Raw genomic sequence first — 129,357 nt, 5'->3', positions numbered from 1 at the left:
CCTCTTAGCTTAATGTTGAATTAATGGCCTGACTTTTATAAAGATATATCTTTCACTACAGTAACTTATTTTAGTAAGATCTTAGTACAATAACTTTTCTTTGGCTGAGAGAGTAGATCAATGATTTCTTAGATAATTTTATAAAAATTTTTAATACAAAGGATCCACAATACTATGGCAACTACAAAGAATATTTAACTTGTATCACTATAAACTATGAAATAGATAAAAGAGACATGAAACTGAAACTTTAACTATAGAAGAATGAAGAAAGAATTATCAAAAGAAAAGATAGTTTTTTAGCCAAACATAGTTTATAAAAAAAGATTTCTTACAAAAGAGAACTTCTTTTACTCATCATCAAAGGAGAAGATTGATTCAAGGTTATGATTAGAAAGATTAATATAATAGATATTAGTGATATCTTGTACCATCTTTACTGATCTTTTGTTTAACTTTGGCTAATTCTTTGTAAAATGTCTTAGTTTTCCATAGAGCAAACATTTTGAACTTTTGATCTTTAGATTGCTATTCTTTCTTGCAAACTTAAATCTTTGAAATCTTTTGGGTTTTTTTACTTTTTTGAACAACTTCTTGTTTCTAAAGAAATGTGAAGTTGTGGAAGGTTTAAATCTTCTGATGTGCTTTTTTTTTCTATGGTTACAAAGACATATGGAGTTCTTGGAAGAACATATTATTTGAAGTCCAAAGGAAAAGTAGGAATATGGTTTTTCTAACTTTCTGGAGTTGTTCACCAAGTTTGAAATATACCTATGCTCTTTGAAATTTTGTCAATGACTTTCAACATCATCTTATAGATATCTCCAAGGTTCATCGTTTTAACATCAATAGATCTGAGATTTAGCTGTGTCCTTGTCTGCTGTGCAAGCTTTTATGGAATAAAGTTTAGAAAAGCTTGTTTTCAGTTAACATCATCAAATTCACCAAGTATGTAGAAAAATTGAAAGAATTACTGATAGTGTCTGTCAAGGTCTTTTGGATGGAGGGAATAACATTTTAACTTAAAAAATTATTCTCTGATCTTTTTCAATTTGTGAGTTTCTTGACCATAAAATATTGCTGAAAACTAAGATATAGCTTTTGTGATTGATGGGCATTGAAGAAACTATAGTTGTCTGTATTCACCAATATTATCCTAAAAGTTTTTCAAAGTTTCAACTAGTCTGAAAATAAATTTGATCAAAACTATATTCATCATAACATTGGGATTGGAGTTCAATTCAATTAATCCCCGTGCTAAGAATTCTTGAACCTCGAGGGCCATTTTGAATGAAGAATATCATCAATTGTAAAGACTGAAAACTTTGATGTCAAAGGAGGAACTTGTGTTTGTGTTGGAAGAGGGTGTTATTTAGTGTCCATTGCATTAGGATTGTGTTTTTTTGAGTTTTCTTCTGGAACTTCAACTGTTGGTTCTATCATGAAGATCTGAGGAAGTTTTGACTTATCTGAATCAATTGAATTATATGACTAAATTGTCTTTATCTTAGATTCTGTCTTAAAAGTAAAGAAAAAAATATCTTTAAAAAAAAATTGAGAGAGATTTTCTTATGCCATATGGTGAATCATTTCTAGAAAGTTTGGTGTAGGATCGATCATAAGTTGTATAGGTTTTTGGTCTTTGTGAGGTAGAGAGTTTTGAGGTGTAGAACTTGAGCTTGGTTTGGGTTTTAGAGGTTGAAGAAGTGATTGTTCTACAACTCTTTTGAGTTTTGGATCAACTGCTTGTTTTTCTCAGAGTCAGTGAATCCATTTTTCAATTATACCAAAGGGAGTTTGTTCTGGTTGGAAATAAGAGTAAAGTATTGTTTTGGTTAGAAATATGTTGGTATGGATTTAAGGGGAGGTTTATATTGAAAAGGCGTGAAAAAAAGTTTTGGGTGTCATACATTCCAGTGTTGAGTGGAGTGAAGATATTATAGTTGGAGGTTGCTTATTGTTGTTGTTGTTTCTGACAAAGCTAATTTTGAAGATCTGTAAGTTAAATCTTAAGACTTTTCATTTTTTTCTCTCTTTCAGTAAAAGCATAAATAAATTCAGTGTTGGTTTCAACTAAGTATCTGAGCTCTTGATTTAAAGTTATTGTCCGTGATTGAATTTCAAGAATAATGTTTTGAAGATTGACAAGGCTTTGATCAAAGTAATGACTGACTTGGTCCAACTTGTGTTCAATTCTGTGTAAGTATGCGTTCTATTGGAGAGAATTTTTAGTTTGCTAGTTTAAAACTGCTTTAGCATAAAAAACACTTTTTTGGTTCCCATATTCATCTCTGTTAGTGGGATTTGGGATTTTTAGAATGTGTTTATATTGGTCTTTTTGGAATTCTTGGAAAAAAAGAAATTCGAGGTTAGGTAGTTTGGTTGTATCATGGATATTTAAGGCAAAGGTTAGGTAGAATTTGGTTTTTGGGTGGCTTGGATTTTGTAGCTTTGGGGAAGTTGTTTTTTTTTTTTTTTTTTTTTTTTTTTTCAGAATAAATGACATAATAATCAAACTTTCTTGAGGGTTTACCAAGAAATCAACTTTAGGGTTTCCATTCTCATATATTTCTTTGAGCTTTTGCTAGGAGGACTTTTTCTTTTTATGCTTCTTTATAATATCATCATCATCATTTAGGAAGGTTTTGTATAAATTCTTTTGATAGCTTTTACACCTGTAATTAATATCCTAATAACAATATTCTTGTGAAGATTTGTATACATATACAGGTTTTCCATCAGACTGGAAATATGTAATTGGAACATTTAATAGATTAGCTTGATATTTTTACATCATGAATTGTGTTGAAAAAATTATTGGAGGAGGAGCATCCTTTCCTTTGTTATGATCAAACTCAATTATTACAGTGCCATCTTGATTTGTCTGATAGGTTGGATCAAAGTGTTGAATGGGTTCATTTTTCTTCTAAATCTTTTGATAACTTATCATCCATGACTTTAAAAGAAGTGTAGCAAGTTCTTCATTTGAAATATACTTTGGAATATGAACATATTTGGGATTTTTGTCTGCTACTTCCATTTTTACGAAGACAACATCACTGGAGTAAGGAAAATGCAAGTTATTGGCATGATCTTGAATTCTATATGCCATATGGTAGTGAAAAGTTGCCTGGAGTCCCTTCATCTCTGTGCCTATAATCTACACTTGAACTTTTAAAACATCTAATAGTGTTGGATCATGAAAAAACATATTATAATTTGGTAAGACTGTGAAGAAAACAGTTCCTACATTAAGTGTTGTCTCAACTATGCCAAATACTGCATACTTATATTTTTTGAATCTTGTATCCAACAAGGCCATTTTGGTATAGACAAGAATACCATTTTTGTTATGGAAGGTTAAAGCTACTCTGATAGCACCAAAGTGAATGTGAGTATATCCTTATTCTAACCACTATTGAGAAAATTTTTTTGGGATTTAAAGAGTAACAAAGTGCTCTTGAGTTCCTGCTCGAAGAATACATTGATAAAAAATTATGGCTTAAATATACTCTTTTGAAACTTAATATTTTGGTTTCAAAAAGGTTTTTACAGATATAGTAAAGAAAGTGAAAGAGTTTGAGAAAGCTATATAAAGATTTACAAGGGCAAGAACTATTTGTTAGGTTTTTTTTCTTCTGATATATCAGCTTTTGATCAGATATTTAATTAAAAAAAAATAGATCCAAATGCAAAATTACTCAGATTTTTTCAATGGTTCTCATAGTACTCCTTCACCATAGTACATATAAAATGCAGAGATAACATTATCTCAGATATGCTAACCAGACCTTTTCTCAAACCTCTTCCTAATTTCTTGTAGATTATTTCGATCATTTTCATGATGAAGCCAACACCTTCTTTTTCTTAAGCTTCATTTTTTACATATATCTTTTTTTCTCTTTCTCAAAAACCTCACCTTAATGATGAATTTGACTTACCTGATGAATTTTTTAACCTTCTAATGGAAAGTCTTTCTTCAGAGTTACCAAGACTTATTACCATTAAATTTCTTGACCAAAGAGCTCTACAACTCCTGCTCAAATACCAGTCCAAGATATTCAAAAAATTTAGAGATACTTCTATCCAATCTCTTGGTACACATCCTGAATACCTCTTCATCCATCCCTTTAGATTCATTGATCCACTTTGTTTCCTAAAAAAAATAGTTTGTTTCATGTGGTGCCTTTGTTATCTTTACTATATTACTGTAAAATTTTTACTTCCAAGACTTAAAGCACTTATCTACCTTTCAATAGTCAACCATCAACCCAACAAGACACTAGATGGACCCCGATCACTAGCACCTTAAAATGTTCTTCCAATGGTTCAGACCCATTCCAATTTGGATCAAATGGATAGAAACTTATGAGAGATATACAAAAGTTTTCCCTATCCTTACATTATTTTGATTTTTCATAGATCATGCAGTTATTTAGCAAAACAACCTTAGTATTTCTCATATGCAGCAATTTATTGCTCACAAGATTTTTCATTATCACAGTCACTTTTTGATCACCCTGTTGAAAACAAAAAATTTCAAAAAGAAATCTGGGCTCTCCAGACATAGAGTTAAGATCGATTTTGTCGGGTGGCCTTTATGGGAACCTCAAGCACTAGTTTTCAATAAGCTTATTGACTTATCAACTGGCAAGTGGCTAACCTGCTTGACCATGTCAGGGTAAGGGCCAATGCTTTGTCATAGATCACACTGTGAGACCCTTGATCATGATTCTGATAGTTTATAGCTCTCTTGTTAAACTAGTTTTGATACCATTCTAACAATCAAGGTAGAGATATTTTAGACTTGTGTAACTAACGGGTTTAGTTCTGGGTTCTTTGGGGATGGAGTCCTAACAAAACTACTTATAACATAGCAGAGGATCGGTTGCCCTAATAAGATAATACCAAACATAAGTAGTCCATAGATCAAACATATAACCAATGTATTCTAGTCAGTGTTCAAGACTCTTGCGCCCTCTTAGCTTAACGTCGAATTGGTAGCCTGATTTTTATGGAGATATATCTTTCATTATAGTAGCTTATTTCAATAAGATTTTGGTATAATAACATTTTTTGGCTGAAAGAGTGGATTAATGATCTGTTTGACAATTTTATAAGAATTTTTAATGTAGAAGATCCATAATAATGTGACAACTACAAAGCATACTTAACTTGTATCACTGTAAACCATGGAATAGGTAAAAGAAACACGAAATTTGAATTTTAACTATAGAACAGGGATGAAAGAATTACTAAAAGAGAAGAGAGTTTTTTAGCCAAACATATTTTATAAAAAAAGATTTCTTACAAAGAAGAAATTCTTAGGAAAGTTTTTTTATATTCCTTATGGGAGAAGAAGCACACAATTTATACATAGAAAAAGTAAAAAAATAGTGACCTAATAGGATGAAGTCATGATTAAAGTCATGACCTTACAAGTGACTTGATATAAAGTTACTTTAATAAAGTTAATTTAGAAAAGTAGTTTTTTTTTTAAAAGTAGACATGACTTAACATTTAAAAGTGACATAAAGTAGACTTGACATAAAGTTGATTTGAAGGCTGGTGTGGCGTCAACATTAACTTTTGGAGTCTTATAAAAATCATCTAGAAAGCATTATCACACATAATTATACATAATTGGACTGAAATAGAGAATTTCTTCTAAAGTATCATGAGTGGATTTCTGACTAGATCAACATCATTTGTGAGAACTATAAATATGTTCTGGAGAAAGGTTGAGGTGAGAGTTGTCTGCTCCTAGAGTGAAATCATAACCCATGTTTTCTAACAATTAATCTAGGTCAAAATCTTTATATGGGTTTTATGAGTTTTGCCATTCCATTTTTTTGAGAACTTCAGGAGGTTTCCAATAAGGATTCCAATTTATTAGGCCAGCATGGTCATGTTCATATCTTGTTGTTTCTAAAAAAAGTTCTATCCATGCATCATTAAATCTATTTTCATAAATCTTTTTATCAGTCTTGAGTTAATAATTACATTTCAGAGGGTAGTTTCCCTATGCAATATCATCTTGAAGGTCTGGCCAATTTTGCTTGGGAATTTTATGATTCATTTCACAAATCTATCTTTGAAATTTTGTGTGTTAAATAGGGTGATCAAAAAGTTATTATGACAATGAATAACCTTGTGAGCTATAAATTATCGTATATAGGAAATATTGAGGTTGTTCTGCTAAATAATTGCATGAACTATGAAAAATTAGAATAATGTGTGGATTAGGGAACATTTTTGTATATCTCTCATAAGTTTCTATTCATTTGATCCAAATTGGAATGGGTCTGAACCATTGGAAGAAAATCTTGAGATGCTGATGATTTGAGTCCATCTGGTGTCTTGTAGAGTTGATAGTTAACTGTTGAAAAAGGTGAAAAAATGTTTTAAGTCTCGAAAGTGGAAATTCTACAACAATGTAGTAAAGGTGACAAAGGTACCACATGAAACAAATTATTTTCTTTGGGAAACAAAGTGGGTTAGGGAATTTGAAAGGATGAGTGAAGGGATATGTAGGATGTATACCAAGAGATTGGATAGAAGTATTTCTAAATTTTTTGAGTATTTTGGACTGGTATTTGAGCAGGAGGTGTAGGGCTTTTTGGTCAAGGGATTTAGTGGTAATAAGTCTTAGTAACTCTAGAGGAAGACTTTCCACTGGGAGGTTAAAGAATTCATTAAGTAAGTTTAATTCATCATCAAGGTAAGGTTTTTGAGAATGAGAAAAAAAGGGATTTGTAGAAGATGAAGCTTATGAAGAAGAAGATGGTGGGTTCATCATGGAAATAACTGGAATAATCTACAAGAAATTCAAAAAAGGTTTGAAAGAAGGTCTAGTTAGCATGTCTGAGAGGATGTTGTTTTTGCCTTTTATATGCACTATGATGAAGGAGTACTGTTAGAATCACTAAAAAAGTTTGAGTAACTATGCATTTGACATCTACTTTTTCTTGAAATTAAGTATCTGATTGAAAGCTGACATATTCAATTCTATAAGAAAGTGGTATCTAATAAGGTGAAATTTAAATCTTTGGATTCCATACTTTACAACTAAAATTTCTTTTCGTGTAAAGTGATAATGGAGTTTCAAATCTTGAATCTACCACTTTTGTAACCACATATTTATCTAGTCTCAATTTTTTCTTATAAAAGGATTGCTGACCAAAATTGTTCACTTGTATCTATCTATAGTATCCTTTATCTATATAAAAGAATCTTTAAAGTAGAAAGTGATTGTACTCTTATCTTCAGTGATTATACTACTTTTGTCTATTTCTAAGACTATTTGAGAGGTTCTTTCTTTAACATTTGTCTGAGAAGATTAATTAACTATGCAAGATCTGAAGGAATTCACTCATGTAATTGACTACATTGAGAAATTGTTGTACTTGCTTCTTGGAAAGATTTTCATTAAAAAAATTTGCAAGTGTCTTATCAATATGAGGTTGAGCTATGTATTATCCATCTTTCAAAGGTATGCCTAAGAAATCAATTTTTGAAGTGCCAATGATCTTTTTTTTCTCTAAGAACATCATCCCATACTGTTAAACAATTTGCTAGAACTTATCCAATAACTGTATATGAGATGTGACATCTAGAGAAAATAGTAAGATATCATCAATGTAAATTAATCCATTATAAAGAATAAGAGTAAATATCTTCGTCATTGCTTTCTGAAAGAGTGAAAGAGTAACTTTTAATTTAAAAGGTATAACTGTTCACTAAAAATGGTGTTAGGAGATGCAAAACGCTATTTTGTATTTGTCCTGTGGATGTACATTTAATTGCCAAAATCCTACTTTCAGGTCAAACTTGGAGAAGACTTTTGCCTGAGAAAAGTAACTTTTCACTACTAGAATTCAAGATCATGCCATTAACATGCCTCTTCCTCACTCTAGTGATGTTATTTTTGTAAAGATGGAAGCAACAGACAAAAATCCCAGACATGTTTATATTCCAAAGTAGATCTCAAATGAATAACTTTCTACACTTCTCTTAAAGTTGTATATGACAAGTTATCAAAAGATTTGGAAAAATGATGAACCCATTCAACATTTTGATCCAACTTATCAAATAAATTATGATGGCATTGCAATAATTGAGTTTGATCATAGCAAAAAAAAAGATGCTCTTCCTTCAACAAATTTTCCAACAAAATTCATAATACAAAGATGTCAAGCTGATCCACTAAATGTTCCAGTTACACATTTCCAGTTTAATGAAAATCTTGTATATGCATATAGATTTCCACAAGGACATTGTTATTGGGATATTAATTGCAGATGTAAAGCCTATCAAAAGGACTTATACAAAAGTTTCTTGGATGATGATGATGATATTCCAAAGAAGCAAAAGAAAAAAAGTCCTCCCAACAAAAGTTCAAAAAAGATATAAGAATGGAGACCCTGAAGTTGATTTCCTTGGTGAACCCTCAGGAAAGTTTGACTATTATGTCATATATCCTAAAAAAGAAAAACAACTTCCCAAACCTACAAAATCCAAGCCACCTAAAAACCAAATTCTACCCACCCTTTGCCTCAAATATCCATGATGCAACCAAGCTACCCAGGTTCAGATTTCTCTATTTTTCAAGAATTCCAAAAAGATCAATTCAAACACATTCCAAAAATCCTAAATCTCACTGATAGAGATGAATATGGGAATAAAAAAAGTGTTTCTGGTGCATAAGCAGTTTTAAACTGACAGACTGAAAATTCTCTCTAACAAAATGTATACTTACACAGAATTGAACACAAGTTGGACCAAGTCAGTCATCATTTTGATGAAAGCCTTGTCAATCTTCAAAATATTATTCTTGAAATTCAATCAAGGATAATAACTTTAGATCAAGAGCTCAGATACATGGTTGAAACCAACACTAGATTCACTTATGCTTTTACTAAAAAAGAGAAAAAAATGAAAAGTCTCAAGATTTAACTTGCAAATCTTCAAAATCAGCTTTGCTAGAAACAATAACAACAAGCAACCTTCGGCTACAATATCTTCACTTCACTCAACACTGGAATGCATGACACCCCTTATCAAGCCTACATTCTTCATTCTTACCAATTATACAATTTTTCAACCTTACCCTTAAAACTTTTTTTTACACTATTTCAATATAAACTTCCCCTTATATCCACACCAACATCTTTCTAACCAAAACAATACTTCACTCCTATCTTAGACCAACCAGAACAATTTCGCTTTGGCACAACTGAAAAATAGATTCATAGACTTCGAGAAAAATAATCAATTGATCCAAAAGTCAAAAGAGTTGTAGAACAACCATTTCCTCAACTTCCAAAACTAAAAACCAAGCTCAAGTTCTACACTTTAAAACCTTTCACCTCACACAAACTAAAAACTTGTACAAATTATGATCTCTCTTACATAAAACTTTCTAGAAATGATTCACCAAATGGCATAAGAAAATCTCTCTCAATTTTCTCTTGAAGATATTTTTTCCTTTACTTTAGAGACAGAAACTCAGATAGAGACAATTGAGTTAAATGATTCAGTTGATTCAGATAAGTTAGAACTTTCTTAGATCTTCATAACAGAACTAACAATTAAAGTTCTAAAAGAAAACTCAGAAGTACATAATTTTGATGCAATAGACATTGAACAACACCCTTTTCTAACATAAACACATTCCTCCCTTGATATCAAAGTTTTCAGTTTTGATAATTGATGAATTCCTCATTCAAAATGGCCCTCAAGGTTTCAAGAATTCTTAGCATGGAGATTAGTTGAACTAAACTCCAATCCTAATGTTACGATGAATATAGTTTTGATCAGATTTATTTTCAAACTAGTTAGAACTCTGCAAAACTTTTGGGACAATATTGGTGAATACAAACAACTATAGTTTCTTCAATGCCCAATAAGCACAAAAGCTGTATCTCAATTTTTAGTAATATTCTGCGGCTAAAAAGCTCATAGATTGAAAAAGATCAAAGAATAATTTTTCAAGTTAAAATGCTATTCCCTTTATCCAAAAGACCTTGATAGACACTATCAACAGTTTTTTTTTTTTGGTATTTTTATATACTTGGTGGATTTAATGATGTTAACCTGAAGCAAGCTTTTCTAAGCTTTGCTTCAGAAGAACTTGTACAATGGACATGGACATAACTAAATCTCTTATCTCTTGATGTTAGAACCATGAACCTTATAGATATCTATAAGATAATGTTGAAAGCCTTTGATAAAATTTACAAAGAGCACAAATATATTTCAAACTTGGTGAACAACTTCAGAAAGTTAGAAAAACCATGTTTTTACTCTTTCTCTGGACTCCAGATCAAATGTTATTCCAAGGACTCCACATGTCTTTGCAACCATAGAAAAACTTTCCTAAGAAGTCCTCTTTTGTAAAAAATCTTTCTTTATAAACTATGTTTGGCTAAAAAAACTCTATTCTCTTTTGTTAATTTCTTCCTCCTTTTTTTATAGTTAAAGTTTTAATTTCGTGTTTTTTTTACCTATTTCATGGTTTGCAGTGATACAAGTTAAGTATATTTTATAGTTGCTATAGTATTATTGATCATTTATATAAAAAATTCTTATAAAATTATTAAACAAATCATTGATCCACTCTCTCAGCCAAAGAAAAATTACTGTACCAAGATCTTACTAAAATAAGTTACTATAGTGAAAGACATATCTCCATAAAAGTCAGGCCATCAATTCAATGTTAAGCTAGAGGGCACAAGAATCTTGAACACCAACTAGAATACCTTGGTTATATATTTTTTCTATGGACTGTTTATGTTTGGTATTATCTTGTTAGGGCAACCAATCCTCCACTATATTACAGGTAGTTTTGTTAGGACTTTATCTTTATAAAGACAGCATCACTAGAGTGAGAAAGAAGTAAGTTAATGGCATGATCTTGAATTCTATATGCCATTTGGTAGTGAAAGATTGCCTGGAGTCCTTTCATCTCTGTGCTTATAATCTGCACTTGAACTTTTAAAGCATCTAATAGTGTTGGATCATGAAAAGACATATTATAATTTATAAAGACTATGAAGAAAACAATTTTTACATTAAGTGTTAACTCAACTATGTCAAGTACTATATGCTTGTATTTTTTAAATCTTGTTTCCAATAAGGTCATTTTGGTATAGATAAGAATACCATTTTTACCATGAAAGATCAAAGCTACTCTGATAGTACTAAAGTGAATGTAAGTATATTCTTGTTCTAGCCACTGTTAAAGAAATTCTTTTGGGATATGAAGAGTAACAAAGTGCTCTTGAGTTCCTACTGAAAGAATACATTGATCAAAGTTTATGGCTTAAACATACTCTTTTGAAACTTGATATTTTGATTTCAAAAAGTTTTTATAAATCTAGTAAGGGAAGTGGAAGAGTTTGAGAAAACTATATAAGAATTTACAAGGGAAAGAACTATTTGTTGGGTTTTCTTTTTTTCTGGGATATAATCTACTTCATACAAGAATTTTAACTTAGAAAAAGAAGACTTTTTAAGTACAAAAGAAGAAGGAAAAGATAAACTAAAAGAAGATCTAAAAGAGAAAGAATGAAAACTAAAATTACTGGTGATTGATAAATCCATGAAAATAAACTATTTTTTGGTTTTTCTTATCCAACTTTAATAATCAAGAACAAAAACATATTTTTTCTTGCTATTTAGAATTGCTTTCTGATACTATTCTAATAAGAGAATTCTAGGCTTTCTAGATATAAAGTCAAATTGGTTTTGTTCGTGGCCTCTATGGGTACCTCAAATGCTAATTTTTGATAAGCCTCTTGACCTATCAACCACACAGGTGGCTAACCTGCCTAGCCATATCAGAGTAAAAATCAATGCTTCACCACAGATCATACGATGAAAACCCTTGATCATAATTTTGATAGTTTATAACTCTCTTGTCAAAAAAGATGGTATCATTATTACCTTTCTCTTTACAAAAGATAAAAATACCAACCTCACAAAATTAGTCATTTAAGCATGAACCCAGATCATTTCAAGCTAGTAACCCAAAAATGTTCTTTTCTTCAGGCTCAAGGATTAATTGAACTAACCTCTTCTCTATGGGCATGTGAAGCATTTTAAGTCAATAGACGTTCAAAACAAGTTTATGAAAAATTAAAATTGATGATTAATTACAAGCCTTTTAACATTTTCCTTGCAGATAATAAGTTTTCCCTTCCAGACAAAAACATTTTGTTTGCAAACTTTTCTCAGGCAAAAGTCTTCTCCAAGTTTGACTTGAAAGCAAGATTTTGGTAACTAGGTATAGATCCACATGATAGATACAAAATGATATTTTACATCCCCCAACACCATTTTTAATGGATAGTTATGCCTTTTGGATTAAAAGTTACTCTTTCACTCTTCTAGAAAGTAATGACGAAAATATTTACTTTCATTCTTAATAATGCACTGATTTACATTGATAATATATTATTATTCTCTTTAGATGTCATATCTCATACACAGTTATTGGATAAGTTTTAGCAAATTATTTAATAATATGGGATAATGCTCTCAAAGAAAAAGATGATCATTAGAGCCTCAAAAATTAATTTCTTAAGCATGCATTTGAAAGATGAACAGTACATAGCTCAACCTCACATTGTTAAGATACTTGTAGATTTTCTTAATGAAAATCTTTCTAAGAAGCAAGTACGATAATTTCTTGGTAGAGTTAATTACATGAGTGAATTTTTATAAGATCTTGTACAATTAACTCATCATTTCAGATAGATATTAAAGAAAAAACCTCCAAAGTGATCTCAAAAGTAGATAAAAGATCAGTAAAGATGATACAAGATATTGCTAATATCTGTGGTATTAATCTTTCTTATGATAAACTTAAATCAGTCTTTTCCATTGATGGTAAGTAGAATGAAAGATCATTATTTATGATCAAGCAGTTTGATGATGATTCTTCAAATTCAGATTCAGACTCAGATGAATTTACAAATGATCAATGCTATGAGTATATGTTAGTTCAAGAACTCTAGAAAATTTAAATCCTCAAACCTCTAAAATTGCCTCTTATTCCAGTTTAAATTTTCACTCATAAACACTCTTCTCTCATAATAGTTACCATATTTTTTGACCCTGGTGTAGCCCAAACCATAGCAAATCACATTGTCTTACCCAAAAACCTTTGAAAAAAATAAAAAACCTTCTTCAAGGCTACTGATAAAAATGTATTTTTTATAGACTTTATTAGTAACCCTGTTACCTTTTAGATTTTTTCAAGTTGTTAAATAACCTAAAAGATTTTAGGATCTCCACTTATTCAAAAAGACCTTGTTATTGGTTTTGATATTATAACCAATATAACAAGTTTAAGACTTAGTGGAAAATGTATAAAGTTTGAAGTTATTTCAGACCTTGGAAAAATCTTCCTAACCTTTTTACCTTAACCATTCAATCAGATGTCTTCCAAAAATTTAAATAAAAATTCATTCATTTTTTTATGCAAAAAATCATTCAGAATTCCTCCAGAAGTGCAACTACCCTTTTTGGAAAAATCTTAAATTTTTTGTTACTCTTCCCTTTAAAAAAGATGAAAATGCTAGCCCCACAAAAGTTAGTCATTCAAGCATAACCCAGATCATTTCAAGCTAGCAACCCAAGGATGTTCTCTTCTCTAGGCTCAAGGATTAATTAAACCAACCTCTTCTCCATGGGTGTGTGAAGCATTTTATGCCAATAAACGTTAAGAATAAGTTCGTGAAAAATTAAGATTGGTGATTAACTATAAGCCTCTTAACATTTTTCTTACAGATGATAAGTTTTTTCTTTCAGACAAAAACTTTGTTTACAAACCTTTTTCAAGCAAAAGTATTATCCAATTTTGACTTGAAAGCAAGATTTTGGCAACTAGGTATAATCTACAAGATAGATACAAAATGATGTTTTGCATCCCACAACACCATTTTTGGTTGCCAGTTATGCCTTTTGGATTAAAAATTACTCTTTTACTATTTTAAAAAGCAATGATAAAGATATTTACTCTAATTCTTGATAATGCATTGATTTACATTGATGATATCTTATTGTTCTCTCTAAATATCATATCTCATATATAATTATTGGATAAGTTTTAACAAATTATTCAACAGTATCAGATAATACTTTCAAAGAAAAATATTATTATTTGTGCCTCATAAATTATTTCTTAGGTATATATTTGAAAGATGGATAGCACATAGCATAACCTCACATTGCTAAGACAGTTATAGATTTCTCCGATGAAAATTTTTTCAAGAAGTAAGTACAATAATTTCTCAGTATAGTCAATTACATGAGCAAATTTTTCTCATATCTTATACAGTTAACTCATCTTTTCATAATCTTTTTATTAATTTTAAGCTGATAATTCTATTCTGAAAGATAGTTTCCCCATAGAACATCATCTTGGAGGTCCAACCAATTATGCTTGGGAATCTTATGATTCATTTCACAAATTTATCTTTGGAATTCTATGTATTTAGAAAGGTGATCAAAAAGTGATTGTGACAATGAATAATCCTGTTCGCTATAAATTATCGCATATGAAAAATATTGAGGTTTTTTGCTAAATAACTACATGATTTGTGAAAAATCAAAATAATGTGAGGATAAAAAAAAACTTTTATGTATTTATCATAAGTTTTTATCCATTTGATCCAAATTAGAATGGATTGAACCATTGGAAGAACATCTTGAGGTGCTAGTGATCAGGGTTCATCTGGTATCTTTTTGGGTTGATGGTTGACTATTGAAAAAAGTGAAAAAATGTTTTGAGTCTTGAAAGTGAAAATTCTATAGCAATGTAGAAGAGATGACAAAGGTATCACATGAAATAAATTATTTTTTTTAGGAAACAAAGTGGGTTAGGGAATCTGAAAGGATGGATGAAGGAGTATTCAGGATGTATACCAAGAGATTGGATAAAAGTATCTCTAAATTTTTTTGAGTATTTTGAACTAGTATTTGAGTGGGAGGTGTGGGGCTCTTTGGTAAAGAGATTTAGTGGTAATAAGTCTTGATAACTCTAGAGAAAGACTTTCCATTGAGAGGTTAAGAAATTCATCATTAAGGTGAGGCTTTTAAGAAGGAGAAAAAAAGGGATTTGTAGAAGATAAAGCTTAAAAAGAGGAGGTTGTCGTGTTCATTATGAAAATGATCGAAATAATCTATAAGAAATTTAAAGGAGGTTTTAGAGGAGATCTGGTTAGTATGTCTGAAAAGATATTGTCTCTGCCTTTTATATGCGTTGTGGTAAAAAAATACTATGAGAACCACTAAGAAAGTTTGAGTAACTGTGCATTTGGCATCTATTTTTTCTTGAAATTAAGCATCTGATCGAAGCTAATATATCCAATTCCATAAAAAAGTAGTATCCAATGAGGTGAAATTCAAATTTTTAGATTTCATACTTTACAGCTAAATTTTTTTTAGTGTAGAGTGATAATAGAGTTCTAAATCTTTGAATCTATTGCTTTTGTAACTATATATCTGTCTGGTTTCATCTTTTTTTTCAAAAAAGATTGTTGACTAAAATTATTCATTTGCATCTGTCTGCAGTATTTTTTTTCATCTGAAAGAATCTTTAAAGTAGGAAGTGACTGCGCTTTTATCTTTAATGACTGTACTATTTTTGTTTGCTTTTGTGACCACTCAAGAGGTTATTTCTTTAACATCTGTTTGAGAGGATGAGTTAACTATACAAGATCTGAAAAGAATTCACTCATGTAATTGACTATATCGATGAATTATTATACTTGCTTCTTGGAAAGATTTTCATTAGAGAAATCTGTAAGTGTTTTAGCAATGTGAGGTTGGGCTATGTACTGTCCATCTTTCAAATGCATGCTTAAGAAATCAATTTCTGAGACACCAATGATCATCTTTTTCTTTGAAAGCATTATCCCATACTGTTGAACAATTTGCTAGAATTTATCTAATAACTATGTATGAGATGTGACATTTAGAGAAAATAGTAAGATATCATCAATATAAATCAATGCATTATCAAGAATAGGAGTAAATATCTTCATCATTTCTTTTTGGAAGAGTGAAGGAGCAATTTTTAATCCAAAAGGCATAACTATCCATTGAAAATGATGTTGGAAGATGTAAAATATTGTTTTGTATCTGTCCTATGGATGAATACCTAGTTGCCAAAATCTTACTTTCAAGTTAAACTTGGAGAGGACTTTTGCTTGAGAAAGTTTGCAAAAAATGTTTTTTTTTTTTGTTTGGAATGGAGAACTCATCATTTGCAAGGAAATGTTAAGAGCTTGTAATTAATCACCAATCTTAATTTTTCACAAACTTGTTTTGAACGTTTATTGACATAAAATGCTTCACACGTCTATGAAGAAAAGGTTGGTTCAATTAATCCTTAAGCCTGGAGAAAAGCACATTCTTTGGTTGCTAGCTTGAAATGATCTGGGTTCATGCTTGAATGACTAACTTTTGTGGGGTTGGCATTTTCATCTTTTTTGAAGGGAAAGGTTCCAAAGAGGGTGGTTGCACTTTTAGAGGAATTCTGAATGATTTTTTGCATAAAAAAATGAATGAATTTTTGTCTGAATTCTTCAGTGTAGTCAATTACATAAGTGAATTCCTCTTAAATCTTGCACATTAACTTATCCTTTCAAACATATGTTAAAGAAAGAACTTTTTAAATGGTCCTAAAAGTAGATAAAAATAGTACAATTATTGAAGATAAGAATGCAGTCACTTCATACTTTAAAGATTCTTTCAAATGGAAAAGGGATATTGCAGACAGATGCAAGCGAAAAATTTTGGTCAGTAATCTTTTTGGAAGAAAAAGTTAAAACCAAACAGATATGTGATTACAAAAACTATAGATTTAAAGATTCAAAACTCCATTATCACTCTACACTAAAAGAAATTTTAGCTGTAAAGTATGAAATCCAAAGATTTAAATTTCAGATCCTTGGATACCACTTTTTGTGGAATTAGATATGTCAACTTTTAATTAAATGCTTAATTTCAAGAAAAAACAGATACCAAATACATATTTACTCAAACTTTCTCAGTGATTCTTACAGTACTTTTTCACCATAATGCATATAAAAGGCAGAGACAATATCCTCCCAAACATGCTAACCAGACCTCCTCCTAAACCTCTTTTAAATTTCTTATAGATTATTCCAATCATTTCCATGATGAACCTGACACCCTTTTTTTCACAAGCTTCTTCTTCTACAAATCTTTTTTTTTCTTTCTCAAAAACTTCGCCTTAATGATGAATTTGACTTACCTAATGAATTTCTTAACCTTTTAGTGGAAAGTCTTCCTTTATAGTTACCAAGACTTATTACCACTAAATCTCTTAACCAAAGAGCCCCACACCTCCTGCTCAAATACCAGTCCAAAATATTTTAAAAATTTAAAGATACTTCTAATCAATCTCTTGGTATACATCTTGAATATCCCTTTATCCATCCCTTAAGATTCCCTGACCCACTTTGTTTCCTAAAAGAAATAGTTTGTTTCATGTGGTACCTTTATTAACTTTACTACATTGCTATAGAATTTCCACTTCCAAGACTTAAAACACTTATCAATTTTTTTCAATAGTCAACCATCAACCCAAAAAGACACCAGATGGACTTTGATCACTAGCACTTCAAGATGTTTTTCCAATGGTTCAACTCATTCCAATTTGGATCAAATGGATAGAAACTTATGAGAGATACACAAAAGTTTTTCTTGATCCTCACATTACTTTGATTTTTTATAGATCATGTAGTTATTTAGTAGAAGAACCTAAGTATTTTCCATATACGATAATTTATAGCTCACAAGGTTATTCATTGTCACAATCACTTTTTGATCACCTTGCTGAATACACAAAATTTTAGAGACAAATTTGTGAAATGAATTATAAGATTTTCAAGTAGAATTGGCCATATCTCCAAGATGATGTTTTATGGAAAAACTATCCTTCACAATACAATTATCAGCTCAAGATTGATTAAAAAATTTATGAGACTAGATTTGATGATGCATGGGTAAAACCTTTCCCTGAAACCACAATATATGAACTTGGACATGCTAGCCCAATAAATTGGAATCCTTATTAGAAACCTCTTAAAGTTTTTAAAGAAATGGAATGGCAAGATTCACAAGACCCATATAAAGATTTTGACCTAGATCAATGGTTAAAAAACATGGGTTATGATTTCAGTCTAGAAGTAGACAACTCCCATCTCAACCTCTCTTCAGAACACACTCATAATTTTTACAAATGTTGATCTAGTAAAAAATCCACTCATGATACTTCAGAAGAAATTCTCCATTCCAATATAATTATGTATAATTATGTGATTATGCTTTCCAGATGATTTTTAGAAGACTCCAAAAGTTTATGTTGATGCCTTACCAGCCTTTAAATTAATTTTATGTCTACTTTATGTCACTTTTAGATGTTGAGTCGTGTTTACTTCAAAAAAATCACTTTTCTAAAGTAATTTTATTAAAGTAACTTTATGTCAAGTCACTTGTAAGGAAGGTCATGACTTTAATTATGACTTCGTCTTATTAGGTCACTATTTTTTTACTTTTTCTATATATAAATTATGTGCTTCTTCTCCCAGAAGGAATATAGAAAAACTTCTCTAAGAAGTTCTCTTTTGTAAGAAATCATTCTTTATAAACTATGTTTGGCTAGAAAACTCTCTTCTCTTTTGGTAATTCCTTTCTCTTTCTTCTATAGTTAAAGTTTTAGTTTCGAGTTTTTTCTACCTATTTCATGGTTTGCAGTGATACAAGTTAAGTATGCTCTGTAGTTACCACATTATTATGAATCTTCTTCATCGAAAATTCTTATAAAATTGTCAAACAGATCATTAATCCACTCTTTCAATAAAAAAAAAATTATCGTACCAAGATCTTATTAAAATAAGCTACTATAGTGAAAGACATATCTCTATAAAAGTTAGGCCACCAGTTTGATGTTAAGCCAAGAGGATACAACAGCTTTGAACATTGACTAAAATACTTTAGTTATATGTCTAATTTATGGACTGCTTATATTTGGTATTATTTTGTTAGAGTAATCAGTCATCCATTGTGTTGCAAGTAGTTTTGTTAGAACTCCATCCCCGGAGAGCTCGAAATTGAACCAATCAGTTACATGAGTCTAAGACATCTCTACCCTACTTATAAAGGTTATCATTAGGAAAATTTGTAAGTGTCTTAGCAATATGAGATTGAGCTACTGTTTATCTTCCAAATGCATGCCTAAAAGATCAATTTTTGAGACATCAATCATCATCTTTCTTTGAAAGCATTATCCCATGCTATTGAATAATTTACTGAAACTTATCCAATAACTGTGTATGAGATGTCACATTTAGAGAGAACAATAAGATATCATCAATGTAAATAGTGCATTATCAAGAATGTGAGTAAATATCTTTGTCATTATTTTTTGGAAGAGTGAAAGAGCAACTTTTAATCCAAAAGGCATAACTATCCATTGAAAATGGTGTTTAAGGATGCAAAATACAATTTTATATTTGTCCTGTGGACGTATACCTAGTTGCCAAAATTCTACTTTCAGGTCAAACTTGGAGAAGACTTTTGCTTGAAAAAGGTTTGCAAACAAAGTTTTTCTTTTTGAAAGGAAAAACTTATCATATGCAAGGAAAATGTTAAGGGGCTTGTAATTAATCACTAATCTTAATTTTTCACGAACTTGTTCTGAATATTTATTGATATAAAATGCTTCATACACCTGTCATAACGTATAAATTTGTGGACCTACCGTTAGACATGGATTAGAGGAGTCGCCACTAATCTTTTTGTTTAGGTGTGATTGGTTACCTAATTAAATCTGTTTTATTTAAAGAGGAGTCTCAAAACTGACTTGACTATCTTTAAATAATAAATCTTGATCTATGAAACTAGAGTTTAGATTTAAGAGTATGATTACGCATGAGAAAGGTTATAACACCCCCACAGTGCCTATTCAAAGGATAGTACTAGTTTGATTTCAGATTATCCAAGCCTTGATCATATTTGTAATTTATCAAATTATTTAATAGTGAAAATTAGTCTTAAAATTATCCTAATAATTTGGTAGCAATTTAAGATAATTCTATCACTTTAGGGGTATTCATGAAAACTAAGGTTTTGCTCTGAAAAAGGCTTTATTATCGAATTTATTAATTTATTTTATTTCAAAAAATTAGTAAAGTCTCATAATAGTATGGTAGGATTTACTTTGAAACATATCTCCCAATATTTTGGTGAGATTTTATTGTAAAAAGATTTGTAAAATTTTTTTTTTGAATTTCATTAAGTCTCTCAATAGTTTGATAATACTTAATTTGGGAAGCAATCCTCCAATAGTTTGGAGGATAAAGATTATTTATTATTATTATTATTATTATTTTGAAAAAAATGATTTTTTAAAATTTTCAATAGTTTGATGGATTTCATTTTAAAAAATTAAATCCATGAAAATTCTTCAATAATTTGAAAATTTTCATGAATTTATTTTGTAAGGATTTTTATTTGAAAAAGATTTTTTTTATTATTGAAAAGATTTTTTATTTTTTTGTTTTTATACATATTTTGAAAACTTATTTGAAAAGATTTTTTTGTTTTTATTTTATTTTTTATTTATTAAAGTTATTTGAAAAGTTTTTTTATTCTTTATTTTTTATTTTCCAAAAAGATTTTTTTGTCTTATTTGGAAAAAAGGCTTTTTTTATATTTAAAATTGTTTTTTCTTTTTTAAAAAAACTTATTTATTTTAAAAAAATAAAATAGCAAAAATAATTTTTACAAAATAATAAAATTTCTCAAAAATAAAACCAAAAAAATAATAAAAAACTAAAAATAAAATGAGTTAAAAAGTAAAATAAAAAAATAAAAGTAAAATGAGAAAAAAAACTACGATCGAGTCGGGTCAGAGCACGAGTCAGCACGCGAATGTTACTAGGGTTCACGTGGATGCTACACTGTCAAAACGATACTGTTTTGAGCCAATATAAATGTCATATTTCGTGTTTTGGCTTTAGAATTTCCGTACCTTTTCTTTTTCTAAGCCAAAACTCTTTTCTTTCTTTCTATAATTTTTTTCAAAAATTCAACTAAAAACTGGGTTTGTCATTGGTTTCTAGAAATTTGGGCAAAATCTAGTCAAAAAATTCAACTGACCATAAAAAATTCATCAAAAAATTCAAAGTTCATCATTCAAATCCAGATTTCTCCCAGAAACAACAAAAAAATTCTAGATTTTCCAAATTTCTTTAGAACTATTCCTGAAATTCAATCATAGCTGAAAAAACCTAAAACCAGACCCCAAAAACCTAAATCTATATCTAGAATTTCTAGTATTTTCTGAAAATTTTCTAGATCAAAATCCAAAACCTTACTGCCCATATATCTATTTTCAAAATTTTTCCAACTTTTACCATGTAATCCAAATCCACCATCTCGTGTGTTCTGGAAACAGTCTAATTTACAGGCATTTTGTAGTGAGGATTTTATTGATCAGACAGAATCCATCCAGGCTTGAAACCTAGGATTGAATTCTATCCGAGATGATTTTAGGCTATATTTTAGTAATCTGTCTGAATTGATCATAAATTAAACCTTTGTCTACTGAAGATTGGGTCCCTTTGATTTAGGGAATTCAATTCTTCCGTTTCTAAAATTTCCATCACAGCTCAAGAAAAAAGAGAAAAAAAATAGTAGCATTAGTAATATGATATAATATCGTATAATATACTAATAATAATAACATGATAATGATAATATAATATTATTATAATAATACTATAATTTAATATAATATAACAAAAATAATACAATACGGTTCAATTATCTTCGGACGCAGTCTGATTGACCCCGGACATAGATGGATGTCTATAGCTGTCTCTTTTTGTATATTTCTAACAGACAGGGATGATACAAAGACCTAGACACCCACTTTATTTTAAGAGCCAAAGTAACAAATTGAAATGATAAGGACTGAGCCACAAGTCGAAATCGAGAAGTCAGAAAGATGATCTGGACTAAGCCAAGATCAAATGACGAGGTCGAAATTGCTAGTATAAAGATAACACGATCAGGACCGAGTTAAGGTTGAAGATGACTGACTGAGATGAAATCGCATATCAAGAGATGATCTAGATTAAACCAAGATCGAATGAGCGAGATGAAATCACAAGTCTAAAGATAAAACAACCAAGACTAAGTCAAAGTTGAAGATGACTAATCGGGATGAATCCGCGAGTCAGGAAATGATCTTAACAAAATCAAGATTGAATAACTGAGACAAAATCACGAGTCAAAAAATAAAATGATCAGGATCGAGTCAAGGTCGAAGACGATTAATCGGGATAGAACTGCGAGTCAAGAAATGTTCTGGATGAAATCAAGATCGAATAATTGGGACAAAATCGTGAGTCAAAAAGTAAATTGACTAGGATCGAATCGAGGTTGAAGATGACTGACTGAGGTGAAACTACGAGTCAAAAAATGATCTGAAAGGAACTGAGATCGCTTGACCAAGATGAAATCATGAGTCAAAAAGTAAAGTGACTAGGATGAGTCAAGATCGAAGATGACTGACCATGATGAAATCGAAAGTAAAAAAATAAAGCGATCAGGATTGAGTCGAAGTCAAAGATAACTGACGAGGACAGAACTGTGTGTCAAGAAATGATCTGGATAAAACTAAGATCAAATAATCCAGATAAAACTGTGAGTCAAAAAATAAAATGACCAGGATCGAGTCGAGGTTAAAGATGACTGACTAGGATAAAATCGCGAGTCAAGAAATGATTTGGACAGAGCCAAGATCGAGAATGAGTGATGATGATATTGCAACAATGCAAATGCATGTCCTATTCAAGATATGAATGTAAACGTAATATATGCTGATGTCATGAAATTTCAATTGTGATGGTAAGGTTCTTAAGACTTCATCAGTTTCTCTTAGCTTTTTAGCATCTCAAAATAAATTTTGTCAATTGATCCATGTTATTTTTCTCATCTGATCATAACTCATAGGTTATGTCAACCAATCTATTATTGAATTCATCACCGAGTCATTTGTTTGCCCTCTTGTAAATGCTTCTTTCATTTATCTCATCTTAGATTTCTTTCAAAAAAATGAAAAACTCCTTATGAAAAATGTCATTCATTTATTTATCATCATTCAAATTAACGACATACATGATATATTTTCTTTGTTTATTCAAGGGATGCATATTTAGCAAAGGACAAGAGAAATGAGTCTTTATTATTGAAAAAAATATGGTTAATAACAGATCAAAGGTGAATAAAGGTAAAACACTGTGACGTTCAAATGGGATATCAACATTTAAAATAAAGATTATTCAGACAAGTTTAAACTCTAACTTAAAATTCTCTTTAAAAAATGTGGTTCCATCAATATCATCCTTATTTTTGGAACCTTCATATAGAGCTGTGTTTTCAAGTTTTCATCTTTACTTAAATCGCCATTTTGGGTTTTCAATCTAAGTCTCTTTTTTTCTTCTTTTTTTTTCCATGTTTTTTGTTTGTTGTTTTTTTTTTTCTTGCAATTTCTTTTTTTGTTTTTTTATTTTGCACACATTTTTGTCATTCTTTTTCATTTCTCTTTCCCTTTGATCAAGGCTTCAAACAATCCAATGGCAAATCCATCCCAATTCAATTTATGATTCTTCAAATCGAGTATTCATATTCGATCAAAATAGACTTTTAAGGGATGTAACGTAAGCTAGGGTAAAAGTTGTCAAAAAAATGGATAAAATTGAGCCAAATTGTATTTACAAGGTAATCAAACCAAAGATCACTTTTTTATGTGAAGCATTTTGACATTTTTTCCCAACAATTTTTTTTTCTTTTTTTTTGCTCTTTTTTTTTTATAGAGTACATAAGCATTTTCTTCCATCAATTTTTTCTTCATTTTTTTTTCATTTTTTTAATTGTCAAGGAAACTTGATCACAAAAGGGCTTAGTCTCTAAGAATGAACAAATCTCCCAAACTTTACCCCAAATGTAAAGGTGATCCTTGGTTAGGGTTCCTCCCAAAAAATTTTTAATAGGTTCAAATAGGGTAATAAGGGATTTTTTTTCTGAAGAATAGAAGAAAGATGACCATTTCTCATTTCAAACATGAATATCTTCAATGAAAAATATTTATTAATTAAAAGCATATTTATGAATGAATAATTATAAAGATCATGTGTTGCATCACTTTCAAATTTTTTTTCTAGATTTATCTTCTTTTTATTTACCAATCCCAATGAATCAACAATCTTTATCTATAAATCAAATCATCATGAATAATGTTTTCAAAATCGAATTCTAAATTATGTCATGACTATCTAAGCATTCATTATTTGGAATCAAAGAAATATGTATCAAAAAAGGTAAAAATAAAAAAATGGATATTCACACAAAAGAGAAATATCATTAAAATGCATCAAATATGTCACTTTATTAAAATCATGAAAAATAAGATAAAGTTCAAGTACATAAAAAGATCTATATTCTCAAAAAGTCTAAAATGATAAGCAACTCTAATCAACCTCTTTAAAATTATGTCCTTGGATGATTAGGTGACGGGTTACCACTGACATTAGATGTCGTATTTCCATTGGTATCAAAATTTATCAGCCCTTCTTTGATCAATCTTTGCACCATATGTTTAAAAAAAATGTAATTGTTGATGGAATGGCCTGTCACCTCAAAATGGTAGTCACAATGAGCAGTGGAGTCATACCATTTGGGATAAGAAGGTTCGAGTTGTTTTGTAGGAATAAGAGCAATCAAATGGTTCTTGTAAAGTTCTCGATACAAATTCGTATAACTCATAGAGATAGGATCAAATGTAAGCTTTTCCTAATTTTGTGATTCCCACACACCACTTGTTGGGGTAGTTAGACAAATATAGGGCCTAAGAGGGGATGGATAAGAAGGTCATAGAGTTGACTGGTAGAGTACAATCGAAACATGACTTGTAGAAGAATGATATGTGGGATAGATTGGTTGAGAGTAGTTTTTAGATTGTTGTCTGTCGAAACTCACAACTTGAGTCTCACTTTCTTTTTTCTTGGGTATCTTTTTAATAATAAAAAATTTTTCTTCTTCTAATTTGTTGCTTTTGATTGCATATTCAATGATCTCCCATAAAATCACCATGTCGATAAAATTCTTAGTCGCATTTCCTATCATCTTTTCATAGTATAACGATTTTAGAGTGCTTACAAATAGCACTATCATTTTTTTCTCTACTAGGGAAAGTTGTACCTGGACAATGACATCTTGCCATCTTTGGGCATATTTTTTGAAAAATTCAGATGCTTTTTTCTCCATTCTCTATAATGAAAAATGATCAAGAGCCATATCTATAATGTGACAGTATTGGTTGATGAATGATCGTGTCAAATCTTTTTACGACTTAATACAAGTCATGTCCAACTGAACATACCATCTTATAGTGGACCTAATAAGGTTATTTTGGAACATATGCATTAACAGTTTCTCATTGCTGACATGTGCTGTCATTTTACGATAGTACATTGTGATGTGTGTAATGGGACATTTAGTACCATCGTGCTTCTCAAATTCTAGTACTTTGAATTTTGAAAGAATCACCACATCTGAAAGCAGACAAAGGTTGACAACATCCATGAATCCATAAAAATCAATGCCTTTTACAGCTTGCAATCTTTCTTCAATCATGCTCATAGCTTGATCGATCGTAGAGTCTTTTAAGGATACAACCATTTGTAACTTCACTTCTTCTTTGGTCTTATCCATCTTGGGAACTTGGATGGGCTCATCTGTCTTTTCAACAAAGACAATATTGGTATAGCTTTGAACATTTCCTTAATTAGGTGCATAAGGCATTCTGTAGCTTAGGAATATAGTCTACTATAGCTGAAGACTTAGAGTAATTTGAGTCTGATGTGGACCAAAACCTAGTGAATATGGTGATTTAATAACTTCATGCGACCAACTGTTTTTCACCTCTTTTTCTTTGTTTATATTTTCAAGAGCGTCTAAAATTTTGTTTAATTTTCTTTTAAGTATCTCTTGGGCTTTTTCTATCCTTTTGAGATGACTTGCATTATTTTGTTCCATTTTTTTAGCTCTAGCTCGAGTATAGTACTGGTATTGAGCTATCATTGAACCTTGATTCCCCACAATTATAGTGTAAATTTAGAATGATGTTTATAAAAGTATCAGATTATGTATGAGAATGAATGCAGTGGTGCATGAATGCATGCATACACAATAAAAGAAAGGTTAGTAAGCATAATATACGATCTGCATGGATATTTATGAATATGCACAAGAAAAAAAGAAATAAAAAGATAAAAAAATTGGTTAATCACTTCAATAAAAAATAAATAAACACTATAAAGGAAGTAAAAATAACAACATGACTTTAAATTTTGGATTAATTATAAAAGATGGAAGGACATGGCTCTATCTATAGTTAGGTTCTTAAAGTTAACTACATATGGTTTGGATTACTTTTAAAATGTTTTCAAATTGTTCCTTACATCATGGTCTATCACAGGCTAGTAAAGCACCCCGATCCTCACTCATCATAGGCTATAAGCGGAAATGGTTCAATTTGAGTGAGAGTATTTCAGAGACACATACAAAGACATAAAATCTCACTAGGGTATATGTACTTCACTCCCTCTTAAAGGTAGAGCTCAAGTGGAGAACTCATGTTATGCACATACAAATAAATAACAAATACAATAAAAAATAAATAAATAATTGAGCAAGTATAAGTAATGAAAAGAAATAAATAAATAATTAAGCAAGTATAAGGTTTAAAAAAAAAACAAATTTATTAAGCAAGGCTTGGATAATAAGAAATCTTTTCCTGGCTTGACTCTTGATGTCCCTAGTGGAGTTTCAAATTGTCATAATGTATAAATTCGTAGACCTACTACTAGACATGAATTAAAGGAGTCGCCATCAATTTTTTTTTTATTTAGGTGTGATTGACCACCTAATGAATATGTCATATTTAAAGAGGAGTCTTAAGACTGACTTGGATATATTTAAATAGTAGATCTTGATATACGAAATCAGAGTTTATGTTTGAGAGTATAATTATGTGTGAGAAATATTATATCACTCACATAGCACCCATACAAAGGATGGTATTAATTTATTTCAGATTATCCAAGCCTTGATCATATTTATAAGTTATCAAATTATTTAATATTAAAAATTAATCTTAAAATTATCCCAATAGTTTGGTAACAATTTAAGATAATTCTTTCACCTCAAGAATATTTATAGAGACTAGGATCCCGCTTTAAAGAGGTTTCATTGTCAGATTTATTAATTTATTTTATTTCAAAAAAATTAATAAAGTTTTTCAATAGTTTAGTATGACTTACTTTGAAGCAGATCTATCAAAATTTTGGTGAGATTTTATTATAAAAAAATTTGTAAAATTTTTTTTAAGAATTTCATTAAGTCTCCTAATAGCTTGGTAAAACTTAATTTAGGAAGTAGTCCTCTAATAGTTTGGAGGATAAAAATTATTTTTTATTACTTTTCTAAAAAAAATGATTTTTAAAATTTTTCAATAGTTTGGTGGATTACATTTTAAAAAATTAAATCCATGAAAATTCTTTGATAATTTAGTAAAATTCATAAATTTATTTGTAAGGATTTTTATTTGAAAAAGATTTTTTTATTATTGAAAGGATTTTTTTTATTTTTATACATTTTTTGAAAACTTATTTGAAAAGATTTTTTTTATTTTTTTGTTTTTATTTTATTTTTTATTTATTAAACTTATTTGAAAAGTCTTTTTTTTATTCTTTATTTTTTTATTTTCCAAAAAGATTTTTTTTGACTTATTTGAAAAAAGGTTTTTTTATATAGTTAAATTTTTTTTTCTTTTTTTAAAAAAACTTATTTATTTTCAAAAAATAAAGTAGCAAAAATATTTTTAAAAAATAATAAAATTTCTCAAAAATAAAAAAAATAAAAATACTAAAAATAAAATGAGCTAAAAAAATAAAATCAAAAAATAAAAATAAAATAGAAAAAAAAAACTTACGATCGGATTAGGTCAGAGTGTGGGTTAACGCGTAAATCTTACTCAGGTTTACACGGATCCTACATTGTCAAAACGACACCGTTTTAAGTCAGTATAAATGTCACATTTCGCGTTTTAACCTTAAAATTCCCCTACCTCTTCTCTCTCTAAGCCGAAACTCTTTCTCTTCTCTTTAGAATTTCTTTTAAAAATGCAACCGAAAACTGGGTTTGTCGTTGGTTTTTGAAATTTGATTGAAATTTGATCGAAAATTCAACGGACCATCGAAAAATTAAAAATTCATCCTTCAAACCCAGATTTTTCCTAGAAACAACAACAAAATTTTAGATTTTCCAGATTTCTTTAGAACTATTCCTGAAATTCAATCTCAGCTCCAAAAACCTAAAACTAGACCCCAAAAACCTAACTCTATATCCAAAATTTTTAGTATTTCCAAAAATTTTCCAAATCAAAATCTAGAACCTTACTACCCAAATATCTATTTCTAAAATTTTTTCAACTTTCACTATGTAATCCAAATTCACCTTTTCGTGTGTTTTGGAAACAGTCCAATTTATAGGCATCTTGTAATAAGAATTTTAGATCTAACAAAATCCATCCAGGCTTGAAGCTTAGGATTGAATTTTGTTCAAACATGATTTTAGGCTAGATTTCAGTAATATGTTTGGATTGAATCTGAAACTGATCACAAATTAAACGTTTGATTGCTGGACATTAGATCCCTTTGATTCTGGATATTCAATTCTTCTGTTTCCAAAATTCCTATCACAGCTCAAGAAAAAAGAAAATAATAATAATAATAGTAATATGATATAATACCATATAATATACTAATAATAATAGTAATATGATAATATAATATGATAATAATATTATTATAATATAATATAAAAAATAATAAAACATGGTCCAATTATGCCCAGACGCGATCCGATTGACTCCGAACACAGATGAGTGTCTACAACACCTATAGAGAAGAGGTTTTCAATTAATCCTTGAGCCTAGAAAAGAGAACATTCTTGGGTTGCTAGCTTAAAATTATCTAGGTTCATGCTTGAATGATTAGCTTTTGTGAGGTTGGCATTTTCATCTTTTTTTAAAGGAAGGGTAATAAAAAATTCAAGGTTTTTTCAAAGAGGGTGATTGCATTTCTAAAGGAATTCTGAATGATTTTTTACACAGAAAAAATGAATGAATTTTTGTCTAAATTCCTAGAAGACATTTGGTTGAATGGTTAGGGTAAAAAGGTTGGGAAAGTTTTTCCAAGGTCTGAAATAACTTTCAAACTTTATACCTTTTTCATTAAGTCTTAAACATGGTATACTGGTTATGATATCAAAACCAATAACAAGGTCTTTTTGAGAAAGTGGATTTCTAAAATTTTTTTGGGTTATTTGACAACCTAAAAAAATCTAAAGGGTAACAGGGTTACTAATAAAGTTTGTAGAAAATAAATTTTTATCAGTGATCTTAAATAAGGTTTTTTGTTTTTTCCAAAGGGTTTTGGGTAAGACAATGGGATTTGCTATGGTTTGGGCTAACCAGTATCAAAAAATGTAGTAACTATTATGGGAAGAGAGTGTTTATGAGTGAAAATCTAAATTAGAGCAAGAGGCAATTTTGGAGGTTGGAGGATTTGGATTTTTTGAAATTCTTAAACTGACATATACTCGTAGCATTGATCATCTGTAAATTCATCTAAGTCTAAATCTGAAACTGAGGTTGATCCACTTTCTAAGTTAAAAAAAAGTTATTGTACTAAGATTTTATTGAAATAAGCTACTATAGTGAAAGACATATCTTCATAAAAGTCAGGCCACCAGTTTGACGTTAAGTAAAAGAATGCAATAGTCTTAAACACCAACTAGAATACCTTGGTTATATGTCTGATTTATAGACTGCTTATGTTTGGTATTATCTTGTTAGGGCAATCGATCTTTTGCTGTGTTACAGGTAATTTTGTTAGGACTCCATCCCCGGAGAGCCCAGAATTGAACCCATCAATTATGCGAGTCTAGGACATTTCTACCCTACTTGTTAGAATGGTATCAAAGCTAGTTTGACAAAAAGGCTATAAACTATCAAAATCATGATCAGAGGTTCTCACAGTGTGATCTGTGGTGAAGCATTAGCTCTTACCTTGACATGGCCAGGCAAGTTAGCCACATGTGAGGTTGATAGGTCAAAAGGCTTATTGAAAACTAGCGTCTGAGGTACCCATAGAGGCCACTCGACAAAACCAGTCTTGACTCTTTTGGAAAGCCCAAAATTCTCTTGTTAAAATGGTATCAAAGAAATCTGAGCTTTTCAGACATAAAGTCAATATCGATTTTGTTGCGTGACCTCTATAGGTACCTCAAACACTAGTTTTTGATAAGTCTCCCGACTTATCAACTGCACAGGTGGCTAACCTGGCTGGCCATGTCAGGGTAAGAGCCAATGCTTTACCACAGATCACACAGTGAGAACCCTTGATTATGATTCCGATAATTTATAACTCACTTGTCAAACTAGCTCTGGTACCATTCTAACAAGCAGGGTATAGATGTCCTAGACTAACGTAACTGACGTGTTCAGTTCTAGGCTCTCCGAGGATGGAGTCCTAATACCTGCAACACAACGAATGATCGATTACCCTAACAAGATAATACTAAACATAAGCAGTTCATAGATCAGACATATAACCAAATATTCTAATCGATATTTAAGACTCTTGCGCCCTCTTGGCTTAACATCGAACTGGTGGTTTGACTTTTATAGAGATATCTCTTTCATTACAGTAGCTTATTTCAATAAGATTTTAATATAATAACTTTTCTTTGACTAAAATAATGAATCAATGATTTATTTGATAATTCTACAAGAATTTTTGATGTAAAAAATCTATAATACTGTGACAATTACAAAGCATACTTAACTTATATCACGACAAATCATGGAATAAATAGAAGAAACACAATTAAAACTTTAACTATAGAAGAAGGAATAAATTACTAAAAGAAAAGAGAGCTTTTTAGCCACAGTCACATTTGTCAACAATGATTTCTTCTATGAAACAGATATTCATCTAAAAAATTTCTTGAAATGATGTAGAGTTAACATAAATACTATAATATAGCAATGTTTGGCGCACACACACTAACCTTACTATAAAATCCAACCAGAATATAGCCCAAAAAACTCAATAAACAAAGCGCAAAAAGAAGGCTTTCATACGCCCTTTTGATAATTCATCATGAATTTGGTCTTTTTTACTTAGCTTTCTCATAGATTTTCTTGCCTACCAAACAGAAGAGAGAGAAAGAAAGCTAAAATCTTGAACTTTAGAAAAAGAATAGGGAAGCACTCTTCCTCTTTTGCAATGAAGGAGTAGCTTTGAATTTTTTATGTTTAGTAAAGAGAGAGATAGGTGCATTAAGTAAAGGAGCTAAGACAGAGACCTGAGGTTTTGGTTTTGGTTTATGATGATTCGAAGGAGAGATATGCGAAAAGAGCCGTGGAGTATTGGAGGTTTATATGATTAGATTTCAATACTGATCCATTTTTGTCAAACAACGAACAAAAACGCACGTGTATTCCATTGTAGGGGTTAGGTCCGTTTAAAAAATAATAATAATAAATTTTAAGAAATTGCCAACCAATTTCTCTCTTCTTTCCTGGTTTTCTTTTTCTTCAACGAACTAGCTTTTTCAACCCACCAAAAAAAAAAAAGCCATCAAATTTCGTTCTCTCTTTAAATCTTCAAACCCCATTTTCCCTGGGAAATCCTTGATTTTTTCTTTGATTATCTGTAAGTATTCAATTTCTCTTTGGAATTCAAAGGCTGGGGTTTCCTTAGCAGAAACCCTAGTCTAATTCCACCTTCTACGAAATTTCTTTTAAAAGCTTGGTGTTTTAGTTTAGATAAGGGGTCATCAATGAGGAATAATTGTCTTTATACTTCAAAAAATCCCAAATTTCATGGGATATTTAATGGATTATCTGCTATTATTCTATTTTTCTTATTCTACACCCGGGCAGATTTCTTAAGAAACCCTCATATTAGCCAATCATCTAGGCTTATTAGCGATAATTTGACTCATGGAACTGGTTTAACTGATGGGTTTGATCATGTTAGTATAATTCGTCGACAAATTAGTGAACTTGAAGTTAATTCATCAAATTTAGCAGCTAGGAATGGTCAACAGAATGAGTTGAATGTCAGCTTGAGCAACCCTGCTTTATGTACTGGATTGCTTGATCATAAGGGTTTTGCTAATCAATGTGAGTTCTTGAAAGCTAATCCACAATGTTCTTCGGATAGATTCTTTGATTACATTAAGTTTTTCTATTGTGGTTGTGGAGAATTTAGGATAGTGGGCTATGTGATATTGGGTTTTTGGCTTGCTGCTCTGTTTTATCTGTTGGGCAACACCGCAGCGGATTACTTTTGCTGCTCATTGGAGAAGCTTTCACATCTGCTTAGGATGCCTCCAACTGTTGCTGGGGTTGCACTCCTCCCGTTGGGAAACGGGGCACCAGATGTGTTTGCGAGTATAGCTGCGTTTTTGGGGATGGATACGGGTGGAGTGGGTCTTAATAGCGTGTTGGGTGGTGCGGTTTTTGTTACTTGTGTTGTTGTAGGGGCTGTCTCCCTTTGCGTAGCGCAGAAAGGGTTCCAGATTGATAAAAGATGCTTTATTAGGGATATCTGTTTCTTCCTCTTTACGCTTTCATCACTTACGATGATATTGGTAATTGGTAAGATGAGTGTTGGGGGTGCCATTGCATTTGTCATGATATACGTGATTTATGCATTTTCTGTGGCTGCAAATGAGATTTTGAGGAAGCATGCACGGAGGTTGAAGTTGGATGTTGTTACACCATTGATTCCTGTCCGAGGAAGTCTGTTTTCACAAGGAAGCGAAGATGATGTTTTCGTATATAGTTCTCTGCTTGATGTGGACAATGGAAACGATCCACCCCAACTCCCTAGTTCGCTGCCACAGTGGATGTGGGCTTCAAATGTTGCTATATATTCAAATCACTTCATGAAGGTCAGTTCATTAGATGAAGAGAGGCCTCCTTGGGGTTGGACTGAGGAGGGCATGGAAACTAATGACTCATCATTCTCATGTTCTAAATTAATATCGCTCCTCGAGTTGCCACTGACAGCTCCAAGGCGGCTAACAATTCCTCTAGTTGAGCAGGAATCATGGTCAAAACCATATGCTGTAGCTAGTGCTTCATTGGCTCCGGTTCTATTGGCATTTTTGTGGAATAGCCAAGGTGATGTTGGCACCCTGAGCCGAGTGGTCGCATGGCTTATTGGTGTTGCAGTTGGTTGCATTCTTGGTATTTTTGCATATCAAAATACTGTATCTGAGTTTCCACCTCGGAGGTTTTTAATTCCTTGGGTATTAGGGGGATTTTTTATGAGCATTGTGTGGTTTTATATCATTGCTAATGAGCTTGTTGCTCTGTTGGTAGCATTTGGTGTGATTTTTGGGATTAATCCATCCATTCTTGGAGTAACTATTCTAGCGTGGGGCAATTCAATGGGTGATTTGGTGTCAAATGTTGCATTGGCAATGAATGGTGGTGGTGATGGTGTGCAGATTGCCTTTTCTGGCTGCTATGCAGGTCCCATGTTCAACACACTTGTTGGTTTGGGTATCTCAATGCTGCTCAGAGCTTGGTCAGAGAGCCCTTCCTCATACTTGGTTCCACAGGATAGCAGCTTGTTTTATACCATTGGGTTTCTCATGTCCGGACTATTCTGGGCACTTATAGTTTTGCCTCGAAACAACATGCGGCCTAGCAAGATATTAGGAGTGGGTCTTATAATGCTTTATATGATATTTCTTTCTGTCAGGGTGAGCAATGCTATGGGACTTCTATCACTGGGTGGTTTAAGTTGATTTTTATTTTGGTTGTAATTAGACGGACCAGGTATACCAACATATTGGAAAAGAGTGGTCACATTCATTAGCTTATCAAGTTATCAGTTTCCAACAACCATCGTCCATTAGATTTCTTTGGCAGAAAAAGCATTGTTGTATCTCTGGACATAATGGAAGCCTACATGGGCAAAAGATGTAACCTTGCAGAATTCATTGTGGGCTTTCAGTATTTGTCGGAAAAATCTGTCAAACCACGTCATCAGTAAATTCTACCACCATTCATATACTTGGAACATGATATTTTCTTTTGTTTGATCATTAGTTTACCGTCAGCTTGAACTTGATTGTCCCTGTGCATCTCCTTATATACAGTGGTGGTTAATTTTGCATCAGGTTACAGCTAATTATTTGCAAATTTCTCTGTTCCATATCACTCGTGCATCTTTATCTGACATGAACTTGTTTTCACTCGATCTTTCCTCAATGCTAAGATGTTGCAGAAATAAGTTGATGTTCCAAAAGTAAGTTATCTAACAGCTTTTTCTAGTTTGACTGAATTCATTTTGACAACATTATCTTCTTGCCTTGTTTTATTATATTATCAATTACCAAAACTTTTTAGTTTATGAAATAAAGAGATCAGAAATGACATCAGTTGCGCAAGTGTGTGTATATATGAGCCAACTGATATAGCTTTGCTTTCTAATATCTACCGTGGCCTCCGATTGGACACTTCAAATTCTGGTACTATTTCATCTTTTGCCAACTTCGATGAAACCCTGCTCTCTTCCATTCTCCATCCAGGTTTTGACTCTCTGTTCTTTCCTTTTAGGTTTTCACCCCTCCCAAACTTCATGGAAAGAAATGAAAAGAAGCTGCAAATTAAAAGATAAAATCAAAATCTAGAATTAAGATAGTCTTTATAGCTGAAGAAGCCCTCTTTATAGTTGTAGTACAATTATAGTTTTTGTTTTATTTGGAAAAACAGAAATTCCAACCATATTTTTTTAGTAAAATCATATATTAAACGCTAAATCAAATGTCATGTTGTCACATTTTACTATAATTAGAGTAGGGAAATAAGCAAAGAAATTTCAATTTATATCCAAAATTGCAATTACTAGTAGCTATGCTCACAAGTCATAAGAAGGGAAGGGGTTATTTTGTGCTAACAAGAATAATCCTAAAACTAAAGAGTCCAGTAGAGAAGCTGCCATTTATTTTCCTTGATCCGACAAGAGAGTCACATGTGCTCTGCATTCTCTTCAGTTCAGCATCTGTGTTTCTCTGCAAACACATAGAAGCGAACGTTTCAGAGCTTTCAGTATTTCTTACTCCAAAACTCCAAACTTAGCTCTCAACTCAACTCATCTACACCACTTTCGTGTGCTTAACACTGTACTTGATAAAGATACAATATAAAATTTTGATAAAAATTACATATGAATTTGATAAAAATAAAAAATATATATTTTATGTTTGATGGATATAATTGTACTAATTAATTTTCATATCTTATCCGTATTTAATACAAATCAAACACAAAGAATATACAATTTGACGGTCTACTTAACACTATCTTTTTTTGAATGGTTACGTCCACCGAACTTTAACGTAACCAACAACATTCATGTTAAGTTACATAGAGCAGAAACTCTCTCAATGGTTCAGATGGAAAAATAACATTACCATTCCTTTGCCAGAGTGTACTATAGTCTTTAGGTTATTTCTTGATGGATGGTTCGAGTGAGTCTTCATTTCGAGCGCTATAAATGAGCCCAAGGTGTCCACCAGGAAGCCTAGATTTGTATGGGAAGCGGACACAGATGTTTAAGGTTCAGGCTTTGGAGAGAGAGATTGGTTTGCTTCAGGTGCCTTCATTTTCTTCGATTTCTGCTTCCAGTTGCATTTCAGCGTGCAAACTTTTCTGTTTCTTTTGACTGCTTATATTTGGTCGGTTAATTTCTTAATTAGAAGAGTTTTTAGTCAAAAATTAAAAGGGTCTTCTTCGATAAATTTTCTCAGTGCTTCTGGCTGCACCATTTGTTCTTTTGGAAATCTGGATACTATTTCCTCCGAAATTTAATGACAACTGACACTAACGATTGATGGTTTGAAATTTATCTAAGCAATGAAAGGAATTCCATTGTGTACTTTTGTAATGTCCTGTGTTCCTGTGTCCATAGAAAATTTTTGTAAACAGTAATAGGATATAACGGTCTTATATCCCTTGTTCTATTTTCTTTGAAGTATGGAAGACAATAACAGGTCTGCTTAACTCTCCTGTTGGTGCTAATGACAGATTTATGAAAGCAATTCTTTCGATTGTACATTTGTTGTGGGATACCTTAAAAAATAGAACCAAATTTACTTACAAAGAGATTAATGTTATATATGACTAGCTACTTATTTGTATTTTCATGCAATCAGGAAGAATTAAAATTGGTTGAAGGCCTTCAACCTGCTTCAAGATACTGCAAAGAGTATGTCCAAAGTCCTTATCTTGTAAATGTCAGTGCTATATAATTAGTCGGATCGTAACGTACGCTTTATCTTTCTGTCCATTCTTAAGCATGTAAGTATAAAGTTTTCGGATTGCATTTGACTCTGAACAATCTACCAATTGACAGGGTTGATGACTTTGTTGGGGCTAAACAAAATCCTTTAGTAACTAATTGCATACTTTGAAACTCTCTTCATTTCTTCTTCTTTAACTCCACTCATACTTACTAAAATTTGCATCATCCTTTTCTTTTACCAGAACTAGGAAAATCCGCAAATCCTGTAAGCAACTAAGGTACTTTCTTCTTACTCCTGGATGCTCTAGATTATAAAATTCTCCTCTTTTATGTTTCAGTTTTACTATGGTAACATTTGCTTCTGTACTAGGAAAAAAAAAAGAATAATTCAAAGGATGTAAAATTATGTACTGTAAAGTTGTTTATGATACAGGAACTGACATTAACATAAGAATAGTGCACGTAAAATGAATGGATTCTCACTTTCTTATTGTGATGTTAATAACAGTCTTTAAGTGATATGACATATATTATACAAAGGCTTTCCCGTATATACCTTCGAATGAATGCTTTTCTTCATTTCTTGTAGCATGATCCAAGGCAAGTGTCTAAAGTTATATGCACTAATCTTGAGCAGGGAAAGGAGTTGTATTTTCCCTTGCATCTACTGTTGTTTTAGTTGCACGTTTCACTTAAAGATGCCTAGCATTTTCACTTGCTGTGTATCATGCAAATCCCAATGCTTCCATTGTAGTTGCTGCTTGGAGAATACAACTTGTCTCAAGTGTAACAATTGCGAGGGACATTCATGCCCCACTTGCACTTGCTGCTGTATCGGGCCATACTTCCGTATATGTAAAAAGGTAAATTCTTGATGTGTTTGTAGCAAAGCCTGTTGTAGCTCTTGTTGTCAATAACCACCGGCAAATATCTTTATTTTATTGCAACCTTTTTGTTATCTCATTACAATTCAGTGTAGTTTAGCACCATTCAAGCTCTGTTTTATGAGAAAATTTTCTGATAAAACCTTAGTGAAATACCTTGCCCAAGATAAGAAAAAACCTATTTTATTTTATTTTGTTTTTTGAGCTATAGTTGGGTTCGAACTTGAGACCTTCAATCTTAGAGTTAACTTCAATATCACCAAGTTAATAATTCATTGGTTTATTGTCTGATATTAATTTTGTTAAGCATCTAATTTAAAATCAATTAATAGTAAGTTGATGGACTAATTTGAATATAAAACTATAAGAAATTATATATTCATTAAATGTGGGATAACATCATATTAACGGTTCTAATCACGGAGATGAAAAAAATCTATTATATGACAATTTGAAAAGAGTAATAGAAAAAAATTCTGATTCTGATATCATGTTAAATATCTAACTTAAAATCAATTAATAATAAATAGAGAGATCTAATTAAAATATAAATTAAAAAATATTAAATATTAAATATAAAATAATACTGTTTTAACATACTTTCATCACGTGTAAGTGGAGATGAAAAAAAAAGATTGGTATAAAGAAAATATGGTTAAGTTTAAGCTGCCTGTTAGAAGTGGACTTGGATTGATTACATTTCAGATAGCTTAGGCCAAATTCTACTGTCTGATAAATAGTTGCAGTTTGAACTTGGTTATTGAATAAAGGCATATGTAATTAAACTGCTTTAGCAGAGGGCTTGCTGGCAGGAATCCCTGTTACCTGATATTAGTACTTTTTATGCTTTCCTGGGATTCTGTGCCTGATCATTTAGGTTTTCTACAAAAAGCAAAATCATCTGACAAATCCTCCCCCCCCCCCCACGGTTTTCCCTTCCTGTGTCCCCAAAACCGAGTCAAGTTTGATATTCCTATTGCCTTTCCTTTCACTTCACAAAAAACGATATTGTCGGACAAGAGCAACTAAAGAAGATAACATGTCATTGAGCTGTGTCTTCAATATTTGAAACTCTGCCGCACATGAATAGAATTAAGGCCGGTACATACAATGTGAAAACTTGAACAAGAAACCAACCAAGATCACCCCTAAAGTTGCATTCAAAGTGAATCCCACAGCAAAATTCTTTGGTTTCACAAACAAATACACATAGGCGGATCCACCTTATAAATTGGACATCCCCCAAAATTATGAATGAACACAAAAAAAAAAAAAAAAACTATGAATCTGGCGCTGCAAATACAGTAATAGTTCAACAATTCATTCATCCTTCAAAAAGTTACTCCTTGTATTACCAAGACTGTTATGAACCTATTGAAAATACTATCGGATCCACTAAACATAGCGCTAAGAAAGAAGAAAGTATTTAAAACAAATCTCGTCCTAATGAATTTTGAACCAACCTTCACCTTGGTTGATGGAAGGCCATATTTGCTGACGTGCATGGCAGTGGTGTTATTGTTTCGTGAAAGTTATTGGTGTTTGGAACTGGGAAGTGTTGCTTTGGTCCAACAAAGGCTGAAGCGGCTTCCAAGCTTCCCCTAACTGCATTACTGCATAAAGCGGCATGAAAGTATACAACTCCTTTGCTTTTATGTTTTTGGGTTTATAAATTATATTGCACTGTAAGAACGGACAAAACTTATATGGAGGTGAGGTTTATGAAATTATTTTTAAAAATGATTTAATAAAAATTTTAAATTGATAAATTAATAGAATTTAATGTGAAAATTAATAATATGTAAAAAAAAAAAATTTAAATACTGTTTATAATTTAAATTTGATCAAAAATAAATTTTTTGTCAATATTTTTATTAAAAATATCAACATAAAAAATATAAATATTTATTAAAATTTTTTCAAATTTTACACATTTAATTTATATAACGAAATATTTTAATTTATAGTATTGACTTTTGATTTTAATTTTAATTTAATTATTTTTAATAAAGATTTTAACAAAATTCATCTAAAAAATTTTGTCCAACTCTTTTCCCGTAAGAAATTAACAAATATCAGCGTTTGTTGGACACACTCTGGGATTTTTTACCGAGCAGCCCAGGTAAAATAATTTCTACCGTCAACTCGTATGAAAAACTCAAGACTGAACTTTGAACATTCTCTCAGTCATAATCACGTGTTTTTGTTCTTGTCTTGTAGTTAAGCTGCCAATAAGCTCGTTTCTGAATTCTGATTCGGAAGAAGAGTAAGTGGCCATGATCGAAAACATCTTTGAATGATTTTAGCCCTGCAACTTTCTTTGGACGTTACATAAATAAATTGGACCCACCTAAACAGCAGCTGATCAGCCTCCGAACCTCACCAAAAAAATTCAATCATACCGTATCCATCATATTCTATTTCAACAAAATAATCTCTTAAAACAAAATAATCTTTCAAAGAAATTGGCTTTGAATCAACCGAACATGGGAGCCCATCATGGATGTAAATCTACAAAGGTAGGAAAACAGCTGATCAAGATATCAATGATCGTATATATCGATTTTTAATTCTAGCAATCGGATTCGATCCCCACGACTTAAAATATATACAAAAAAAAAAAAAAAGTTAATTATCAACAAAAAAAAAAACGAATTAATTGATCTTGATGGATTGTAGTAATCGACAAAACTTATAGTTTCGTGACATGATCGTACATGGTCTAGACGCTATTTCCTACATTAAACATTTATGGCTACATTTATAATGTTCTTCCCTTTTCAGACAGAGCCCAAACAATTGTCTCTCCCATTTCCCTGGAGGAGAAAAGACAAAACTGAGAGAAATCCTCATGGAAATTTCCTTCTTCTTCTTCTTCCTCTCTCTTTTTTTCATCCCTTTCTCCTCCTCATCATCAGACTGTCCAGAGAACTTCATCATCGAAGTGTCCAACTCCATTTGCTTATGGAGTTGGCCATGTGGATCCCAACAGAGCTCTTAATCCTGGATTGGTATATGATATCGATGATTGTGAGTTGTGAGTATGTTGCATTCCTTTGCTCGATTGGCTATGACCCGAAGAGGATTGCAGTTTTTGTCAGGGGATTCCTTTGCTCAATTGACTAGTTCAGATCATGCAGTGAAATTGCCTACACCAGACGATCTTAATTATCTATCATTCTCTGTTGTTTTTTATTCTAATAATCCTGTTGTTAAGTATTGGAGGACGGTGAAGAATGTTGGAAAGTGAATGCTCCACCTGGTGTTGAAATCAGTTTTTCCCCAAGTAAGCTTGCACTCAGTGCAGAAAACGAAACGCTGACCTATGAGATTACATTTGCAAGTGATGGCTTGGACTTTTCTGCTGTTGCTTCACAAGCATTTGGGTCGATCGAGTGAAGGGATGGAGTTCATCTTGTGAAGAGTCCAATTGCTGTTCGATGGCTTCAGATCACTCAAGGATTCCATTTGATCCGCAGATTGAGATGCCGTAAATAATTTGGGCAGGACCCTCGTCTAGCATAGCGAAACGTTTGTGGCTGTATTATTTTAATCATAATGTTTGGACAGTTTCTGTTTACGTAGCACATGCTTATTGCTCAGCCGAAAGACGCTAGAATGTGACAGGGCATTCCGCCATTATTGTTATTGTGCAAAAGCATCAATCTGAAATGAAACCAGCCAACAAAGTAAAGTTATTGTGCAAAAGGAAGGTTACTTTTTCATTTTAGAATATGTACAACCTCGAGATCGAAAGCGGTAAGAAAAATTAGCTATATTATGTTCAAGGATTGACATACCGCCAACAAAGACGCTTTGGCCGAGTGGTTAAGGCGTGTGCCTGCTAAGTACATGGGGTTTCCCCGCGAGAGTTCGAATCTCTCAGGCGTCGATTTTTCCTTTTCAGAAAGTAGAAATGTCATAGCTCCCGTTCGTTTCTAGAGATGTTGAAACACATCAAGTTTGTGTCCGAAAACCAATGTGGATTTAAAAGCAAAACCAAGTGAAAATAATTGGTTTACGAAACATTATTTCACCCTAAAATCCCACATAAAGAGTGAAGACTTGATCAATTACAATCAATTCAGGAAACTGCACATTTGGCTTCAACTTGATCATCCTAGTTAGGAAATAGTTACCCGCTCTGCAAAGACCCCAATAAGTTACTAAAAAAATTATATAAATTTAATTCTAAAAATATATTAATATTAATATAAAAATATTTTTTTAATATTTTTTAATAATAATTGAGTTTGACAAATCGAAAGTTTTGACAAATAATTTCAAAAATTAATTAAATTTGATCTAATTCAATTCTATTCATATATACAGATTTGATGTGTAAGTGTAGGCATGAAGTTTTTATTTTCAAATAAGTTATAATTTTTTGTTAGTTAATTAATAATAAATAATTGAAGTTGAGCAATTTTAAAGTTTTTTATTTAATATTAACCATAAATTCATATCAATAAAATAATACTATAATATTTGCATTGCTTGTTTTATAATTTAAATTTGGTTTTCTACGTATTGCATGATGTAATCTAATAAGATTAGAAAATTTCTATACAATATTATTGTTATATTCCTAGGCAATTATCTTAGTCGGATTTGTTGGCATATTGGATATTGATTTACTACTTGCATCTCGAGAGAAATTAAATAGGCAACAAAAGTAAAAGAATGTGATGCAAAATGCACAATATTTCTAACACTTTTTCGGAATTGATAAAGATCCACTCCATGTTTACTTAAATGAAAAAAAAAATAAAAGAAAATTGAATTTTTTATTGCTATTTAATAAATGTATATTAATGTCTAAATATTTGATTCAATTATTGACACATAGTTTTTAATTAAAAAGTTTGAATCTCTTTTTTTATTTTTTTAAAAGTATTATATAATATAGATATGACATCAAGAAAGCAAGGTAAAAAACAAAATTTCTCATATGTTAAGCTTTCTTAGTCTTGAATTAATCCTTATTTTGAAATGACAAAACATTAAAGTTAAATAAATTTGATCAAGATTTTGAAAAAGATTTATTTAGTACATGTTTTTAAGTTTTATAGTTTGATACTAAATAAATAATATGATTTTCAAAGCTTAAACAAACCTTTTTTTGCTTTCATATTTCTTAAACCAAATCTACCTTTAAAGATTATTTATTTGAGCTTAAATGAAAGTCCAATTGTTGCTTTTAAAGTGAACTTATTCATTTTGGACTTAATACAATTTTGATAATATTGGTTTTGAGAAATAGATTAACTTAAGAAAGCTGTTTTACAAGAACAAAGTTTTTCAACATTGAATTTATTTTATTTTTCTGTATTAATTCACAAAGTTTTAATATTTAAATTTTATATGTTTGAAAAGCTCTTTAAGTCTACTTTCTAATGGATCAAACAAAATCAAAATCTAAATTTTTTAATAAAAGATTTTGAATTTTTACTAGATATTTTGTAGTTGTCAGAAAAACTGCACAATGAGTAAATTTGAAATTTTACTATAATTCGTACACAGTGAATTAGGTAATGAACTTTACATGGATAGAAAGCCCTTTAAGTCTAGTTTCTAAATCTTTAAACGGTTTACAATTTGGATTTGTATAACTCAAGTTCTGATTAAATTAGTAAGTAAAGTGCAAAATGGAAAACTATCATCCGGCATGAACAGGATCGATCCCCTCTAGAAAGGATCGATTGGTTTTCAAACAGATTGCTCTCATGACTGAATTTTCAGAAAATGGATCAATCTCCCCATATAGGGGATCGATCATCCAGGCAATGGATCGATCCCCTCAAGGAAGGGATCGATCGATTCTAGACGAGATCACACCAATGGCTATTTTTTTCATGCATCCAACGGGCATTTCTTCACTCCAAGCTTCCCCAACGGCTAATTCTTCAATTTCTCTATAAATTAGGCACTCCAACACACCAAGAAGGTTGATGAACTAAGAGAACAAGAGCCAATAAGTCATATTTTCATTTTCTCTTAGAATCAAGAGTTTTTAGAGTTTAAATTCAATATCCTTTGTTTTTTTGTATCCAAAACATTGTTGTGTTTTCATTCATCATTTTCTTTGTACTTCATTAGGCAAACACTCAATCTTGAGAGGTATTTTAGTTTGTAAAAATTATTTGATTATCTTGTAAGCAAGAGGTGAGGTATCCTCTTGATTTGTAAAAGTAGAGATTGCTATCTAAGCCTTGAGAAAAAGATAGAGATTTAGTACAAGATAGGTTTGTATCTTGTAAGAATTTTTTTTTAATTAGTGGATTGAAGCCTTGGTGTGGATAACCAAGATAGAAAACGTAGGTGCCTTATGGAGAATGATCGAATCTCTATAAATTATTGTATTTGATTTTTTTATCTCTATCTCCTTATAATTTATTGTTGTTTATATTTGATTTTAAGTTCATTAATTGCTATTGTTTGCATTATATTTTCATCAAAGTTACTTATTGTTTTAATTTCCATTCAACTATATTGAAATCATTGTTTGGGAAGAATTTGAAAAAATTCAATTCACCTCCCTCTTGAATCACCATCTCACCTATAAAGCTAACAAGCTTTAATCTTAAACTCTATCAATAAATTCATTAAAATTAAATAAAACTAACAATTGATATATATATATATATACACAAATTATTTCACAAATTATTTCATCCACTAAAATATTTAAATTTAGAATTAACAAAATAACATGTATCCTTATAAAATTAGGATTAATGTTATAAATAGTTCATAAATTATAATAAAATATTTAATATGATATTTGAATTTAAAATTTTTTTAATGTGGTACAAAAGTGATCTAGTTTGAAAATAGAGAAATGATTTTTTACTTGTACTTATAGGGATCATGTCACTTATAATTTTTTTATAAACCCCACACAATACTTTATAATGGTTAAAGGTATAAAAAACCTATAAAACTATAATTAAAAAATCATCCAAACTCTTATTTTTTTTATTGCAATCAATAACCTCCTCTAACATTTATTTAGATCCAATTAAGCTCTTATTTAAATAAAAAGTTAATAATGTTAATTTTTTTGTCAACTAAAATAAAATTTTATATGACATCAATAAAATAAATAAAAATTTATAACATAAAATTATTAGTATATGTAAAAATTAAATAAATTAAATTTTTTTTCTTTTTTTTTATTCTCTCCTCCTCTCACTAAGATTCCTTTAAAGGTACAATTAACTATAATTCAAGAATTGATTAATTAAATTTTGTCATGTCACTAGATTTCGTCCATTTAAAAGTTCAAATGAATCAAAATAAAAGATTAAAATTTTAATTGATTATAATAAAATATTAAAAACTTAAATGATTATAGAAGTATAATTTAAGAATATTTTTGTATTTTTTAATTAATTATATAATAATAATAATAATAATAATAAGTTATATGTTCCGTAATTAGGGTTCTTTAGACAAAAAAAGTGGAGGAATATATGATTCTTGTGATGAGGAAAAGGAATACGTAAAGCGTCCACACTTATTTACCGTTCTTTCGGTGGTTCGAATCTTTGATGTGGAAAAGAGAAAAGAAGAAACGCAATGACTGAAAATGATAAGGGACACTAACAAGGAAAAACTCTAGGTTTATCTCAAATTGAACTTTTTGTGGACAGCATTATTTTATTCCCATGGCAAAAAAGAACCAAAAAAAAAAAAAATGCTTTCAAGCTACGTCCATAAGAAAATTGTCATGAATTTTTAAATATGACCTTAACTATGGTGATAATATCAATTAGTTGATCAAAAAATTCAAAAGAAGACCATGAATAAATGGCAAATTGCCAAAAATGGCAAGTAACAACCAAAATGAATTTTGTCCGCAAAATTAAGCAATTAAGAATCTTTTTACCAAAGTACTACACTTAATCAATAATAATCAAAATTTATGTAGAGAAATTATTTTTGACTTACAGTTATTAGGATCCACAACACCTATAATTTATTTACTAAAGCACTATAATTAACTAAGTATAATCAAGAATTAATTAGGGGTCAACCACTTAAAAATATGGGTTGTATATAATTTTTTATACACCCCACACAATTCTAAATTATACTGGCTAAAGGGTATAAAAAAATCCTTGAATAATAATTACAAAAACGTTCAAACCCTTATTATTTTATTGTAATCATAAAATTCCTCTAATATTTATTTACATCTAATTAAATCTTTATTTAGATAAAAAAAATTAAAATCATTAAACTTTTTACCAACTAAGACAAATTTTTACGTGATTTCAATAAAGCCTAGGTTTTAATTTCATCACACTGTACCATCAGTTTAATTCAAAAGTTAATTCTAATTAAATTCATTTAGTATAAATTTCACATTAATTTTTTTTTAATCACAACTACAATAACTTTTACTATTATTTTTAATTTCATTAGAACCAATCTCGCCGTTCATTCAAATAGAGTCAAAATAAATAAAAGTTAATTAGATATATAATGCTATTAATATATGTGAAAATTAAATAAAATAAAATATTTTTTTCTTCCTTTTCTTCTCTATTTCTTACCTCTCTCCTAAATTTTTTTAAGCATTTAATTAATTATAACTTAAGAATTTATTGATTAAATTTTGCTAAATTTGGATTATTTAAAGATTCAATTGAATCGAAATAAAATATTATGAACCTGATTAATTATAATATAATATTAAAAACCAAAATAATTATTGAATTATAATTTAAGAAATTTTTTTATCTTTTAATAATTATAATTAATTAAATACATTATAATAATTATAAATGATATACTTTTCGTGTTAATTCTTTTTGACAAAGAAAAGTGGAGGAATATATGCTTGTTGTGATGAGGAAAAGGAATAAGTAATGCGCCCACATATATCTACTGTTCTTTTGGTGGTTCGAATCTTTGCTGTGGGAAAGAGAAAGGAAGAAACGTAAAGGCTGAAAATGATAAGGGAAACTAACAAGGAAAAACTTTAGGTCTATCTCAAATTGAACTTTTTGTGAACAGCATTATTTTATTGCCATGGCAAAAAAGAAAAAAAAAAAAAAAACCTTTAAAGCTACGTCCATAAAAAATTGCCATGAATTTTTAAATAAAACTTGGCCATGGTGATAATGTCAATTGGTTGATCAAAAAATTCAAAACAAAACCATGAATGAATGGCAAATTGCCAGAAATTACAAGATAACTAAAATGATTTTGTCCACAAAATTAAGCAAGTTAAAAATCTTTTAAGACATGCAAAGGAAGAGAGCTACTGTCAATATTGTTCATAAAAAAATGTTGTGGAGATCAAGCCAACTAGGACACAAGATAATGGAGGTTGCTATCGTTACGCTTAGCATTTTCCAATTTGTGGTTAATTTGAAGCTAGAAGAAAAGAAGAAATTGCCATTAATATTCTTATTCGTACCAATCCTCTTCGAAGATTTTTTTTCGAAGTATTTATTTATAATATATAAAAATTTATTGATTGATTTATTAATTTTATTGATAAAAAGAATAATTAAAATTTTTTAATTTTTTTATTTTTTAATTTGCAAGATATCCATAAACACACTATATACTTTTATATTTGCAACTGCCTCTGCTCTTTAAAAAAAAAAAAAAGGTGGATGGATCAACTCAAATAAATTCAAGGGACGTGTACATGATGAATGAAGAAAATATCATACAATTGTATTCTTCGCTTTCAATCCAAATCTAACTTTAAAACCGACCTCCAAAAAAGGTTTTATTCCCCTATACTTTTAACAGAATCGTATTCGAGTTATGGGTCTATATAAACAAATTGCATTGGAAAAGAAAAACAAACCAAGCTAGGCAAGCCTTCTCTCTAATCTGACCTTGTCATAAACCTCAAAAACCACAAAGCAAGCCAAGTCTAGTGCTGAAAAGATGTATTTTGGGCGGAAGGAAAACAAAGATAAGAAAAAAAATTTGGAAAAAGTGTTTAACGCTTACGCTTCTTATGGCAGCCTCAACAGGGACCAGGTCAAGAATGCTTTTGATCATCTAGGAGCACTCATGCCATACAAGCAAGCTGATGAGGCCATGGAAGTTGCCGATAAAAATAACGACAATTTGATAAGCGGCGAGGAGTTCAATGCCCTTGTAGATTATGCTTACAACAAAGGCTTCGCAAATTCCGCTTGAGTGCCGATGGATCAACTTGCAGCTTAATTCTTCTTCGACTATGGGAGATGCTTATAACTGATGAAAAATAAATATATAGTTTTGGGTGTTTTTCTTTCTTGTTCTTCATGTTTCTCAAAAACATGATAAAACTAAACTAAAATAAAACCCTCCTTTTTTAGTATTAAGGTTTATAGTTCTGTGTGTAATTTTGCATACTTGCAAGTTATATCGCGTGTAGCAAGTACCATGAACATGTTGTTCGTATTATCATAAATTATAGACCAATATTTTTATTACTTAGAAAGTTTTTTATTCCCTTTTTTTTTTAATTTGGCTTGTTCTTTGGATGATAAATCTCCAAGTGATTTTGGTGTGATTAGTAAAAAGGTTCGAAAAAACTTGAAAGTAAACTTATTCAAGAGGAAAGTGTATATATATATATATATGAATCTAATTTAAATATTTAATTTCGTTACTTTTATACATTCTTACATATACGCATATTCGCGCACACACAAATATATATATATATATATATATATATGAGTACAGAAGGGAATGGTTTTGATAAAATTGAAGCTATTTGACAAAGAAAATGCAATATACTAATACCAGCTCAGCAAGTAAAAGAAAGTTACACTCTAACAAGAATTAAAATATCAAAATGAGTTAATTAGTTGTAAGATTTCAAGTGGGATTTCATTTATGAAGGTAACTTCAAATATCAAAAGTTGAAATACCTTATTTAGCAAAATTATATATATCTGAATTTTATTTTTGGAAATACTTAAAATTTTTTGTAATTTTATTAAAATGTTTGGGAGGCAAATATGGTTTCATTTGTGCATTGCTTTGGTTTAGAAAACACAATTTTACACTAATTTTAAAATGTCATTTATTTGATTATGAATTTACTAATTGTAATCTTTTAAATTATTTTTCTATCCTATTATTAATTAATTCATTTTTCAATAATAAATTTTGACCCTTCTTACTTCATAAATGTTTCTTACATAATTATTATAGTGAGATGATGATATTGTAATTTGGCAATAAGTTGTATTTTTTAACTGTTATAGAGGCTTCCTATTATCTAATCCTTAATTCCCCACTATAATTTCCACATTTTGTAAGATAGTTTTAAAGCTGTAATAATTTGAATATTGATCATTAAAATTAAAATTTTAATATTTTATCAATAGTTCACACTACTGCTACTATCTTGATAATAAAATTTTAAAATTCCATTGCTACAAGTGAATGTGATAATATTTCTAATATAAATGTATGAGCATATCGACAAAACTTTTAAGAACTATAAATTTTGGTTAAATAGATTTTAGGATTGATTAGGAAATCAATTAATGAGCCATTGGGCTCAACCCAGCTCCAAAGTAATCCAATAATGCTGAATTCAAAATGCCAAGACTTGAAAAATTAAGGCCTATTCATTTTTTGGCACTGGTTTCACAGGCAATAGTTGACTAAAAAAGTAATTAATTATCAATGATCTCTATAAATCAACTACTGATATGTTCTAATTATGGTTCAAATTAAGAGACGTGGGTATAAATAATTTTCCTTTTACCTTTTTCTTGAATATTAGAAATGATGCCGCACAATGACGTGGGTTCAATTATTTTATTAATTAAAATATTAATAGTTTATTTTATTTTTATTATTTTGACACAAATTTTAATAAAATAAAATAAAATTAATTCTTATATCAAAATTTTTTATAAAATTTAACTAATAAAAAAAGTAAAATATAAAAAAACTAAATAAAAGTAATACGTAAATATCTCAATTGGCCTCCTTTTCTCACTAAATTTATCTAATAAAAATTTTAAAATAAAATATCAAAAAAACTGAAAATCAAAACAATAATAAAAAAAAACTAAAACTAAAAAGAGCTCAATAAGGATGCCACATAGATACCCCATTACGTTTAAAATATTAATTTATTAAATTAAAATATCAAATAATAATTTTATTAATATAATATATATAAATATAAAATTAAACTAATAATAAAATATATATACTTTTATATATATCACGAGATGACTTAGAGCAAAGCATTCTAAATCTGGTTCTTACTCTTTCCTTGCTTTCCTAAAATATCTACCTGACATAATTTGATATTGAATTTTTACAAAAATACTCATATCAAATCAGGATAGATCAAAACTCTTCGAATATTTATTGTTTTGTCATCTTTATCAATCATTTCATTTTGTTATAAAATTTATCTAATTAAAAAATAAAAATAAAAAATATGAAAGATAAAAACAAATGAGAATACTACATAAAACTTCCATTGACATTATTTTCTCAAAAAATTATCTAATTAAAAAACGAAGAAAAGAAAAAAAAAGTAAAAAAAAAAAAAAGACAAAAAATTATTTTTAATAAAAAATATCAAATTAGTTCAATCATAAATTTTAAAAATATTATTTATTAAATATGAAAAGTGAAACAAAAAAAATATAAAAAAGAAGAAAAAGAAAAAAGAAGACATGAAAAAAAAAAGAAAAAATAAAAAAAAAATGAGTTAAAGAGGGCAACACCTAGAGGTCAAAATGTGTAAAATTAATATTATAAATAATAAATTATATACTTTTAAACATACCCATCGGTGGATTGTGATAAAGCATCATTAACTTATCACCAACTCGACTTCATTTCATTTTAAAAAAAACTTAATTTGTCCAAGGTCGATCCCAATAAAAAAAAAAATTGCTCCCCTACTTGATTGGTTAAATCAAAATTTATTAGATATGAATTATTTTTTTATCCATATTCATTGATTTTTTTATTATAAAATTTATCTAATAAAAAAATAAAAAAAGAAAAAGTTAAAAAGTAACTTTATTAATATAATACATACATGTATAATATAAAATTAGATAAATAATAAAATATATATTTATATATACTTGGAGGGGGTGAAATATCTTAAACTCATATTTGACTTAATTTTGATTTAAAAAAAAAACTCAACCCAATCCTATTAAAAAAAAAGAAAGCATCGATTGGATCTAGAGAATTAAAACTATCAGATATAGGTTTTTTTGTTGTTCATACCTCAATTGACTTTTATCTTAAAAAATTTATTTATTGATTTCTTTTATTGTAATATTTATCTAATAAAAAAAGACAAAAGGCAAAAAACGAAATAGGATGCCTTGTGAGCACACCCGTTGGCTTTTGTTGTTTAAAAAACTGATCTAATAAAAAATAAAATCAAAAAATAAAAAAAATCTAAATCAAAACAAAAAATAGAGAAAAAAGTTGATTTATCAAGCGACATGAACTATTCTTGTAAAATTTCTATTATGAACTTTTTTAAAAATAAAAACTTTACAAAAATGAAGAGTTGAAAAAACTTAAATATGGATGTCCTTTAGACACTTCCATCAATATCATCTTTTACAAAATTAAGAAATTTAAAAAAGAAAGGTATAAAAATATATATATTTTTAATCAATAATCTCAAATGAATCCTAAAAAAAATTAGAAAAATATTTATTAAATATAAAAAAAGTAAATAAAAAAGTAAGAAAGAAAAAAACAAAAAACAAAAAACTTGACACATAATATCAAATAGCCCTTACAAAAGAACAAATTTAACATATAAAAAAATTAAATTAAAAAAAATTGATACGTGGCACCCTAAAAGGCTCCACGTAATAAATTTAAAATATAAAAAAATTATTTATTAAATATGAAAAAAAATCAAATGGAAAAAAATAGAAAAAAAAAAAACAAAGCTTAGCATGTATAAAGTAAAATATGCAAATTTTATATATATAATTAGAATTAGACTTGCATTTCGCTGTAGGACTTTTTTTATTATTTTTTTAAATTATGTTTTGAATATAGAAGAAGTAAAATTTTTATATCAAATTTTAATTGATGACAAAATTGTAGGCATCTCATTTGATCCAAAGTTTAAAATTTATTTTATTTTATTTATTTTTTCAGTAAAAATAAAAAGGCAAAGACTTGATTGAAGAAGGATTATTCAGTTGGATAAAAGATTTTTTAAAAAATAAATTTCAGTTTTAATCCAACTATCAGATAAACTCTTTAAAGAGTTTAATTTTAATTTAAATACTGTTTGAACTTGGATTATCATCTATAAATTAGTTTCAATATACACAGAAACAAGGGGCATTTAACACAGAAGCGCTTACCATGGTAAGTCAGTAAAGGAAGAGGCGGTTGACAACGATGGCAGGCGGCATCCAAGGCAGCACGATTCGGCTAGTTTTTGTGCATTAGTTCGATTCTGTCTGAAGAAGAAAATATATACATGGGCAACCATCTTTTTCGGTTGCGATGCCAATTGGTTAAGCAGAATTTCTTTCCCCACAAAGCCTTGTCTTACCGACAAACAACCCTCCAACTTATCCTTCATCTTAGGGGTGGCATGCAGATTTTTGTAAACTCTCGTAGGAAAAACTATTACCTTGTATTTGACATGATAACAAGTCCAAATCCAAACAGGTTTTAATAGTCAACAAAGTGAGTTAGGCTACCTTTATTCCAAGGGAACCATTTGTTTTGAATTGGTGCAACTTTGGTATGTATTTTTGTTTATCTACCTTACTTGTATTATAGTCTTTATCTATTTAATCATGCGCAGTATTAGGTAATGTTTTAATTATTTAAGCATAAACATATATAAAAATACAACAAAAATTCAAAATAGGTTTTGATAAAGTAAATTTGCAAATTTAATTCAATTGGTACAACTAAATATTTTATTATGAAAGTCAATTAATTTGCAATAGTAAATGAAAATTATTCGATGATGAAATTCTTAAAAATTATAAATAGTTAATTTCTAAAAAGTTTTTAGGTAAGAAATTTTTTTAAAAAATTTGACTCGAATAGAGAAAAATTTTAGATAAAATTTCAATAACAATAATTATTATTTATTTTCAAAAATAAAAATATACTAAAAGGCAAGCAAATTTAATAAAATTTTAAAATTGAATATACAATTATCCAATGATAAAATTTCTAAAAGTTTTAAATGGTAAATTTTTTAAAAAATCTCTAAGTAAAAAATTTTTCTAAAATGGTAAAATAATTTAAAAGAAATTTTAATAAAAGTGATTGTATTCTTTTCAAATAAAAAAATATAAAATAAAAATATAACTTAAAAAATTTTGTAAAATATTTGGCAATCATCCAAAGTTGAAGTCTAGGAAGAATCACAAATGATTGAACTTCTATGAGATTTTCAAGTGAAAAGTTTTTTTTCTAAATTAGGCCTAAATGATGAAAATTTGAGAAATGAAACTTATAATTAAAAAATAAATTTCAAAGATAAAATTTTTAGTAATCATAAATGGATGATTATCTAAGATATTTTTATGTGAGAAAACATTTCTAATTTTGGCCCATATGATGAAATGACTAGATATTTTTTACAAAGAAAAATTTAACAAAAATAAATATTTAAGTTTTTCTGATAATGAAGCCTCTTCAAAAAATAAATGCGATCATTGAATACTTTTGAAGTGATAAAGTATTTTTAAAAATTCTACCAGATTAATGAAAAATTTTAAAAGTTTTTTCTAACATTAAAATAAAGACCATTAAAACCAAAATAATTGTTAAAATAATTTAAAATTAAATAATATCATATTAAGATGGGCGTTGCAGGAGTACTATAATCGTCCCCACACGTAATTGAATTCTCAAATCTAATTCTGTTCAGAAGATTAGAACATATTCTTTAAGGACCCTTAGTCAAGCTTAAGAGCTCATTAAAAGAATGTATTCATTTGATAACTAATCACATCTCTAAAAAGATTAGTGGTGATTCCTTAAAGTTATATCAAGCTATAGGTCTACAGATCTATACATTATAATAAATTTATATACAAATTTAGTGTATTTTATCTTTTAATATAAATTATATCTTAATTATATATAAATATAATTTTTTAAATTAAAATATTAAATGATATCTTTATTAATTTAGTACATATAGAATATAAATTAAATGAATAATAAAATATATTCTTTTATATATTAAGGTTAAGACAAAGTACCCTAAACCCGATTTCGACTTGACTCAAATTATTTAAAAAGGCAAAACTTAAATCAATCCCTATTTAAAAAAACTCGTATTGATTGGATCGTGATTAATCAAAGCCTATCATATATAGGTTGTTTTGTCATCCTTACATCCATTAGCTTTTTCTTTAAAAAATTTATGTAATAAAAAATTATAAAAACAAAGAAGTAAAAAAGGCAACAGTAAATTTATTAAATTAAAATATTAAATAATATGTTTAACAAAATACATATATAAATATAGAATAAATAAATAATAAAAAAATTTATATACACTAGGATCGAGACCTAACACCAAAAATATTACTCTTATCCGAGCTCAATTTAAAAAAAAAAAAACTCAACCCCATTATCCCAAATTAAAAGAAAGTGCATTAATTGGATTTGCATTAACTAAAACCCATCTAATATGAGTTGTTTTGTAACTCTCTATCTCAATTAATTTTTTTATTATAAAATTTATCTAATAAAAATAAATTTTAAAAATTTTGAAAATGAAAAAAAAATAAAAAGTTAAAAAAAATGAAAATGAAAAGAAATAAAGAGTTGCCACATGAACACTTAAGACGGGACAGAACATTTTAAGTCCATTTTCAACTCCATTCCATTTTCAAAAATAAAACTTTGACTTGATCTCATTTATTTTAAAAAATACACATATATTGGATCGATTTAAATCAAAATCAATCAAATATTAATTTTTTATCCTTTCTGCGATTGGCTTTTTTTTTATAAAATTTTTATAATAAAAAAAATTAAATTAAAAACCAAATAAAAAATAAATTTAATAAAACAAAAAAATTTTATGTTATTTAAGAATTTTCATTCTTTTTTAAAAAATGAGATTAAGTCAAAGTTTTATGTCATTTATGATTTGAACATTCTTAAATAAACAAAAAACAAAATAAAAACACAAACCAGTTTCTGAGTTTTGAACTTTGGATCATCTATATAGTGTTGTTTTCAACTGCTGGACCATTCCTTTTTCCTTTTATAGAAGTGGAGGGAACTGCCCTTATTCTGAATATGTTGAATTTGAATGGTGATTCTCCTCTCTTTTATTGAATTTTACCAATGAAGATTTAAGGCTTGTTCCAAAAGTTTCTTATACTTTTACTAATTTATTCTTTGAAATCATATCTATCCTACTATGGGTAAGAGTGGTCATCCATTTCAAAATTAAGTTCAATTTTCATTATTTAATGGTCATTATATTGCTGCCATTTGCTTCTGAGTGAGAAGACTGCAATCTATAACAATTCGATCAACCCATCTAAGTTGGCTTTTGTTGCTTGACAGACAACTAATTATTGATTATGAAGCAGTCAACGGTTTTTCTTTTTCATTTGTTTTCCCTCAAGGATCTTATCAGAACTAATTACTTTGTGATTTATTTCATTGCATTAAACTAAGATCAATAATCATGCTCTAAAACTACTAATGCATAATGTTATCATGTTATCATACAGGCAAGGATAAGTTTTAGAGCTTTGATTATCTAGAAATCTTTAATGCAGACAATGACGATTACGATGATATTCCAATTTATAGTGCTACAGAAAAAAATTATTAAAAATCATAGACATTAGATAAAAAAAATACAATCAACATTTATTATTTTGTTTATTCTAAATATATTACATATTTTTTAAAAAATATCATTATTTCTATTCCCGTGATATAATGCAGGTATGCACTCTAGTAATAATAAAAAAAGAGAAAAAGGTTTTAGTAGTAGATGAAAATATAATATCTTTTACAAATGATTATGCTTAATTCAATTGGCCAATAATTAAGATTTAGTCAATACAATTATGTTCTTGAGTCACTTAGACACAAGACATGTCTGGATAGTCACATCATTTATTCTCAAGAAAATGACTCGCCCTTTATCAAAAGAATGACTCATTAAAAATCTTACTGACAACTTGTTAAAGAAATTATTTCATAATCGATTTGATATTCAATTTGTTTGAAATCATTAAATACGATTTATGCCTACTTAAAATTAATAAATATAACTAATACTTAATCACGTAAACCCTTTTCAAATTATATACAAATATTTTATTAATTGTCAATTATCTCAATTAAGTTATCGACTTGTTGTCTTAAATATAAGATAATGAGAAGACTAGGTACATAAAACAACCAAACTAAAAGAATACCATTATACTTTGAGCTTCCCTCCATTGAAGTTTCTCTCACACCCCCATTTTCAGCTTCCCTCCATTGAAGTTTCTCTCACACCCCCATTTTCCTTACTTCTTAACCCTATCTCAAGCATATACTAACATGAGTACCGTAACATGTCACAACTTCGACTCTCTTGATCGTGTTCTTTAGCTGTAGATTACAACTGTCCTTCCCTTTTATCTTACCTCCTTCTTCTTAGCTAAAACACTTAAAAACACCTTCAACACAAATAAAAAAATCTAATAAATTTCTTCTTCTATAAAAAAATTAAAAAAAAAAAAAAACCTTATAGTTCAACGCAGTATCACGAAATCTTACATCGATAAAAAGATAAAAATAATTTTGAGTTTATAAATCAAGAGTTTTTTATCCAATAAACATGTCTTTCTGATCGAAAGTGTGAACCTAAGACAATAGCACCTAATTTGATGATAGAGACACGCCGGACAAGGGCCCAAGTTTACATAATAGCTTTCAACCTCCCATGAAAAGCATAGTCAGGGAAGTTGGTTTTCATACAAGTGAATGAAATATGCCAACAACCATACACACATTTCACACTTACACATTTCGATTCATATTTGTCATAAAATATATGGATACAGGCTCAAAGCTAGGGGGTGACAAGGGCCTTGGCCTCTTTTGAAAATCGTAAACCCCAACACCCCCCCCCCCCCCCCGAAAAAAAAATGGCCCCCTTTCTAAAATTTGTGGATTGATAATTAAAACCTCCTTATTGACTTAATTCTTTATAATTTTTAAGGCATGATCACATATGATCTGTAATTTCACAAAAACTGGTTCCCAATCAATCAATGAAATTGATAACCAATTAACATTAATTATTGTGTCAACTAGTTAAAGCAAGTTAAATCATTAAATTTTATATAAAATTAACCTTGCATTGAACTTTTCTTTAAAGTTATTAATCCTAGAGCTTTTTTCGGTTAGTAGTTAGACTTTTTATTGATACGTAGCAAAAAGAAAACTATATCATAAAAAAGACGAGTTAATCAAAATAATTATTTTCCTAATCGACTTAGATGAAGTTTCCCTGTAATTGTTTAAAGTCATGAAACACATTTGTCTATGCTTTTCTAAAAAGTTTTGAAGGAGCCATCGGCTGCATTGACTCAGGTCAACTTCAAGTGCCCTTTAATGCCTTTGCCCTTTTCCCTTCCACTCAACTCATCATGAAAAATGAAATCTCTTTAAAACTTCCACGAAATTGAGGAGAAAGCCAGCAGCAGCTGCAACAGGGCAGGGTTTTCCTTTCCACAAAGTGGAAGTCATAGTCAATAGTCAAGGTATGCACTACCCACTTCTATGAAAACCAACTTTTTTTACTATGCTTTTTAAGGGAGATTAAAAGTTATTAAGGATGGATGATACTGAGATTATATATTATAATGACAAGATTAAATATTATAATGATAAAATTAAAGTTAATAATATAGATGTATGTCATGCATAACAATGAAGGTAAAATTAGATATAACGGTGAATTACTGGATCCTTTCTCTTTCCAGTTGAAGATTGAAGGGACAATGAGATTTTTTTTTTATCCTCAACTGCACCGTTGAAATACTATGCAAATAAAAGAATTTAATCAAATTAATTAAACTCGTAACTCTCTCAAAATTTCATCATATTCTAAATTCTTTAAATTATACCATAAATAAAAGCCACAGTTAATTATTGAGGGTTTTGTTTAATTGATTTTTTGTTTTTATTTTATTTTTTAATGAAAAATAAATAATAAAATAATAAATTCAAGCGACAAACGCACTCTATGGGACCCATTCTACTGTTCCCACTACCATGCAACAAGTATTGTTGTCCATATGTAGACTTTGATCCTTTGCTTTTTGGCCTATAAATGCAGGTTCATCTTTTCCACCCTTAACAACCAAGTACATTATTACATCATTACCGTCAGCAAAACAAATGGAAATTCCATCTTGGGCTGCTTACTTAACGGCATGGCTTGTCACTCTAGCCCTCCTCCTCCTCTCTCTCTGTCTTCGCCACCGTCGAAAACTCAACTTGCCGCCCGGCCCAAAACCCTGGCCTATAATCGGCAACCTCAACCTCATCCACTCACTTCCCCACCAGTCGATCCATGATCTCTCCCAAAAATATGGGCCCCTCATGCATCTCAAATTCGGGTCATTCCCCGTTGTCGTGGCCTCATCCGTTGAAATGGCCAAAGCCTTCCTTAAAACCCATGATGTTATCTTCGCTGGTCGGCCGAAAATTGCCGCGGGCAAATACACTACTTATAATTACTCCGATATTACATGGTCGCCCTACGGTCCATACTGGCGTCAAGCACGAAAGATGTGCCTGACGGAACTTTTTAGTGCAAAACGCCTGGAGTCATACGAGTATATCCGAAGGGAAGAAATGAATTTGTTGCTGAAAGGGTTGTACGAAGCATTCGGTACCCCAATTGTTTTGAAAGATCATCTTTCGAGTTTGAGTCTTAACGTGATCAGTAGGATGGTGTTAGGGAAAAAATACACGGAGGGGACTGGTGAAAATGAGATTGTGACACCAAAAGAGTTCAAGGAGATGCTGGATGAGTTGTTCCTGCTTAACGGGGTGCTCGATATCGGGGACTCCATTCCCTGGCTGGGGTTCCTGGATTTGCAAGGCTATATTAAGAGAATGAAGGCCTTGAGCAAGAAGTTCGATAGATTCTTGGAGCACGTTTTGGATGAACATAACGCTAGGAGAAAAGAGGTCAACGATTATGTTGCTAAGGATATGGTGGATGTGCTTTTGCAGCTTGCTGATGATCCCAACCTTGAAATCAAACTTGAAAGGCGTGGAGTTAAGGCATTTAGTCAGGTAATAGTTAATTACTTACCACTCTCTTTCTCTGACTACAAAGATATAAAATCTTATAATTGAAGTAAGTAATATTTTACTCATATTTAAAATTATTTTATTTGATTAATAATTAATAATTTTTATGATTTAAAAATGTTTGGTGTTATTAAAAATAAAATATTATTTTTTAAAAAAATTTAAAATAATCATGCATAATTTAATATTTATATAAGTTAATGATTTTAATTTTATTTAAAGATAATAATTTAAAAATATTAGTAATATTTTATTTATTTTATAACAAAATATAATTAAATCATTAGATTAACAAATATAGTTATTAATAAGTAAACTAATTTCTATAATGTAAATTATGTAAAAAAGTATTTGAATTAAAAAATAAAATTAATCTATTAAAATTATAATTAAAAAAATTTATATTATACATATAAAACATTAAAAAATATACAAATATACAAATTATTTTAAGCTTATTACAATAAATATAAATTTAAAATATATAAAAATTTATTATATAAGATAACTATAATTTTGATAGGAAATAAATTTTTAGTTCACGTAATAAATGAGAAACATTTATTGTTGTTAATTTTTTTATATCACTTTGATAATAAAAATTTTTAATATTTTGAATGAAAATTATATTATTTTCCAACATAATGATTAAATCATTTTAAATATTTTAAGATTACTATCATATAAAATTATTAAATATTTATTAAACATGATAATTTAATCTAAATTATTATAATTTTGAAAATAACCATCTCATATCAAATATGGCATAAAAATAATGATTCGGTGGATATGAACAAAATAAACCAATTACATACGTTCCTGGATCGTTCTGTTCACTTTCTTGGCTGGATTCACATGACTGGTGGCTTGTTCAGTCTTGGTCTACATCAAGTCATCAGCTTGATCATTTAAATTTTATGTCTACCGTAATGTTTGAGGGCGTCCATGCAATAATAGTATTTGAGTTTAACTTAATAAGTGCTTTGAATATAAATTATTCGGATAAAAAAAAAGGAATAAGTTTAAGTATTTTAATATTAGATTCAAAAAGCTTAATCATTATTTTAAATATATTTTAATATATTTAATATATAATAAATATAATATTTAATAATATTTATAATTTTATTAAATTTAATTAAATCAAATTTAAATTATTCAAATAAATTACGAATTCAATTCAAATTTAAAAGTGAAATTTGATCAATTTCAAATTAAATTTTAAATTTCGAATTTTTAAAATTTTAGAACATTAGCAAATGTTTGATGATGTTACAGGACCTGATAGCCGGTGGAACCGAGAGTTCGGCAGTGACTGTAGAATGGGCAATTTCTGAGCTTCTTAAAAAGCCGGAAAATTTCGCCAAGGCCACGGAAGAACTAGACAGGGTAATTGGCAGGGAAAGATGGGTAGAAGAGAAGGACATTGTGAACCTACCTTACGTCAACTCAATTGCTAAAGAGACGATGCGTTTGCACCCTGTGGCCCCAATGCTGGTGCCCCGCCTTACTCGGGAAGACTGTCAGTTAGATGGTTATGACATCCCCAAAGGCACCAGAGCTCTTGTAAACGTTTGGACAATCGGGAGAGACCCTACTATTTGGGAAAACCCCAATGAGTTTTGCCCCGACAGATTCATTGGAAAGGCTATTGATGTCAAAGGTCATGATTTTGAGCTGTTGCCATTTGGGGCTGGAAGGAGGATGTGCCCTGGATATCCTCTCGGGATTAAGGTCATTCAAGCAAGTTTGGCTAATCTTTTACATGGGTTCACTTGGAAATTGCCTGGTAACATGACGAAAGAAGATCTCAACATGGAGGAAATCTTCGGGCTCTCCACCCCTAGAAAGTACCCACTTGAGGTTGTGGCAGAGCCTAGGCTCCCACTTCATATGTACGCTCAGTGATAGAGTCTCTTTAGAACAACTGAGACTATAAGGTAGTACGAGAAAAAATAATAATAATGGTAACTGGCGTTGGTCTTGTAAAATAAATCAGCTTCTTCTTTTTTTTTTTTTTTTAATAATGGCAGGCGTGTATTTAATGCAAGTTGACTTAGCCTCTCCAAATCCAGTTGTCTTTTTTATTACATTTTTACCTTAGTAATTACAGATAAATTATCAATAATATTCAGCTACGTTTACTTTTAAAATTTTCAAAAAATAATTTTTATATTTTATTATATTTGTTTGACATCATAATCAAAATCAAGGGTGTTTTGTTTTATATGTTGCTCCAAGCTTGGCAAAACATTTTAGACCAATAAATTTTGGGATCGGGTCTAAACTTAGATTTTAAAGCTTGACCCAATTTATTATTTTAATAATTGATAAAAAAATTTTGTGATCATTAAATTTTAAATTTATGGATGTTATTTAAAATTATTATGTAAATATAAATTAATTAAATTTAATTTTGAATTTAATTTTTAATAATATTATTAATACAATTTTATAATATGTATTTAAATGAATTTAGAAATGTGAGATGAGAACTATAACATTTTTATTTTGATTGAATTTATAAGATGAGAAATAAAAAGAAAGGAAAATAGAAAATCATTAGCAATTAACAAAAATCCCCCAAACGTAGAAAAATGTTGTCAAGCGTCGTTCAAAAGCTAACCCGTCGCCGTTTCTCAGCCTATCCGTCTAATATCATCACAATTTACTTCTCCGGCGACTCGGGATCTAATAACTCAGTGCTTCTTGCAAGGACCGAGTTGACTCGGACCCCAGTTCGGTGGAGGGATGTGACTATGAACACTGGTTCGTGGTAATGGAGGCTCTCAAGGGATATCCACTTGGAGATGAGATCGTCAACATTTACATTAAGACCTTAGCAATGGCTTTGGGAAGGTAAAAATCCATGCTTTTTCCTTTTTTTTTCTTTTTGCAGTCCAAAAATGGGGTTTTTTTTTTGTTTAAATTTTGGTATTAACACGCAGTGATGAGGAAGCCAAGAAATCTATATACTCTGTTTCCACCAAGTACTACTATGCATTTGGTTGCAAAGTCCCGGAGGCTTTGACTCTTAAAATTAAATGTAAGCTTTTTCAATTTTATTCATGTGTTTTCCTTTCAAAATTCATTCTTTTTTCAAGATTGTAAAGTTGCACAGAATTGTGTTCGTTGCTTGCAGCTTTGCCTAATGTGAAATGGGTTTTACCAGATTCTTATTTAGGCCATGGTGATAATGGCTATGGGGGTAAGGTTTTTGCTTTTCATTGTCTTACTCACTTCTCATTATGCAAATTATTCTGTTATTAAGATATTGAATTACATGCAATTTATCAAGATAGTAGATTTCTTTTTTTTTCGATATACTTCTGCTTGACTGCTGGCTAACAGACTAATAATTTCACTTTGTTTCTTCTGAGGATGATTGAAAATAGTTTGAAAGATAAATGGAAAGGCATCAGAGAGAATGCATTTAAGCATTTCTGATGATGCATCCTTAGTTGACTACTTGTGAACTCCTTTCATGGATTACTCCATTTGGCCTTTGTCCTCTAACAGCAATGAAATTGCTCAGTTCTGTTCTTCATATCAATAGAACTTATTGGTGCTGCTCGTGTTCATTAAACAAGAATTTGAAATACTCGAGACATCGAAGTGAGGTAGCTCATGTTCAGGAAGTCAATCATTGATGCTTATGTTATGCCTTTATGTAGCAAAATGAAGCTCCTATTTTGTTGTAATCCACTAATCCTCACCCTTCTTAGGTGTTAAGCTCTATTGCCCAGCAATCAATATCAGTAACTCACTATGGTGTTGGGAGAAGAATTTGTCTTCCATTGCACTTGGTAGATCTGAATGGCATTGAATTCACTCATCTTGTGAACCTTGATAGATTGAAACCTATTATACACGAGCTATTCTGTCTCCCTTTATAACAATTGCAGCAAATTCTCTCTGCAGTTGGATAGTTTTCTTATTTAGTACTATGAGTTTTCATTTGTTCTGTTAATATGCCTGCGGTTTTTCCTTCCATTTCATTTAAATATCATTCACAAACAATTCTTTCTGCCCTCATAAGAAGTGAGTGTCAAGCAACAATGTGGTCATTTCTACAATGTCTTAAGCACATATGAATTTTTCATTTTTTGTGTTAACATGCGTATGGTTTTTTACAGGAGAACCATTCCCTGATGGGAAGGTTGTTCCGTATGATGACAAGTATCATTCTGACTGGATCCAAGTTCAAAATTAGGATGGAAGTAAAGGAACAACTTATCCAGAAAAAGCAAGGGAAAAACTAAAGAAAAAGTAGTGTTATTGAAGGCATGCTGCTGCGCTTTAGCTTCCAACTTATTTGAGTTTTAGAAGCTTACTCAATATTTTAGGAGAATTAAAGGAAAAGAATCAAATGCACCTGATCAGATGTTACATAGAATATCTTGTCAGTGGATCCTCAGATCTTTATTTCACTTATGGCTGTATAGATTATTGCTTTTGGGTGAAACTGATGATCAAAATGAATCTTTGAACCGCAGGTCAAAGCCTTGTAGAATGGGCTTGTAATGTGGGCTTGATACTGCATCTAAAAGGACCAGAGGCTCCAATCACCAGTGATTGGCCTAATACTGGTGTACTGAAAGGGAGGGAAAAATGACCAGGCAAGTCTTGGTTTGTGCAGCAAATGTTCAAGATTAAACCCTTTAAGGTATCGTTGATTAGTATTTTTCTTTTCAAGATAGGAAGGTGAGAGAAAGAGATTAATTTTCTAGCTATATCTAGAGTTTTTCTTTTTACTTCATGCTGGCTGTAACTTGAATTACAATTTGATTGGATGATTGATTTTTTTTATTCCTGTTATTGAGCTCTTTTTCTGTTTTTGATGGGATTGAGTCTTCTTCTTCTAAAAGAGACATTCTCAATACTTGCTCCCTCTGTACATCTGATGATTCAATAATAGAATTTAGGTACCAAAAATTGAAATGAAAAATGTAAGCCTAGCCAAGAATCTGCATGAGTCAAATAGAATCTCATAAGACAATTTAAGCTGTTCATGGTTATTTTCTTGGGACAAGGTTAATGTTAACTAGTTTCCTGAAGTTCCAGTATGCAGAGCCACAAGCATTAGTATGCTGGCAAGCCTGTTTTAATATGGAGATTCATATGCCTTGGGTTTAGCAAAAAGTTCATATTTCCTTTTTGCGACTCATTTAAGAATGAGTTTAGGACATTGATGGATGAAGTTCTTTCTGAAAATCTACTTGGTAATCTGTCTATAAATTAACTGCTTCAATGCCCATCTAGTACTTGTCTGGTGAATCAGAGCATTCACCTGTTCGTTATCTAATTAGAAAATTGAGAAAAAAAAAATTTTTCAACTATATTGAGGATAAATTATGTTTAATATTCAAAAACAAGAAAATACCTTCTGAAATACGGTTATATGAATGTCAGCAACCTTGGAATTGCGCCTGCTTTATAGAAGTTTGTAAGAAAATTTTGACATGTGACACATACAAGGCTTTGACTTTTGATAACAGTTTTAGTTTTAAACTGTTTTGAACAACGAATCATAATTTTTTCCACCTATATGCATATTACTGCAATTATTGAAGCCTCCAGCATAAATTTTGCAGTCTGAATGGCTGGTGTTGTGGTTTGTGAGTTGAAAGTGAGCAAATGGTTTTTACCAATTCAACAACATTAACAGTTTTTACCAATTCAACACCATTAACAAATTTATTTAGCATTCAATGAGTTGAGGGATTTCTATTTCATTGCACGTTTTGAACATTGATGCATTGATTTCACACATATAAGATTTATCAATCAAAGCCTCTTTTATGCAAGTTGGTGCAACATGAACATTACTTAAACATCTATTGGTTGAATCTATATATATATATATAGATTTTATCTGGTTGGCCTTCTTATTGATTTCACACTAATGATGGATAACAACCGGCGAGTTATGCTGCTAATGCTTGTTCCTTGCCTCATTTTTCTACTTGAATCCAGGAAATTCTCGTATAATTTCTTATTTTACTAGGAATTATTAACAATGAAAAGTTATTTTTATTAAGCGGCAAGAGATTTTTAGGTTTTACTAAGTACATTTTCTTTTCAGACCGGTTTAAATAGACTTATCTATATCGTGTTTAGCTCTTTTTTTTTCCTAATGGATTTGAGCCCAAGCAACAAAGAAAAGAGCATACTCTTTTTGCCTTTTGAGCCGACCATCCATCAGTACCAATGAATCTGGCTGGCTTCTGAACCAGAGATGGAACGTTCAAAACGGGGAAAGGCTAAAAACATGTGCGCTGAATCTGGCTAGAGGGTGAGGATGGGGTTGGTGGGAGTGGTGGAATTGCAAAGTCTTGTGCGGTAGTCTAGCACGAAAGAATTTGTAACTCAACTTTTGAAACTCTGCATCAGACTCGTGGAAGTGGTCACCACCTTTCGGTTTGCTAACAAGACTTTGAACATGCCATAAGCTAGATTTGTCAGTTAATCTGATTATGGAATATTGACCATTTAACGTACAATCCAGAAGAGTTTTAGGTAAGTTTGCACTGATTACTAAGATCACTAAAAAAAATGAATTGCAGTCAATTGCTTTCAAGAAGTTTCAGGGAAAGTCAGAATTGGTTTTAGAAAAAAAAGCATAGAAACCCTGTGAAGTTATTGTGAAAAATTTTAGAACATTGTACATTAACATGCATGAATAGTAAATAATCTGTCGTCAAGCCTTTATCTTTGGCCCACAGCATAGGCTGATCGATGTTTCTGGCAAAGGGGATGAGAACAAACCGAAGGCATGTGTTTTCAAAGCAGAAACAGCCATGCCTTTCTTTCATAGGATAAGCTATGGAAACACTGGAAAAATTGGATCAGGACCCTATGGCAAAACACAATAAGTCCAACAACAAACAAAATGGAAACCTCAATGTGCAGTCTGATTACAAGTATGCTTGTTTGCCTTAATTATCTTTGGTGCTTGGGAGAGTACAAACTAGATCCCAGCGTTTTATACAAATCAGTGTCCGAATAGACAGCCCGAGACCTTGATGGCTTAACCTGACGTCTACGCCTTCGACCTTTTTGGCGCGGTACTCGGCTTTTCTCCATCTTTTCTTCCTTCTCTCCACCGTTTTTTTCAATTTTTATCTCGTCACATTGCTTTTCCTCTTTTTCTTCAATCTTCTGCACGATAGGCTCGTTATAGGCTTGAGTTGGAACTATGTATACAAAGGGTCCAGTTGGGATGTCAGTTAAGTCAAAGAGAGGCTCTAAGGCCTTGACCACATTGCTCATAGTTGGTCTAGATTTGGGGTGGCTGCTCAGACACTGATAAGCTAATGCAGCAGCCTTCCTAGCCCCCTCAGTTGAATACTGTCCTTCAAGTCTTGGGTCCATTATTCCATCAAGTTTGTAAGGATCCTTCAAAAGAGGCCGTGCCCATTGCACAAGGTTCTTCTCTCGACCAGGTCGGCTCTTGTCCACAGATCGCCTGCCTGTCAGCAGCTCTAAAAGTACTACTCCGAAGCTGAACACATCGCTCATAGTCGTCAAATGCCCTGGAAAATCATAAATCGCATTAATCCATGTCAAATATTATTAAATTAAAAATGATAACAGCAAAACTGAGATAAGAATTCTAGTACCAGTCGTTATGTATTCAGGAGCCGCGTAGCCTTCCGTGCCCATGACGCAAGTAGTAACATGAGTTTCTTCTCCCTCTGGACCGTCTGTCGCCAACCCAAAATCAGAGACCTTTGCGTTGTAAGCCTGACAATATAAAATAAACATAATTGATAATTCCTTTCAGTTTCTCTTCCGCCTTTACTGATGTAAGAAAATATCATGGACGCGATCAGTATGGACTGTTGGTAAAATATCAGATTTTAAGATATATTTGGTATATAAAATTATAATAAAATAAAATGATATTATGAATAAAATTTAAATTAAATAATATTATTTTATTTTATATTTGATATATGTAATGATTAAAATAAAAAAAAATTTTAATTAAAATTATTTTTTTAAAAATTTATATAATTAAAATTATTGATATAATTTTTAAAAATATAATAAAAAATATAAATTTAATTATATACATTAAAAATAATTTTTTTCACTTTAAAAAAATTAAATCATCTTATATTAAAATAATGATAATCTTTTTTATAATCATATCATTTTTTTTAAATACAAATAAAATATAATACAGACTAATTATTATTCTATCTTATTTACCATCTTATGTGAAAAATATTATCTTAATTTCTATAGTCAAGATTTAAATACGACAATTACAAATAAAAAGAATAGTGATGGACAGTTAATATTCCTTTTTTAATATTATTAAGCGAGTGATATTTTACCAAGTCTAATAAGATGTTTGAAGTTTTGAAATCCCTGTATATGACTGGCTTCTCTTCTTCATGAAGGAAAGCTAGGCCTTTTGATGTTCCAACCGCAATTTTCAACCTTGTTAGCCAAGGCAATGGTGGACCATATCCTGCATTAAAGGCAAGAATTATATAATTTTTAGTCATGAGTTGAAGATTAAGATTATTCCCAAATGTTCAAATTGAAAGGGAAGAGCAAAACGAACTTTTAAACAGTTGGTCTTCTAAGTTGCCACGGGCCATGTATTCATACACCAGCAGCCTGTGCTCCTCCTCGTAGCAATATCCTACTAAGTTCACCAGGTGGGGGTGCTTTAATTGCCCCAGGAAAATAACTTCAGCCTATGGAAAATCAGAATTACCGATCATTTTACTATCTTCAACTCAACTTTATCAGGAACAGGATTGAAATGATAACATATAAATGCTTACCAGCCATTCCCTGTGCCCCTGAGTGCCATCCAAATCAAGGACCTTAACAGCAACAGCTTGAGCCTTCAGGTCAGGCCTGAGTTTGTCATCAATGAACCCCTTGTATACAGGTCCGAACCCACCCTCACCAAGATAATTACTCATGGAAAACTTGTGCGTTATCACTTCTAGCTCCTTGAGGGTAAAAATATGAACGCTTATAAGAGAATTTGACAGATCGCTTAGTGACAGTGGAGAACCATGGTGGCTAATATCAGAGAGTGATAGCCTTCGGCTAGGACTTTGTTTGGAAGCATGAACTTTAGGCCCTGAGGATGGATCCTTGGGTTTGAAGCAGTTGGGGAGGATATTTTTACATGACAAATACTTTTTGAGGGCCATATTTTATTGAACCTTTTGCGTTAGGCTCACAGTTTAAGCTCAAAGGTGGGTTTAAATAAGGCTGCCAACAATCAAGTCAATTGCCGTAAGAATACTGTATTCTTAGTTCTAGTATAACCAAAAATAAGTAAGGCCGAGCCGCGAGCAGGAAAGGAAACAGGAAGTAGAATGAAATCTGATTGGATTAAAAGACTTAAAAAGAAACATCTATGACCTGACTATAACCAATCACCTTCTTTTCCTTCTCTCCCAATTCTTGTTTATAGAAAAATTTTATAGCTCATGGATAGTGAAATTGCATTTAAATAATGAATTTTTTAAACTAAGACTGGCCATAACGTTAATTGACTTTGGGACAGCCTCAAGACTTGCTAACAGGTTTATCGGCAGAAAAAACCTCCGGATGGTTCATCTTAATTAAAAAAAAAAAAAGAAAGGTAATTGGCTCTGTTTTTTCATTCAAATGCATAAATTTGAGCTTCTATGCAGTTTCATAGCTGTTTTCTTGGGGACTGTCTGAACCGGCTGATGATGAGAGAACACTTCTCGTAGTCGTTCGTATTATAAAATCTAGTACTATGTCTATGTGGCTGTTGGCTCTTATCTCCACTTTCATGTCTTTGAATTGTCATGTGTGGGATGAACAGGAAAAGAAAGGTGCCTTTTTCTAATAAGCCAAAAAAATCCATTCTCAAGCGGTCGTAAAGTTTGATGGTAGAGTGTTTGGCTCTTAAAATTTTCGCAACAAAAATATCCATTCCTTCACAACTGTTACGAGGTTACTGACAAGCTAGAAATATGCAAGCAGATTACCAGTTACCTAATTGACCTGGTTTATTTCATTTGCCTCATCTTACCATTGTTTTCATGCTTACAACCAAACCAAAGTTATATATATATATATTCTTGATCCCTGCTAAAATATTATTAGAGAATTGAAATTGAAAAACAAACTGAAAAGAAAATATCAAAACTTTAGGTTTTTTCAGAGTTTTGAATACTAGTAACAAGCATATCAACATTATTGGTTATATTAATTGATATATCAAAATCATGGTAGACTTTCGTTCCCTGCAATTCAAAAATTATCAGACGATACTAATTTTTTAAGCAAACATGATAGTATAAGTAAGGTAATTTCTAAATCTAGACACATACATATGTGTTTTGATCAATTACTTAAACACTCAAAATTTTGTATGAAACTGTCAACAATCGTCTTGTAATATTGATTGTAAAACCCTCAAAATCCAACACATGCTCGAAGTAAATAACTACAAGCGTTTTCTAAACCAAGGTTGATGAGATTATTAGCTGGCTATAAATATTGAATTAACAAGAGAATCGGTTACCTTCACAAGAGGTTATTACACAATAGCAATCCATAACGAGGGCATAAACTAAGGCATTGTAACAGGTGCTTAAGATTCAATCGTTTTTGTGACACAAACATCGAGCATGTAACTCAATTTTTATGAAATTATATTTTTTTTTATAATAACTTATTTTAGTAGTAACTTTTTCTTCTATAAATGAATGGTCTTTTAATAATTTCATGAGTTTTTTATGCAAAAAATCTGTCACTACAATAATTGTATAACATATTACTTATGTCAATACAAATCATGAAGAACATTAACGACAAATCCCTCGCTTTCAAGAGCTGAGACTGCATTTATTGGCTATAATTAAGCCGATCAACTTCAAAAATTCTGGCTATAACACAATGGTCAGGTCCCCACCCCCCCTTCAATTTCTGCTTTCTCCATTTTTTGATTTGCAAATTGCTGATAATTCTTCTAGATTTTTAATTGGTCAGGTTATAGATGATTTTTTTTAAAGTCCCCACCATTCAACAAGTCATCGATGTACGGCTAATATATTTCAATTCATGAATGACTTGACAATACAAAATCTAGATGGTCATCACCAACAGTTTCCTCTGTATTGAGGGGAAGTCTTACAACTCTTTGTTTTTTTTTTTTTTTTTTTGGGTAATTTTTGGTTAAATGAATTGGCACAACTATATGTATATAAATTCAATCCAATTACTTTTCCACAAGGGAAGACGATAACACTAAGGATGAAATGACCATTGACTGCTCATTTGGGTCTCTTTAGCAACACAAGTACATTTACTTTTTATCTAATCCTACTTTTCATACCTTTTCATCAAAATCTTAAATGGTAAGTATGGTTCCATATACAATTTTTAGATTCTCATAAATTTATATTTTTTACGAATCTTTAAAATTTTCTTTTAAATTAAAAAAAAAAGTCTGGTCCGAGACAGATATTTATTATTAAATTAATATTCAAATTCGGTACTTTTAAAATTAAAATTTAATTGATATTGTTAATTACTTTGACCTAATTTGTTGCACAATGTATAAGTAAATATTGATATTCTTAACAGAATTAAAGTGAAAATTCCAAATTATTAATTCTAATTTCTAACCTAACTTCTAATAATGACTTTGGTATTAACAATAGCCCCAACTTTAAACGTCATCATAGATTTTGAAAGTAGCATCAAAATGACTGCAATCCAACAAAGCAAATTTTCCAATTCTTGATATAATTGTTTGGAGTTTGTACTTTTTTTCTCTGAATTTTCCACAAGATAATCTAGTCTGGTCAATGAATAAATCATTAAACCTTTAATGTTAATAAATTTTTTATAAAACCCTTTTGAATCTTACTCTTCGCAACCAAGTCGTTAATGGTCATTATATTTTACTACATAAATTCTTGGACTACTGATATAATTTGAAGTAATTTTTTCTTTATCTATTACATCTTTTTAAAAATCCAAACTTAAAACTTTCAAATTAAAATAATTTTTAAGTTTTTAAATCATTTTTTTAGTGATAATACAAAGCGTCAAAATATTTATCGATCAACTTATATATATATATGTATAATTTATTAATAAAATATTAAAATTTTTATTTTAATAATTAATATTTAATCCTTGCTAATTTCAAGAAAAAGAAAAACAAATGCATACTTGAGGAATAGAGGAGAGCCAAAATTGAAAAAAAAAAAAAAAAAAGACATTCTATTTTATATGTGGTCCAAAAAAAAAAAAAAGGTAATTAAGCAAGTCGTAAATGGATTCCAACCTGTTCGGTATGATAAGGTCATATTTTTTTAAAAAAATTAGAGATATGATCGAAAACAAGTCAGATATTTTTAAAATGTTGAGGTTAGGTCGGGCGTGTACCCTAGCCTGCCGTGATATATAAATATATATATATATATAAATATAAAATTATTTAATATTTTATAAATAATATAATAAATTAAACTATTAAATTAAATACGAATTATATATTTTTTTTTATATATATTGAATCAAAATTAATTATAAAAAATAATAATTCGATATCAAATTAAAATCAAATAAAATATTTTTAAAATGGAATCAAAATCGAGATGAGCAAAAATCCAAATAGAGATGGATTTTCATCCATCTCCCGTTGTCATCTCAAGGATAGAGTAGTAGACAGAAATTGGAGACAACCAAAAATTTGCAATGAAATTAAAAAATTATTGGTTGACGGAGTATTTATCAATGTCACAACGAGTCATTCACGCTGATGGGCTGTACCAGTCGCCTTGTTTTGCCTAACGCTTTTAAGCCACAAATTCTTGGACTCGGATCAATAAGACAGGCAGCTTTCTAAACGTGTATCATATGCCAGTCGATCAAATTCAATTAATATTTTTGATATTAGAATTCCATTTAATACGGTCAGACTCAGTTATTGTTTTTAATTTTAATATTTTAGTATTTTAAATATATTAATAAGTTTTGTAATGATGCATAAGAACTTTGATCCATTCTCTACCATGAATTTCTTTTAAACTATTCGTATTATAATACTTAGAAAAATAAACATTGAAAAGCAATTGCTGTATCCTGGTCTCATTCCCATTAAAACGATTTTTTTTTATAATTTTTTTTTCCAATATACCAACATTTTTAATTTAAGGACATTTCACACGTGACAAAAGAAGAGGAAAGTAGATTTATCGTAATATTTTAATTTAGGGACATTATTAATAATATTTTATTTTTTATTTTTTTTTTGTTTAATTATTTTTTTCTAAGAAAGTATAGTGAATATTGAATAATATGAAAATAAAGTTAAAATGAATAAATAGCTAAAAACATTAATACATTCATAACCAAACTAAAATGCAATTAATCCAAAGAGAAACAACCGGGACACGATTAATATTATCCTTTTTCATTATAATTTTTTAAATCACAAACTTTATTTTATATGCTATTAAGATTTTTAAATTTCACAATCAAAATTAAAAAATAAATACATGTTCCATTAAAATATATAATATTTAAGTAAAATTTTAACTAAATAATCTATTATTTAATGAATTATTTAAAAATCATTTGACAACCATTTAATTCTATCATGAAATTTAAAAACTTCACCATTAATATTAAATAATAGTCCTTAGTGTTGAAGAATAAGAGATTTAATTCCATCATTTCATAATAGAACTTAATCACTGATTATTGAAAATAAATATTGCATAGTAGCAATGAATAAAAGAAATGGCTTGATGCTTATGGTCATTTTCTTTTTTCTTTTTTCTTTTTTTTTTTTGGGTAATAATCCAGTCACATACACAATTGAAAATGTAAAATGAACCAAGAAAATTGTATTAAAAAATAGAAACTATGAACAGCTCTCACAAAAACTTTAATCTTACTCAGCATGTTGAAGCTGAAGGAATTTAACCAAACTTCATGATTTCAAAGAAAGCTTGCTTCCGAAAATATACAACTGTAGAATCCATAAGAAAATGGAATATATCAGCCACTTATTGCCAACACAAAACAGAGCTATAATCTCAACAACTTAACCAGGACTGGGGTTCAAATATACCTCCTTGTCTGTGGAATAGGGCACACAAATGATATTTACACGAAGAAACCTGCAATATTTAACTTAATATAAGCAAATGTGAGAGAATTTATCTGAAAGAGGAAAACGACACAATTGCAGGATGTTAGGAGGAACCTTGGATGAAAAAAAAGGGGTTCGAAACAAACTGAAAAAGTATTAGAGTATCAAAGACAAATAATCGTTTTCCCATCTTAATGCTGCTATCTGAAAACAAGGCTTCCATTCTGTTGGAGACGCAAGTCTTCAATAAGTTTCTGGTAAAATGATCTCAACGCCTTGATGTCACTACCCTGCAATTCAAAACCATCAAAGCATAGAGAAAACTTAAGAGCAGCAGCAGCAGCAATATTTGTGGAATTTAAGCTTATAATACCAACTAGGTATTCTTTAAGTGCCAACAATTAGGGATAATCAAGCCTAGGGCCAGAAAAGCAAGCTCAAAACACAGCAACCTACGTCTCATGAATGCAAGTTTAGATTTTAATTAGTACAATAAGTGTAACTTTGTCCTAGATGACTTAAGTGGCAAGTGTTTCCATCTTCGAGATCTTGGATTAGAGTTAACATTCAACGTTTACTTTTATGATTTTATAGATCTTAGTAGCCATACCAATATCTAAGGTACAAACCTAGTTGGTAACACAGTTAAGAGAAAAGTAACTGATTAAAGTAATTTTCAGAATGGAAAGGTTATCAGAAACCCGGTTTAGGTCACAGTTTGAGGCTGTTCTAGTGCAGGTTCCAACCTGTTGTCACTGTCAGTTTCATTGTATCATCCAACAATGAATTAAATACAACATAAAATAAAAGATAAGCTGATTAAAAATCAAAGAATATACGTAGGAGCTGTAAGTAGTAATAAACCAGGGAAACAATATGAATGGAAATACAATATAAATAGATTGTAAAGAATAGTACCTTCAACTTTTGACAATACTGCTCTGCCAGATTTCGAGGGCAGTGTGCAGATGGAAATCCTTTCGATACAAGATGAACAAGAAAATCGTCCCCAAACTTCTCATACATCACCTTCTGAGCCAACACAATTTCTCCAAATAAAACAAGCTGAAAACAGAGTAGAAGTAACAAGAGCAAAGACGAAGAAATGAACATCAATCATCAGCATATCCGTACATGTAAAGCAACATTGTCAATCAAGCAAAGCAAATAACAGTCTTCACAGGCAATGTCATATAAGGATTTTTCAGCCCACAGAACAGGAAATACAAGTTTCTTCTATTGTTGGTTCACTGCACACCAAACTCTGACTCGGCTTTCACTATTTCAAGTCACATGCACATTAAAACATTCAATCAAGGGATAAGTTCATGGCTACCTGAGAAAACATGTGGATGCAAAGATGCAATGCACCAGCGTAAAAAGCTTTTTCTGTAATAAAGAAAAACCCTTAGACCATTTTAAACTATCATGCCGGAATCCTTTTCTGAAATATTTATTCAGATCTCCTTGAGATAACAACAATGCACAAAACTTATGCAAAGTAATGAATATCGTCTTACACAGGCAATGAATCCATCTTTTTTAGAAAAGAAGAATCAATATAATTACTATCTTGCTAGTTAAAAAAAACACAACTAAATTGTTATTTCCCTTTCTTTTTCTTTGGGCGTAAGCAATTCTACAAGAATATAATACATAATGCCAGCTTCTGCAGCACATAGACAAAATAAATTAATAAAGGTTATTACTGTAAGTCTAACAACGATATCATGCATGATTATCAACAACTGTAAAACTGAGATAAAATAAATGAATGAAAAAAGTTATTCTTACAGTATTTGCATCACCAAACTCGAAGGATTTGTCAAGCACACTGTGCAAACAACAGTTTGTCGCAAAGGTCTCTATCATAAAACTTTGGAAACCAGGTACCTAAAAATGTTTAGCCCCTTAGAGCCATAAACATAATTAAATCCAAACAACAAAGCTAAGCATGAAATTTAAAAAGGGAAACAAACCTTTTCTTCACCATAAGGCCTGGCACACCAGTCTTTAATTAATCTAATAAATATCTGTACACAAGCCTATCTCATAGAAGGCAAAAACAGAAAGTTAGATCCAATTTCTGAACATACTAGAATTCTAAAATGTCCAATCCTTTAGGTAATTAATAAAACAACAAAGCTATTAACTCACCTTTCTTGTAATAATATCTTTATGATGGCAAGATGTATGTAAAAGCAACTGCATAATTGCAGTCAAGAAGTCCCGGCTTCTGGGGGAAAGGAAAACAGAAGACAGATCATGCGTAGTTATCACATGAAGAAAAGTAAATAATGTCTTTTGAAGTTCTTGTACTTCGCGAATTTCCTACAACAAGAAGAAGTTTCAATGAACACAGAGGAAGAATTGCATTAGTGGCATAAGCTTGCAGATTCTCATAAGAGGTGCTAATGCAGTGTTTCACAGTTGAACTGGAGGAAAAAGACTAATTTACTAATTGAATAGAGAACTTATTAACTAAGTTCGGACAACCAACATAGTTGCTGGGAAATATCATGAGAGAAAATGAGCTGAAATCAAATCATAAGGCAATACAATGAATGCAATAGAAAATACTAGAGATAAAACTCTAAACAAGAATATATCTTAATTTCACTCTACGAAGAGAAGTTAGACTTGAGCCAAGGACCCAACAAATTAATGAAAGTTCATAAATGCCCACGACTAAAGATTATCTACCTCAGTATTGGCTTCAGGTCCTGAAGAATCAACAATACTTTGGATGGCACTCAATACCCTACCAGCAATAGCAGGAAATACTTCTTCCAATATGTCATGGACCAAGGTGCTGAATTTGCATATAAGTTGATTGAGCAATAAGAGGAAACCAACCATTTCTTTTGGCTACAAAAGGACATAATCCAGAATCAAATATATATGCAACTAAAATATATCAATCTAAACTCCTTTTGAAAAGTAACTCCAACTTATATCACATTTCATATTGGTTTAACTAAATAAATAATTAATTAACAACTTGAACTCAGCATCAGGAACAATATTATTTGACAAAAGAAAATCCAGCCATGCAGCTAATAATGCAGATGCCAAACGCCCATTTGAGATTTTGTTTGATTAATAATTAAAAGATAATAACTTGAGGATTGTTCTTTAATTACATGCTTGTTTTTGTTTTGAAAAGAGAAAAGAGAGAAAAGAACATGAGAAATTATCAAATACACTGAAAATGGAGATTTTAGACTCGACAAGCAGGGTAAGAAGGGTGATACATGCCCCTCAGAATATATTTTAAAAAATAAAAAAAATTAAAAATGGAATATGTGTCAATTTCTTAACACCACTTGTGGAACTAAAAATTTACAAAGACAGTATAAATACTAACTCAGAATATTAAAGAAGGCTAAATTTTAACTGTTTTCTACCTCACTTTCTGCAAGTAATTGCTCCAATGCCTTTGGAAGGTAAGGAAACACAGATGCTCCTAAGGTGTCCACCATACGGTGTATGAACGATAAAACCTAAATACCAAAAAGATTAGCATTGAGCAATGTGTTAGAACAAAACCAAATAAGCAAATATGTCCAATATTCAGCATTGAACACTTACCTTCGTCCGCAAAGGCTCTACCTTTGGGAATACAACAAGGATTTGGAGAAGAACATCCAATGTCTGGATCACAAAGAGATTAAGCCAAATTTAATAAATAATAAGAGATAAAAAGAGAAAAAACAATGGCATGGTTTCCTTCTCGCACATCCATATATTTAATTTAAAACAAAGAAACAAAAAGATCCATATGAACTACTGGAGGCGGTGATAATGATGGAACTTTCTCAACCGTGAGCGCAAGAAGAGGTGCAGTTAAAGTACAAATAAAATCATCCATCTTAAAATAACCTGCTTAAACATGTGACCAATTGCAGGGCGACTTGCAGTTACAAGGCGCTCACTGAAACCCTGCATTAGAAATAAACTTATGAAGATAAACTCCATGCAGGATCAAGACTCAAATTAAGTATTAACAATTAAAAGAAAGCTTAAAGCTTTAACAGCATGTGAGACATGTTTCTATGTAGCCCAACAAAGAGGGATTTGAGAAACAAAATCTCAAAGAGAACTAGAGTTTCATATATTTCCTAACAGAAGCATCCCAATTCCCAAACAAATTAAAACAACTAGGAAAATAAGGATCTTTGCATCACAAGTATGAACTATATGCTATAGTAAATGGTTATACCATCATGGATTGGATATAAAATGAAACACAACAATTTTAAGGGAAAACTTTCTAACCCAGTATCATAATATTAGAAGATCTTAGGATGGTAATAAAACAATAGGCAACTGAAGATTTTTTATGAAAGGCAACAATATTTAGGGAAAAACTTTTCACCAAGGAGCATATTAGATGGTCAAAGGATAGAAGAGTAACCTTGCTCAGAGCATTAATTGCCACAATTATTTGCTGGATATTAGCAATTTTTAGTGGAGAATCTTCTGGATTCAACCGTTTTGCATTCATCAGCATTGCCTCAACCTGTGAAATAAACCATATAAGTAAAATGCTGCAGGACATATGTATCAAACATCAATTTGCTCATAAATTGGTCACATGAAACATAGAAGACTCAAAAACAATAAAATATATCAGACTACAAGTTGAAACCTGTTGACAAAGAGGAGTGAGCAATGAAGAGAGATAATCAGATTGCTTTTCCAGCGGCACATCTTCCATTCCAATCAAAAGGCCAATTGCCTGTGAAAACTCTCAGAAAAAGAAAAGCAAAGACAACAAATAAAACTCATCACTTGCAAACAAGGAGGGATATTTATGAACATCCATCCATGTGCACGTTAAGAGAAGAAATACATGTGTAAACATGCCAAAACACGAAAAGTGGGAACTGGGAAGAAATATAAGAATGAGATAAATACCTCAAAAATGTAAGCACCATCTTCAGATCCTGCAGGTTCCTTTGATGTTAAATTCATACTTGTAAATCGAGCAACTATATCTTGCAGGCTCTGACCATCAACAAAAGAATTCAGTAGACAATTTTCGAAAGGAGGTGGCACATAAACATTCACAAACATATACTAGAAGAACAATTAAATATGGTAACCTAAATCGCAATGAGAGACGGATAATATGATACCTGCAAAATTGTCTCTATGAATGGCACAAGCTTTGATTTCAGTAATTTTACAACCCTCATGAACAGATAGCTTGCCCTGCGACTCACATAGATGTTTGGATGGTGTATGCCTCTTTCATCAAGAAAGGCAGCCAAAACCAAAGGAATATATTGTGTATTCTCCTGGACAAATTTCATATACCTTGTTATTGTCTCCAAGTAAATAAGGGCAACTAGCCTATTGGAATGGCAAGGAAACCTTGTTGATAAAAGATTTGTCACCAGTTCACTCAACAGCCCAGTTCCCACCCTCATTGCCTCATCAGTCATGGACTCCCCAAGTGCATACAAAAGGGAAAGGGCAGCTTCTACCTCTTCCACATTCCTGTCTGACGAAGATGCAATAGCACTAGCAAATGAATTTCTGATAAAGATCTGAGTGACTTCAGGTGCTACTCGACCCACATTTCGAAGCAACACAAATAAATCCTTTCTAGATTCCACCATCCTATCTTCTTCTTCCATCCCAATCTTATCCAATATATCAAGATTATTGCGATACATGGGATCATAACGAATCTGTGTACGAATCACTTCCAGGATCAGACTTATGTGAAGCATTTGTTTCTCTTTCAAAGGAGAAAGGGTTTTCATGGTGGCAACATAACCTGAAAGAAATTGAACTATACTAAATGCTGCATCCATCTCGCAATTTTGCATTACATAGAAAACTGTTGGCAAAACTTCATCTAAAAGCTCCATGGAAACCACCTTAGCATCTTCTGAGTTGACCCGCTTGGAACACTCTAAAATCTCCAGTGCATACCCTGTAACTAAGGCTGCTACACTCGAAACCAACTCAGAATCATTATCATCAGATATCAAACCAAAAACTCGAGTCATTTCAAGCCTCTTCAAAAGAGATAATTTTGCATATGCATCCATTCGCTTAGAAACCACTGCGAAAACACATCCAGCAGCAGCAGCACGAAGTTGTTCCGAGATACCATCAACCAAAATCAACTCAAACAGTAGAGGAATAAATGCATCATTCACGATCAACCCAATGTCAATCCAGGAAATATACCTGCTCATACAATCAAAAACAGTAGTACAAATTTCAGGGTCGGAATTCCTATACGTAGACACAATGTCATACCATGCTCTGACAATCTGAGGCACACACTGCTGCCTCATTGCATCCTTAACCCTTCCTGCAACTGCCAACTCTTCAGGTGTCCGCGGATAATCCATACTAACCAACTCATCATCTAATGCATTCAAAAGCCGAGAAAAAATATCTATCACCACAGTCCCTTTACTCAAATGAGGCAGGAAATCAACAAAAACTGATGACCAAATCAAAGGGTACTCAAAGTAAATCAGAGTAACCAAAACCTGAGCAAGCTTATTCTTTATAAATGCAGGACTTTCCCATATAGTGCAGATCTTATCATCGATACTTTCCAAACAAGCCATTGAAAAAACTGACTTTCTAATAAAATTCTTCTCTTCCAAGTTCATGGACCCATATTTTACCCTAAGAACCTCATGTAAAGTTTGTAAACACCAAAATTGAACCTGAACAAGCTTGCAAAAACACAACTTCTCAATACAAAGGCGACATACTGATGGGGTTTCTTTAATTTGCTGACAAAAGTTCACTGCTTGTGATTTTAACTCTGAATCTATGGCACCTGATTCATCAAAGCTAATCAGTATTGCCTTTTCAACATCATCCATACTGATTTTACCTTGTGTTTTTTCTTGTATAGATGAATTCCCAAACCCAATTTGGAACTTTATTTGATTTTATTTCAGGTTTTTGAAGAGATCTTGGAATATATCAGAAAAAGAAAAAAGGGAATTTGAGATATGGGTATTGAGAGCTTACCTTAAAAGTGAAGAAATCAAATAAAAAGTAAAGCTTTTATATGATAAATAATGTAAACTAAAGGTTTAAGGCTAGGGTTTTTCTTTCATTCTGTGCTGAAAGAGAGAAAAGTGAGTCAGAAAGAGAAGAAAACCCTACGGCGTGTTTGGATTGACAGTTTTGATTTATACTTGTTTTTAGTTTCTCAGGGAAAATGTGTGAAAAATAAGTGATTTATTTGGGTTATGGCGGTTTTGTAGGGATGATTAATTGTCTATTTTAACCTTGGTGGTGAACCGACTTTGACCTCGTCTCAATCATCTTTGTCAATTTGCTTGAATCATCTTGCAAAGGTGGAGGGTATTTTGGGATCTGTGCTTTTTTTTGGTCATTATACAAGATCTGTTCAGTCTGCGGAAAGGTGACAGCCCAAAACTCAAAGCCCATGGTTTCAAATAAGATTTTTTTTTGCCAATTTCCAGCATTAGTTTAAGAATTTCAATTTATGGATAATATATATAAATGAATTAAATAGATAATAATGGTTAGATTGAGATTTTTAATCATCTTTGTCAATTTCCTTGAATCATCTTGTAGAAGTGGAGAGTATTTTGGGATCTGTGCTTTTTTTGGTCATTATAGAATATGCGTTCAGTCTGCGGAAAGGTGACACAGCCCAAAACTCAAAGCCCATGCTTTCAAATAAGAGTTTTTTTTGCCAATTTCCAGTAATAGTTTAAGAATTTCAATTTATGGATAATATATATAAATGAATTAAATAGATAACAATGGTTAGATTGAGATTTTTAATCAATTTTAGATATTTACACATAAAATTTTTTTTATAAAATTAATTCTTTTTGAGTGAATGATTTGGATTTTTAACTAATATAAGAAAATTATTTTCTCTTATATTAATTCAAGAGTAAAATATAAATCAATCAAATATTAATTTAGCATCAGGAATTTTGGATTTTTAACTATAAATCTTATATAAGAATTTAAAGAGATAAAACAAAATTATTTTCTTTTATATACTAATTCAATAGTTATATATAAGTCAATAAGATATTATTTTATTAGGCAATAAAAAAAACTTAAAATCTTAAAGTTATAGATTCAAGTTTTAATTGTATGCGTTTGGTTATTTAATTTTTTTCTAATGTATTAGGTTTTTGGATTGTCGTTATCGTGATGCATGTGCAATGCACGAAATAATTTTATTTATTTCATATATATATGTTAGTAATTATTTAAAATTATATTTAAATTTTTTAAATTTATAACATATAAAAATTTTATTTTTGACTAACTTGTCAAAAAAATCTTTTAAAAAGCATGTTTTCATTTTGCACCATCTTTATTTGTAATAATATTTCTAACTTTAAGTCTTATATCAAATAAAAATAAATTATATATCTTTCTTAAAAGAACGAAAACATATATTATCAAATAATTAATTAAATAATAAAAAAAGTATAGTCATTCTTTCACTTTTGTAATACTATTCAAATTATTGCACAAAATATGAAAAAATATAAGGAGATGTGTGAAAAAAAATAAATTGAAAAAATATTGTTTTTCATAAAAACAAGTTCGCACTAGTAATAGAATACACTTTTAAAAAAGAAATATGCAAATTGAATAAATAAATTATAATAACAATAGAATTTCAAAACGTTACAAATCCAAAACAAAAAATAATGTAACACATCATATTCATAGTTTTTAATTTATATAATAACTCTTAGATGACATTTAGGATTGAATAAATAATTTTTAAAGTGATATAAAAAGGGGTAAAAAAAAAAAAAAACTTTTTACCTATTTTTTAAGTGTAAAATTAATAGTTAGTGTTAAGATGGATATAGTTTTTATTATTTATAAATTTAATATAAAAAACTATTTGAGTTTTCAATATTTACATAATTTTTGAACATATAATTTTGTTCGATACAAATTAATATAAAAGAATATAGTGAATTTTTGAAAGATTTTGATAAACTTAATATTTATAATTTTAAAACATGTTGAATTTTTTCATAATTAAATAATTACAAAATAAAGTTATTTAGTAAAAACTTAAAATTATTCAAAAAAAATTTCATATTTCAATTTTTTTATTTTAAAAAATATATCTCTAAATTAATTTAATTTACAATTATAATTTAAATAATTTTGATATTTGAATAAATTCAATGAATACTTTTTTAAAACTACTATCTCACATGTTATTTAAAAAAATTATCCACATAAATGCTTATCTAGCAAAGTTTATATATATTGTAATATAATAATATATAATATATGATTATTGAGTGATTATAACTTAAATTATATGAGTTTTGAGTAATATATTACTTTCATTCATAATTTTTAAAATTATTTTTTTGTTTACAACTTTAAAAAAATATATTTTAAATTCATTAATTTTATCGATCATTTATTAAAAATTTAACAAAATAAATTATGTAAACGTCATAGAATGCTTACATGACATAAAATTCTAATCTAAAAAACAAAAAGATTTAGATTATAATTTAACTTCATATAGGCATTCATGTTGGTGTAACTTACTTTGTTAATTTTTTAATAAATGATTTATAAAATTGATGAATTTAAAAAATTTCAAAATTTAAAAAAAAAAACAAAAGGATTCAGTTTTTTTTTTTGCTATATGGAAATTAGTGGTATCTACGCAACATTAAGATGTTTAGTTCGAAAAATTTTAAAAATTTTTTTTTAAATTTTATTTGTGGGAATATATTTCTCTTTGATTTACGAATATCTTATTTTTAAAAGTAATTTTAAATTCTTGATAGTATCCATATATTTCAAAATCAAATTTTCACCTCTCTTTATAATTTTTTAAAATTTTAGGAGAAAATTTAAAATTTTCTCACATTTAATCTCAATTAAAATAAAATAAAATAAAATAAATATTTTTATATCAACCATGTTTAGGATTTGAGAAATCTAATAATTGATATAATTAAAAAATATATTTATAATACTTAAAAATGTAAAAAATATATATTTATTAATTTAAAAACATAATTGAGAATTTATCAAAAATTATATTTTTATTCAAAATGTAATAGATAACAAATAAAAAAATTATATTACAAATTAATTTTTAAAGAGATAATTGAGAATTTAATTGAGAATTTAAAATCAACCATGTTTGATTTAGTTTTTGTTTTGTATAGTACAAATTAAAATAATTCAAACCATATCAAATTAATATTTATTAAAATTTTATATTATTTTGATTTTTATAAATAATAATATTTATTTATAAATCTAACCAAATAAAATACAAAATTAATGTTAAAAAAATAAAATTCTACAAACTTTTAAAGATAAACTAAATTAGTAAATTTTGATATGAATCAATTGTATTTATATACCAATTCAATTTTTTTAAATAATATTAATATTTAATATAAAAGTGTCATGCATGAGTAATTTTCTTTTTCTTTTTTATTAGAGGGTTGGTTATAGGAATATTTTGCTAATTAACTCATTAAGTCCTCTCTTTATCTCTCCCCAATACCATTTTTTATTTTCTACTAATTTTGATAGCTTAAAAAGATATTTTATTATTTAATAAAAACTTCATAAGTAAATTTGTACATTTTATCCCATGTTAATTTGACTATATATTTATAAAATTAGAGTGGTTTAAACAAATTTTGAGAAATGTTATCGATACATTATTTATTTTAATTAAATTTTATTCTCAAATTAAAAAGATAAGTATATATCATACTTAACTCGAGCAATACAATTATTTTCGGATATAAAAATTATAAGATAAATAGCTAAAAGGATAGATGGACTCTCACCAAGAGCTTCCCTTCATGTTTAACCACATTATTCATTGCACAAATTTTTTTTTTTTTCTAATCCTTACATAATTATTGAGCGTTTGCAGCATTTGTAGGATTTGGAGCCTAATTCTGATAATCTTTTGAAATATTTTTTCCTTAACGAGTTGGACGAAACCTTCAAAGGATTTTATCTTATTAACTCAAAAACACATTAAATAAAATTAATATTATGTTTGATTTATATCTAAATAGAGAGATGTAAATTGTAAAGAGGATTAATATCATCTTCACATAAAATTATTTAATCTTCTTCAAATGAAGATAATTATTTTTAATTCATAGTATTAAACTTGCATGTCAAATTATACTCTTAAAATTTGTATTAATAATTTAAATTGTATAAATTTTAAGAAAAGATAATTTTAAAAAATAAATAAATTATCATATCCTTATCTTTACATACATCAAATATAAAATAATATGACATTATTTGATATAATTTTATTTATATTATTTTATCTTATCTTATCGTATCTTATACATTAAATATGACCTAAAAATATTAAATTATAAGAATAATATAGTGATAAAATTAAGTACTAATCATATATATCTTTATTGTTATATTATAATGTATATAAAAACTTGATAAAATTTATCACATGAACGTTTATATGAATAAAATTTTTAGATGATATGTAAAATACATCTTTTTAAAGTATAGGTTTTTTGTAATTACAAATCAAACAATTTTGAATTTATTCAAACGTCAAAATTATTCAAATTATTATTACAAATTAAATTAATTTAAAGATGTATATTTTAAAAATTAAAAATATGAAATATGATTTTTATCCAAATAATTTTAATTTTTTATCAAATAATCTTATTTAATAAAATTTTCAATTATAAAAATCTTTTAACATGTTTTAAAACTACAAATATTAAGTTTTTCTTTCAAAAACTCAATACATTATTTTATCCTAATTTGTATAAAATAACAATTATATTTTCAAAAATTTACTTAAAATGTTAAAAATTCAAATAATTTTTTTTTATTTTAAATCTCTAAATAATAGGACCAATATCCATCTTAACTCTAACTATCAATTTTGTATTTAAAAAAATAAACAAGAAATTTGATTCAATTTTTATCATTTATTACATCATTTTAATTTAAAAAAAATCAATTTGAAAGTTATCTATTCAATCATAATCCCCATTAAATAGTTATTCTACAAATTAAAAACTATGAATATAATATTTTGCTACCTTTTTTTATTTTTTAATTTATAGCTTTTTGAAATTCTATTGTTATTATAATTTATTTTTTCGACTTACATCCTTCTTCTTTTAAGATATATTGTATTACTATTGCAAGATTATTTTTATGATAATTAATATTTTTTTCATGTATCTCCTATTATTTTTCATATTTTATGCAATAATTTGAAGAAAATTACAAAATAAAAAGATGCAATATTTTTTTATTATTTAATTCATCATTCGATAATACGTGTTTTTATTTTTTTTGAGAAATATATGTAATTTTATTTTTATTTGCTATAAAATTTAAGTATATAATATTATTACAAATGGTGAAAAGTAAAAACTTGTCATTTTTTTAATTTATTTTTTATGAGAAGTTAGACCGATGTAAAATTTTATATATACTATAGTTTTTGAAGATTTAAATATAATTAAAAAATATGAATTTATATATATACATATAAAATAAATAAAATTGTTTCATACATTATACGGATCATAATCCAATTATAATATAATGATAATTTTTACTTTAATCCATTATATTTTTTAATTTTAAAGATTAAAGATTCAAACTTTAAATAAAAAGATACATACAAGAATCAAAATGATAAAAAATTAAATAAAAAAAAAAAAACATACATCAATCACTAAACTAAATACACAATATGAAAAAAAAATCAAGTACCTGGATACATCATCTAATTATTTGGCACCTAATGTATTTTATTTCACAAATTAACTTTTTTAACTTTCTCAAAAGAAAAAAAAAAGTGTTAGCTTCAAGCTTCTTTGACCCTGGAAATAGTGGAATGCGCATCGATCATCGACTGCTACATGGTAGCTAGGCAATTCTACCGTCCAATTTGACTTTGACCACAGGTAGTTTTCACTACTCAACCAATCACGAAAGCCCAACAACAACAAATTAGGAGTCCGTGATTGCTCCAAGTTTGAAACCGCCCACATAAGATCCAGACCCTAGACGAAAGCCGCCAAATTCGAGGAGCTGAGTCGCACACAAGACACCACGTGGAGAGAGGTAGACAGTCACGGACGTGACCGTGCCCTAACAAAGCCGTACTTACCAAATCCGCCGTCTGCTCAATCAACACGTGTTGGCCAACTACGCTGACCATCTCGCCTCGGCTGCTGTTGGTGACACGCCACGTGCCGCCAACGGACTGTCCCGAAACTATGTTTTTGGCACAAAAAAACAACGCAAAGAAAGAAATGTGCAATTCAAAGGAAATAGTGTGTGGGAAAGAGCGAAGTCCTTATCGTGGACTTCAGTGTCTTCTAGAGCTTCTAGGAAGGCGGAGGGAATTATCACCGTCAGCTCCATCACCTACTAAAAAATTCCCATTCTGCCCCTTTTTTTTTAATATCATTAATTATTTTATTTGTAAGAGTATATTTTTTTATTTTGTAAAATCATTATTTCATATATCATTAATAAAAATTTTAATTTCCACAAATAAAATTAGATATTATTGAAAATTTTTATTTATTAAATTAATTTATGAATTTTAAAAATATATTTTAATGATATATTCATCAATTTTTAAAATTTATTTATATGAGTTATATATATTTCTACTTTTTTAAATTAAAAATTATCATTGTTGGAATTTTAGTTTTTAATTAGTTTACATTTTATGGTATAACTTTTTTATAATAAAAATTCAGGATAAAAAATTATAAATATTAAAATTTAAATATTAATGAATATTTTTTTAAAAAATAATTATATAAATTTATTAAATTAAATTTTATAAATAATTTCTATTAATTTTTAACCACCCTAACCTACAAACATTAACGATTGCTAAAAGTATTGAGAATTTTAATTTATTTTGTTATTAACAACTATGAAATATGAGGTCATACTAAATTACAAAAGATCCAATTTGAATCCTCTCATCCTTAAAGAGATTCATGCACCACGACAACGATTCCCATAACAAAAAATCAATAAAATGGACCCCACTCAAAGTTGTTGTGCGCCAAAAGCAACTACATTAATCATGTGAGCATATTATTATTGACAAGTTCTACAATCTTCGCTTTGCTTTTCTTGTAAAGCAACAACACTTGACTTTGTTTTAGATTACATACACGTTAGAAATTATGTACTATTGGTAATTTTTTTCCCAAGGTTGAATCTATCATTAAAAGAAGAATTAAGTCAAAATTAAAATATTTTGAAAAAATAAGACTTCCATAGAAGAGAAGAAATGCAAATAAAAAATTCATTTTTTTAAAATTTAAGAACATAAATAAAACTTTTAAAAATATAAAATATGTCATTTAAATATAAAAAGGTTTTGTTTATTATTTTTGAGTAATTAAAAATTCATAAAACAGCATTGGCAAAAAAGAAAAATCCATTAACAGATAAATTTACTCGAATATCCAAAATGAAAAGCAAAGTTGGAGTTGTCCAATTCAGTTAATACCGTTAATCCCCAAGGATGCCTCTGTAATTTAACTCTTCCTTTCCGTGTCCGCGAAGCAATTTTCCATAATAAAAAACTTTATAGAGAAAAGAAAATAAGAAGAGTTCTAAAAAAAAAAACAAAAAAAAAAGCAAAGAAGAAGAAAGGAAAGCTCTCTCTTTCAAGCTTTCAATTCAACAATCGCAAGCGTATTTGACTCCCCCTTTTCAGAAAAGAAGAAAAAAATTGAAATATTTTCTCATGTTTTTTAAATTGTCAATTTCCGAGTAGAAAAATTTTCTATATATTTGTAAATACTGTTGTTCAAAATTTATTCTCTTCAAACAAATTCTTCCTTTCCATTCCTTGGTTTTTCTCTTTTGTATGTATATAAATAATGTTTAGAATCAAAGAAATTGCTTTGCTTTTTAAGTCTTACTCTTGAGATCCCAATTGGGTCTCTTCTAATATAATTCATTGGTTTTTGATGGCAAAAAACCCCTTGTTGGGTTTTTTTAGAGAAATTTATTGGGTTTTTATTAGGGAAAAATAAAAATTCATTGTGTCATTGAAGAAACTGTTTGGATCCTGAGACAAACTCTGGGTTTTGTTACTTTCTAGAGAAAATTAGTGGGTTGGTTTCGTATCTGAGAAAATCGTTGTTTCCTTGGAGGAAAATACTTGGTTTTGATTTTTAATTAATAATAAAAAAAAAATTTTTTTGGAATCGATCTGGGTTGGTCGAAAGCCATGGTAGTTTCAACAATAGCTCTTTACGCGAGTCCACCTAGCAGCGTGTGCTCCACGCCGCACCAGATCAATATCAATTCTCACGGTTCCTACGATTTCGACTTGAATTCAAGATCTTCATCGTCGACTTCCTCAGCAACGGCTTCCTCTTCTTCGCACAGACCAATTGTCGGTGGCCTATCCTGCCTCTTCTCCTCACCTTCGTTAAAATCAAGCTTTTCTAGCAATGGAGTAGAAGATTTAGGGTCATATAGAGGGGAAGAATTGAAGGAATTAAGCAGTTCATTTTGTTATTCATCGAGTAAATTCGGTGGGTCTTCTTTAAAAAGCAATCAGAGCCCAGTATCGGTCTTTCAGGGCCCGGTTTCGTGTAGTAGCAGTAGCCCTCCGATGAGAATTGTTCGTGGTGGTACTAATGGATTGTTCAATGGATTCATTAGGGGTCCGTTAGGGTCTTGTATTGGTTATGATTCTCCGAGTTTTGAGTCGCAAAGTAGTGGTTGTGTTGATGAATTGCCGTTTACCATGGAGGATAACTTCATGGAGGAAGTGGATTCGAATCCTTATGCTAAGGAGTTGCTTTTAGGTGCACAAATGAGGCACAAAATTTTTTGTGAAGATTTTGTAGTCAAAGCATTTTATGAAGCCGAGAAGGCGCATAGAGGGCAGGTACTAACAGAGAAATCAATGTTAATTTTGATCTTGATTTTTTGGTTGTTTCAGATTGTTTTAAGGGTAATGTGAAGTTCTTTATCTTGTAGATGCGTGCAAGTGGTGATCCTTATTTGCAACATTGTGTGGAAACTGCAGTGTTGTTGGCATCCATTGGTGCTAACTCCACGGTTGTTGCTGCAGGGCTTTTACATGACACCCTAGATGATTCATTTTTGAGCTATGACTATATTTTTACGGCATTTGGTGCTGGGGTTGCTGACTTAGTTGAAGGGGTGAGAGATGAATTTCTATTGTGTAATGTTTTACTTGTTGTCTATTCTAACACAATGATTTTACTGTTTAGATTGTTTTGACTTGCTTTGGGGTCTGAAATTTTAGGCAGCTTTCTTTCAGATGTAATCATCCTAACTTGTAAAAGATTTATAAGAATTATGGAATTTTTGGTATATTCAATTAGCAAATGATCCAATGGTGCATGAATGAAAGAAGTATTTGTGATGTCATAATAGTTAATTTCTCATTGTAGGACATGCTTATGATTACTATTACAATATTTGAATTGGGAAAATAGATGTAGCTTTATTATGCTTGTTGTATATAAATGATCGTGGATGAGTTATTGGATAGTCTTTGTAGTATATGTTGTTCTGATTCCTCTCTTGGTTATTCAATCAACATATTAACTTGCTGTTTTAGTTTGAACTCCATTTTCCTAGTTAAAAATAAACATATCTTATTATAAGCTTCCCCAAACTAGAGCACTCTATGTAGCATCTTCATGGCAGCCATTTGGTTGGTTTTAAGTTCCTTTTAATTTTCTTGCATTATATCAATCAACTTCTTTTGGATAAAGATGTGAGATTATAAGGTTCTAATTATTCTATTATGCATTTATGTAGGTCTCCAAGCTTAGCCAACTGAGTAAGCTAGCACGAGATAATAATACAGCAAGCAAAACTGCTGAAGCAGATCGCCTGCACACCATGTTCCTTGCCATGGCAGATGCAAGAGCTGTTCTCATTAAATTGGCAGATCGGTTGCACAACATGATGACCTTAGATGCTCTTCCTTTGCTCAAGCAACAGAGGTTTGCTAAGGAAACTTTGGAAATATTTGCACCTTTGGCCAATCGATTAGGAATCTCTAGTTGGAAAGAGCAACTAGAGAATCTATGTTTCAAGCATCTCAATCCAGATCAGCACAAGGAACTGTCCTCTAGACTTGTTGACTCCTTTGATGAGGCGATGATTACTTCTGCTATAGAGAAACTTGAGAGAGCTCTTAAGGATAAAGAAATTCCGTATTATGTCCTCTCTGGACGACATAAAGGCTTATATAGCATTTATTTAAAGATGTTGAAGTATGTTATCTCTCTCTCTCTCTCTCTTACACACACCCACCCACCCACGGATGCAGAGGAACATGGAGAGATTCATTTACATGCAATTCACTCCCTAGCATGATTTTCTTTGAGTGACATTCACACAGACCCACAGTCGCACAGACACACACACATGCTGTTGTGTGCATGTCCAACTATCTGACAATGTTATCTCTTCTCAGAAAAAAGACTTGGCATGTGTTTTGTGATACATTTTTCTGCAATTTGGTCAACAATTAATATTATTTAATCTAATAAAATTACATAGTTAATGTGATATTATTTTTTTTTTCAGGAAAAAGTTGACTATGGATGAAATTCATGATATTCATGGACTACGTGTCATTGTTGAAAATGAGGAAGACTGTTATGAGGCATTGAGAATAGTCCACCAGTTATGGTCTGAAGTACCTGGAAAGCTGAAAGACTATATAACACACCCTAAATTTAATGGGTATGTTATAGCTTAATACGCTTTGGTTTGTTCTTAGATGGAATCTAAACATGCAGAAGTTCCTTCTAACTTCCTTTTAATCTGGCAGGTATCAGTCCTTGCACACAGTAGTGATGGGTGAAGGCACGGTTCCACTTGAAGTTCAAATTCGAACAAAGGAGATGCATTTGCAAGCTGAATTTGGATTTGCAGCTCATTGGAGATATAAGGAGGGTGACTGTAAGCACTCCTCATTTATACTTCAGATGGTTGAGTGGGCTCGATGGGTTGTGACTTGGCACTGTGAAACCATGAGCAAGGACCAATCTTCAATTGGCTATAGTGATTCAGTCAAACCACCCTGCACATTTCCTACTCATTCTGATGAATGCCCGTTTTCTTATAAGCTTCACTGCCGCCAGGATGGACCTGTCTTTGTCATCATGATTGAAAATGATAAGGTATGTTTCTTAAATGAAGCTTCATTTCTTTCATGGTGGCATGGCCATTGTGTGCCACATACTTAAATGTCATCAATCCAATCAAATGGAAGAAAAATATGAAGTGAATCCATGCTTTCAAGTAAACATGGGAATTGAGCCTCTGCTACAATGAGCTTTGGAGGGTGAATCCATGCAAATGAAATTTCTGTGCTTTGGAGGGTCTCATTTTACAACAGAAAGAAAAATTCATGCAGCAACATTCCCTACATCTTTTATTTTTTATGTTGATGAATTAATTGGAAGTTTGGTCTAAATATCTATGGTTCTTGAATGTTGCAGATGTCGGTGCAAGAGTTTCCTGCAAACTCAACATTGATGGATTTGCTGGAAAGAGCCGGGCGGGGAAACTCAAGATGCTCTCCATATGGGTTTCCTGTCAAGGAAGAATTGAGGCCAAGGCTGAACCATGAGCCAGTGAGTGATCCTACATGCCGGCTGAAGATGGGTGATGTGGTGGAGCTAACACCAGCCATTCCTGACAAGTCTTTGACAGAGTACAGGGAAGAGATACAGCGCATGTATAACCGAGGTCTCCCAGTTTCCAGTGCTGGCCCTCCAGCTAGTAGTATGGTTGCCACAAGAAGTTGACCCTGTTTTAATTGTTTCTTTACGCTAAACCCAAAAAAGAGAAAAAAGGGAAAGCAATGGGTTTTCTTGTATGTAAATGGCAAAATATTTGTACAGAACAAGCGATATATGGTTCTGTTACTAGGAAACATTGACTAACAGGATTCAACAAAGAATTAAATGATTGAATTTCTCATTATTTCCACTATTAATGCAATTGTATGTTAGATTAACATAATCCCAAATCAGCTTATATTTCGTCCATGTTAAACAGCAAAATTCCCGTTTAGCTGATGGTTATTTCGGGATTAGGATTCGAATCTCACATGAAGAAAGCAACAGGAAAAGGAGTAGATATATTTTGTGTCTGGCAAAGACCTTTCGTTAAAAACTTGTTTAAGATTTTTGGTCTCGTTTTGATGTTCTTCAAACGTCTTAATTGCTCAAACCTTCTCGATAATATTGCACCTCAGCTTTCAAAGCCATATTCAGATCATATCAAGAATCGAATTAGGAATAAATAACATTAACACTCGAACACCGAAAGCAGAATTTTGATACGATTATAGTGATCCATTATATACAAAAATGATAACAAAAGACATCAACCTTCTTTTTCTCCATTTCTTTGATAAAATGCATATCCTACATAAATGGGTTGCTGAAACATCTTACAAATCTAAGAAAAAGAATCCTCACTTTGAGCGCTTAATGAGGGGAAATGATACACTTTGAGCTGTTTGCTGTGGCATATCTGTCTTGTCCTCCTGCAATGGATTAGGTTCAACACTTTCTTCATCATCTTCTGTCTCTTCCATTGCCTGAGCAGGTTACTTCTTCGGGACAGCAAATTGATAATTTGTGCTGATCAACGTATCCTGCTCTGGTGGGGAGGGGGACACCAGGGCCCGGAATTGCCTTTGGCAATGGAACTTTGTTCCTATTTCTTGCGAACTCCAGGAGCACCTAGCAAGAGCGAGAAGATCAAATACTTTTCACAATCTGTAGTAATATATTACTTCAGTAGAACAAGCCATAAAATTAAAACTATTTTGTGCAAAATGACCTCTCTGGGCGGGGGTTGTGAAAAGCTGAAATTGAGTTTGGATGGAATAGCAAGCTTGACATCACGCAGTCGATGGTTTGCTTCTCGCCATGCTCTGAGGAGACCTGTGCATCTGTCAATACAGCGACAACACAGCTCAAGAAACTGATGGATAACGCGAGGTTCATACTCCTCAGCACCCATTGATTTCAGCAGTGATTTGACAATCTTAGCATCCCTTGGCAAGTCCTCTTCCCCTTCTGCCATTAACTCAGCAAGGCCCTCACTCATACCAGAAAGTTAATGTTAGAATAATCGCGGGTTCGTTCCCAATCCCTGAAAAAGAAACAAAGAACAAAAGGATTCGAAAAACCTAGGTGGAAAAAAAATTGATGAAGTTACCTTTACAAAAGAGAACGAGTGGAGCTGAAATTGCAAGAGTTTCGTCTGCAGAGGTAGAGAGAGATTCCAAAACCGTTAGAGCGGAAATAGGTTCAAACGGATTTAATCGATCGAAACCGATTAATTAATTTGGTTCAATCTATTCAATTTTACTTTTAATAAAATTTTTACATCGATTAAATTGATTACATTGATGATTTTTTATTCTTAAAATTGAATATCAAAGTGATTGAATTAATAATTTTTTAATAAGTAAGAGTAAAAAAAGTTAAAATGAATATTTTTATTTTTATTTTTACAAAATAATATTAATATTATTAAATTTTTAATAATTTAATTTAAATAATATTTGAATTTAAATTTTATTAAATTAAATTTATAATTAAATAATTATTTATAATAAAAATTTTAAAAAAATTTTATTTAACAAAATCGATAAAATCAAATTGATTTTAATTAATTTAATTATGATAAATTATTTAAAAATTTCTGATTAATTAATTAATTTATTAAATAAAATTAATTGATTCGATTATTAATTTTTTAATATGAAATTGATCGAATCAATTAATTAGTCAACATGTGGATGGAAACCTAAAAAATCGGAGTGAAATTGCATAGGAGAGGACTTGTTCTAATGGCAACTTATTACTTGTGCATGTGATGAACACTTTGTGCAGGCAAGTGCATGTGCAGCCTATTGAATCTGTCTTATGCTAAACTAAGAAGCTGCATGTAAAATCACACTGTTGCATTTAGTTAGTCTAATATTATTGTCATTCAATTTTCATTTCATTTTGATTTAATTAGGTGAAATTGTTAAACTTTAGAGATAATTTCAACAAAACCTTATTTGAAAACATTCTCTTAACAAACTATGCATATTAGTTCTGGCAAAAAAATAAAAATAAAAAAGCTATGCATATTAGTTTTTTTGTTTTTTTAATCTTGGAATTATTTTTTAAACACTAATAATAAGAAGTGGTGTTATTTGCACTCCAACTTTTTTTTTTTACACCCTATTATTATTAATAGCAAATTTTTTACTTAACACACCCCAAATCCAAAATACAAATTTATTAAAAATTCAAACACTTCATTTCCTCTCATCACATCTCCTTCAATCGAAAACCCTAAAAACCTAAAACGATTAAGCCTAAAATCAAGCCTTAATCAGTCATTTGACATTATATAACTTAGAACCGGAGGTAACTTTTTTTTTTTTTTTGCTTTTTCGTTTAATTCTATGTTTAGTTTTGTAAGATTTAGGAGTTTAAGTTTTGGAGCATGATTTGTGGTGTGATTTGAATATTTCAAAAATGAATTTTTGAAAATTATTAAAGGTTTTTGGAAATGGATGTTTGCAATCATTCAAGATTTTTCAAAAATTCATTTTTGAAATCCTTTAAAAAGCTTCCAAACATTCATTTTCAAAAAATTTGAAAAAATTTTAAGAATTTCTAGAAGTGGATTTTTGGATTTTTCAATGGTTTTCGAATATTTATTTTTGAAAACTTTTAAAAGTTTTCGAAAATAAATTTTCGGTATACAATAACTTGATACTGTAAGAAATATTGATGCTAATAATGTCATCAGCAGACTAACAAATCCTACATAAGGACTTATAATCTTTCGGTCACTAGGGATTGTTCATTCAATAAAGTTTGTAATATTTTTGTAATTTTAACAAATGTGCATCTGAAAGGAATCGTTAAGTGTAAAAAGATGCTCTTACAAATTAGTCGTTACACCATGAATAATAAGACAGTCACACTTATCACACATGGTGCAGCAGCCAACTTATATGAACATCTCTTCATAATTAATGATTTCTCTCATAAGCATGTTTGTTATAATTGAAAAAATATTACAAACATTATTAAACAAACAGTACTGTTGAAAGATTAAATGTCTCTACTGTTGGATTTAAATAGCCCATACTTAAAAAAAATCATCAAAGACTCGTTTTGAGATAGCAACAAGGGACATCCAATGTTCTCATGTCAAATACTAATGAAAAGATTGAAATCTATCACCTTGTAGCTAATGCAACGAAGAAATTGAAGTAAAAAATTACTTCCAAAAATACATTTTCGGATAATTGTAATACTTTATAGAAATGCATTTTTTGTTACATGAAAAAGTTTTCGAAATTAAATTTTTGATACATTAAAAAGGTTTTCAAAAATAAATTTTCGATAACTTTTGTTCATTTTTGAAAATTAATTTATGATGAATAACTATTTTTTCTAGAAATGAATTTTTAAAACTTACAGAAAATAAGAAAGAGGTGTGAAGGACAAAAAAATAATTGACTAATAGGTATTCAAGTAATTTTATTAAAGGTAAATTTTTTGGGTGTATTGAAAATTTTTTTAGGTGCAACTAGCACCATTTAACAAAAAGATAGTAATAGCAAAAAATAAATAAATAACTAAATAACTTAATTTAATAAATATAAAAGTCATATTTGATACACAAGATTATGTTATGATATAATAAAAATGATATTATAAATATGATTATATTAAATAATATTATCTTATTTTATATTATATTTGATATATGTAAAGATTATGATAGTATAATTTATTTATTTGTCAAAATTATCCTTCACTAAAATGTATACAATTTAAATTATTGATATACTTTTTAATGATATAATTAGACATATAAGTTTGATCCCATTGATTAAAGATAATTATTTTTACTTTGAGATGATTGAATAATTCTATATATACCAAAAGGATATTAATCCTCATTATAATATCTATTTTTTATTTTATATATAAATCAAACATAATATAAAATTATTATCATTATATTCTATCAATAATCTTATATATCAAATATGATCAAAATTCTTACTACTAGTAATTTAAGTCATGTTTGGTATACAAGATTATAATATATTAGAATAAGATAATATTATAAAAAAATTAGATTAAATAATATTATCTTATTTAATATTTGATGTGTATAAATATTAAAATAAAATAATTTATTTATTCATTAAAATTATTTTTTTAAAGTTTATACAATTTAAATTATTGATATAATTTTTAAAGATATAATAAAATATGTAAACTTAATCTCATAAATTAAAAATAATTTTTTTTACTTTAAAAAGATTTAATTATTTTATAATAAGAGAAAGATAACTTTTTCATAATTTTATTAATTTCCTTTGATATAAATTAAATATAATATAAAATAATTATCATAATATTTTATCTATTATCTTATATATCAAACAAAATTTTAATTTTTAAATTTTTGTCAGAGAAAAATCCGACTTACTGACCCTTATATAAAAATCTCTCGATGGAAAACCGCCATGTCACCAGAGCCTCGTGATTATTAATTAATTGACTAGAAAACCCTCAATTCTAACTCATATTCACCAACTACCCCACCATAAAAGCAAAAAGCGCCGGCGAGAGGGCACTCAGCCTCCTCTCTAACTCTCACGCGCTTGATCGGCTCTCTCCTCATTAAGATCGCCTCAGTCCGGAGCCCTATCACTTGACCTCCAATGTAGAAGAAAAACAATAAACAGAAAATTACGAATATGTCCTCGCATGAACAAGCCCTAGCGTCCTTGATCTCACAACTAGCCCTCTCCTTCGACGGCGCCATTTTAGGTGCAGCCCTAGCCTACGCCGCCTTGCGTACAATCTTCCGATTCAAATCAACCTCCACCGCCCTCCGAAAAATTAGAGGTGCGCCGTCCCTCCGCGTGGCCGACCTCCGTTGCCTCCTCGAAGAGGACAAGTCCGATTCCACGGAAGAACCTGTCGTCATAATTCGCGGCGCTGTCGATGCGAGATCGGCGGCCGATGGACGGAGCTGGAAGAGCCTCAAGAATGACGTGCTCGTCTCTCAAGAGTCCGGTGATAAAGCTGTTGTTATCCAAAGAACACAAACTGTACGGACACAAACAAAAAACTATTTTTATAGAATTTGATTTTTAAAGTTTTAATTTTGATTAGTTTTTTTTTTTTTATATGAAGTATATTTACCATGAATGGAGGGGTCTTTTTGGATGGACTTCTGATTTACGGGCTATTATTGGAAGATCTTGGAATAAAAAAGAGATAACTTCAATGAGAACAGTAAGTTAAAAATTTTTCATTTTTTCTTTTAAATTTGAAAAAAAGAGAATTTTTTTTATGCTTAATTGATTTAGTTGTGTAATGCTTTCAAGTAGAACTATTTCATTTTGTGTGTTTATTATGTGCTAGAATTGGAATTTTGTTCTGTTCTTGTTATAGTAATATTCTTTTTGGACCTCTTATGGTTTTACTGTTTTGCAGGTTCCTTTCATTCTGGTTCAAGGTGGTCAGTGGCCGCAATCTGATTGTGTCATAGTGAACATGGATGGCTCAAGGCATTCCTTGCCTCTTACTACAGTTTATCATCAATTGCAGCCTATCAATGCTTCTGCTTATACATTCCTTCAGGCTTTGTTTGGTCATGAATACCCTGTGAGCTAAGAAAAATTAAAATTTGAATTACATATTTGAAGCTAACAATTTACATTTCTTATTGAGTTTGGTGTTGCATCATTTGTCATATAGACATGCTCACCTGTGTTAAAATAATAATTTTATCTGTTTTTAAGGTTGGTCTTCTTGATGAAGAGAAAATTCTTCCCTTGGGAAAGGAAATCAGTGCTGTTGGCATTTGTGGTTTCAATAATGGAGTGCCTGAAATCAAGTCATGCAAGGAGCTTCCTTATTTTCTGTAAGTGGTTTTGCTATAGACAGCACATTGCTAGCTTCTTATCTACTTTTTGAACTTGCAAATTTTCATGCTTCTAATGTGAAATCCAAAAGCTAGCTCTGCCTAAAACCTTTTGTTTGTTATTTGGACTTGGCTTGTTCAAATTTTCATGCTTGTAATGTGAAATTAGAAAGCCTAGCTTTGCCTTGAATTTTTATTTTTCTGTTTTTTATTAGCACTTTCTTGATACCTTTAGTACTAATTTAGTTGCTTCATTTTTCTCCAAGTCTTATGTTGCATTCTAAGTTTTATTATTTACTAGCAAGAATAAAAAGAACAATGACTTTAAAAATGGCCATAGCTTAGACTAACCTTAAATTTATATCTCTTGTTTCAAACATATATCTTACAAACCTCTTCATGCATGCAACTGCAGTTCTGACATGACAAAGGATCAGATGTTGTTAGATCTTGCCTTCAAGACAAAAATACTATTGTGGAGTAGTATCGTTCTTGGTTCGCTGTCCATTGGTATCCTTGGCTATGCTTTTGTGAGGTATTTGTTTTAGTCTAATGATTGTTTTTTTCTTTCTCCTACTGCTGAAAGGTTCATTCTTCGATTTATCTCCTATATAAACCTGTAGACTATTTCAAATATAGTGCAGTTATACACATTCTTTTCTTAACCTCTTGAATACACAATTGCCTTGGTCACTTTGTTAACGATAAACATAATTTGGTTAATGAATTGTCTTCAGGAACTGGAATAAATGGAAAGAGTGGAGGCTAAGACGGTTTCGGCAATCAACCCATGCTGCCACTGATGACGCCACTTCTGAGATTGCATCAGATGAGGAGGCAGGTGATGTTCCAGATGGAGAGTTGTGTGTGATCTGCTTGATGAGGAGAAGACGGTCTGCATTTATTCCGTGTGGGCACCTGGTTTGTTGCCAACGTTGTGCTGTATCAGTTGAACGGGAGCTGGTGCCAAAATGCCCTGTTTGCCGCATGGCAATCCGTAGTTCAGTGCGAATATATGCATCTTAATTAAGGAGAGAATGGTTACTTTATTGAACTTTTTAGTCATGGTACAAGATATTGACATCAGGGTGACATCAAAAAGCTTCATGTATAGTTCTAAAGCATTTCCTGCAGTTAAATCCATAACTATAGCATTTCTAACAATTTTCAATAGCATTGAATGGGATTGGAGTCGTTTGGAGTGGACTTAAGCTGCATAGCTTGGTTAGGGTGACATAAACGGAATTAAGTCAAACTAGAGTTCTTGTGCTTAATCCTTTTTTTTTTTGTGGTGGGGGGGGGGAAACTTCCAACCATGTTAATTTCTGATTATGAATTTAATTTCATTCTCTCCACCTTATGTAGATACTCAGAACTAAGTTTGTGTATATGCCTAGTGAAGGATTGAAGCAAAATGTGAATTCCATTTTCTAACCTATGCCTGTAATTGACTTTTAGAGCTTTGAAATTGGTGCTAGAGTTCTTCAATTGAGTTATTAGTTTACCATTTGGATGAAAGAATATGATAATATGATGAAATGTCATTTAGATGGAATGAAGAGTAGCCAAGTAATGAATATTTGTATGCTGCTACCTGGATTCGTTGTGTGGTACTATCACGGATGTTGGCTAAGATGTCAATGTTTGTTCTTATTTGCTTGGCTATGAGTTTCTATTAGTTTGTTTGGCAAGGTAAGGATTACAATATGGTATTCAGCTTTGCTTGAGGGAGCATTTCAGAACTTTTGTATACATTTTCTTAGGCATCTCTTGATCGATAACTTTCCTTCGAGTATGGAGCTGATTGATTATCTGTTCATACCTTTACCTTGACAAAAATTCAATTAAGAGAAGGAGATTGAGCTGTAAAATCAAGTAATGAATTGTTTATTAACCTGCCAATCTGAAGAGCAAATTTTCACAGAAATTGAATTTGATTGGATTTAAAGTCCAAATTTGTAGAAATCATACCTGGATTAATAATTATATTTTTTATTCTTGATACTCTTTGAATACTAATTGTCAAAAGACATGCTTTGTTATATATAGTTTTTAGTAGAAAATATTTAACTGTTTATTCTTGAAATGATTGGTACAACCTTATTTTAAGAAATTGGATATGCTGTTAATTGGAATATTTGCAAAACTTGATTCTATCTCAGATTCAATCAAAACATGCTGCCACTTCTGACTGTACCTTCTATCTCATTGTTACCCCCACAGCTGCTGCTTCTGTTTGAATTAACTCCTGACGACAAACATGTGAGTGATCTTTGCGATGGCGGCCCACTTGTTTGCCTATGCTTCCGAATGCTTTAAAAATAAAAAAAGGAAAAAAGAATTCATTGAACGGTTAACTAGAGCAAGCTGTTCAGTTTCGATGCAGATACCCAGATTTTTGTGCGGAGATGGAAATTTTGAGAGATGGAAAGTAGTAAAAAGAATTGCGGTGTTGTCCATATGTCAAAACTGATCGAACACTAGACTGCAAACCATTCTTTTAGGTACAAAAGAAACCATAGTTTGAGAATAAGAAAAAAAAATTTTTAAGTACTGAAAACTTGTTGAATGCCACATGAATACATGAAATTAATTGAACTAAGCTTCAACTTATTGTTCGAATTTCTTTATCTAAACCATTCGTCACACACAATTTTACGCTTTAAGAATGTACGTAGCAGGGATTATTAGACTTCAAAGAAATTCTACAACTGCTTTTAACTCTCCTCGTCCTTGCTACTTAGCTTCCACAACGAACAAAAAGATACAGGCTGCCCTTTCCACCACAATCCCACACAACCTTCTTTCTCTTCAGCTCTCATCTCCCAATTGCTATCATATTTCCTCAATAATGCTCGAGCTCCATCTATGGCATCCTCTCCGAATGTTTCTCCCACAAACCCCGCACCTCGCATCCTCTCACACCATTTCTCTTTCCCTTCATTCATCTCTGCTTGGTTTGTTAATGCCTTTGCCGCCTCTCCTTCCATCACTCTTCTTTCTTCACTCTCTCGTCCTTTAAATGCTGAGCTTGTTGAGTCCAAAAACCTCCATAGGGACTCCACTCTGCGTGAGAATCCTGTAGCGAAATCTCCACAGTTGCTGCAGCTACACTCCGTGTTGTTCTCGCTCAGAATCACCCCTTTTGGCTCTAAACTTCTCAGTACTTTCAAGAACTCTGTTCTTTGATCAGGCGTTTTGTGATTTAGATGATGCAGTCTGAATTGCGCGCAAACAATTAAAGTCTCTCCAGGGGAGTTGTCAATAGTTTGTGCGGTCAGGTTTTGTAATGGGTGGTTCTCTAGTCTATTTATTTGCAAGTTGATGTTCATGGAGTTGGCGAAACTAGGAAGTCGAGAATAGAAATCGTGACCTGGTGGACCGATACAAAATGGGGTGTCTATGATTTGATTGTTTTCCGCTGTGGCTGCAACAACTGTGATGCGAACCAGAGGAGGAGGCCCTCCAGAGCGGCGAGTCAAGGCCTCAAGAAGCGTAGGCCATTGAACACCATGAGATACTCCAATATCAAGAATATGGAGATTACGAGTCTTATCAGGTTCTTGAGCAAGAATTTGGAGTATGGAAGCGTTTGCTATGTTATTTGGGAATGCAAACCAAGGACTAACCTCATAGAATTTGAGTAAAGATCGTTGAAAGAACTTAGGCTCCGTTGAAGCAAAAGTAACAGGCCCTGTGGAAGCAGAGGAGGAGGATAGGTGGTGAGTCAGGGCTCGCAGGCCATGATCTGCAAGGCGATGGTTGGCATCGCCGGTGGATGAGGCGAGCTCGTTGAGAACATACAACAGATGTTGCACGCGCGTCAGGTTTCCGGCTGTTATGGCCGTGGCACAAGGGTTTAGCAACTGTTCTGCCCATCTTCCTTCCTTGTTATTACTGTTATTACAGTTATTTCCTGAAGACTTGTTTGAATTTTTCTTGTTTCCTGTTGACCTTTTATTTGCCACTACCTCTTCAACTACTGCCTTTCCATCTTCGTTTTCGTTGATCTTACTGCTCTGATTCCTTTTGTGTTGTTGAGTCTGGGATGTCCTTGGAACCAGGTCATCATAGGGTTTCCTTCGCTTGCATGAATTGGATGGCAAGGGAGGATTAGAAATGGTAGAATTAGACTCCACCAGGCCACTGTTAATAGTATTTTCAGCAGCAACAATTGCGGGGCTATTGACAGAAGTGGCAGTAGCGCCTATGTTAATCAAATCTTGACCTATATCTTCATTCTGATCCCACCATTGGTAGCTATTGATGTGGCCTGAGTTGTACGGATCATCCAAGAAAGAAGGAAGGAATGATACCGAGTCCTCGAGCCAATCCAAGATGTGATCCGGGGTTGGATTTGGTTCAGCTTCTTCAAGTCTCATGATTCTTGATTGAAAACTCTAATTTTGGAAACAGTGAAATATGGAGTTGTTTGATCGCTGACCAAAGGAAAGAGAGGGCAGTGCTTGGGGTTGTTAAAACATAAAATAATGTTTTGGACGGTGATGCAGCTTGGTAGTAGACAGTAAAGGGAATATTGAAACTGTTGGTGTGCTGTTTGTTTGGAAGATGTGATGTTTTTATTAAGATTTCCATTTCTTTAAACCTGTTAGAAAAATGATAGAATCTTTTTGTCTGTTTCAGGTTTTAGGTATTAACTTATTATCTTGGATGTCATCATGGCTGAGATCTACAGATGACTTGAAGTTTAGGGGATTGAGAGACGGCAAACTCTGTTTTTGCTGATTATAAAATGTGGGTTTGTTCTTTTTTATGTTTTGGCTTTGGCAATGCCATTCATCATTGGAGGCTTTTCTTGTTTTTAGTCCCTGGATTTATTCATTTGTTATACAATTCTCCGATCAGATGTGCCATTGCAATCTTATGTTTAAGATTTTCAACTACCCTCCCTAAGTCTCAAATAGTTGATAAGCCCAAATCCTGTTTATTCAAATTATTTATAATTAAAATGAAAAAAAAGTTTATATCTTTTTTATGAAAAAAAAATTATGTTTATATACTATCAATCAATTAATCAAAAAGTATATAATATTTATATATGAACAATACATTAGATATAAATTAAAAAAATTACCTCTGACAGTTAATAGTAGAATTGGATACATAAATTCTTTGAAGTAAGCTTATTTGAAATTGGAAAAGACAGACAAAGAAAGCCAAATTAATAAGCTAAGCCAAGTAATAAGCTAATCGGTCAAGCCTATTCCAATACCAGCTAGGCTTAAAATGAACTGCCTCAAGTCTTTCGGGTAAATCCACCAGTTCGATTTTCTTACTTAAACCAAGATGTGCCATGAGAAGGGCGACATGGGTAAGCAATTCCTCACCATGCTGAAGCTGTTTGGTATGCTCTTTCCACGAACAATGACTCGCAGCATAAGTCAGCATGTCTAGCCACACTCCAGCAATAAGTTCCCATTTTTCTTGGTGATCCCATCGAAACTCTGACACCAAATATCGCAATTGGTAAGCAATTTGGCAGCCTTCGAAGAATGCTGACTTCCTCCGACTCCCCATCTCGATAAAGAAGGATCGAGATTCAATGTCAATTCCAAACATTCCCTTAATGGCTTCTCTGAATTTTGACCTTTCAAGGAAAAAATTCTTAACTTCAATGCAGGTTTCATGGTGCCTTATGTTGCCAATACCTTCAGGAAGCATTGCTGGACAGAGAAAGAGGAGATACATCATGTAATTGGATAAGAGCTTACTGATTTGGCAATATGGACCGACGTTACCGGCTCGAAAACTTTGATGATCGTCATGGTAAACAAGATCTGTAGCAATATGCCATAAGAGGAGACTGTGGGTAAATTCTGCATCAGATAAACTCCAACCAATGTCAGCTGTGGACCCCACTTTGTCTTTAAGCACATTGTAACCTCTCTCATCCAATAACTCTGAGAGACACTTGGAATTGAAACCTGCATTTTGATATATCTTTCGTTTTTCCAGGAGATGAGAGTAGATGATTTCTTTCAAATCAGGATTCACATCCTTCCAACTGGTATGGAAGTACTTTTCCAATTTGTCCTCCGAGTCAAATATGTTTAAAACTGCAGCAATCTTGATTTTCCTAGGCAGGAGGCAATAATCTAGTAGGCTGTGCTGTGCCATGAATCGAATTCCCTTCTTGGATTTAGTCAAAAGAACTAACTTGGAAGCAATAGCCTTAAGAAACCAGTTTTCTTGATCAATCAACCAGTGAATTCCTCGGTCAGAGCTAAGATGCAGAATGGCTGAATAAATTTCAAGAAAGATAGCCCCAACCATTAACAAGTAGGATATGCCAATGTCAACTTTCGAGTAGCCATGCTTACCAACGATGATCAAGAATGCAATCAGTGTGGAAACGATGAATGACAGGCAAATGGAGCGGAGAATTACACCCATTCCAGATATAACTATAGGGAGCTTCGTATAGAGGAGATCATACAAGAAACCAAGTTCAATCTCTACCATTTTGAAGGCCTCTTCTGCTGTCACTTTGGACTCCATTTCAAATATGTAACTTAAATTTTTGTAAATTCTGAGCTTGAGGTCCGCAAATAGGGGCCTGAACACCGGGAATAAATGAAAAGCTCGATAAAGATACCTGTATTGGTCCTTAATTTGGTGCTGATTTAAATATTCCTCCAGCTTCATGTCCCTATTTGAAGGCCCCTGGAGAAGGTCAACTTCAAGCTGGAAACTTTTGGCACCTGAGAACACAGACTTCCTAAACCTTGTCCTACTGGCCTTGAAGAGAGCCCGAACCCTCTCCCCATACTTGATAATTCCAACAATGAATACCGGAATGGCCAAAAAGTTGAGCGTAGTTACGGTTAGGGTCCAAAACTTGACATAGACATAGAGAGCTACTACAATCTGGAAACATAACCCGAAGAAATGTCTGAGCCAGAGCTCATTGTCTGACAAGGAGTAAGCAGTGATGGTATCAGGACCACCAAGATGCAAGAGTAGGAATGGGGCCCAAAATATATCCAGAGGACTGGTAATTTGTTCCTTTCTGGTCCTAAGCAGAGTGCTCAGGGCAACTGTTGCCAACCAATCTGCAAGCAGGTACATCGTCCAAACAAGGACTGAAATAAGCCTTAAATTTTTCCCTCTGAATTTCCGTCGATTCCCATATCCTACCAGTATAAGCTGAAAGGTTAGGCTGAGTACAACCATTGCCCGGAGTTCCCATTTCAGCCAAAGTGATAGCATAACCTCTGACAACGTTTTCAGAAATGCTGCATCCTTGATCTCTACGAAGAGCAGAGCACTTGCAACTGAAAATCGAAACACGTGCAAATTAAAAGATTTTAGAAATAACAGCAGAAGTTAAACAAGTGTTAGAGTTGAAAAATATTTTAAATAAGAACCAAAATGAAACATTAAAATGTCTAATAATGCTAGAGAAGCAGCTGATTTGCAGAGGCCGGCCACCCTTTGAAGTAGGACACCAAAAAATTGGAAAATAATAATAATAACAATAATAATAATAAATATATATATATATATATATATTATAAGTGAACATTTCCAAAAAAAATTTAGACCAGTCACTGCTGATGTGTAAATTTGCTCTGATATATGCAATTAACAGTTATACTTACTTGTAATTATCATAGTGGCACTGCTTGTTATGCAACCGAAATACAAAGATATGCAAGATGTGTCTGATGCTCAACTCAAAAGCAGCTTGAGTCCTTTGAGACCCTGCCTGAAACTGCTTGCAATGTGATTAAGCACTAATGTTCGTCATACATGTGATCAAGTAAAGAATAACTGAAGTCTCAATCTGTAAACCTTCCTGCCAGATTATAAAAACAACGTTCTGCATTTTTTTTTTATAAGGGAATTTACTTTTACAAAAAACAAATTCAAATTAATTAGTAGTAGCAGCTTTCTTTTGAAATGTTTATCAGGAGGAAATTCAATGAGTAAAACAATGTGAACTTGAGGGATTGGCTAGGCAAGACGAGGGAATTGGGGAAATACAAAAGAGAAAGAAAGGCGATTCTTCTGCTTAATTTAGTGTACAATATTAAACTAAAATGTAATATAGAATACCATAGGTATGGCTGGGACTTGGAGTTTCAATTTGGCATTAAGGTGCTGGGATAACTTGCCAATCGAAAAAAGCTAATATACTCAGGACTGCATGAGAATAATATATAATATGATAATAATAACTTGGATTGGCCGATGGGCAATGAATTTGTACTAACGTAAAGGAAATGAAAATATGCAAAACTTATAGAATCGAATATAAAGCTAGATGAAAATTTGAGGTTTAACTTGGTTAGGGCATCTAGTCTTTTTTTTTTTTTTTGGTTTTTTTACCAATAAATTACGAGGTTCTTGACTCATTCAATCAATTTTATGAAATGACATTTAACAAATTTAAAATTTAAATTTTAGCATGTGTAATCTTAAACTACTGTTTCTTTTGTATAAGAAAATATAAAGCAAGATGATGAAATTAAAATCTTTCAAAAAAAAAAGAAGCATAAGATAAAGAAAGAAAAATGACTTTGACCATGAAATTATACGTGTGTTTTGTTTGTTGACATGCAAAAGAGTTTCCAAGTTTAAAATATAAAAAGTATTGTGTACCAAATAAAAATAAAAAACAGATATTTATATTTATAGCTTTTGGGACTAGCTATAAAAATGTAAAATATAACTAGTGACCAAAAAGAAAAATGTATAGCTAGCTAAGCGATATGTTGACATGCAAAGAGGTCTCATCCATAGAAAAATAGATAAGCTTTATCATTTTTTTAGAGTAGCCAATTCCACTATCAATTAGCTTTGGCTCTTTTTCAGAATTAAAAGATGAATTAGAGTATTCCATTCAATAATAAAAATATGTATTCTCTATTTAAAGAATTAAATTTGAATAAAAAAAAAATGCATTGTCTTAGAAAGTTCATTATAAGTATGAATTACATACTATATTTCTCAAGGAAGCATTTATCTCTTATACTAATTAATCAACTTGTGAATCTGCCCTGTTCAATTAATTTCTTGTAATAGGAGTACTATTGAAGAACTTTGAGATGATTCCATGAAAAAACTTTCAGATAATTGATAACACGATATATTGATATATATATTTTTTCCCGTTTGTCTTTTTATATTGAAAAAATCGCAATTTGAAGATAAAAAAAAAAATTACAGGTGTTTTGATTTGATTTATAAATTTGTTATATGTCACTTCTTAAAAATAATTGTATGAATTAATTTAATTAAGTTTTAGGTTACTCTTTGGCGTTTTAATGCATTAAAATATTTGATTTTATCATAAAAATGATATCTTTAGCAATTTAAATAGAAGTTGAGAGCTTTGAATTGAAAAACACAAAGTTAACATAGAATACCATAAAATGACATCCTTAGAAAATTAATAAAAAAAAAAAAGCTGAAAAATTGGATCAAACGAGTCCAAACCAATAACAAATACATGAATAGTAAAGAAATAAACAATGGATAGTTGTTTAAAATGCCTAGCCAGTGCCACCAAGAACACCCTTAAGCTTCTTGACTTGAGCATCATCAAGGAATGTGGTTTTCTCCACCAAGTCCGAAGGCAAATCATTGGCAAACAGAGCAAAATCAAGGATCTGGAGACCGGGGTTTGGGCTGTTGAAGTAAACTATAGCAAGCGATGGTCTTTTGCCAGCAGTTACTTGAAAATGCAACAACCCTTGAGGAAAAACCATAATATCACCCTTTTTCAGTGTCCTCAAGTAAACCTTGTTGGATGAAGAAATGAAGCCAGCAGTGATGTGACCGTGCACTACGTATAAAAGCTCGGTCGCACCAGGGTGAGTATGCATTGGGACTACACCACCCGGAGCCAGGTCCAACCGTGCAGCAGATATGCCTAGCCCATTCACGCCTGGATATTGAGCCACAAATGCAGGGGTCACCGCGGCTTTGATGATGTTTGAGGTGTTTCCTTCCAGGCCTAGGCCAGTAAACACGAAGTCCTTAGATGTGACATTTGCTTCCGTTTTGCAAGCATAGCCAGAGGGGGTTTGGACTCCCTTCAGGTTTGCAACGCAAAAGTCCTGCGCAAGGACATGAGTGGTGGTTAGGATGAGGGAGAAAAGAAACAGAATGTGAAGCATTTTTTTTATAGAATTGTTTTCTTCTTTTGGTAGTGTGTTTTTCTTGGGGCTTTGGATACGAATATATAGAGACAGGTAGAAATTTGAGAAAAAGAAACAAGAAAAAAATTATTATTTAATCTTTTCACATCAAGTTAATAGTAAATAGTTATTTTCCATTATTTTTAGTATTTTTATATCAAGTTTATGATTATAAATGCATATTGGATATTAAATATTTATTAATAGATTATTATTTCATTTTTCATATCAAGTCATTATTTTTATTTTATTTTTTTTCAAATTAAAACAATGGGCATAGTAATTTATTGAAAGCATGTATACAGAGGGAATTTATCATAAGTTGGTCCAAAGTCACATGGCAAAAGAGCCAAAGGGGACTCATAAGAAGACATCGTGACAGCTAGATGGCTAAGGTTGTTAAAATGCAACCATGGAACGAACTATTGTGTGGACTATGAGAATTCCCTTTTAAGGCTTACTTCTCTAACCAGATATTGTCATCCGTCAAATTATTAGGACACTTTTCTACTTCATCTGCCCTAATTAGTGTCTGATTATGTTAATTTCTTTGGTTCCCAATGCTCATAATCAACCCCATTTTGAGGGAGATTTTTCGGTGCTCAAACGAGTGAAGGTTTTATTTTTTGATCGATAAAAAATTTAAGAAAGATAAGTTGCTTAAAAGTTAGAGCATATTTAGGAGTAAATAAATTATTTAATTTTTTAAATCAAAATAAAATATATTATATCTAATAATTTAAATAAATAACTACAAATTATGTATTTAAAATAATTTTAACAAATAATTATCAAAAAAATTAAATTTTAAAAATAAATTTTAATTAATTAAATCAATCATTTATTAATTAATAAGTGAAGGTTTTACACTTCTACTGAAAAGGGTTTTTGCTGACAGAATGGTTCGGACATCTTGAATTGCCAATAAATTATCAAAGAATCTGTTTTCATCATCTGAATAATCATTTGAGCTTTCTGAATCAGAATCACTTGCTTCGTCGTACTACTTGATGATAAACAATGAATGAGGAGTCTTAAGTAGTATTCGATAGTCATATAAAGTACTCAAACTAAAGTTTTTAATCATTCAAATGAAAGTTACAATAAAGAATATGGTGAATTACTCTTTAGCCAATTTGTTTGGTTAGTTCATAAAATTTAATTCACAAAGTACAAAAAAAAATCTTATTGGCCAAAAAAAAGAAGTACATAAAAAATCCAAATATGCTTAGCTGAGGCCAAACTGCCAATCTCTTCATTATAGAGGAGATGATATGTCCATACAGAAATTGCACAAAGGATGCAATTCTATTTCCACTTGTCATTTACCAAAAAAGAAAGAAACAAAAGAAGGGATGTTTTGGGAGGGAAAGATTCAGAATAAATTTTTTGGGTAAAATTTGTGAAATTTTTAATTAAAAATAATTAAATAATGATTGTAATAATATTTGAAGAAATTTGATAAGTTTGCTGAGTAACTATAGCAATAATTAAAAAGATTTGCTGTGATTTTGAAACACTCTGCTTATCACTGACTCATAATTCAGATACTGATGATAAAAGTCCGGTTTCTCAGGCAAAACCCCTGACATTCTCAGGTGAGCCTTTTTTTTTTTTTAATTTTTTTTATTAAACCCTATTATGTCTTTGAGTAGAGATACACCCAAACTGTCAAGAAAATGCTTCACAAGAAAGAGATGTGTTGAAGGAAATATGTTGGGTTAATAAATGAAAGGCTGAGTTGGTTTGGTTGAGACAAAAATAAAGAAAAGAGAGAAGGGATGGCATGTGTTTTGACAATAGGTATTTAATGTATTTCGATACGTAAAGGTGGGTTTAAAAAATATTCCATCTTGATTCGTCCAATATAATAAAAAATACATTTTTTATTATTTATTTAATTTTATATTTATATATATTAATAAAATTATTTTTTAATATTTTAATTTAAAATATAATTTATACTAAAAATAATATTTTTATAAATATTTTATTAAATTAATTCCAAATAAAATATAAATTATGTATGCGTATATATAATTATATGTCAAATAAAAATCGAATATTTGATAATAATCCAATGCCAGATAAAATAATTTAAGAGTAGGAATGAAATCGCCGAGAATGAAAGCCCAACTCAACCTGTTACCATTTCTAATTTTGGGGACGAAAAACATAAGCGAACAATCTCCTCCCCCTCTCCCTCAGAGTGCACTTCCTGACCCACTTTTTAACTTTCAACTGAGGGGAAAAATGATTTTGCCTTTAAATTTCAAGGAAACAAACTTAGACTTCCCTCTAACCAAGTAGACCGTCACTTATTCCGCTACAAGAACATTTCAATGTGAAGTTACTGATATGTCCTTTTGTATTAGATCACCTTTAAGACTTCCAAATTTCCAAAATAGTTAATGACACGAATGAAATTTGAATTATAATAAAATATTTAATGTAAAACTTAACTTTTAAAAAATTTTAAGGTGACATTTGAATTATAAATTTATTAATTAATATAATACTTAAAAGATTGTTTAAACATTAATTATCATCAATTGACGTTAATCACATTAAAAAATAAATATCATATTAATTAATAAATTTATAATCTAAGTTCCACGTTAAAAATTTCCATTTTGAATATTTCCCTATATTTTAGGATCATTCATGACATTTAATGCTTTCCAAAAATCAAAATTTTAACATGATCGCATCTTAATCAAAGGAAAGGGAAGTGTAGTTTCAACTTTCAACACAACATTAATCACATATAAATTGATATAGAGCCCCATTCATTCTAGCCAACAACTATGGTGAGTTCCACCATGCAGCATCGTTCCAATGAGAAAGAACTGCCTGAATTTGCATCCATCAGACTGGTGATTATTTGCTGCAACACATGAACTAGGCCTAAGAAAACCACAACATGAATTGCTATAGAAGTTTAGATTATTTGACTCAGACAACTAGATAACTGCCAAGTGAACCAAAACGCAAAAGCTATATTCTAGGTATGAAGCAGATTTCTCCATGGGAATATTCACTATATTTCCTCTGGCAGTAGCAGCAAATGCAGAAAGTATTTTCAACGTATGCTTCATAAAGAATTAACCAAAACAATTCAACTTCTTGAGTGGTTAGAAACTTCACAACCTTCAGAAAATTCCAATATCAAAAGTATCTTCAGCTCGTTACATACTCCCCCAACCCAAACCACAAAAGGGACATACATAGCATTTCATATGGTAGGTACCTAAGAATGTTAGTACAAAGGACATATTTTTCACACAGCATCTTCATATCATTGACACAATCACAATTCAACCTTACAACAATGACACATCCATTCGTAAGTTTGATTCACAACTTAAGCAGTCTAGTTTTCCAAGGTCTAGCATTCATATATTTAATCTAAGAAGTCAGTTTTTTGTCCTTTCATTAGTGTCATTAACAATAATTTCTTAGATTATTCTACACAAAAGGCACCTTTTTTAGAGGCCTGCAATAGGAAATAATCTTTAAGATTCACAACATCATAGCGCATAACAGAGCATGTAATATGCATCCTTTTATAAGAGAAAACAATCAATAAAGTATCTAGCTAAGGAAGTTCCATCTCAAAACCGTTGCAGATGAGGAAAAACAACTGAAACTTATCACATCAAAACACCATAACTCTCACCTCGAAGCTTTTGTGGAACCAAGCTTCAGAATCTGTTGCACTATTGGGCAAATCATATCTTCTATCAAATACTTATATCGCAGAGCAAATGCAAGTAAACCAACAAATTTTGCACACAACTACACATAATTGGCAACTAGTCAATGATTAAAGAAGCATTCCTCTTTGAATTATAAGTAAAAAGCAAGGTAAAAGATAAACAATGAAAAGACGATAGAAACTGTACACCAAATCATCGACTTACTTCCATGATTGCTCACATTGTTACAGTGTCAAACAAGTTAGTAGAAAAAGGTGAAGAAAAGATGAAGCAAAAGTTAAAATGCTTTTCTTCTAGGTTGAATTACAAACCGTGTGGTCAGAACTAAAGAACCCCAAAGCAAGAATCAACAGGAAATACAACAACAAGAAGATTGATAAAAAAAAAAAAAGAGAAAAATGTCAATCAACAATTACCCATTTACAGAGGATCTCACAAAGGACCCATATCCGCAATATACGTAATCCTCTTTCTCAGCTCATCAAAAAAAAATTTTCAATCCAATGAAAGAAATCTCCAAAAAGAATTGAATGGCAAAAGTATCTGAAGAACTTGGCGGAAATTTCATGAAGAAGAAGAAGAAGAAGAGAAAGTCTCGTATGTGCTTTTGACTTTAAACAACTGCTTTCTCTTGAAAACCAAGAACCCAACAACACTAATTTGCAAGATGATAACAAAGCCAATGAACAAAAGTCCAATCTTTTTCCCTGTATTGAGCTTGAGATCATGCGATTGTGGTGGAGGAGGTGGTGGCTGCTTTGTATTATTGTGATGCTTTGGTGGCGGCGGTGGACGAAAAGGCGGTGGCGGACGAGAAAGCGCTGAGAGAGGCGTAGAAGGCGGCGACGGTGGTGTTGGTGGTGGTGGTGGTGGAGGTGGAGGAGGAGGAGGCGGGAATGGTGATGGAGGTGGAGGTGGAGGTGGAGGTGGTGGTGGTGGTGGTGGTGGTGGTGGTGGTGGTGGTGGTGAACTTGTATTAGATGATTGTGACTCAACAAAATCAGCAAAAAGCGTAAACAAAAGGCCGAAACTTAGGAGCACCAATCGTGATAATGACCGTTCCATAATAACAAAAGCTAAGCAGCTTCAAAGCCTTTTTGGAGGGTTAAAATTAAGGATTTTGCAGCATTCTTGGCTTTGAGATGACCCAAAATTCCTGCTTATTGCCTCTTCAGCATTCAAAGTCTAAGAACTTTGGACTAGGCTTTCAACATCAGGGTGGTTTTTAACATCTGGGTGTGGTGAATTCTTCTTCTTTTGAGAACTCAAGCAAAAGGGTCAAATGGGTATCTTCCAAATTCTTGACTTGATCCAACTTCTGCTTCCCCCAAATTCAAAACATAGGGTTTTCCGAAGATTTGGTACAAAAAATTTAGGGTTTGGCCTAAGAAAGCTTTTTTGAATCTGGGTATTTGTGATAACTTCCCCCTTTTTGAAGGATCAAGGTAATGAATCAAAACATGGGGTTTTCCCCTATGCTCAATTTCTTGTCTTTTTGTGAAGATTCAAAAGAAACAGGGGACGGCAGACATTTCCAGGACTTGAGCAATGAACCTAAGGGTTTTTCCAAATATGATCTTAATTTCTTGACAAACACCAAAAGACAATTCATAAGAGGAATAGGTCAAACAGGTTGTTGACAAAGCAGATTGGTGATATTAAAGGTTTTCTTTAATACCAAAGATACTCTTGATTTCACCTTCTCAGATATGGCACAGCAAGAGATAGAGACCACGCGGGCTTCAACGGTTGGGGGCTAACTTTGGGTGATTGATTATTTGATTTGCATATGGAGAGAGAGAGAAAATTTTAAGACCTGTCTTTACTCCTTAAAGAGAGAGAAATACAAATGGGCGACAAAGAGAAATACTTGAAAAAAAAAGAAACTTTCATTTTTCTTCTTTGATTCTGTCCTGTCACAGAGCAAAGCAAGGATTATATGGACCCATTTCCTTGGGTTAATCATGGGATTTGGGTTTCCTGAGTGGTGAAATCAGGGTCCATGATAATAGATCCTTGATCTTACCCTGTAAAACCAGCCCAAGATTTGTGTCACATGCCCTTTGCCCCACCAAAAACATTTCTCAATTTGGAATGGGAAATTTGGTAGGATGGAGGAGGTGACTGGTGAGTATTCTTCCCCTTGGCTTTTTCCCTTGCACGAGACATTTCCATATCAATAAATTTCAATAGAAAAATGGTTTTTTTTTGTGTGCTGTATCTATACATGAAGAACCCACTTTTATAAAAGTTTAGAACAGAATAATACAATTAACATTATATTTGTTGGAATAACCATCATAATTAAATTCCAAAATGTATTAAAGAAGAACAAAAACCTTAAATACTTATGTAAATATAATTATATTATTCAAAATCAAATTAATCAAATTATATTTATTTTGAATTATTTTTTTGAAAATTATTTTATTTTGAATTATAAATACATAATAATTATTTAAACAATTATCATAAGCTGAAAATACTTATTCAAATATTATAATATTGTATATAATGTGAAAGTGATTTGCGAGGGACAGAGAGAGCAGGCGAGGCAGGGCGGATGAAAGGTAAGCCCAAAACGTGTTAAACGATACAAATACAAATAATGTTGGCTTAGCCATTGTTCTTGTGAAGACAGCAGTAATGGTTTTTTTTTTTTTTTTTTAGTAGCACTATTCTCTGTATCTTAATATTTGTTAAATGTATTCTATGGTTAAAAAGATATAATATATTTTTTTAAGTTTTAAGTAAATAATAAAATATATTTTTATCATTTAAACCGATCTGACATATCAGATCAATCTGACATATTTAATACCACATCAATTTAATATTATTTTTATCATCTTTGATTATTTCTTATCACTTATCTATAAATATAAAAGTTAAGCGTAATAAAAATAACACACACCATTTTATCTTTTTTATTATTCTCTTTCTATCTCACCTTTTTTGATTTATGTGTATTTTCCATCTCATAGTAATAATATATATTTTTTTAGTAGCATTATTCTCCATATCTTAATACTAATTGTACTATTCTCCTTGTATTTAAAATTCATCTTATCCATTTTCTTTGTATACATACTACTATATATTTATAATAATTTGTCAATTTCATTCTTGGTTTTGCTCTAAGACCTCATTTAGCATTATTTTTGAGTTTCAAAACATAATTTTTGAACACTATTTTTGAGTTTCAAAACACAATCTTTGAACACAAAAATAATGTTAAATATATTATGATTTGTGTTAAAAGTATTTTTCGGAACAAATCACAAAAACTAATTAAAAAGTATAATTAAGATTTGAAATTTATAATTTATAAATAAAATGATCAAATATCTACTAAATTATTTTTAACACAAATAGCATGTTTTTACCAACCTCATATCTATTTTAAACATTTTAATTCTTTATAATTTTTTAAAAGCAATTTTTTTTCTAACCCAACTTTTCCCATCACAAGATCGTTATACTAGACCTAAATATCTGAAGCAAGATTCACTGGACTTTTTTACTTTGTCTGTAGAGCAGGCAGACAGGCAAGGTTACACCGCAAAGGATCACATGGGAGAGAGATGGAGAGGAGAGGGGCAGGGCAGCCCTTTGGTGCATGGTGCACTGCAGCTATAGCAAGAAGCATGTTTGGCCAGATCCAGTGTCAGCAGCCGCAGCACCGCAGTCTATTTACAGTGTCCCAAATTTTGTCAGCACAAAAACTGTCCTTTACCCTGTTAGCTCAAAAAACTGCCCTTTACCCCTTAACCCCATAGGAAAAAAAAACAATAAAGGATCTAAGACAAAGGGGCTGCTCTTGTCTCATCAAAAGCCTCCTCCAAAATAAATAACCCCAAATAAAGACACATAGAGCGAGATTACAAAAGAAATGAAGGTGATGGGCTAAAAAGGCTGTTCACTTCCATCGTTCGAAGGGAAGAAAAGCTTTATGATTAAGAACTGCCTTGGAAATTGATGGACTGCATTCAGAAACTGGCTAAGGGCACGCGAGGTGTCCGTGAGAAGGAAATGTACGCCCTTTATCATCAGTAAATGATTTCTGGCAATATATATTGTTCATGATTTCCTGATGAATTTTTGTACTAATCATTACACTTTTGTCCCTAGATACAGTGTTGTTTACAGGGACGTCTAAGCTGAAAATTCTGGTTTCCAAGTTGCTCTCAAACGTCAATTAGTGCATAATTTAGAACAATCAATCTTATGCAATTCTTATCTTGATCTTGATTTCAACAGAACAAATGCAACAGAATGTCCAAAGGAAAAGTCAAATAAAACAAAATGGGTTTATGCAACTTTTATAATACTAATAATTCTATTTCATAGCCATGACCCGTCTAAATCAGAATCAAAAGCCCAAATCAAGAAACACCCATAGCTGGTAAGGTCTTACTAATTTCAACCTATCATAACAGAAACCAAAACCATGCAAAAAAAAAAAAAAGCACCCTACATGGCTAGGTATACCTAGAATCCTAGCCTTACCCTCTCTTCCCCATTCCATAAACCTATATGTATATATTATACCAGTCCTTTTTATCTAGCACTAATGGCTGGTTTTAGCCAAGTTTTTAATTGGATATTAGCGATATAAATGGGGAGAGAATGGGGTGGGATGAGATTTTTTTTTTAATTTCAGTTTTTTATATTATATTTATTTTTGTGTTCAAATTTAATAGATATTTTACATTTTTTTATTTTTTTAATATTTAATGAGTATAAATAATTTATATATTTGTGATTTTTAAAAAAATAAAAATAAAATATTTTTTTTTATTTTTATATTTAAATAATTTTTTATAAATATGTACTTTTTGAATACAGATATATTAATTTTAATAAATTTAAAATAAAATTTATATTAATAAATAAAAATAAATTTAAAATAAAATTTATATTAATAAATAAAAAATTAATTTATTAAAAATATATAAAATCTTAGTAGACATAGGTTATATTACCAATAAAAAATTTTAAATCATATTTAACTTTATCTCCATCTCAAAATTTAATATTGATATTAGATTTTTTATTGAATTTGGATAAAATTGATATTTCTAGTGATACCCTAAATTAAAAACTACAAAATTTTTAAGGTTTTTTTTTTTTTCTATTTTTTTAAAGATATGAGAATTTTTAATATTTAATCATATATTATATATAATATTATATTACAACATACATAGAAATCTGATAAGATTTATTTAGGTGGATGCTTAGGTGGACAATCTATATTATTGACACATAGTATAGTTCTCAATAACTTTATTCAATCAATTATTCAATTTGTAAAAATTTTAAACTTTTACAATTACATTTATCCAAAATTTTCAAAGTATATAAGTTTTATCATAATTTAAACCAAAAAAAATATATATTATATCTCACTCTTACCCATATACATGAAATACACAATTTAAATAGTTTTTGAAAGTTAAATCCCTAAATCTTAGGAATCATAAAAAATCATGCACTGTCTAAATCAATATTTACATAAATTTAAATAAATAAAATTTGTGGCTGAATCACTATTGTTTACCAATTTTTTTGCCTTTATTTTCTTATGAATTTTCTTTGAAACATTAATTTTCTATTATTTAAAATAAAAGAGAAATATATTTTATCTCAATTTAAAATTACACACATATTTAAATTTAAAATTTTACACACTTTTTTATCTTAATTTAAAATTAAACTTTGATAAACTAAATTTTTAAAAAATCATAATTTTTAAAAATGAAATAATTATTAAATATATATTTATGATTTCTTCTTACAATCAATATTTTCTTCTTTATAAAAAATTGAACAATTAGATTTTCGTCACAAAAGTTTGACATGATAAAATTTTAAAATCAAACATGAAAAGTTTTTTTTTATGATATATTACATGTGTAAATCTTAGTTTTCATACTAAAATAATACATATTTTTACAAGTATATGTAATTGTAAATAAAAAATTGACTTTCTCATTGAGATTTGTATGTAATTTTATTTTTATAGTTGAAAGTTTTCATAATATTTATTTAAATTCTTTCATAATAATTTATATATAGACGGCCTTTGTAATTTTAAAATATAAATTATAGATAATTAGGAATATTTTTATTTATTGATATATAATATAAAAATTAATATGAATTAAAATTTTAAATTATGAAAAATATAATAAAAAATTGCCGGTAAAAAAAACTAGTTAAACTTTTTTTTATAAGTTTTTATATACGATAAATAAATACCTAAAAAAATCCAAAATTCGTAAGTGGTTTTAGGTCTTATAATCCACTTAGAGTTACGTAGACGGAACAGGTTATAGATTGTGTTTTGGGGGAGAGTTTGAAGGGGAAATGTCTGCCTGAAGTATCTTGTCCTGTGAATTTTGTCTTTTTCTTCTTCTGTTGAATGTTCAAGTCTGCCTGGTTGTTCTTTCTTCTGCTTTATCTTGATCCCCCTTCTGCCCCGAATCTTTCTCTAAAATTTCTCTCCTGCAGCCTGCAACACCTTCCCAGTCCGTACATATTCTCCAACTTTGTTGTGCAAAATTAAATCAACGAAATCGCTTTGTTTTTCCATTTTTCCATTCTGAAATATCTCTCTAACCATCTCATCACCTCTCATGCACATGATGTATTACGAACTTACAGGTTCAAAAGAGAAGTTTTTTTTTTTTCCCTTTCTTCCTGCTTTCTTTTTATTCCTAAACAATATAATAATATCTCAAATTTTGGTACAATTACTGAATGATTCAGGTTACACAAGGAAAGGCTGGTCGGCCTGCCGTCTCTCTTCCTACAAGTACTGTGGTATATATAATTTGTGGCAGAAAAGGACCTTTTGCTAGCAGAATGGCTTGGAAATAAAATTAAGCATGCCTCACAGCAGGCGATACTTTGGTTTTTCTCTTGCCTTACCTTTTAATTTGTCTTTTTCTTGTAAAAATCCCATTGTTCAATTAAAGGATGTTCAAAGCCAACTAATTAAAAAAAAAAAAAAGAATAATAATTGGTAGATCATCAGGTAGTGTCTCTGCTTTCAACTTTACTGGATTCCTTGCCATAGAGTGTTAATAGGATGCCATGAAAATCACCCTAGTTTTCCAACGTATAAAGTGGTCAAGCATTAACTTTAAAATATGTCAAAAAATGGAGTCAGACAGCAAAAAAAAAAATAGAGGCCTCATCTTCCCATTAGACTTTTGATCAAAGGTAGAGAACAGTTTGTATTTAAACTAAAACACCTAACACCATTGAATTCCATGATATTCCGTGACATAATCCTACCTTCTTCCTAGCTAGTTTTCTCTATGGTGAAACTAAACCACTTCTCTATCATCAATTAGTGTCTCTTGAATTCTTGAACTGTCTTCACTCGTTCCAAAGTGCAAACATCGGGATCTGATGAGCTAAACCCAAATTCCCCAGCTGGTTTTCATTTGAATTCTCAATCCCATTGTTGCCATCTTCATACTTTGAACCCTGTAATGAGACGTAGCCCTGAGTGTAGTCTCCACCAATGCTAAACTGATCACTAGCGAATCCAACAGAGCATTTTGGACTTTGCGGACTAGAGGAATTATGGCTAGTTGAAGTTGCCAAAGATGCATCATTGTTAATGTTAGTACTTTGATGGTGCTGCTGATCATCTGAATTTGCAGTTCTCCAAGCCATATCAGCCAATTCATCAGATACTTCACCTCTTGATATATCTAGAAGGGGTTGAGCGGATGTTGATGAAGTACATGAATTATAATCCTCAAGAGCAATGGGGGCAGAGTCTTTTGGTGAGCGTTTTGCAAGGTCACCCCCAATAAGAGTAGAGCTTGAGCAAATTCTCTTTATATCATACCTGCTTATATCAAAGTTGGTCACGGCACTTGTACCCCTAAACTTAATTGCAGCAATATCATAAGCTTCAGCAGCTTCTTCTTGTGTGCCTATAATGTATAACAAAAGTTATTATTGCATACAAGATCACAGTTAGAATTCTTTGGGAATTAACAGCTTAATTAACTACAATAAATTTTATCCATAAAAAGTGAAGGACAAAAAAAAAAAAAAATCATCACTCAGTTCTCCCCTCCAGTGGTCGACTGGAGGTGCGGGCCAGTAGAATGCTCCCACCATCCCGTGCCGGAGGCAACCCAAATGGGTGACCAGCATGGTTAGGGCCAAAATGTGACCCTCACCGGCCGGAATAGAGGACCGGTGGGTTCCAAAAGAGCCCTGAATCTGATTCAATCATATACGGTTCCCAACTTAATTGGACGACACATTAATTAACCTAATTGAACAAGTAGCACTTCTTCAAATTATTAAATTCTACCATCAAAATTGAAACCTATAATCATTAACTTCAAAGTCTATAATAACTCAATTAATTGAACAGTCATGAGAGATGATGAGACAAGGCAATATCTAAACAATGAAACAAAAAGTTAAAAGAGGGAAAAAAAAGGAAGTATTGAAGCTTACTAAATGTTCCAAGGTACAAGTCCTTGTTTCCAGCAACCCTTCCTATTCTAGCTTGCCACCTTCCATGCTGATGGTGCCTAGCCAGAGAAAGAAAAGAGCTTGACACGTAAGAGGAAAGATTGATAGATATAAAGTTGAATTGCCTTTAAAATAATGTACCATTCATGCACGAGAATACACATTTGAGAATTGAGATTGTAATCTGCATGTGTAATATGTTTGCCTATTATTGTCTACTATGTTTGAAAAGGGCTGCAAAAATGCAGTAAATAATCGAAAAACTTTGTCATTGAGGTTGTTTTCTGCCATTACCTTGTCACTCCTCTGTACACTGAAGCTCCTCTTGAAAAACCACTGCTTTTCCTGTCAAAAGAGTAACATTGTTAATCAATGTTACAACTTCCTTTGTCCATTATTTTTTTTTCTCTCTTTATCTTTGAACTTAAATGTAGAAGCCTTATACAAAGACTTTGTACCTTCTCAAATGAGCAACAAATTCTTGACGGGTCATGTTCTTCATCTCTTCCAGCTCCTTCTCGTAAGTACTCAACTAAAAGGACAGTAGATGTAAAGATTACTTTCGTATAATAATTCTACTTGGTGCTTGCCCATGAAATAAACTGTTGAGTTCACCAACAAAACTTACAGGAAAATTTATATGAGTTGTTGGACCCCAATACTTCAGAGCAGCTAAGTCATAAGCCCTTGCTGCCTTTTCTTCCTTGTCATAACCACCTGATCATAGACATTTTAAACAAAACGAATTATTGATTAAATAAAAAACTGCACATAACCCAATGTTCTCCCATAGTTAAATACTGCATAAAAAGTTAAAATCATTTTAAATGTTTAATAAAGAAGAGACATGCAAAAGGATATGGGAGTCCACTTACCAAGATAAACTGCAGAGAACGGAGGGATATGAGAGATCCAGGAAAGTGAATGAAACAAGCATAAGCATTAGTATATTCTTTCCAGGAAGCCAAAAAAAAAAGTCAGAAATCGAAAGAAAAAGACAGAGAAAAACACAAGTGATTGAAATGAATGTTTTATTTTGCTGCTCTTACCTTGTCTCCCTTTCCTTGTTTGTCCCTATTTTCTACAGCTATTATCCCACAAGTGAGCCTCATATCTTCCGGTCCATCTATGCCTAATAAAATTTCAGAAACAATTAAAAAAAGGCAAAGAAAAGAACTGAATTTCTCAATATTTGAAATTCAGATAACAATGGAAATCAAAAGATAAAATACCTTGTGACACCACGATATTGAGAAGTTCTTTTACCAAAAGTATCAATAGATTTGCGAGGAACAGTTTCTCTGACGAGGGTATTCCCGTCATGTCGTTTTCGGCTATCGACCTCTTCCAATGGTGCAATTGCAGCCAACCCGTATTGGGAGCTTGGGCTCATGGTAAGGGAGAGTGTCTGAAAGTTACAGTTATTACTAGCTTCACCTGAACGTTTCCCACCAGAAAATGAGGTTTGTCTCAACCAGGATTTGAACCCTGAAGCTGAAGTTGCACTCTCGAAAGGCACATGGTACGTGCCATTGTTTTGGTAATGGTTAGGGTTTGGGTTACGCTGTTGGAGGTTGTGATCACTAGCCATTAGAAATATTTTAGGGTTTCCGTTGTAATGGTAAGTTTGGATCAAAGAAGATAAATTTCTGAAATTCTGTCCAGCTTCCTTGTCCCCGTTAATGTAACTTGGTGCTACATTGACATTGATTCTAGTAGGAACACTGTTTTGGTTTTTGTCTTCCTGGGTTTGACAAAATGCTTTGATCTCTTCAGATGGAAAGTTTGAGCAACAACACCCCAAGAAATCTTCAAGTTTGGGACCCTCCTCACTTTCACTTGCACCCCCAATACCATTTTCATATCTCCAATCTGCAAATAAGCGTTGGAAAAGAAATAAAAAAGAGAACCCATTTCCTGTTGTTCGGTCTTTTCAAGTATATACACCGCAAAAATGAACAAGATGAGAGTAAAAAGAAACTTTTCTCTCATGCAACCATGATTTTTAACCATTAAAAGAAAACATGCATGGTGCAAATTAGTTAAAGTAGTAACACATTATTTCATAGCTAGGGATAAAGAAAGGTGAAGAATAGAGGAAAGAAAGAAGCAAAAAACCTTCATCGCCATTGGAAGAGCGACGAAGAGGATTGACAACACAAAGTGAGCCATCAGAATGCAAAGGCATGATAGAAGAGAAACCTCCATGGTCTTCTCTGCCAAAGCTTTCATCGATTCTAAGGTGTGGAGTCAGAGAAAACCCCAACCAATTATTCATGATGATGGTGGTGATGAATCTCTTATATCAACACAATCTATTACTCTTTTTTCATGCCCTTCTCTCCCTCGAAAAAAAAAAAAAAAAACCCAACAAAATGAGAGACTTCTCTCACTCAGTCTTTCTCTTTCTCGGTTCTGTCTCTCTATAAAAATGTTGTAAGCTGCGTGACTTGGGTTGGATTTTAAAGGGCTCAAACTTAAAAAACAAGGAAAATTACTTGACAAAAACAAAGCCCTTCCCGGCTTATATTATCAGCACCGTATGCAGAGGTTTGCAAATGGTTGCTTTGGGTTTCGTGCCCTCTGTTTTATTTCCTCCTTAGTTTTGCAGAGATGAGCAACGTATAAATTGTTAAGCAAAAATTTCATTCTAATTCGCATAAGCGGAATTAATATCAAATAATAAATCAAATATATAAAAGATAATAATTTAATATGATTCGATCACACCAACCTACGTCAACGGATGAGAAATAAAATTTATTAGTTGTAGAGAATTACAAATAAATATCAAATCAAATCAAACACTCATAACTAATATTTATAAACCCTCTCAATCTCTTCTAGTCTTTTGAAGTATTTTCAATCCAAACAAACACATCCCATGTGCACTTTTTCAATACAAATAAATACATACTCATATGTACTAATTCATCATACTTATGTGGATAATTTTAGTCTTTTATAATCTACTCATATGCATCATATCTATGTGGACCCTTTTAGTCTCTTTTAATCCACTCACAAACAAATATATGCCCATAAATACCCATTTATCATTCCTATGTCGATCATCTCAGTTTTCTCTAGTCCATTCACATGCACTATACTCATGTAGACCCTCTCAATCTCCTCTAGTCTACTTACAAATATATAAATATATACACTCGTAAGACGTAAATCTCCAGTAATCTTATGGGATGTCTATTCTATAAAACTCATCTCTCTTATATCTTCTTCTCATAAATAATATTGCAGGGACTTCATCTATTTATAACCATATAAACTTGTCTGTTAAAAATATCTTTTATCTTAGAATTCTTCTTATATAAGTCAAACTTACTTATCAAGTAATATCTAACAAATCTCAAATAAATTTCTTATTGGATTTGAGTTATTATTCTCAATAATCTTCACCTTGACTCAAATTTTATCAAATAATCTATTTTCATGCTAGACATACTTGGCTTCATTTGCAATTGAAGTCTCACAATTATCTTCTCTTACGTGTCTTCAAGCTTCATGCAAATCGATCTTCAATTCTCAAAATATGAACTTGAATTCTTCCTTTAGATCGAGCTCCTATGGGTTTGCCTCTTCCTATGCTTTAATATCACTTGTTAAGCCAAAAGCCCCGATCTAATTTATTTCAGCGGAAGCAATATTAAACAATGAATCAAACACACAAGAGAAATAATTTAACGTAGTTCAATTCAATCGACCTACGTTCACGGATGAAAAATAAGATCCATTAGTTATAGAGAATTATAAATAAATATCAAATCAAATCAAACACTTATAACTAATACTCATATACTCTCTTAATTTCTTCTAGTTCTATGGAGTATTTTCAATCCAAACAAACACATTCCATGTGCACTCTTTCAACACAAATAAATAATATCCATATGTACCCATTTATCATACTTGTGTAGATTATCTTAGTTTCTTCTAGTCCACTCACATGCACCATACCTATGTGGATCTTTTTAGTCTCCTTTATTCTACTCATAAACATACAAACATACACACCCATAAAATATAAAATTTTAGTAGTCTTATGAGATGTCTATCTCATAAAATCATAAAACCTTTTTATGTTTTTTTTTTTCATAAATAACCCTGCAAAGACTTCATATATTTATAATCATATAAACTTGTCCATTAAAAATATATATTTTTTATAATTCTTTTTCTACAAGTCAAACTTACCCATCAAATAATATCTAATAAATCTTAAATAAATTTTTTACGAGATTTGAATCATTATTTTTAATAAAAATATATAATTATGACGACATTAATAAAAAAAAAAAAGAAATTGAGATATAGCAAAAAAGCATTGCTCCAATTTTCTACAACGATTGTCCATGGATTCTTAAATTTTCAACACTGATGGTGCACTGAAAATTAAAAGATGGAGCGTCGGGATTTGATTGAGGATAGCCCGGTCCAGGGAAACTTGAAAAAGCAACAAATCTCTGAAAAAAAAAAGGTTGTAGCTTTTGTCAACAATGGTCCAGTTGGGGTTCAATCTAGGAGGCCCAAATCAATGGAATCCATGTCCAAGAAATCTTATAGGCCAGGCTTTTATGATCTCGATTGCAAGGAAGAACCCGTGTAAAAGGTAGAAATGTATAAAAAAAAATGAAGAAAAAGAAAAAGCTTTGCATTAAATAAACGTATCGACACTGGCGGAAAGGAACAGATAAGGGAATTTATAGAGGATAAAGTTGTTGGTATAAGATCGACATCGACATGAATATTCATGGGGACCATCATTGCAAAAGCCAAAAGCTGTATCCTTAACATCCAAAAAAAAAATTAAAAAAAAAAAAATTCAATTTGTCATTCTATGTGGTTTATTGTGCCTTTAGATTACACAATGAAATTTCTAAGTTGGGAATTTAAAATTTTAACAGTATAATATATTATCTATATATGGTTTGGTCTTGAAAAAAAATGTATGTCTTCCTGTGTTAGATTAGGAGGCAAAAATGTTCAACACAAAGTTAAAGAGGTAACAACTGTTTTTTTTTTTCATTTAAGTTTGAATTTGACAGTTGTTTTTGTTCTTTAGTTAATAATCATGTCTTTTAATCATAATTTAATCCAATCTTTTCCGTATTGATGACTGAAAACTCAAATAACTTAAACGAAATTTTGGTCTTTGCATGTGGTTTTTTTAATTTTTTTATTCTTTATCTCTTTCAGTGTTAAGGGAAACTGGCAAGCAATGCATGTGACAGAGCATGCCACAAGGTTCCAAACAATTAGCTATCCTATGCTAAGAGATGCAATTTTGTAATTAAAATTTCATGACCATAAAAAATGGAGCAAAACAGGATTAGCAACTAACTAGCTAGCTTCCGGCTAGGAATTAAATTATTTTGATGGGTAGTCATTTGGGTCTAGAAACATATATAGTCAAGATAGACTCCAAAGCATTAGTGAATAGGAATCCTTTTAAAGACAAAACTATATATGTAGACTTCTCATCTTTTAACATACTAAATTGATAATTGTTTTCTTCACTTTGTCTATGGGTCTACTCCTTTGATCGTCATTAGACACTTTTGGCTTAAATATTGCTTTGAAAAACTATAATATTTTGCATATGCTAAGAGAAAAACTTATTTTCAAATGCGAAAATTACCCCTCCACCTTGCTTATAAGTGGCGGATTCTAATTAATATTCCATACCAATATGATTATTAGATAGAGCTGATAATTTTGAATATAATATTATAATATGATATGAAAAAATGTATATAATTTAAGATTTTAATCAAAATCACATATGAATTTAAAAATATAAAAAGTATGTTTTATAATTAATATATTAACATAAATTTTAACATGATAATTTTTATATTTGATGTGTTACATATGAAATAAGCATCTGACTTATACACAAATTGTGAAATTTATTTTTGGATAGTATTTTACCTTTTTTTCTCTTCTTTTCCGAGAAGCAGTTGCAGGCGCACTATGTATTAGGTATAATATTTTACAATCACATTAACCTTTCAATCTTCTTTTATAAATAGCCTGGCAGCCAGCGGCAGCCTTTGCAGTAATCAGCAGCTTTGAACGAACTTTACAGCATTCTCATTACTTCAATCAACGAAGCCATTATCATTTTCCTTTTCTATGATGTCTGCTGCCAAAGCCCAAATTGCTCTAAATACTTGGATCTTTCACATATATATACATATCCATGTCTTTAAGTGGTAGTTGAGGTTCTTTTCCAACATCAAGAAGGGTAGATAACACAGTGACCCAGATCGAACAAGTACAACACTCTCTCTAGGTTTGTAACATACACATCGTCCAACCTCTCTCTTCCTTTCTGATCATACACAGTGCTGAAGCAATAAAACACAATGGCTCCTGTGAAAGATGAGACCATAAAAATGGAAGAAAATGTGTCCCGTAAGAAAGAAGTCAACAAGGGAGCATGGACAGCAGAAGAAGATAGAAAACTGGCTGATGTTATTTCAGTTCATGGTGCTAAAAGGTGGAAGACAGTTGCAATCAAAGCAGGTACTCTTGATTCAATTGAAGCCTGATTGATTAATTTAAGACTTGATATGGCTGTTTGCTGATTTTTCTCTTTTTTATTTTTATTTTTATTTTTTTTATGCAGGTTTAAATAGGTGTGGTAAAAGTTGCAGGCTGAGATGGATGAATTATCTGAGGCCTAACATTAAGAGAGGAAATATATCAGACCAAGAAGAGGACTTGATACTTAGGCTTCATAAACTTCTTGGAAACAGGTTAATTCAGAACTGTAAATATGAATTTGGATGATTGCAATATATATGATCTTACGAGTTGATATTCACTATGATTGAACAACTTTATTTATCTGATGGTTTCCCTCAGGTGGTCTTTGATTGCTGGAAGATTACCAGGACGAACAGATAACGAGATCAAGAACTACTGGAATTCTCATTTGAGAAGGAAAGTAAGCCAGACAGAGAAACAAAGTGGAGCTTCAGTGAGAGAAGGCTGCAAAGTTCGAAAGAGATCAGTGGAGAATGCCAAAGAAGAAGTGAGGGAAGAGAATACATCTACAAATATCAGCTTCGATGTAGACGAGTTCTTTGATTTCTCCAATGACAATCCGCTGAACATGGAGTGGATGAACGAATTTCTTGAAGTTGACGAGGGTATTAATTGAAACTTTATGAAAAAGCAAGATGTGTTTCCATCTCTATAATCATGAATTTATTGCAGGCCACGTTAATCTGTAAAACATCGTTATCTATTCATGAATTTGGCAGGATTTCAGTTTTCTGTCAGCTCTCCTAGTTGCTGAAATGGTGAAACTGCAGCACAACACTTTTGATTGGTCCTAATTAGTGAAGGAAATATCCTTCGGTTTTTTTTTTGTTCTCCACCCTGATTTTGAATACTCACTAGACTAAGAAGTAAAAGAAAATAGAAGAAAACAGACATAAAAACAAAGGGAAGAGAACTAAGAAGAAATTATATACTGTAGTTTTTGGACTATATAGTTCTCAAAAGGGCATAGAGATTCTTTCTATATGATAAAAGTGGCTGGAAAGATAGCCAAAGAGTGATAAAAAAAGTGAAAAAAGGATCTGTCTGATTTCTGAAATAATGTGGACAGAACGATTTATCAGATCAATCTGATGAGACAAAAGGCTCCATGTAAGTTAAAAACATGCACCGACAGTCCTACAGCATGATAGCAAAGAAACTTTTGGCTGACAAAAAGAGGGTTTTTCTTTTCCATGTCAAAATAACATTCATATGGTAGCAAACAAATGAACTTGGTTGAGAGTTGATACCATCATTGATTCGATGTGTCAGTAATTCAGCTGAGCCTATGTGACAACGGATCGCCAGGCCAAAGCCATATCTGATTCATCCAAATGAACTTCTTCGCATCAAACCTTCATGTAAGATAGAAGATGACGAAGACTGAATTTTATAGAAATAGTGGGCATGCATCTATTCCCGTTGTTTCATCCAATGAATGAGTTTAAATATGATATACCATTGGAAACTGATCATGTCTTTTTCTGGGTTCGGAATTTTATGCAATGTGAATTAAGATTCCAGCACCAAAAAGATCAAAAAGAAAAACTGTCAAAAGCCAAAAAAAAAACAAGATAATTATTCGGTACATGGAAGATATCAGCTACGACAAATGGTCATATCCGACAGATTCTTGTGAAGGATACATGTTGATCTTCATTTTCATTTGTTTTGGAGTTGAATTTTAGTGGTAAGTACTTTAATAATTTAGGTTTTGATTTAAGGTGCTTCTATTTGCACCGACATTTTTACTTTATACATTTCATTATTAGTGACACCCCAATTTTAAACATCAAAAACTATTTTTTTATTCATTATGCCCATGACCCTTCCCCTAACACCCTCGAACCCATTTGCCTCTCAATGTTTCACCTTAATCACTCAAACCTAACTCAAAAATAAATTAAATCATTAAGTTTCGAAATTAATCAAGTTACCGAGCTTCAATATAAAGATAATCTATCTTTCATTTCATTTGATTTCGTTAAATTTTAATTGAATATTGTGTGTGAAATTATAAGTTCCGAAACATTTTTGGAAGCTTTCAAAAGATTCTGAATATACAAATTAGTCATTTATTTTTGTACCATGAAAATGTAATAAAAAAACCTGATCAATTGAGCAGGTGATCGGCTATAAATGTCGAATGAATCATCTACTAGGTCAAGTGTTAATGAAGTACTGAGTTCCTAGGATTATCTACTGCTTTAAAATGATATCTTTGAACGAGGAAGTCATTTGAGACATAATGGGTACAATAAGCTTACACATTGGAAGCACATTCAATGAAGTTTCTGCTGCATACGTGGCAAGCACTAAAGAGTAATAATTTCTGAAGGGAGAAAGGTAAGCGGTAAGAATTTCAAGGACAATTTGTCTTGACATCAAAACAGATTCGATAATTGCTGCCAATCAACAGAGGATGTACTTGAAGCATGTGAACCATGACAAGTTTTCTACATGCGTAACTTCAAAATCTATAGCTTGAAGTTGAACATGTTAATGCAAATGACAACAATCACT

The 129,357-nt window shown here is 30.8% G+C and overlaps 15 protein-coding genes, 1 long non-coding RNA gene, 1 other non-coding gene and 2 pseudogenes across 35 annotated transcripts; 10 read left to right on the top strand and 9 right to left on the bottom strand.

The window, feature by feature from the left end:
- Positions 1-31,695: 31,695 nt before the first annotated feature.
- On the top strand, positions 31,696-34,336 carry LOC111279019 (cation/calcium exchanger 4 pseudogene; annotated as a pseudogene). The gene has a single exon (XR_016344069.1). The product of XR_016344069.1 is annotated as a cation/calcium exchanger 4 pseudogene (transcript).
- Positions 34,337-34,527: 191 nt separating this feature from the next.
- LOC149517633 (guanine nucleotide-binding protein subunit gamma 3-like) lies at positions 34,528-37,603 on the top strand. Of its 2 annotated transcripts, none has more exons than XM_089764765.1 (4): positions 34,528-35,852; positions 36,412-36,464; positions 36,743-36,778; positions 37,255-37,603. In XM_089764765.1, exons 1-4 carry the CDS (start codon positions 35,754-35,756, stop codon positions 37,373-37,375), a joined length of 309 nt encoding a protein of 102 aa, XP_089620891.1. In that variant the 5' UTR covers positions 34,528-35,753; the 3' UTR covers positions 37,376-37,603. The 2 variants fall into 2 exon arrangements, with proteins under 2 accessions (XP_089620891.1, XP_089620890.1); XM_089764764.1 differs by having other exon boundaries at positions 37,138-37,603.
- A 2,267-nt stretch (positions 37,604-39,870) lies between these two features.
- Positions 39,871-40,783, top strand: LOC149517632 (subtilisin-like protease SBT1.4). The gene is made up of 3 exons (XM_089765090.1): positions 39,871-39,903; positions 40,303-40,414; positions 40,602-40,783. Exons 1-3 carry the CDS (start codon positions 39,871-39,873, stop codon positions 40,781-40,783), a joined length of 327 nt encoding a protein of 108 aa, XP_089621216.1.
- Positions 40,784-41,194: 411 nt separating this feature from the next.
- On the top strand, positions 41,195-41,276 carry TRNAS-GCU (transfer RNA serine (anticodon GCU)). The gene has a single exon. It is a non-coding gene; the product is annotated as a tRNA-Ser (tRNA).
- A 16,449-nt stretch (positions 41,277-57,725) lies between these two features.
- On the top strand, positions 57,726-60,858 carry LOC111278584 (trimethyltridecatetraene synthase-like). The gene is made up of 2 exons (XM_022865187.2): positions 57,726-58,684; positions 59,984-60,858. The coding sequence occupies exons 1-2, from the start codon at positions 57,779-57,781 to the stop codon at positions 60,611-60,613; spliced, it is 1,536 nt and encodes a 511-aa protein (XP_022720922.1). The 5' UTR covers positions 57,726-57,778; the 3' UTR covers positions 60,614-60,858.
- A 195-nt stretch (positions 60,859-61,053) lies between these two features.
- LOC111278583 (multiple organellar RNA editing factor 7, mitochondrial-like) lies at positions 61,054-63,546 on the top strand (annotated as a pseudogene). Its single transcript, XR_016344068.1, has 4 exons — positions 61,054-61,564; positions 61,654-61,751; positions 61,848-61,913; positions 62,842-63,546. The product of XR_016344068.1 is annotated as a multiple organellar RNA editing factor 7, mitochondrial-like (transcript).
- Positions 63,547-65,564: 2,018 nt separating this feature from the next.
- Positions 65,565-68,423, bottom strand: LOC111278582 (putative receptor-like protein kinase At1g72540). The gene is made up of 5 exons (XM_022865186.2): positions 67,510-68,423; positions 67,284-67,419; positions 67,051-67,187; positions 66,328-66,451; positions 65,565-66,240 (listed from the first exon to the last, which is right to left on the bottom strand). Exons 1-5 carry the CDS (start codon positions 67,888-67,890, stop codon positions 65,648-65,650), a joined length of 1,371 nt encoding a protein of 456 aa, XP_022720921.1. The 5' UTR covers positions 67,891-68,423; the 3' UTR covers positions 65,565-65,647.
- Positions 68,424-72,433: 4,010 nt separating this feature from the next.
- LOC111279017 (exportin-T-like) lies at positions 72,434-80,030 on the bottom strand. 15 transcript variants are annotated; one of them, XM_089764753.1, is made up of 16 exons: positions 78,233-80,030; positions 77,972-78,133; positions 77,751-77,840; positions 77,482-77,571; positions 77,248-77,352; positions 76,713-76,772; positions 76,422-76,484; positions 76,238-76,333; positions 75,534-75,698; positions 74,988-75,161; positions 74,810-74,875; positions 74,625-74,723; positions 73,749-73,895; positions 72,945-73,120; positions 72,810-72,858; positions 72,434-72,707 (listed from the first exon to the last, which is right to left on the bottom strand). In XM_089764753.1, the coding sequence occupies exons 1-14, from the start codon at positions 79,691-79,693 to the stop codon at positions 73,031-73,033; spliced, it is 2,868 nt and encodes a 955-aa protein (XP_089620879.1). In that variant the 5' UTR covers positions 79,694-80,030; the 3' UTR covers positions 72,434-72,707; positions 72,810-72,858; positions 72,945-73,030. The 15 variants fall into 15 exon arrangements, with proteins under 15 accessions (XP_089620879.1, XP_089620882.1, XP_089620885.1 ...); XM_089764756.1 differs by having other exon boundaries at positions 77,972-79,647; positions 79,845-80,030; XM_089764759.1 differs by having other exon boundaries at positions 73,749-73,862; positions 77,972-79,647; positions 79,845-80,030.
- A 7,450-nt stretch (positions 80,031-87,480) lies between these two features.
- Positions 87,481-91,877, top strand: LOC111279015 (putative GTP diphosphokinase RSH2, chloroplastic). Its single transcript, XM_022865859.2, has 6 exons — positions 87,481-88,782; positions 88,875-89,060; positions 89,688-90,148; positions 90,465-90,623; positions 90,712-91,063; positions 91,385-91,877. Exons 1-6 carry the CDS (start codon positions 88,114-88,116, stop codon positions 91,691-91,693), a joined length of 2,136 nt encoding a protein of 711 aa, XP_022721594.2. The 5' UTR covers positions 87,481-88,113; the 3' UTR covers positions 91,694-91,877.
- LOC111279016 (transcription initiation factor TFIID subunit 9-like) lies at positions 91,694-93,237 on the bottom strand. Its single transcript, XM_022865861.2, has 2 exons — positions 92,739-93,237; positions 91,694-92,638 (listed from the first exon to the last, which is right to left on the bottom strand). Exons 1-2 carry the CDS (start codon positions 93,006-93,008, stop codon positions 92,471-92,473), a joined length of 438 nt encoding a protein of 145 aa, XP_022721596.2. The 5' UTR covers positions 93,009-93,237; the 3' UTR covers positions 91,694-92,470.
- Positions 93,238-96,397: 3,160 nt separating this feature from the next.
- SPL2 (E3 Ubiquitin ligase family protein) lies at positions 96,398-99,029 on the top strand. 2 transcript variants are annotated; one of them, XM_022865857.2, is made up of 6 exons: positions 96,398-97,047; positions 97,133-97,234; positions 97,436-97,606; positions 97,744-97,865; positions 98,281-98,400; positions 98,603-99,029. In XM_022865857.2, the coding sequence occupies exons 1-6, from the start codon at positions 96,691-96,693 to the stop codon at positions 98,889-98,891; spliced, it is 1,161 nt and encodes a 386-aa protein (XP_022721592.2). In that variant the 5' UTR covers positions 96,398-96,690; the 3' UTR covers positions 98,892-99,029. The 2 variants fall into 2 exon arrangements, with proteins under 2 accessions (XP_022721592.2, XP_022721593.2); XM_022865858.2 differs by lacking the exon at positions 98,281-98,400 and having other exon boundaries at positions 96,547-97,047.
- Positions 99,030-100,408: 1,379 nt separating this feature from the next.
- On the bottom strand, positions 100,409-102,375 carry LOC111279013 (protein NODULATION SIGNALING PATHWAY 1-like). The gene has a single exon (XM_022865854.2). The coding sequence runs from the start codon at positions 102,245-102,247 to the stop codon at positions 100,583-100,585; it is 1,665 nt and encodes a 554-aa protein (XP_022721589.1). The 5' UTR covers positions 102,248-102,375; the 3' UTR covers positions 100,409-100,582.
- Positions 102,376-102,913: 538 nt separating this feature from the next.
- LOC111278440 (uncharacterized) lies at positions 102,914-105,287 on the bottom strand. The gene has a single exon (XM_089765137.1). It carries the CDS (start codon positions 105,093-105,095, stop codon positions 103,056-103,058), a length of 2,040 nt encoding a protein of 679 aa, XP_089621263.1. The 5' UTR covers positions 105,096-105,287; the 3' UTR covers positions 102,914-103,055.
- Positions 105,288-107,220: 1,933 nt separating this feature from the next.
- Positions 107,221-108,053, bottom strand: LOC111278741 (germin-like protein subfamily 3 member 1). Its single transcript, XM_022865366.2, has one exon. The coding sequence runs from the start codon at positions 108,008-108,010 to the stop codon at positions 107,384-107,386; it is 627 nt and encodes a 208-aa protein (XP_022721101.2). The 5' UTR covers positions 108,011-108,053; the 3' UTR covers positions 107,221-107,383.
- A 3,866-nt stretch (positions 108,054-111,919) lies between these two features.
- On the bottom strand, positions 111,920-113,902 carry LOC111279012 (uncharacterized). Its single transcript, XM_022865853.2, has one exon. The coding sequence runs from the start codon at positions 112,813-112,815 to the stop codon at positions 112,315-112,317; it is 501 nt and encodes a 166-aa protein (XP_022721588.2). The 5' UTR covers positions 112,816-113,902; the 3' UTR covers positions 111,920-112,314.
- Positions 113,903-118,108: 4,206 nt separating this feature from the next.
- On the top strand, positions 118,109-119,707 carry LOC149517631 (uncharacterized). The gene is made up of 2 exons (XR_016344067.1): positions 118,109-118,419; positions 118,525-119,707. It is a non-coding gene; the product is annotated as an uncharacterized LOC149517631 (long non-coding RNA).
- On the bottom strand, positions 119,140-120,781 carry LOC111279009 (AP2-like ethylene-responsive transcription factor AIL5). The gene is made up of 4 exons (XM_089764747.1): positions 120,723-120,781; positions 120,559-120,609; positions 120,247-120,323; positions 119,140-119,708 (listed from the first exon to the last, which is right to left on the bottom strand). Exons 1-4 carry the CDS (start codon positions 120,764-120,766, stop codon positions 119,140-119,142), a joined length of 741 nt encoding a protein of 246 aa, XP_089620873.1. The 5' UTR covers positions 120,767-120,781.
- Positions 120,782-120,907: 126 nt separating this feature from the next.
- On the bottom strand, positions 120,908-122,275 carry LOC149517630 (AP2-like ethylene-responsive transcription factor AIL1). The gene is made up of 2 exons (XM_089764748.1): positions 121,497-122,275; positions 120,908-121,396 (listed from the first exon to the last, which is right to left on the bottom strand). Exons 1-2 carry the CDS (start codon positions 121,853-121,855, stop codon positions 121,339-121,341), a joined length of 417 nt encoding a protein of 138 aa, XP_089620874.1. The 5' UTR covers positions 121,856-122,275; the 3' UTR covers positions 120,908-121,338.
- A 4,060-nt stretch (positions 122,276-126,335) lies between these two features.
- Positions 126,336-127,571, top strand: LOC111279011 (transcription factor MYB114-like). The gene is made up of 3 exons (XM_022865852.2): positions 126,336-126,810; positions 126,914-127,043; positions 127,153-127,571. Exons 1-3 carry the CDS (start codon positions 126,651-126,653, stop codon positions 127,448-127,450), a joined length of 588 nt encoding a protein of 195 aa, XP_022721587.1. The 5' UTR covers positions 126,336-126,650; the 3' UTR covers positions 127,451-127,571.
- Positions 127,572-129,357: the final 1,786 nt, after the last annotated feature.

This window comes from Durio zibethinus, chromosome 8 (genome assembly GCF_047325235.1).
Source record: "Durio zibethinus cultivar Kanyao isolate XHJ-2024 chromosome 8, ASM4732523v1, whole genome shotgun sequence".
Taxonomy (NCBI): domain Eukaryota; kingdom Viridiplantae; phylum Streptophyta; class Magnoliopsida; order Malvales; family Malvaceae; genus Durio; species Durio zibethinus.
Note: the sequence above shows the minus strand (reverse complement) of the source record. Positions and strands in the feature narration are given on the sequence as shown.

Coding starts and splice junctions, on each gene's coding strand:
- LOC149517633 (XM_089764764.1), top strand. CDS start 35,754: ATGAGCCCAAGGTGTCCACCAGGAAGCCTAGATTTGTATGGGAAGCGG. Junction 35,853..36,411: donor GAGAGATTGGTTTGCTTCAG/GTGCCTTCATTT, acceptor TCATGCAATCAG/GAAGAATTAAAATTGGTTGA. Junction 36,779..37,137: donor AAATCCTGTAAGCAACTAAG/GTACTTTCTTCT, acceptor AATCTTGAGCAG/GGAAAGGAGTTGTATTTTCC.
- LOC149517632 (XM_089765090.1), top strand. CDS start 39,871: ATGGGAGCCCATCATGGATGTAAATCTACAAAG. Junction 39,904..40,302: donor ATGGATGTAAATCTACAAAG/GTAGGAAAACAG, acceptor CCTCATCATCAG/ACTGTCCAGAGAACTTCATC. Junction 40,415..40,601: donor GGTATATGATATCGATGATT/GTGAGTTGTGAG, acceptor CCTGTTGTTAAG/TATTGGAGGACGGTGAAGAA.
- LOC111278584 (XM_022865187.2), top strand. CDS start 57,779: ATGGAAATTCCATCTTGGGCTGCTTACTTAACGGCATGGCTTGTCACT. Junction 58,685..59,983: donor GAGTTAAGGCATTTAGTCAG/GTAATAGTTAAT, acceptor ATGATGTTACAG/GACCTGATAGCCGGTGGAAC.
- LOC111278582 (XM_022865186.2), bottom strand. CDS start 67,890: ATGGCCCTCAAAAAGTATTTGTCATGTAAAAATATCCTCCCCAACTGC. Junction 67,420..67,509: donor AGGGGCACAGGGAATGGCTG/GTAAGCATTTAT, acceptor GATTTTCCATAG/GCTGAAGTTATTTTCCTGGG. Junction 67,188..67,283: donor AGAAGACCAACTGTTTAAAA/GTTCGTTTTGCT, acceptor CCTTTAATGCAG/GATATGGTCCACCATTGCCT.
- LOC111279017 (XM_022865864.2), bottom strand. CDS start 79,693: ATGGATGATGTTGAAAAGGCAATACTGATTAGCTTTGATGAATCAGGT. Junction 77,841..77,971: donor TCATAGAGACAATTTTGCAG/GTATCATATTAT, acceptor GTTGATGGTCAG/AGCCTGCAAGATATAGTTGC. Junction 74,876..74,987: donor AAGATATTATTACAAGAAAG/GTGAGTTAATAG, acceptor TCTATGAGATAG/GCTTGTGTACAGATATTTAT.
- LOC111279015 (XM_022865859.2), top strand. CDS start 88,114: ATGGTAGTTTCAACAATAGCTCTTTACGCGAGTCCACCTAGCAGCGTG. Junction 89,061..89,687: donor TTGCTGACTTAGTTGAAGGG/GTGAGAGATGAA, acceptor GCATTTATGTAG/GTCTCCAAGCTTAGCCAACT. Junction 90,149..90,464: donor ATTTATTTAAAGATGTTGAA/GTATGTTATCTC, acceptor TTTTTTTTTCAG/GAAAAAGTTGACTATGGATG.
- LOC111279016 (XM_022865861.2), bottom strand. CDS start 93,008: ATGAGTGAGGGCCTTGCTGAGTTAATGGCAGAAGGGGAAGAGGACTTG. Junction 92,639..92,738: donor CACAACCCCCGCCCAGAGAG/GTCATTTTGCAC, acceptor CGCTCTTGCTAG/GTGCTCCTGGAGTTCGCAAG.
- SPL2 (XM_022865857.2), top strand. CDS start 96,691: ATGTCCTCGCATGAACAAGCCCTAGCGTCCTTGATCTCACAACTAGCC. Junction 97,607..97,743: donor TGTTTGGTCATGAATACCCT/GTGAGCTAAGAA, acceptor TCTGTTTTTAAG/GTTGGTCTTCTTGATGAAGA. Junction 98,401..98,602: donor CTTGGCTATGCTTTTGTGAG/GTATTTGTTTTA, acceptor AATTGTCTTCAG/GAACTGGAATAAATGGAAAG.
- LOC111279013 (XM_022865854.2), bottom strand. CDS start 102,247: ATGAGACTTGAAGAAGCTGAACCAAATCCAACCCCGGATCACATCTTG.
- LOC111278440 (XM_089765137.1), bottom strand. CDS start 105,095: ATGCTATCACTTTGGCTGAAATGGGAACTCCGGGCAATGGTTGTACTC.
- LOC111278741 (XM_022865366.2), bottom strand. CDS start 108,010: ATGCTTCACATTCTGTTTCTTTTCTCCCTCATCCTAACCACCACTCAT.
- LOC111279012 (XM_022865853.2), bottom strand. CDS start 112,815: ATGGAACGGTCATTATCACGATTGGTGCTCCTAAGTTTCGGCCTTTTG.
- LOC111279009 (XM_089764747.1), bottom strand. CDS start 120,766: ATGAAGAACATGACCCGTCAAGAATTTGTTGCTCATTTGAGAAG. Junction 120,610..120,722: donor TTTGTTGCTCATTTGAGAAG/GTACAAAGTCTT, acceptor CTCTTTTGACAG/GAAAAGCAGTGGTTTTTCAA. Junction 120,324..120,558: donor GTGTACAGAGGAGTGACAAG/GTAATGGCAGAA, acceptor TTCTCTGGCTAG/GCACCATCAGCATGGAAGGT.
- LOC149517630 (XM_089764748.1), bottom strand. CDS start 121,855: ATGGCTAGTGATCACAACCTCCAACAGCGTAACCCAAACCCTAACCAT. Junction 121,397..121,496: donor CAATATCGTGGTGTCACAAG/GTATTTTATCTT, acceptor AAATTTTATTAG/GCATAGATGGACCGGAAGAT.
- LOC111279011 (XM_022865852.2), top strand. CDS start 126,651: ATGGCTCCTGTGAAAGATGAGACCATAAAAATGGAAGAAAATGTGTCC. Junction 126,811..126,913: donor GACAGTTGCAATCAAAGCAG/GTACTCTTGATT, acceptor TTTTTTATGCAG/GTTTAAATAGGTGTGGTAAA. Junction 127,044..127,152: donor CATAAACTTCTTGGAAACAG/GTTAATTCAGAA, acceptor GGTTTCCCTCAG/GTGGTCTTTGATTGCTGGAA.